The sequence below is a fragment of the Girardinichthys multiradiatus genome, chromosome 5 (genome assembly GCF_021462225.1).
Source record: "Girardinichthys multiradiatus isolate DD_20200921_A chromosome 5, DD_fGirMul_XY1, whole genome shotgun sequence".
In the NCBI taxonomy this organism is placed as follows: Eukaryota; Metazoa; Chordata; class Actinopteri; order Cyprinodontiformes; family Goodeidae; genus Girardinichthys; species Girardinichthys multiradiatus.
In genome coordinates, this window is record NC_061798.1 from 30464594 (window position 1) to 30577738 (window position 113145).

Sequence of the window (113145 nt, forward strand, 5' to 3'; positions counted from 1 at the left end):
GGCTAATAATTCTCCTGAATATATCGATAATCCATCGGTAATTCTTTTTCCTACTTTTATTTTAAATTCTGGTATTACAAATGCTACTCCTACTTTTTCATCTGTTTTTGATGCGTCTGTGTAAACCTGAACATATTGATAGTAATTGTTTATATATTCCTGTATTATACTTGAATCTAATCTACATTTTGGATCCTTTTTCTTTTCCATCAACGCCATATCCACCACTGCTTCTGGTAACAGCCACAGTGGTACCACTGGCAAAGGCAACATTGAACTTATTTCTTTTTCATATATTTGAAATTCTTCTGCTATGTTACTGATAATCCAACCAAAACTCTTAACTTGTTTTTTTTCTTTTTCCCAGCATGGTTTTAAAATATCACGTGTGGGATGATCCGGATTATTGCTTTGTAAGTTTATCCAGTAATTCAATGCTAACTGTTTCCTTCTTAAATCTAATGGCATCTCTCCCATCTCTACCTGAAGTGCTGCTATTGGACTGGTTCTGATTGCTCCTGTACAAATTCTTAAAGCTTGATGTTGTATATTGTCTAATTTTATAAGATGAGTGTTTGCTGCTGATCCATAAATTATACTTCCATAATCAATATTTGATCTAATTAACCCTGTATAAATTTTTTTAATGATGTTCAATCTGATCCCCAATCAATATCAGCCATACATCTCATAATATTTAATATTTTCTTTCTATATGTACTTTCCATATATTTTTTTCATCAAACCATATACCTAAAAGTTTTATATTTTTTACTTGTTCTAAAACTTGATTGTATAATTTTTGTTTTATATTTTCTCTTTTCCTTTTCTGTGTAAACACCATTACTTTAGTTTTTTCCACTGAGAACTTAAATCCCCATTGATTTGCCCATTGTTCTATTCTAATAATCTCATCCTGTATTTTCTTTTCAATAAGTTTGATATTACGACCCCTTTTCCATATAGCTCCATCATCTGCAAATAGTGAGCAACCGACTTCCTTACCAATATTTTTAAATACATCATTTATCATTATAGAAAACAATAACAGACTTATAATACTTCCTTGAGGAGTACCATTATCTATTATATATTTACCTGACAATTCTTGACCAATTCTTACTTGTATTGTTCTTTTTGATAAAAAATCTTTAATCCAGTTAAACATTTTTCCAGTAATACCCATTTTATTTTATTTAATTAATAATCCTTCAACCCACATCATGTCATAAGCTTTTTCTATGTCAAAAAATACAGCTACTACATTTTCTTTGTTTATTTGTGCTCTCCTTATTTCATATTCTAAACATAATGCAGAGTCATTTGTGCTTCTCCCTTTTCGAAACCCATTTTGATTTCTAGATATATATCCATTAATATTTAAATAATATGTTAATCTATTATTAATAATTTCTTTCCATTATTTTACAAATATTTGATGTTAATGCGATCGGTCTATAATTTTCTGGTTTTGTGTTATCTTTTCCTGGTTTAGCTATTGGAATAATTATTGCTTCCTTCCAGCTCTGTGGCAGCTCTCCCTCCTCCCAGACTTTATTGTATAATTCTAACATTTTTTCTTTTGCTTTGTCATTAAGATGTTCTATCATTGTATAGTAAATTTGATCTTTTCCAGGTGATGTATTTTTTGTTTTCCTGGTAACAAAGTTCAATTCTCCTTTTGTAAATGGTTCATTTATTAATTTATTCGTATCTACGTTATTTCGCATTAAATCTTTATATTTCATCTTTGTGATTTCCATACCTTTCTTTCCTTCTTCACTAATATTATTTGAACTATGAATTTTACTAAATGTTTTAGCTAATATTTCTGCTTTTTCTTTATCTTCCATTATAGTTGTATTATCTATTTTTAATATAGGATATCCATATTCTTTTCTAATACCCTTCATTCTTTTAATTGTTTTCCAAATTTGATAAATTTTTGTTTCTCTCCCTACAGTATTACAAATGGTTCTCCATCTGTCTAACATTTTCCCTTCTTCTGCTTTACCTCTTCCGCGTCCTCTCCCTCTACTTACTGGCGTCCATTCATCAAAGTCCATATTGTCCTCCTGTGTATCCATTCTGAACCATTCACATACCAGTTTATGCCTTTTACTGCCACTTCCAAAAGTAAATAATCTCTGACACTGTGGGGTTCTAATGGTGCGTTCACACCAAACGCAATTTCTGCGAATTTTTCGCCTCATTTGTGTGCTTTTGCCCGTTTGACATTCTGCTGAACGCCGCGTTGGCATTTGGCAACAAGCGGCAACGCTTCGCCGCGTCATCAAATAGGAGGAGCTTCCATCTGCTACTTGCTGGTTTCAACTGAACATGCTGGACATGGATTTCACGGATGTTTTACTTGTGGAGAGCCGACAAACGCCGCCGACATCAATGTCCCTGGGTTCACCAGATTCTTCAGGGACAGGAACAGTTCGGAGATTACCACCACCTGCTCCAGGAGCTGCGTCTGAATGACGGTCGATTTCAGCGGTACTTCCGTCTATCCAGGACCCAGTTCGAAGATCTGCTGCCCCGCATTGGGAGATGAATCGGCCTCCGGGACGCCGACTACCGGCGACCGCAGTGAAGCCAGCCCTAAGCCGGAGACTCAAGCTCCGTGGAGCCAGCGGCATCCAGCCCACGGCCGATCCGAGTCAGGCACCCAGATTTCGGCTAGCTGCTCTCTGTTGCTCCCTCTTCTGACGCGCAGTGGTTCACTAGGGACCGTCAATAAGTTTCCGAACCAAACAATCGTGGAAAATCTGAGTGCCTGAATCGGATCGACCGTGAGCTAGATGCCGCTAACTCCGCGGAGCTTGAACATTCAACTTCAAACTAACTTCACCGCGGTCTACTGGCGCTGTATCCCCACTGCTGAACGCCTGTCCATCTGTCTTTGGTGAGTAAATAAATCTCAGCTCAATAAAAAAAACAGCTGATTTTTAATGTCCACATCTCCTAAATATAAGAAATGTGTGCCTAAACATAACCAGGCCAGGTCCTTTCTGTACTTGTCTCGGTAAAAGTAATTAGTTGAGTCATACAACTCTGGCTTGCCGCACACCGCCACTATGATCTGGTCCTCCATCATTGACAACTGCTTCTTCTCCGCTTTGGTCCTTCACCCTACGTCACAGCCACATCCAGTCCCTGATTGGTTGACGCGACGCGAATTTAGGAAAAAGTTCAGATTTTTCAACTCGTCCATCACTCTCGCTCCACTCCCACTTTGCTTGCCGCGTCTTCGGCGCCGCGCCGCTCTGCTCCTGAACGCGCCTCTACATAGGGATAACATGTAAATTGGCCGCTCCTTTCGCGGAAATCGCGTTTGGTGTGAACGCACCTTAAGGAGTCCGGCGTTTTCAGACCGACTACAGCCTCTCTAGCAAAATCCTTCCCACCTCATTGGCTATTACGAGGGCTGCTCTAAATTCTGATTGGGAGGTCGTCTTACTTCTTCTTTTTACGTTTGTAGTCAAATAGCAAATCAGCTGTTTGGTGCATTAGAGCCTCCTGCTGGACATGAGTTGAAATTTGCGCTTACCAAAGTCTTTTTTACTTACAAATTTCTGACTATGCATATTCTAGTTTTATTGTTGTAAATGTATGCCTTTAATCATCTTGCAAATTTTGATTTCAACATCAGAGAATATAATATTTTTTATGTAAATATGTGAAAATAATTTAGAAATGTCTTCATTTTTGGTGGATATCGACTCCTCCATGGCCACATTATTTTTCTACAATGGCCACAATGGGCCTAATACTCCATTCTAGTTCCATTTTGTCGGTTCAACCTTACTTTGAGATTTTTCTCCTCTTTCCATACCATAAAGACATGCTGAACTGATTATCTAGACCAAGGATTCCCAAAGTGGGGGTCGGCACCACCCGGGGGGTTGCGAGACACCAAGTGGGGGGTTGCCATAAGATATGAGTTTAGCCTAAACCGGCTCAGTTATGGTTGAGGTGCAAACACACCCTCCATTTCTGCTACCCGTATGACCCCTTCTCTTTTCCAATGGTTATAATCAATCTGACAGAGAGAGGTACCCCCAATCCTTATGGTTTTTAGTATAACAATGGCCACCAGTGGACTCTACATGGACACACTTTATCAGTGTATTATTTTACTTAGTACCCCTACACATAGCCCATTCTAAAATGGCCAAACTCTAACACTCAGTAGTTTAATCTAACCTCCCCAACAACCCTTTACCATCCCAAACCCTTTGCGAAGTGCCTTGAGACGACACGTGTTGTGAATTGGTGCTATATAAATAAATTGAATTGAATTGAATTTTCAGAATCATCATGATGTGACCTCTGAGGTGTATGGAGGGAAAAAGGGGATAGAATTAAATAAATAAATATAACATGAAATAAATAAATATGAATGTCCTATGAAATAAATGAATGTGCAATGAAATAAAGAAATGTACCCTGAAATGTCCAATGGAATAATTCAACACTATACGATGAAATTCAATAATCAAATGTCATTTAAAAAAATAAAATTTATTAAAAAATACAAATAATTATTTCACTCTATATTTCATAGATTAGAAAGAATAGAGTGTAAAAATTATATGTATTGAATTGTATGTATGTATTGTATGTAAAAATTACATGAATTATTTGGGGGTCACCAGTCTCTGGCACTGTTATTTTGGGGGTTATTGGCTAAAAAGTTTGGGAACCACTGATCTAGACTGCTATGATCAAAATTTCATAAATTTTTAAAGTAACAGCTGAAATATCAATCTAAGACCATTAATAACTTATTGTTTTTTACTTACATACAAAATTTTTCTACATCCAAAGGCACCTCCAGAAGGTTTTTAAAGGGGTGGTTGGGTGAGGGTCAGTAATAATATCAGTCTGGCACACCAAAACACAAAGCCAAATCTGGGTTTCGCAAGCTTTATGATTCAAAATGGCATGAATAATTAAATACATTTTTTTTCTTATATTCATTTTAATAGTAATAAAAAATACTATTCATATAAGACTGTCTGTTTGTCAGGGAGGGAGGCAGGCGCGTAGTTAGACCTGGGCTTCTGGGGCAGAAGCCCCGGATGTTTTCTGAATATCCCCGGACTTCTTGATAGAAGAAATTTAGAAGTATTAAAAAGATGCAGCCACAAAATGGTATTGGACTTCACATTTTTATTTAAAAACAATCAGATTTTTTCAATTGTGTTCCATATAATCACCTCGCGCTCCACCTAACCTGACGATGAGTTAAAAGGAGAAAACGAAAAATAGCTATTTGCGCACTCGCAGCACCACGAATGCGCAACTATGCGCAACTACGCGCACAGGTAGAGACGGACTCTATTGTGGAGAAGCCCAGAACAGCAGTTTACTCCAGGTCGACCTGCCTCCTTCATTACCTGAAAAGTTACACTGAGCGCCTCGAACAGGGATAATTTTAGAGCAACCTCGGAGGCAACCAGAGAGGGAGGCTGGTGGGTGGGTGTGTTCAGGAACAGGTGGACGCCGAGCGGTATAACCCAGACGAAGATAGCGGTAAAACCTGAATGCTGACTCAGAATGGGCTAATTGTAAGTTACAGATAATCACTGATTCACCCAGCAAGACATGAGGTGGAGGTTCACTCTGAGCATCTTCAAGGTCATGATGAGGGACTTTCACCTGAGCTACAGGTAAAGTTAAATGATGTGGCTGTGATAGAAAACAGCAGCAATATTCTCTGTGAGCTTCTAGCTGGATTTGCATCATAATGTGAAAATATCTGATCCTTTACTTCAGTCAAAATAAAAGCATTTAATCCTAACGTAGCTGAACACATTAAAAGGTCCTTTAGATCAACACGTTGATCTCATTGCTGCAGCCAGTCTTATAGTCTAGTTCTACATGTAGACAGAAAAAAAGTGTTCCTCAGTAAACCAGGAAAATATCTCCTCCTGCCAGTAAGACGTAGTAGAAAGTACAAAAGTAAACCTCCCTCTTGTCTTTCATATATTCTGGGCTGATTCTAAACGTAAAGCTCTGGGTTTAAAGATGCAGAATAATTAAGAAATAAATCATAGCAACTAATCACAGGTGGACCATTGATTAGTTAACTATTTTATTTTTCTGAATAAAACATGAAATAATATATAAACTAAACTCATTAAACTCGGATACAATTTTACTGAAGGTGAGACATATATACCATATGTATACAGTTATTAATAACTGTAATATTAGTACTAATAACTGTAATATTAGTATTGATAAGGTCCAGGATGAGGCTCTATGCTATATTTTAAACACCACAACTTAACACCCATTCCTCTCAAAGTGTTTAATAGTAAGAACTGCACTAATGTCTCACATGATCAGTGCAGAACAAAAGACTGTGTTGAAAAATGTTTCATTTATTATTTTTGGCAGCCAAATTTTTTCAGAAGTGGAATGAAGGCCTGAAAAGATGACAATAAAAGAGAACAGGTTCATGAAAGAAGGAACAATTTTAATAAAGCTCTTGGCATAATTAAAATAAAGGTGTTTTAGGATTTTACCAATTGACTAAGATTGAGGAAAATCAACTTTATACCAGTTTCCTTTTTTGAAATATAAGAATAAAGACAATGGAGCCTCAGGAGTGGAACATTTTGATGAGAATGTAACATTTAAAAAAGGTAATTTATGTAGATGACAAAAGAAGCACATTTATCTGGCCCATAGTAAACATCTCTGAGTTTAAGAAAAACTTCTCACAGCAAAAATTCAGATTAAGTTATTTTCTAAATACCTCAAAATGTGTCATTATTTGCTTCAGCAAAATGGTTTTTCATCAGTCCTAAACTCTGTTTCTCCTTGTCCTTAATTCAGCTTCTAACATAAATAAAAAGTTAAATTATTGCAAACCTTTTTTGTTTGATTCACAATAATTTACATTCAGTCTAAAACCAGCCAAGACAGAGAACTGGTACAATATGTCCTGTCATTATTTTAATTTTAAATTACCTATAAATTGTCTTATTGAAATCTTAATATTTTGGATTTGGACTAAAGCCCCCGATGTTTTGAGACCCTAAAAACACCCCTGGAGGGAGGTTAGGAGGTTGACCATTAGCCCTTTCTATTCCTGCTTCATCCTTGCAAGGTTCAGGGGTTTGGTGTCTAATTCCAGCAGTTAATGGACCAGAGACAGGTTGTACCCTGAACAGGTCCCCAGTCCATCACAAACATGCACACAAAGTCGGGAGGGCAATGCTGGGAGTTGAAATTAACATAAAATGCTTTTTGGGCTGTTGGAAAATTTGATACTAGGACCTTCTTACTCCAACATATTTTTGAATATTCTTAAACAGTCTTCCTAGGTCTGTCATGTTCAAATACTCCTGCCAAATTCTGGCTCCACCACTGTTTATAACTGACTAATCCTCTTCCTTAATTAGTAGGATCTTTTCCAGTTGCTTTTTTCCTTCACTTCCACATTTGCAAAAACCCAAAAGAAAAAAACAAAAGTTATTCCTTTAGTATAGTCTGCAGAACACAGTGCAGTTGCAAATCCAATTCCATTTCATTACAACAATGTATTTTACAGCAGCTTTATGTGATATACCAACACCAAATTGTGCATAATTGTGAAGTCGAAGGAAAATATTAATTCTTGGCAATTTAATTCAGTGCCCCTGAGTCAATACAGTACAACCACCTTTACTGCTACTACAACACTTTGAGGTATGTCTCTACCAGTTTTGCACGTCGAGAGTGAGTTTCTAGCTCATACTTTGCAAAGTAGCTCAAACTCTATTAAATGGCAACATGTGTGAACAGCAATTCTCAATTAGATCCTGGTCTAGACTTCAGGCCTTTTGAGCCAATAAATATGCTTTGTCCTTCCACTGCAGCTCTGGCTTCAATGTTTAGCATTATTGTCCTCTTAGGTGAACCTCCATCCCAATATTAACTCTGTAATTGGTTTTCTTTCAAGCTTGCGCTGTTTCTCTTAATCCATCTTCCCATAACTTTGACCAGCGTCTCTGTCCTCGCAATCACCAAGTGTGCTCAGGGTGATCTACAGTGTTATGTTTTGGGCTTTGCTCTTTACATTTCTCAACTGACAGGTTAAACAGTGCTCTGATAAAAAAGAATTAAAGCTGACTTTATTGTTTTATAACCTGCTTCAAACAGTTTCACAACCCTCTCCCTGAGCTGCCTGCTGTGTTGTGCACCATATCTGACCGTTCAGTGTCCATTACGCCTCATCCCAGATTTAATCAATTTTTACCAACAGAGGGCAGCATTACATCTGGGTCTTTAGTGTATTTGTTAAAGTTAAAATTTCTGCTTAGCTCTTGAAATGTTCTTTTTACAGCTACCAGATACAGAGAGGATTTAAATCCATTACAAAACATCCTCTGTTCCTAACTCCAGCAAAGCTGCTGCATAAACTAATAAGCAGTGCTGACCTTTAGATTCCTAATGAATGAATTTATCTTAAAACTTTTTTTAAGATGCAGTGTAACACTGCATCTTAAGAAGTAGATGGTTGTGCTGGAAAAAAAGACCAAAGACTACAAAAAAAAAAAAAAAAAAAAGATTAACTGATGTCTCACAACATTTATTTATTTTGCCACAGCAAACAAAGTTCAGCAGTGTACAACAAAACAATTTGCCCTTTTAACAACAGCCAGCAGCGGTTCGTTTCCCACTGAGCTTTGGCTACAGCAACTGTTCATAAAAGGACAGATCTGCATCAAATCTCCATTCTGCTTCTGCTCTCTGGTCCCCAATTTCCAATTTGGTCAGTGCTTAAACTATATTCAATAGTCTAATAATGAAATGTATTTTTCAGTGTATGACAGAATAAAGACCAATAAACACAAGCAACAGACCGATTGTGTTTAAGCAGGGTATTATTTCTATAAAGTGCACATTTTGGGTCTATTTGTGTGCAAGTCTGTGATGACACAAACATTAAATAACCAATTTTTGAACCAAATTTGAGAAGGGTGCATGTTTGGTCTGTACTCTGGGCTTTCAGAAGAATAAGTCTATTTCTTTGCTTTGCCCTGAGCAGCCACAGCTTCCATCGCCTTCCTGACAGTCTCCTCATCTCCCAGGAACTGCATGGGTCCTAAGGGCTTCAGGTTCTTGTCCAGCTCGTACACAATGGGAATGCCCGTAGGAAGGTTCAGCTCCATGATGGCTTCTTCTGACATACCTGAGAAAACAGCAACAGACACACACATGATGTTATTTTATTTCAGGTTTTCTTCAAAGCCTTAATGAATGTATATATTAAATTTACAACCAACATAATTCACCCAAAATAAGTTAACCAAATTACTTAAAATACAATTAATTTGCTTGACAACTGTAACAAGGTAAATGTAACTATTAAAATGTTGGCTCCAGTGCTTTTGCAGCTCATTTGCAGAACCTAAACACCTTCATACAGCATCCAGTAGCCAGGTTTACTCACGATGGATTTTAGGCCAGCTCTTAAAATCCCACATTAAATCAATCAGGAGCTTGTGGATAACGTGGCAAACGCATCCCTTGATTTTAACTGCCTCACCATGCAAGAAGCCAGTTTCAGGGGCAGAAACTGGTTAACTGAAGCTAAAAATTATCCAAAGCAATACATTTTATAACATTTTACATGAAAGGCTGTGTCATTAATGACCCTGTATGGAGAATCTGGCTTAACTGAAACATTAATAAAAGCAGTGCATCTTCCTACATCATTTAAATGCCATTTACTTTTAATACATATTCAGAGTTTATTAAAAGATTACAAATGTTTTGGACAGTTAACTTTTTTACATCATTTATATGAGCCTACTAACAAAATGAATGGTCAGTTATCACTGCCATGTTATACACTCAATTTCAAGATGCCATTCATGGTATTCATTTTAACATTTTGATGTACTATAATTTAAGTCACTGTAATTATTAAAAGGATGTGGACTTTACCCCCATATTGTCCTCCCTGCACTGATTTTAATGATGTTTAAACAGTCATGCAGCTCCTCACCTAACAGAGCTGCCGCACAAGCACGTTCCATGAGAAGTTTGAGGTCAGAATGATTTTAAGTCCCTGTTAAAAACCCATCTTTTTAATTTGGCTTTTAATTCCAGGCTGTTTTTAATTATTAGTCCTATTTTTCTTACTCACTGTTTTTATTATATTTAACTGTTCTTCTCTTCTTGGTTATTTGGGGTATTGTGTCTTTTGGTCATTTTATGTATTTTTGGACCTGTACAGCACTTTGGTCACTTGGGTGTGTAAACCGCTCTATACATAATAGGTTGACTGATTGTAACTTTCCTATTATAAACTAAAGTGAGGAAGATTTTTTTGTTGTTTTAAGAACATTTTCAGTGCTTTAAACAGCTTGAAAGAGAAGTTGATTTTGACTATGAATAAATAGTTTTCTTTGAAAAAGTACAAGGTGAAATATTTTGTGTGCAAGTATAACTTTAAGGAGAAATCATTTTGTTTAGAATGATGCAACACAAGATTAGTGATGCCAAGTTGCCATAGATTAGTGGAAATTACTGATGCAAAAAAAGACGCAAATCAAATCATTAACAGGTTATGATCAGTCAAACCTAAAAACCTCTAAGATTTCACTGTCAAGGATCCTTGTTCTTATAAACAAGGAGTCTGATGCTAGCTGTTAACTGCAGGTAAGACACTGACTACTCCTAACTTCTTCAGGCAGAAGAATATCATGTCTAAATAAAGAACTAAAAAGTCTTAACATATCACAAAAGCACTACTCCTCTCCGAATGGTCAAAATGACAGCACGAGCGACACATCCTTTATGTGAGCCATGCTAAACATGGACAGGACAGGAAATATTCATTTTTGTTTGCTGATGCTGTTGAAGAAAAGCCATAAAAGGTAAGCTACATGATACTTATAACAAATATTTCTGACCATTACTTATTGATTTGAGAGGCTTTCAAATCATGTTTTCCATTCAAACTAATCTGTAAAACTTTCCTTTCTTTAACCTTAAGCTCAGTGCAAATCTTAGATCATTTTCATTCAGAAGAATTGCACAAAATTGCACCTTAATACAACATATTTAACTAAAAAGCAAAATTCAAATATCCCATAATCAGACCATTACAACATCTGGGTTGTATCTCTGTAATAATTTTTGTTCCCTCCTACCTTCAAGATGCTTGACGATGCCCCGCAGGCTGTTGCCATGAGCAGCAATCAGCACCCTCTTCCCTTCCTTGATCTGGGGAACAATTTCCTCATTCCAGAAAGGAAGCGCCCTGGCAATGGTGTCCTTGAGACTTTCACAGCTGGGAAGCTGATCCTCCGTCAGTTCAGCATAACGCCGGTCCTACCACACAAGGACAAAGTTACCTCTGTCAGCAGTGCTTCAGCCATGTTTGTTAAGCAGACCACACAGACGTATGCATTTGTAGGAGAAAAGGCTTCAGTTTGTCCCAGTTTTCCCTGAGCTGTTCACCTTGCTAATAGCCTGGTAGAAGTTGTGCCCCTCATCCATGGATGGGGGAGGAATATCAAAGGAACGTCTCCAGATCTTGACCTGAGCCTCCCCGTGTTTGGCAGCAGTTTCTGCCTTATTCAGCCCCGTCAGGCCACCGTAGTGGCGCTCATTGAGCCGCCAGGTCCGGTGGACGGGCAGCCACATCTGGTCGATGCTGTCCAGGACAAACCACAGGGTGCGGATGGCCCTCTTAAGGACAGAGGTGTAGCAGATATCAAATTCATAGCCAGCATCTGAGGTTAATCAGAGAGAAAATATAGGAGTTTGTGAGAATTTCTCAGTATAAGAAAATGTTCATCAATACGCAGTCCTGTTCAAAAATATTCATTCCCTCAAATGTTTTCTCATTTTGTCACATTCAATGTGTTTTATCAGGATTATGTGTGACAGACCAACACACAGCGGTGCATAATTGTAAGGCAGAAGGAAAATGATTAAAAAACTGGTAATAAAACTCCAGTGCAGTCAATTCCTGCAAAAGTCACCTTAATAGAAAATAGAGTATAACTGTGTGCAAAATAATGTCAGTATAACTGTGGCTGTCCTGTGAAGGTCTCAGATGCCTGATAGAGAATACACGTGGAAGAAAAATCTAATAAGAGGCTCCAAGAGAATTGAGACTAGGGCAGAGCCTAACCTTTGAGAGTACTGAAAGTACAGGAAATTTGGCTATTTGGATTAGAAATTGAGAATGCCAGTAAGACTTTGAAGGCAGACGGAAAATCACATCCGGCCTGAACCAAAACATTTATTGCTTGTCTAATTCAGGCGCCCCGAGATGGCCTTCACAGGCTTCTTATCAAAACATTTCTCCTGGATGTTCTGTAAACACGATGCTCTGCCCCAGCAACGGGGCGTTGCCATCTGTGAACTGAACTGTATGGCCGTTTGTTAAAACTTACATCTCTTTTGCAAGGACAATGGCTCCTTCGTCAGTGTTGACAGTCTAATTCTTTGCACACATGATCATACTTAAATATTGGCACCCTCACGAGTCCACTATGCCCCTGCAAAATCTTTGCTTATGTGTGTTGCTTTCCCATGCTCCATTTTTTTACCTAAATGTGGATTTCATTTCTTCTCATTTTCATAGATTTTTAAAAGTGAAAGGAAAATACTAGTTTTCTAAAAATTTTAACTAAAGCTGTTTTTACACCAGTGACTCAGCTTCCTTAGTCAGAACTCAGTGATTGCTTAAGTTAAATTTCAATGGATGCAAATGACTGTTGTTATTGGACTACAACTGCATTATACCAGCGAACCCAAGGATCATTCTCTCTTAGCACAAGATGCTTTCCCCTACATAGAGGACTTAATGATTATGATGATGATTAATGTTTTCTGTATCATTGTAATGTTGGCCAGAGATTTTTAGATTTCTCAGCAGGATTCATAGATTTTTTGATTTCTTAGGATTGTAGTATCATTTGATTTGTTTTTCTGTGTCTGTATCTGTGTTTATTTTCCTTTGTGATTGTATTGTAATTGTATGTACAGCGCTTTGAGTGTCTCGTTACTGAAAAGCGCTATATAAATAAACTTACCTTACCTTTAAGCATAACCCTAAACAAACAACTAATCTTTATAGTGAAATGGTTTACATCCAAGAATATTAATGCGAGAATGGCCCAGTCAAAGCCCAGATCTAAACCCAATTCAGAGCCTGTGGCAAGAAAATTGATATTTTAACATATTTAACTGAAAATGTCACTTCCTGGACGTGGGAAGCTGATAGAAGCATAAAAAATGTTAATACCATTTATTGTTCACCTTCTACTTCACATTTAAGCACTACTTCGTATTAAAAGGGTAAGGACCCTTATTTAAGGTACTAAATTGAAAATTAAAATGTGAAAGGAAAGATGAGTCTAAAGGGTAACATTTCTTACTTGAGCCAAAGATAATCTGCATGACATTCGTCACCTTACAAAAGCATAATGCATTTTCTTCTATAGGCCACATGGCACTACCTGACTATGAGCACTGGGTGATGACCTGCAGGGGAAGTTCAGGTCAAATTAAGAGGGGTGTACGCATGAACACGTGTTCACAATTCAGTATGACTCATAGGAAATTTCCACTTGTAAAATACTGAGACGTTATAGCTTAATAGTCTCCCCGGTTTTCTTTCTGGATGGGCGCCTTTGTAAAGTTCGCTCCTTCCTTTCTGCACACATTTAAATCTAAGTGAAATCGTGTAGAGAAATTAAACAATGCTGATTATTTTGGTTGGTGACTGGTTTGATTTATCAGACAAAAAACTAAGAGTTTGCAGCGCAATGTATAAACCTAATCCAAAAAGTCCTAGTTTTTAAAAGAAAAGGTTCAGAGACGTCAGGTAGTTTGATGGAGCAAATGAAGACATGTCCTATGCCGTCTGTAAGGACGACACAAATGACACTATATTTCCTCTGTGTCTGCAGCTGCTGAATTGTTTCATCGAGTCTTTCTCCTCATCCCCCAGAGTTACATAAGCACCATCTTTTCAAGGGCTTAACCCCGACAGAGAGAGTCCGATTAGAGCCGCTCACCGGGCCCGTCATACCCTACCTTTCAGGGCCTGTCCTCCCCTCTTTGCTTCCTTCTCCCCGGTCTCGCTCAGGTCGGCGTCGAACCAGCCGCAGAAGCGGTTCTCCTGGTTCCAGGCGCTCTCTCCGTGGCGGATCAGAACCAGCTTGTAGGCAGCCATCCTCACTCCAACGCCCTCTACGCTGTACTTCCGGTGACTTTGGTTGTTCCAAAAGAGCTGCAGCGACGCTGGCGGATTATTCTTGACTCCGCAGCAGCTCCTGAAGATAATCCAAAGAGAAGAGGTCGGAATTTTTCACAACCCGAAAAGAGAAGGAGCGTATTAGAGGACAGGGGTTTAAGGAGCTGCCTGAGTGACGAAAGGACTTCCCTTCCTCTCTTCCGGGTGGTTTCCACCAATCAGAAGGCGAGCTGAGTGAGGCGAAGGAGAATGGAGTCAGGAGGATGCGCTCTTCAGCACGTCCACAAACATCTTCAGTTTTCACCAAAAACATTAAAAGCTACTTGTTTTTTATGAATAGAAGTACTGCAGAGAACAGCGATAGGCAAAAAAGCCTTAAAATATATTTCATTAAGGTCACTAAAACTTTTAAAATAAACCTTTCATTTACAGTACACTTCTTCATGAGGAAAATAATCTCAGGTTAACAAATAAACAAATACTACAAACTAATTAAAAGTTAACTCTACTGTTTAAGTATAGGCTAACACAAAAAGTAAGTAAATGTGTGAATTTGGTTGATTTTTTTCCCATGTGGCTGCAATGCTTTATTTCTTCTTAATTGATGCCTTATTTGCCAGGAAGATGCATTTCTGGATTGAGCAGCAAATTTGACCTAGTAAAAAAAAAAAACCTGCAAATTTGTAAAAATTGCAAAACAGCTTTAGGTAGAGGAAATGTGAGGTGTAGGGTGACATCCTGCTGTAGCTGCGTACAGTTCTTCCATTGCTCTACCGATGCCCCATTTTCTTAAATGAGTAAATTGCTAAACTGCCCATATGTCTTTTTTCTTCAAATGTCAATCGCCCAGTATCATAAACAAGAGTCTATAGCAGAATTAACTTTCTGGCCCTGTAAGAGAGGATGTTACAGATAGCCAGAAAAGTAAGATGCCTCAGAAAATTGTTGCCTGTTCTTCTATAGTGACATCCTGACAGGTGTAAAATGACGGTAACATTAACTCACAACTAAGGACTAACTACATTTTGTTTTGTTGATTCAAAGAAATCTTTTGATACAATTGATCATAGGATACTGCTTCAGACACCACAATGGTATAACATTAGAGGAATGGCAATGGGCTGGCCCAAACGGTAATTGAAGAACAGGCAACAATTTGTGAAAAATAGGCCAACATTGTTAAAAATGTTTGGACATTACTTAAAGTCCCACAGGAGTTAGTGTATCTAAAAGGTATAGAAAGTGCTGAGGTTTAGTTTGCCTTTAGATGGATTACATATGCTGTAAAACAACTTACTGCAGCTTTTGAACACAATTACTCAAGAATTAACCTAAATGAAAAGTAGGTTTGAAAAAAAACAACTAATTATCTTAAGTAAAACTAAATATATGGGATTTTACTAATAATACAATTGACAGATATGACAGTATATCTGTTTCTTTATAGTAAATAAATAATATAAATAATATTTATAAATTCTTTATTATAAATAAATAAAATTTTTTACATAAACCATGGTGAAATAGAAACAGAAATCAAATTTCCTCAATTGTCAGTTGATGAAAAAATCTGCTGAGAGAGTGATTTAAGAAATATTCAGCTGAAATAATCAAGAAGCACATCAGTTTTGATTAAAGCTAGGCCCATTGTAATTTAGATATCATATCACCACAGAGTTGGTCCCTGATTTCCCTGTATTTATAGTAAGGTGTGGAGGTGTGGGGTAACAAGTTCAAAGGTTCACTGCAACCTAATGTAAACCACAGAAAAGAGTAAGAAGAATCATAAATCTGCTTATAGGGTTTAATCGCTAAATTAATCCATTTAAATGGCTTGCCAAAAAGAATTTAGAATCAAGAATATTTTCTTATTACATTGAATAAAAATAAAATAGTCGAATATGTGCTACATTAGTTTAAAAGATTTTTATATTTTCAATGTTTTCACTCAGTATACCATTATTTGTTTGTGAAATACTTTGTATAAACACATAGGGGGCAATATGGAAAAAATGATCTTTTTCATATTTGTTTAAAACAAGAGCATCAACTAAGCATCCGGGGATCGGGCCGCTGAGGTCTCCACCTTCGTCCACCACCCAATCCTCTTTGCACCGGTCCCTCACGGTTCCCTCTGCAGGTGGTGGGCCCACTGGGGGATGTCCCCGCGTCTCTTGTTCAGGATTGGCCCGGCCGGGTCCCGCGAGGAGCAACCCGGCCACCAGGCGCTCTCCGACGAGTCCCGACCCCAGGCCTGGCTCCAGGGTGGGACCCCGGCTCCGCCGTACCGGGCGACATCACGTGCCTCGATATTTTGTTCTTCATGAGGGGTTCTTGAACCATTCTTTGTCTGACCCATCACCTACCTGGTGGTGAGTTGGATCCGCTGGAGGAGGAGAAAGCCAGACAGACTTGGCAGGCCCAAGCGCATAGTGAGGGTCTGCTGGGAACGCCTGGCGGAGCCCTCGGCCAGGGATGTATTCAACTCCCACCTCCGGGAGAGCTTCGACCAGATCCCGGGGGATGTTGGAGACATAGAGTCAGAGTGGACCATGTTCTCCGCATCTATTGTCGATGCTGCTGCCCATAGCTGCGGCCGTAAGGTCTGCGGTGCCTGTCGTGGCGGCAATCCCAGAACCCGGTGGTGGACACCAGCAGTAAGGGATGCTGTTAAGCTGAAGAAGGAGTCCTATCGGCTGTGGTTGGCTTGTGGGACTCCTGAGGCGGCTGACGGGTACCGTGAGGCCAAGCGTGCTGCAGCCCGGGCTGTGGCAGAGGCAAAAACTCGGGCCTGGGAAGAGTTTGGTGAGGCCATGGAGAAGGACTACCGGTTGGCCTCGAAGCGATTCTGGCAAACCGTCCGGCGCCTCAGGAGGGGGAAGCAGTGCTTTGCCAACACTGTTTATAGTGGGGGCGGGAGACTGCTGACCTCGACTGAGGACATTATCGGGCGGTGGAAGGAGTACTTTGAGGATCTCCTCAATCCCGCCATCACGCATTCCGTGGGGGAAACAGAGGCTGGGGACTCGGGGTTGGACTCTTTCATCACCCAGGCTGAAGTCACCAAGGTGGTTAAAAAGCTCCGCGGTGGCAAGGCTTCGGGGGTGGATGAGATCCGCCCTGAGTACCTCAAGTCTCTGGATGTTGTAGGGCTGTCATGGTTGACACGCCTCTTCAACATTGCGTGGCGGTCGGGGACAGTGCCTCTGGACTGGCAGACTGGGGTGGTGGTCCCCCTTTATAAGAAGGGGGACCGGAGGGTGTGTTCCAACTACAGGGGGATCACACTCCTCAGCCTCCCTGGTAAGGCCTACGCCAGGGTATTGGAGAGGAGAGTCCGACCGATAGTCGAACCTTGGCTTCAGGAGGAGCAGTGTGGTTTTCGTCCCAGCCGTGGAACACTGGACCAGCTCTATACCCTCTACAGGGTGCTCGAGGGTTCATGGGAGTTTGCCCAACCGGTTCACATGTGTTTTGTGGACCTGGAGAAGGCATTTGACTGTGTCCCTCGTGATGCCCTGTGGGGGGTGCTCCAGGAGTATGGAATTGGGGGCCTTTTATTAGGGGCCATCCGGTCCCTGTACGAGCGGAGCAGGAGTTTGGTCCGCATTGCCGGCACTAAGTCGGACCTGTTCCCGGTGCATGTTGGACTCCGGCTGGGCTGCCCTTTGTCGCCGGTCCTGTTCATAACTTTTATGGACAGGATTTCTAGACGCAGCCAAGAGCCGGAGGGGGTCTGGTTTGGGGACCAGTGGATTTCGTCTCTTCTTTTTGCAGATGACGTGGTCCTGCTGGCCCCCTCTAGCCAAGACCTACAGCATGCGCTGTGGCGGTTCGCAGCCGAGTGTGAAGCGGCTGGGATGAGGATCAGCTCCTCCAAGTCCGAGGCCATGGTACTCGACCGGAAAAGGGTGGCTTGTCCTCTTCAGGTTGGAGGGGAGTTCCTGCCTCAAGTGGAGGAGTTTAAGTATCTCGGGGTCTTGTTCACGAGTGAGGGAAGAATGGAGCGGGAGATCGACAGATGGATCGGTGCGGCTGCCACAGTAATGGGGGCGCTGTGCTGGTCCATTGTAGTGAAGAGAGAGCTGAGCCGAAAAGCAAAACTCTCAATTTACTGGTTGGTCTACGTTCCTACCCTCACCTATGGCCATGAACTTTGGGTAATGACCGAAAGAACGAGATCACGGATACAAGCGGCTGAAATGAGCTTCCTCCGTAGGGTGGCCGGGCACTCCCTTAGAGATAGGGTGAGGAGCTCGGCCATCCGGGAGGGGCTCGGAGTAGAGCCGCTGCTCCTCCACATCGAGAGGAGCCAGTTGAGGTGGCTCGGGCATCTATACCGGATGCCTCCTGGACGCCTTCCTCGGGAGGTGTTCCAGGCACGTCCCACCGGGAGGAGGCCCAGGGGACGGCCCAGGATACGCTGGAGGGACTATGTCTCTCTGCTGGCCTGGGAACGCCTTGGGCTCCCCCTGGAGGAGCTGGAGGAGGTGTCTGGAGAGAGGGACGTCTGGGCGTCTCTGCTGAGTCTGCTGCCCCCGCGACCCGGTCCCGGATAAGCGGAAGACAACGAACAAACGAAGAACATCAACTGTTTTTAATCCCTTAAGATGACTGACAAACAAAAAAATCCTGAGTGACGTTTTTATTCATGAAAGGACAACTACCAAGGCATCGTGGCACTTACATCACTCCTATGAAACAAATAATCTAAATATGAAAATTAATTATATATAAATAAGTAATGTGCATAATAAAAACAATTATATTAGAGTTGGTTAAGAGGCTAAAAGTGTGATTAAAAAATCTAAATCTTCCGGAATCTCACAAAACGCCAAAAACTTCAGAACCTATTTTAATTACATAGAAAATGCTAATCAAAGGCCCTTTTGTAGAGTTAATTGATTGGATTAAATATTAACTACAGTCTCACATGTGTTTTCTGTGCAGGATGACGGTGTCCAATCAGCATTTACGATTATGTTACTGACAGAAGGATTTCAACGCTGATTGGTTGCAGATCAAAACACTCAACAGGTCCCGCCTTTTACCGGAAGCTGGCAGTCACCTGATTTTGTTAGCCAGCGTCAAAGCTAGGCTACAAAACAAGTGTTCTGTCGTTTGTTTCTTTCCTTTTCGTACTCCTTCTCCGTTTTGTCGTCTCCTAACAGGGGATAAAATAACTCCTCAGGTACCTCCAAACCATGGACGAGACGAGTCCACTTGTCTCGCCGCTCCGGGACTCTGGAGATTTCAACTATTGCACCACGGAGCCCAACAGCCCCCGAGGTGCCTTCGGGAGCACACCAGGCTCCGTGGTGCGCATCCCGGCCGGTAGTCCCGGACGGAGCCGGGAGAGACAGCCGCTCCTGGACCGGGACCGAGGAAACGCTTCACGGGAGCCGCACAGGAACGAATTCCCGGAAGATCCTGAGTTCAGAGAGATCATCCGCAAGGCCGAACGAGCCATAGAAGAAGAAATATACCCAGAGAGGATCTACCAGGGCTCGAGTGGAAGCTATTTTGTGAAAGATTCTCAGGGGGTAAGAAGAGCTGCTTCAAACTTGCATCTTTAGGTTACTAAAGGTTTGCAGAGCTGTCTCTTCACGGATCTGACAGAGTTAGCGTTTAGTCTCAGATTGGTGTAGTCCTGACATCATTTAGATGTGTGTTGGGAAATTGTTGTGGTCGATTGTTGATAAAGGCCTTCTCTAACAATCATGTGATGACTTGGCAGATAGACCACAACACATTTAAACCCTCAATCACAACTTCTTCCTCCCACTTCCCAGTTTATTCAACAATGGAAAGCTCCTAATGTTGTATAAAATAAAATATTCCAACTTGTAATGAAACATTAGGAGTAAAAATAAAATGTATGAAATTATTGAATTCCTCAAAAAAAAAAAAAAAAGTTTACACACGCAAAAAAATTCTGAGTTTTGTTGAGCTGATTCTTGTTAAATTGGGTTACACTTTACCATGGGAGCTAAATTCACTTTTCTTGGGCTTTGAATATACTCTTCAAAATAAGAGTATATTCTTATTCCAAAGACTAGATATGTAGTTTCCATATAACTGATGAAGCAACACCAATGATGAAAAATAGATTATGTTGGCCTTTTGGAACAGAGCTTTCAGAAAGCTTTCAAAACAAAAGCCTAGTTCCATTAAGCAAATTGTTGCAAAAGTAGTTTCCACAATATTAATGGTGCTAAAACAAAAATAAAATGTGATGATGTGGTCCTTTAAACATACAACTTACTCAAAATATGTTATAATGGCCTAAACCAGCAATGACAATGCATTATATTGCTGGGCGGTACGTACCAAGTGGCAGACACCATCAACATTTCTTTACTTCTTCTTGTTGTTGTTTTCTAGTTTTTGGGTAGTGGGTCTGCAGTCAGTATGACCTTGCAGGCAGGCAGATGCTGATCATTTCGAATTCATCTGCTGGAGAAAGTAGAATGTCAGTGCTTGTCTCATCCTGCTATCACATTGATAAAACACACTGAGATAATAGTTTATTTTAGTTATTCCTATGATGCCATAGACTTTGGTTTTCTTTTGTTTCCTCTCAGAAAATTAACTCTCTGAAATCCAGTTGAACCAAAAATGTGGAGCTCACATGCTTTCTCTGCCGCAGCAGGAGTTGTACAAATCGATCCACGGTGCCTCGGATAAAACCGTGTCGCCATGGAGAAATAAAGGAGCGTTCCACTCTGAATAATTACTTTAAACTTTCATAGTGTCCACTAGATTTAACGAAGAGCCTCGAGTGACTCACAGGCCTTATCGTCCTAAAACATGTCCAATGTTGTGTAACAGAGGGGGGAAGAAAAACAGAACGCAAATCTTTGTTTGAACATTTGAGTTTAGATTCTAAAAGTTTCAGTTTCAGTCTGTTTACCATAAAAAAGAACCAGGTCTTTCCTTTACCTCCCTTACTTCAACGTGAGGCAGTTTTAAACAGAAAAGGCTATTGTAGGTTAATCATGGGAGGTTTTCCCTCTACAACCACTTGCTTCCATTGACCCCCACCACTGCGGTTTCTTAAGTTAGTCACCACTTTGCTAAGTCATCATGTGCTCCCTCTCTCTGAGGATTTTTTTCTTGTAATTGGTGGGAGTGTGTGTGCGATAGGAGAGAAATGGGACATGTGATTTCTATATTGAACTGTGAAATCACACCACACTCCAAACTGTACTCTTGTCAAACTCCCTATCCTCTTTTGGATGTATGGGGGGTTTGCAGCCCATTTAGCACATGGAAGCTGTGTGCAGCTTTATTTTTAATTAAATGTCAATGGTTTAACGTAGCTTTTAGCTTTATTTAAAGTGTAACTGATACGTTGTTCACCTTAATACCTTTTAAACAGGCTTCTGTTTAGGGCTGTAACAATTAATCGATTATTGAAATTATCGCCAGCTAATTTAGTAATTGAATAATCTTTCACTGGAGTATGCAGACTCTAAAACATTGCATTTGCTGACAGAACAACTCTCTCAGAGCAGTTATTAAGCCAAAACTACAAAAAATATACATTTTGCATTGCAAGATGAAAAACCTTTGTCTGTAAATATGCTCTATCCAGAACTCCTCAAGTGGCAAAGCTTTAGCTTCACCTGGTGAAAATATAAGTATCCTTTTATTTTTTTTTCATTGCCTCTGTCTTTGCAGAAAATTATTGGAGTCTTCAAGCCCAAAAACGAAGAACCGTACGGCCAGCTGAATCCCAAGTGGACGAAGTGGCTCCAGAAACTGTGTTGTCCTTGCTGCTTCGGCCGCGACTGTTTGGTTCTGAACCAAGGCTACCTCTCAGAAGCCGGGGCCAGCCTGGTGGATCAGAAGCTGGAGCTCAATATAGTCCCCAGGACCAAGGTATAATCATTCACATGACGGCCTCCTTTTATTTTTCCAAAGGACTGATCCATGTCAACTTTTTTTTCACAGACATTTAATTTTGTGGTTTTTTTCTGTTGAAAAGGGCCTTTCTGAGATAAAGCAATGTAAATTACTAGAGCCACAAGTAACTTATTTTTATTCTTTAAAACATAAAACCACGGCTGCCCAAATCACGGCAGAATTAAATGTGCACCTCAACTCTCTTGTTTCCACCAGAACTGTCCGTCGGGAGCTTCACAGGGTCAATATACACGACCGGGGTGCTATAGCCAAACCTTTGGTCACTCATGCCAATGCCAAATGTCGGTTTCAATGGTGCAAGGAGTGCAAATCTTGGGCTGTGGACAATGTGAAACATGTATTGTTCTCTGATGAGTCCACCTTTACTGTTTTCCCCACATCCTGGAGAGTTACGGTGTGGAGAAGCCCCAAAGAAGCGTACCACCCAGACTGTTGCATGCCCAGAGTGAAGCATGGGGGTGGATCAGTGATGGTTTGGGCTGCCATATCATGGCATTCCCTTGGCCCAATACTTGTGCTAGATGGGCACGTCACTGCCAAGGACTACCGAACCATTCTTGAGGACCATGTGCATCCAATGGTTCAAACATTGTATCCTGAAGGCGGTGCCGTGTATCAGGATGACAATGCACCAATACACACAGCAAGACTGGTGAAAGATTGGTTTGATGAACATGAAAGTGAAGTTGAACATCTCCCATGGCCTGCACAGTCACCAGATCTAAATATTATTGAGCCACTTTGGGATGTTTTGGAGGAGCAAGTCAGGAAACGTTTTCCTCCACCAGTATCACGTAGTGACCTGGCCACTATCCTGCAAGAAGAATGGCTTAAAATCCCTCTGACCACTGTGCAGGACTTGTATATGTCATTCCCAAGACGAATTGATGCTGTATTGGCCGCAAAAGGAGGCCCTACACCATACTAATAAATTATTGTGGTCTAAAACCAGGTGTTTCAGTTTCATTGTCCAACCCCTGTAGATTGCACACACTTACTATGATTTCATATACTGTGCAACTCTACTAATAATTTGATCTCAATACAAATAAGGATTGGGAGAGAGTCCTTCCACAATCCATCAACGAGTTTCAATAAATATTTTAATGACCTGAGGCAAAGGAGAAAAATGCTTTCAATCTTTTTTATGACATTTTAAGCATTGTTTTTGTGTCCAATTGTCATATTATGCTGTAACAAAAATCATGAACGTGATCTTTCTTGCTTGTAACTCTGTAATTTCATTGATGAACTACACATAGCTCTATTAAGTTTTAATCTGCCTTTTACTAGAAAAAATTTGTTAAACGCTAAAAACCTAACATTTAAAGCCTTTAGAAGACTTACCAAGAGAAATCATAAAAGCATGAGACAGTTATTTTCGAGTTATAATTTTTGCATCATCATTGTCCTTTCAGGTGGTGTATTTGGCAAGTGAAACCTTCAACTATAGTGCCATAGACAGGGTCAAGTCTCGAGGGAAAAAGCTGGCTCTGGAGAAGGTGCCTAAAGTTGGTCAGCGCTTCCACAGAATTGGACTCCCACCTAAGGTAAATTTAACAGCTATTACAATACAGATCATTTTAACTTTAGCTGTTACGATTAGTTTTTAGCAAATAAAGTTTTCAACGTTTCAGAAGTCCTAAAAATAACAGCATGACTTTTTTTTTTTCAGATTAAATTGTAAAAGCAATTCAGTCTTTTGCCCCAATGTGAAGATTTTCTGTAAAAAGGATTTACTGTGGTATTCCTTTTTGATTAACTTAATTTCAGATGTAATTTTTGTAATCAATGCATCCCTCCATCTTCAAATTTTGAACTAGCAAACAAAAATCAAAAAATGAAAAAGTGACTAAATATACAAAACAGAAAATTGAACCATAGGACATGATTAGATTTTAATAATTAGTAAGTTATCAAATTGACAGTGCATCTGTATGGAATGCCAAAGTGTTCAAAATTAAATTAAACATTATGAAATAAGTATCTACATCAATAAATAATAGATAATGATTTAATGTCACAATGAAATTGTGAAATAATTGAATGCATATTAAATTCTCAGCTCAATATTATAATATATATTTCATTTAACATTAAAAATCTGCTTTATAATATAAAATAATTTTCATAGAAATGTTTACCTAATAATTGAAATTATTGTTGAGGCTATTTTTATGTAATTGCAGCAGGTTTTTTATTTCAAAATGTCATTTTTTAAAAGTCAGCTTTTTATTAATTGTTAATTTGGAACTACATCTGCCAATTTAAGTCCAGATTTTCATTGTAGAAATGTAGAGGGAGTCAATGAAAGACATTTAAACTGTTTTGTTTAAGATACTTAGTTAGTCATATTTTCTGATACAACCATTAGAATATCTGATCATCAGCAGCCTGCTTCAAGGTGTGTCATGTTGGTGGTGAATAGGTGAAATAGTTTATTGTGAGTTAGAGTAACGTCTGACAACAGTGTTAATGTAAAGTGAGTACAGTTATAGTATTGTGAGAATCTGCAGTGACATTTAGGCTGTTTCTTCATGTTTTACTCTAACTGTACTGTAATAAATGAATATATAATAACATGTACGTCTCGCTGATTTCCTCAGCTAATGTGATAGCCTGACTTTTTGCATTTCTGGATGCTGACCTATGCCTTTCTCTGTGTTTACCCTATTTAAGCAAACATGGGCTATTCATAGATTATAGCACATTGTTCTTTGAGGGCCAGTCGAGGTGTACAGAGGTAACAGCACCTTCTAGACTCACAATAGCTGTGTGGTGGTGGCACAGTTAGGTGCCTGCTTATAGGAATATGAAAACATGGGTCATTTCTTTGAGCCAGAGCTTTTATTTACTTATTTTAAATATGAAAAGAAAATGAAATGAAATTTAAATCTCTGGATTCTGATCAGAAACTGTAATTACCAAAATATGCTTGGACTATCTGACCATAATTAGAAAGGATGCCCAGCCCACAGCCGTTAAGACTTTTTTTTCGAATTTGCCGCAGGTTGGGTCCTTCCAGCTGTTTGTTGACGGATACAAGGATGCTGATTTCTGGCTGCGGAGGTTTGAAGCTGAGCCTTTGCCTGAAAACACAAACCGTCAGCTACAGCTGCAGTTTGAACGGCTCGTGGTCCTCGATTACATCATCAGGAACACGGGTACTTACACAACATAGATATTCAAGTTATTTATTGGAATGTAACTTTTTAGTATTTCAACCTTGTTGGTTGTTTTTAGACATCACTGCTTTTGCTCTTTTTAAAATCTAGATAGAGGAAATGACAACTGGCTGCTGAAATACGACTGTCCAATGGATTCTGGTGGTAATAGGGTGAGGAGACACACACACTTAACAGGATCAGTATTTCTATTTTGACATGATCTGTCAGTTAAAGTAACATAAAACGACCTTTGCACTTGGTTGGTGTCATCTGCTACATGAGCATTGAGTAATTCAAGAATAAATCCACTGTGTTAATCTAATGTTTTAAACTTTGAAGTAAGAAGGTCAAATTTCTCATCTTCAGTTGTTGCTGCTTCCAGTCTCCTTTAGGAGGTGCTGAATACACTAGTTAAAATAACTTTTTAAAAAGGTCTTTTTGATGAATAAGTGTGTACTTTTTCAATAAATAATTGCATAATCACATTGTAGGAGTCATTCAAGCAGGTACCTATGGTCCGGGAAGAATGATGTTGGTCTAAATGCACAAACTCGGCCAGAACTCACCCAGAACAGTTCTAGATGAATTGTAATTCCACTCATGTATCGAGACTTCTGAATAGGCTGTAAAGAGGAAAACATGCTTCGGAGCATTTATGTATTGATTTATATGTCAATGTTTTTTGGCAAATCTGTATATTCTTAACACAAGTATAACGTATGCAAAAGATCCAAATGTTAGCTTTGATTTGTGGAGTCTGCTGTTCAGATTCATTCAGACTGAATGACCACAGACACCTGCTTTAGGCCCACGTCCAAAGATTTACCAGCAAATCTTTTGCGATTAAAGATTTTGTTTAGTTCATGTATCTTAAAATTATCTTGTGAAGTAGCCTGTGGTCCTCACAGCTTATTAAGCTCTAAGTGTTGCTGGCTGCCCATACTCTAACCCATCTCCATGTTGACAAATGACTGAGAGGCCTAATTTTTACTCATTTGTCTTTTGTTTCCAGCTGTGACAGATCAACTTACATATTTTGTTCTGTATTGATGATAAATGTTTGCATTTTCCCCTTTAGGACACAGACTGGGTTGTAGTCAAGGAACCCATCATCAAGTTGGCAGCTATAGACAACGGCCTTGCCTTTCCACTCAAACACCCCGACTCCTGGAGAGCCTGTAAGAAACTCAGCCTGCATATCTTTAACCTGTAGACAGACTATGTATGTATTCTAAAAGGTCTTTTTTTTTTTTTTTTTTTCTGCTGAAATATGCATGTTGTTTTTGTGATGAAAGCAGGAGTTTCAGCATTAATAACTGCTTTTGCTTTATGGCATAATCAATATTGTTAAGAAACTGTTTCATTGTCGTATTTCCAGACCCGTTCTACTGGGCATGGCTGCCCCATGCAAAAGTTGCTTTCTCCCTGGAAATCAGAGAGTTGGTGCTACCCAAATTCTCAGATCCAAACTTCATCAAAGACCTTGAAGAGGACCTCTATGAACTATTTAAGGCAAGGAGAGGTTCAGCATTACCAGCTGGAAAATGAAATAGGAAACAGTTGTTGAAATACCAGATGACTAGTTTCCGTGAAGGTCGTAATATGCATATATTCCTTACTTTGTGTTACAGAAAGATCCGGGTTTCGACAGGGGACAGTTTCACAAGCAAATATCTGTTATGAGGGGGCAGGTGAGTTTGCTCCTATCTTTTCTATGATTGCTCTACAATCTAAAACTGAAGCCCTATGGAAAGGAAGTTTATCTACATTTATTAGGGAGTTTGACATTAAAGTATAAACTGAAGTAGATTTTTTTTTTTTTTTGCCATATTCCAATCTGTCTGTCTTCAGATATTAAACCTATGCCAAGCACTGAAGGACGGTAAATCCCCGCTCCAGTTGGTCCAGATGCCCCCAGTTATCGTGGAAACAGCTAGAGCCCCTCAGAGAGCAAATAGTGAATCCTACACACAGAGTTTCCAGAGCAGAAGGCCCTTCTTCACCTGGTGGTAGGACACAAGAAAAGCAGCAGCAGCAGGTTGCTGTGGTTGAGGAACATCTGTGCATGGATGGAGTTTTTGTTTTGGAAAAAAAATCCCACCACCTCTCCTCTCCATGTGGATCTTTTTTTTGCTGCAGATGGAAAGTTATTTAATGTAGACATGAGGCCAAAGGAAGATGGATTTCCGAGAATACCTTCCCAGTTTGCATCTGTGCCTTGTGTGAATGTGGTTGAAGAAGGTGCTGTGCAGTGACATTTCTCTGCAGTCATGGGTGCATGTTATGGTTGCTCACACACCCACTCTCACAGTTGTCTGAACCTTCTCGTGCATTTGTTTTCTATTTTGTACAAGAGGTGTTTTGCATTCCATGTTTTTGTTTTGCTGTTTTTCTCGCACCTCTCAAAACGTGCATATTTCCTGTCCCACGCTGGCCACAGCAGTGCCAATACATTGGTTTTTCATTTTCATCAAGTGTTTCAGAAGATTAACTCTCACAAATTTAGGAAGAAGACACTAAACTGGTTTGTATCTCTGAACATTGACCATGTGAACTGGTTTCACGATATGCATTGTTTCTTTGGTGATTAAAATCTAAAAGTCATCTGAGGTGACTTTGCAAAGCTGAGGTACATATGATTCAAGAGATTAAAGAAAATAGGAGCCCAGTGACTTGTTTGCCTAATTTGCCCTTTTCCTGCAAATTATTTAAATAATTAAAAAGGACAAAAGGTTCTGAATCTGCAGCTAAACGGCTGGGAGGCGGTTTCTACCAGCTCCTGTTTTTCTCAGCTGCAATGATTTCTCTTAAGTTTCTTGGTCTTGGGTGGACCCGAGTAAACAAGAGAAGGTAACATTCTGCTGAACTGACATGAAATGTATTGTGACAATGCACTGTATCATTTGTATGTAATATATGATAGATTCTAATTAAAACATATTCAGTTAATACTTATTTGTGTTCTTTTGCATTCTTTTTGTATAAATTGGTAATGGGAGGTACACTCCCTGTCTAAATATAATATCCTCAAGGACATTTTACACCAATCTTGGACATACATGTTTTTGTTAACATTAAAAAGTCATTTACAGACGTTTGAAGCGATTCTCTGTTTAAGCAAATATTGCACCTTTTAATATTTCACTTTCTTGACATCTTTAGTATAAATCCAGTTTAGTGGATCCCTGAAGCTCAACCTAGCAGCTAGTCTGAGAGGTGCCAGGGCCAATATGGACGTCTACAGCCTTAAAACAATCCAGTCTCAACAATAGTGATTTGTGTGATTTTGTTTTTTTGTGAACCTTTAAAAATCTAAATAATCAATCAATGCAAAAATGACAGCTTAAAAGTACTTTAAAAAGGAATAAATTGCTGCAGGTAAGTCATTAATTACTTGGAAGCCTTTAACAGAAACTCACTTCAAAAATCCTGAAGTATTCCTTTAATGCATGAAATTACTTGATTAAACTTGAAAACAGCCCCACCTTATGACTGATTATATGCTATTTGGTTTACTCACTCAATTCTGAACAGGTTTGCATCTGATCAAGCAGCTGTTTTTAATGAAATGCCAACAATACAATACACTACTAGAAAAAAACATGCCAGTTTAAAAGTCACCACACAACTATGGCAGTTTTCTGTTTGTCCAATAAATATTAGGATGACTTTCCTGCATAAACACTGCAAAATGTTCATTTTGTTTTGCATCAATAGATTTAACCGATGAAGGTTTGCTTTTTTAAGTGCAAGAACGCATTGTCCTAACCATGCTGCAAACCCTGACAGCGTGTGTAAGAACCTTATTCCTTGCTGTGTTGCTGTAAAGCTAATTGTTTGTGCATCCAGTAAAATATTGGAAGCTGCAGTAAATATTTTTCTTTTTGATGCTTTATTTTTCAAGTAACTGCTTTTCTCTTTAGCTAAATGTCTTTTTCTTGTGTGTGTTTTAATAATTACACATTCACAGACATGTCCACAAGATGCATGTCCAGCAAGATATTACATTTACCAGATAATAAAATTCAGAGCTACGTATTAATGCTGCGATTGTGTAAAAAAGGCAACATAGCAACCTAGACAATGTTTGCATTCACTCTATGGCTCTAAAAGAAGGGGAAATCTACTAATTCAACAACTCTCCTCTGTAAATTTTTTCCAAGGAGAGTTATATATATATTATTGTTTTTACTACATTTTATGATCCTAAAACAATCTGCTCATTTGCCAAAACTGAAGCTATTTTAATGATCAGAGGTGGAACATCTTAAATAAAAACATTTGTCATCTGTTCATGTAAAATCAGAAATTAATATTGATTGAAATTTTAACTATAAATTAAACCCACCCCAGTTAAAATGACCTCTACTTTTACATCTTTAGAAGCTCAAATGTTAAAAACCGTCACCATACACTGCATCCATCTTAAAGAAATTCCATGTACAGCCATACATTATGATGGATTACTATTCCACACAACCACCTCTATCAGACACATGTAGTTCAATAAGATGATGCATCTATTTACAGTTTTTAGCAGATATTCCAACACAGAAGAGGTATTCCCACAGTAATACATTAAGTGTTTTTCAAGGTAGAAATCCGCCCAAAACACATGAATGTCCAGACTCCTACAACTTAGAGCGATGGAAACGATGTAATTCGTATCCTTCAATGAACCAGTGATTTAATTTATAACTGTCCTTCTTTCTTCCACAAGTGGGCATTGTGTTCAGTGGAGGATGCGGTGAAGGTAGCGTTCAGAGTCTCTGGCACTCTCCATCCTAATGCCCAACCTCCATGATGATGGCTTGAAAGGATTTTGATTCCCTGTAGTGTCTTCCTCAGCTGCCAATTTAAATTTCTCCAGACTTTCTGTCTGATCATCCTCATCTTTTACAGAGTAGACGGCAAATGGCTCCTCAACCCTGAAGACAGAACGGTAACACGGAGTTTATTTGACCAGCATCACATCTCCAAACAACAATTATTCAAGAAAGAACAGTCATAAACATAAGATCATGAATGCAAAAGATAAAAGGCAATGCCCATTCAGGAAGTAATATTAAAATGGTACTTAGGGTATGAGGTACTCTATCAATATTCAAACAGAACTCCACGTAGCAGTAATTTGGAAAAAAATAATTCTGCTTGTGAATGCCACAAATGTTCAGATAAGGCCACACAGTTGCTATTCTGAACAAAATGTTGGTACCATTGTCAAATACCCCTAAAAGCCCTTATAGCTAGTCTTTATGAAATCTCCTGGTCTGCAGTGGTGTGAATGAATGTTCTTTTTGTTTTCTGAATCAAGGTTTTGACAACATTTGATTTTCTTGGAAAGTATAAGTATTTGCTTGAGTTGTACCGTGTAATGTCACCCATTCTTATAATAATCTGTGGTGCTTTTGTACTGCCCTGACCAGTCTAGCTTCATCCCAGTGAGGAATGTGAAACATGAAGACTGATGTGTGTTTGTGAAAAGGCTTGCAGGGAGAGCAGGACACAGTCTTGTGTGTCAGTATTGGTTTGTCAGGCCCTTGTCATCAAACATGCATATGAAGACACAAACTCAGAAGCCTATCAGACATTTTCACAAACCTGAGATACCCTGATGTTCTGAGCCACTTGTGATCACTGTGTCCGTCGACCCTTATTCCACTCTTATTCCTGGCTCGAACTCTCAGGCCCACCAATGCCTGAGCCAGGCCCACTTCAACTTCCCCCTGCTCTTCTTCATTCTGCTGTCCTTCCTCTGCTCCTTCCAGATTTGCATCCATGTCCTGCCACACCAGCTTTGCCCGGTGCTCCGCATTTCTGTCCCCGGCTGTTCTGAACAGCCTGTGGAGCTGATGAAGGTTCACCCCTGAGAAGATGTTGGAATACCCGGACTTCCTACTGCGTCGGCTGGAAGGTTTCCACTCCACAGGCAGGCTGTCCTCAGTGGCGCTGACTTCCAGGGCCTCTGCCATATTATTGGTTCAGAGAGCTTTTTTTTTTATCCTGCACAAGAACAGAGGAAAAAAAAAAACCTTGGAAAAATGGCTGAAAGGTGAAATAATTGAGAAATCTAGGAAAACAAACCTAACTGTTCAACCTAAAGAGAACAGACTTTTTCTGCTGCCTTTCTGCAAAGGCAGATGAAAGTCAATGTATTTATTATTCAGACAGTTGAGCTTAAAATTGTTAATACGTCTGGTGAATTTAAGTTGAAAGGAACATTTCTATCAGTGTCCTGACTTGAATCTAGTTGAGAACCTGTGAAAGCCAAAGGTTAGGGTGATGGCCAGGAGGTCTTCTGACCTCAAAGACATGGAGCTTATCCCCACAAATACCAGTGGAAACATGTAAAAAGGTGGTCAGCAATTATAGTAAGGGTTTGATTGCTGTAAAGCCAATATAGATTATGATTTATATTTTTGAGAAGGTTAAAAGTCATTTTCAATATACCATTTTAATACAGTGTAAATAGATACAGACAAATGACAAAAGTTTCACATGGTTTTATTGTCTTTTAAAAGATGCATGTCTCATGTATGATCAGAAACAAGCTTCTCGGTTGAATTAAAATAATTTTAAACCTAAATCTGCCAAGACTATGAATCATGTTTAGTGTAACTGTACATGTTGCATCTTAAGAAAAATGTCACATCTGAACAGCTAAATCCTTTCGCATTTGGCCTTAAAGGTGACAAGTCCACCAACAAATGAATCAGTCCATCTAATTTTGCAGCTCTGCAGCAATGCATTCAGTCCTGACAGGCATGCATTAAGTGGCCTGACGATTCTCGTTTGTTGAATAGAGTTGTGTCAATATTTTTTAATTCAAAACTATTTCCAAAATCTATACTTTAAAGAGCCAACCATGGATTTTTATAACTTTAAGCAATATTGCTATTCTCTGATAAAAATCTTGAATAAAAAAGTGTTTTATTGCTCAATTTTGCTCCAGGGGTTTCCTCGCTGCCTGTATATTTTACAGTCTTTCTTAATGAAGTAACCGAAACTTTCTCTTACTTATAATATATGACCAATTAAATGACAGCTAACAACAACTTTTTATATAAACTTAGAAATCAAGTTGCCTACTTTGAGAATTTCTTTTGAAAAACAGGTAGAATGTGGTCCAATTATGGTGCTTACCTTAGGCTCTGCAGACTGATAGAGACGTTCTGACTCTACACTCCAGGCAGACACAGACAACCTAATTACTGAACCAGCATTCTAGAGTGCAGCCTTCATCACCGCCTAATGCTGAGCTGACCCAGTTCTAACTGCAGCGTCAGGGGCAAATAGAGCCGCGGGGGAAGGAATAATCAAAGAGTAATCCAGTAATGACGTCAAACCCAAGGTGGTCACCTCAGAGTCAGACTGTAAACAAAGAGGTAGAAATAAATGTGACTAACAAGAAAAGAATGTGTAGAGATTTGAAGCCTCAGGTTGAGTCTGATAATGTAAAACAGTAAATCCCCAGAATAATATGGAAGAAGTAGGACTACAGAATGGTTCTCTTAGAATCTAAATGTTGAACTCACATACACAACCAATGTCCTACAACACCACTGTAAAGATGTGCTGTAATTCAGGAGAGTTTCTGAAGTTGGGAGGCCTCCTTGCCATCACCCTAATTTTTAGCTCCCTGCATCAGATTCAAGTCAGGACTCTGCCTGGGCCATGTACATTTTGAAGTTACTTCCAGTCAGAGGAAACACATTGGTTTCTTCTGGTTAAAGGATTGGTTTGAAACTAAATCCATGCGTGTAACTTTGGGCTTAATTTGACGCTGCGCTTTGTTTCTTTGTGTTGGTGTTTGCTGTGTTGCAAAATATATGCATGTGCAAGAAGTTTTTTCGCCTTTTGCTGGGCAATAAAAGGCTTTCCACTTCAAAATTTTTGATTCCTTCATGTTTTTCACATAAAACACCTCTCACAAAACAACCAGAAAAAGACAGGAAAAAGCATGATTTCTGAACTGCAATTAGATGAAGAGTTAAACTAGACTGCATACAGATTAAATTCTTACAAAGAATATTTATGGTAATCCTGAATTCATCTGTGAGTGGTTAATAGTTTTTTAAGTCTAACTTAATGCACTGTTTGTATGGTTTTGGGCAATCCTTTTTGTATGATTATATCTTGGGGAGGTGGCCATTTAAACAGTTCTTTCAATATTAGATCTTAAGGTATTTTTGTATTCCTACAATCATTTAAAAAAATCTAAAAGTCTAGTTCTTTAATTAGATATCCATATGTTAATTTATAGGACAATGTAATACTGTGTCTAAATCTTCAAAATACAGGGGTTGGACAATGAAACTGAAACACCTGTCATTTTATTGTGGGAGGTTTCATGGCTAAATTGGACCAGCCTGGTAGCCAGTCTTCATTGATTGCACATTGCACCAGTAAGAGCAGAGTGTGAAGGTTCAATTAGCAGGGTAAGAGCACAGTTTTGCTCAAAATATTGAAATGCACACAACATTATGGGTGACATACCAGAGTTCAAAAGAGGACAAATTGTTGGTGCACGTCTTGCTGGCGAATCTGTGACCAAGACAGCAAGTCTTTGTGATGTATCAAGAGCCACGGTATCCAGGGTAATGTCAGCATACCACCAAGAAGGACGAACCACATCCAACAGGATTAACTGTGGACGCAAGAGGAAGCTGTCTGAAAGGGATGTTCGGGTGCTAACCCGGATTGTATCCCAAAAACATAAAACCATGGCTGCCCAAATCACAGCAGAATTAAATGTGCACCTCAACTCTCCTGTTTCCACCAGAACTGTCCGTCAGGAGCTCCACAGGGTCAATATACACGGCCGGGCTGCTATAGCCAAACCTTTGGTCACTCATGCCAATGCCAAACGTCGGTTTCAATGGTGCAAGGAGCGCAAATCTTGGGCTGTGGACAATGTGAAACATGTATTGTTCTCTGATGAGTCCACCTTTACTGTTTTCCCCACATCCGGGAGAGTTACGGTGTGGAGAAGCCCCAAAGAAGCGTACCACCCAGACTGTTGCATGCCCAGAGTGAAGCATGGGGGTGGATCAGTGATGGTTTGGGCTGCCATATCATGGCATTCCCTTGTCCCAATACTTGTTCTAGATGGGCACGTCACTGCCAAGGACTACCGAACCATTCTTGAAGACCATGTGCATCCAATGGTTCAAACATTGTATCCTGAAGGCGGTGCCGTGTATCAGGATGACAATGCACCAATACACAGCACGACTGGTGAAAGATTGGTTTGATGAACATGAAAGTGAAGTTGAACATCTCCCATGGCCTGCACAGTCACCAGATCTAAATATTATTGAGCCACTTTGGGGTGTTTTGGAGGAGCGAGTCAGGAAACGTTTTCCTCCACCAGTATCACGTAGTGACCTGGCCACTATTCTGCAAGAAGAATGGCTTAAAATCCCTCTGACCACTGTGCAGGACTTGTATATATCATTCCCAAGACGAATTGACGCTGTATTGGCCGCAAAAGGAGGCCCTACACCATACTAATAAATTATTGTGGTCTAAAACCAGGTGTTTCAGTTTCATTGTCCAACCCCTGTATGTATATAGTTCAAATTGTCCATTGGCAAATCATCATAGAGGACTGGACCTAATTGTGGACGAGAAAGATCTTAAACGGGATTTCCAAGACTGAATTCAAATGCATTTTACTGACTCAGGGTGAATGCTTAGCAGGTCACATGCAGATTTTTTGTATTTTAAGTAAAGTGAGGTGTTGGTTACTAAGGAATGGATTCAATCTATCTTAGTTTGAGGTGTCTTAATAGGATTGGGTAGAGTAAACAAACAGGAAACGACTTTTGGGGTTTAGTAGTCCAAATTGTCTGGTGGCTCAATTAGAAAGGCTGGAAAACAAAGCGGATCTTCACCAAGAGAAAACAGGATCAACAAAAGACTGATCAAACTGAGAATTAAACACACAGGGGGAGAGAGACATCATACCACTGCAGCAGATATGACACCGGCTGGGGTTAAGGTCAGAAGAAAATAATAAACAGGTGTGCTGCAGGTCAAACTGGTTCCAAAGAAGCTGCAGTAACCAGTACTTCTTCTTCTGTGGAGTTTTATTTTTCATTTTTATTTCATTTATTCATTTATAAAGTGCTTTAAAACATCCAAACAAGGAGACCAAAGCGCATAACACACAAAATTATTCAGTTAAAAATAAATGTGGTAAGAAACATTAGAAGCCTTTCTGAACAAATGTGTATTCAATTTGCTTTTGAAAATGCTCGGTTCGGTGATGGCACGGAGTTCCAAAGGAAGCTGGTTCCAGAGCATGGGTGCCACCACCAAAAAGTCCCGGTCACCCCAGAGTTTAAGCTTAGTCCTCAGAACTTCCAATAAGACCTCAAGGACCTGCCACACACACAAACACTTAAGAGATTTAAAATGGAACAGTAAAAGTTTAGAATCAATTCTAAAACAAACAGGAAGCCAATGTAAAGATTAAAAAAACGGGTTAATGTGCGTTTGGAACTAATGAAAGTGTAAATGGCCTTTTCCAGGTAAGAATACTTTAAAAAAGCTTAACTTTGGACGAAAGGAGCAGCTGTAAAAAGCTTTTCCTAACTACAGAGTCACTTTAATTTTAAAATGTAAAATCCTTATCAAATATTACCTCCAAATTGTTCACAATGTTCTTTAGATTAAAAATCAAAGACCTGAGATTTGTAGCTGTGTTGCCCCCAAATAAAATACATTCAGGTTTTTGGTCATCTAAAAACATAAATCTCCTGCTCAACCACTGCTTCACATAATGCACATAATGCACATAATGCAATCCAGTAGAGGGTGGAAAGCATTACTGTAATCTGGCTTCAGAGACAAGTCGATCTGTAAATTACCTGCATAGCAGTGGAAAGATAACAAGTACTGGGTAATAATAGCTCCAAGTGGCAACGTAGAAGGAGAAACTAGGAGAGCCAAGAATGGAGCCTTGTGGGACCCCACATGAAAGAGGAGCACTAGAAGAGGTAAAATTGTTAATCATGACAAAAAAGGTTCTGTTTCAGATAAGTGTATCACCTCCGTCCTGTGCCACTGATACCGACATAGTGGCTGAGTTGGAACAAAAGAACAGAATGAGCCACTGTGTCAAAGCCTGCTGTGAGGTCCAATAAAACCAGAACCACAGGAGACTTTTGATCAACAGAAATATCTATATCATCATGAATGTTTGTTAACTAGTCTCTGTATTGTCCTGATCTGAAGCCAGACTGGAATTTTGCAAAGGTGCAATTGCTCTTTAAAGAAGTTTGAAGTTGAATAAAAACCATTTTATCTAAAACCTTGGAAAGAAAAGGTATATTGGTCTAAAATTTCATGAAACCAAGGGATCAAGTTGAGGTTTTTTAAGAAGAGGCCTAACAACAGCATGTTTAAAACCAGTTGGTACAGTTCCTGAGCTAAGATAACAGTCAATAAAAGTCAGGAAAACAGCAATAAAAACTTCTTTCATCTATTTAGATGGATGACATTCAAGAAGTCTGTTTGTAGATCTCATCTGTTGCACAATCTTATTTAAAAAAGGAAATGACACTGTTCAAAAACAGCTGAAACAGCAGAAGCAACATGGAGATCTACAGTAGTAGACAAGCCCGGGGACCTTCTTTACAGCAGAACAGGGCTTGATGCATTAATAACAGAGTTTATGGCAGTTGGCATACAATTTGTTGCATTACCACATTACTATTAAATATATAAGTCATCTAATAAGACCAGTATTCTTCAAATACCTGCAGTAACCACGAGGTAACATTACGACTGACCTTATTTGATGCACCTAAACCCTTTCCATCAGTGTTTGCATAACCTATGAAAAGCAACCTATCAGGTTTTCAGTGTGGCTTTAGAAAAGCTTTAATGTTCTAAAAATCTTTAAATGGCTTAATAGTATCGAATTTTCCTGGTGACGCCTGAAGGCAACGTCAATTAACCAGCTGGTGTGGGAGTGCTATATAAGTGTATCTGGCTCCTCTTCACAACACCTCCAACATTTAATTTTTTGGAACTGTTTGGTATCTTGGGTTTCTGTGAAAGCTGAACGTGAGTGGATTTTTTTGTTGGACTGCTCAAGGCTCCACAGTCTCAACTTTCCAGAATGTTTGTTCAGCAAAGAGCAACTTACATCCACGATGAACAAAGATAAAATAGGAGTTGTGGTAAGTTCAAAGCACCAGGCTGGATTCTCTTTGACAGGTTTTGTTAGAAAGTTCAACTTTAACTTCTGGTGTGTCATATTTATATTTTTTTCTCTAAAGGAATCTGTGTTTGTCCTGAATGTTATGTTTGCTGCCATCCTCGGGCCTTCCGGTTGGATTCTTTCAAATTTGGACCATTACAAAGGCCGAAAGTGATGGACTCCTTTAAGAATGGTAGTCGCTATACTTGCTGAATGTGACATTTGAACATTTTTGGATACCGTAACAAACTCCCAACATGTGATGTGCGTTTTTTGAATTTTATCAATCAGCTGTTGCAGTTCAACGTGATTACCACTAGGTGTCGCAATAGGCGGGTCATCCATAACATTTCTCTATCTGCTTTGTGCAACACACTAATACCGCTGCCAGCAAAACCGTTCAGAGCTTCATACTTCAAATTTGGACCTGGAAACTTGCTGAATACGTTTTTTTTTTTTTTAGAAAACTCTTGCATTACAATGTGATTTAACTGTTGCAATGCCACACGCGCACCACTAGTCGTCTACTTAAGCGGAAGTGACGTATTTTAGTTTACAAACCAGCAGCTGTCCATCCAGGTCAGTCAAGGAAAAATATTCCATAGGATAAAGGTGTGGTGGGAAATTGAACGCACCATGAAGCGGCAGCCGTTTGGGGGAGCGTTTGCGCCTTCACTGTGCGGATCCGAGGCTGTGCGGTCTCTCCAAGAGGAGCTTGTTGCTGCCATACAAGGAGCTTTGGAAGTGGCCATGGAGCTCGCAGTCCAAGAGGTGAGAGCGCTCGTCGGTCAGGCGACAAGCGACATGTATGAAGAGCTGCGGAGGGAGAACGAGTCCCTGAGAGAGAAGCTGCAGCGAGCAGAGCGGATGCTGGACTGTGTTCACATGAAGGATAATGTCAGTGGCGCAAGGCAAAGGGACGAGGCGCTCCACCCTACCTCCTGCGGCCAATGGCACACAATGGCTTCATTCGCTAGGACGGAGATCGGAAATGAGGCTGCAGGTCATGGCTGTCTTGGTCCGGATCTTCGAGGTGTGAGCAGACATGAGGAACTGCGATCAGATCGTGATATGACGCAGAGTGACTCCGAGGCAGAAAATAAAGATGAGGGTAGGTAACATGTCTGAGCTTGCAACATGTCCTTTACTGACTGGCTACAGCTGAGGTCATACATTAAAGTTAAAAACAAGTCACATTGCTTCTGTTTTTGATCTATGACTATAGTTCTTAAATGGTTTTAGTGCAGTTTGTAGTGTTGAGCGGTTATGGGCTTCCTTTCATTAGAGGTCAGGGTAGGAGCCGAACTTGATACAATGCAGTCAGACAAGCATTGTCCTGTTTTCTGCCAAATCCAGATTCACCCATTCGATTGCCAGACAAGGCAGCATAATTGATCACTCCAAGAGAACATGTCTGCACTGTTCTAGAATAAAACAGCGACGTGCTTTACATCACTGCAACCGATTCTTTGCATTGCACTTGTTTAAGGGCTTTGAATGCAGGACACTGGGTTTCATGAAGCGCTACACATTGTTATTGAGCTGAACTGAAGACCACATGAAGTTTGAAGGTCTGCTGGAGGAAAGCTGACAACCTATGTGCCTCTATACACCGACCCCAATAGGATTTTAGCTGAGCTACTACTTCAGGTCTGAGCTACTGCACAAGTGGCATCCCATCACAGTACCACACTGGTACCAGTTCTTTCACAAATGTTGACTTTAGACCCAACTATAATTTAACACAAACTGAAGTGCATGGTTGGACAGTCTTCAGGATTGCTTATTTTTTGCAGGTATCAAAACCAAAACTTGTAAATTAACTAATATCTTTGTGTGCTTTTCTTTAGCATTAAATCAAATGTCATTAGTCAGTTTAATGGGATTAAGACAATCAGCTTCTCATTGAATTCCTTGTTAAAAAAAACATAGATCTCAGTATTTGTTGTCTAGTAAGGGGATTGTTCAAATCCAACATTTTCCTTTTCAACAAAGAAATTGGAGATTTTAATGTCTTTGTTTTATTGTAAATACAAATGCTAAATGAAAACACTTCTATTCAGCAGTTTTGTCTTTTTTTTTATTTTTTATTTTATTCACAGCTGTCACTGAGATTATGTCTCAGTGTATTGCATTGAAAACAGAAGGCATGATCTCACCATGTCAAAACCAACAAGCTCCTGAGTCGGCGAAACCTATCAGTACTGTCAAGATCAAACAAGAAGAATTGGATGAGGAAAATAGAGGAGCCCCTTGCAGTTTGGACTTTATTAAAAAGGAAAATTTAAGCCTGGAGGGCATCAAGTGGTCACCAGAGATGACGGATATTCAGAGCCAAGACCCAAAGGATCATGTTCTCGGGGAAAAGGTGGATCAAGGTAAGAAGCAAACTAGTGTTAAATAAGTGTGCAGAAGCATTTTCATGTAAGGCTTTAAATGTTTGGGCCAGGGGTCAACTACCTCTACTATTGAAAGACCAGTTTTCCCCTCTGTCCAGCCAAATAACTTTTGTTTATTTAGCTGTACAGAGGGATTAGGATTGGATGTACAAAAAATGAAAAATTCAGTTTACACACAAGCCTCTGCCTGAGTTAGTCTGTTAAAATAAAATAAATTGATTCATTCTCAGTGTGAAATTTATAATTTACAGCTTCAGACGATTTCCAGGATCTCATTAATATCATTTGAAAACAGATTTTTTAAATTTATTTAACTGGGGTCATCTTTATTAAAATTAGTTTGATTTGAAAAATTTTAATGTTGCATTGAAGCAAAAACACAAGCAATCTCTAATGGAGGAAATAAGCAGATTATAGACCTGAAACTTTCCCCATGTGTTTTTATGGTTTTGTCTAATGTTTTTTTTTCTCAACAGCTCCTCCTCCAGCCATGAGTTCCAGCCTCCCACCACCCTCAGATCCTGAGTCAATCTCCTCAGAGTTTCCAAACAGTTTCCATCTGGCACAACAAGCTTCTGTATCACAAGCTCCTCCACAGGTCCATGGATCCCACGTCGAGACAGCCCGCAGCGTCTCCATCCCCACGTGCAAGTTCTGCGGTCAGACCTTCCCCGTGCCCAGCTTGTTGCGGCGACACTACGGTCAGGGCCGCCAGAGGCTCCTGCAGTGCTGTCAGCCACCCATAGCGGGAGGTGCAAGGACCAGGCGACAGCTTTACCCCCCAGGCTGCAGCCCCTTCCGCTGCACCGTTTGCAGCCGTGAGTTCAACCGCTTGGAGAACCTGAAGACCCACCTGCGCATCCACACTGGAGAGAGGCCATACACCTGCTCTGTGTGCCTCAAGTGTTTCCGCCACTCAGGGGCGCTGACCCGACATTTCCGGATCCACACTGGGGAGAAGCCGTACGTGTGCGGGCAGTGTGGGAAGTCCTTCAGGCACTGTGGTGGACTCAAATTCCACCAGCGCTCTCACAACAAGCACCTAGAGTAGATTTAAAGACTGACTTCTTTTAATACATTCAAATATAAACATCATCTAAAGTAGATTAAAAAGATCAGTTTGTCAGGGTTGTATAGGCTGTCATCACTTGCTTGGAGATATACAGTACATGTCTGAGACCTGTGTAAAAAGTACTGGCAATCTTTCCAAGAATCAGCATACAGATACATGTCAATAAAATGGAATATGATTGTAAAGCTGATTTATTTCAGTGATTTTATTTCAAAAAGTGAAACTCTTGTAGATCAGTGGTCTCTAAATGTTTTGCCATGAGGTTCAAAATAAAGTTGAAAACCGTTGCTTTTTTTTCAAGAATAAAAACAGAAATATAAATTCTTGTGACACAGCTTTCTGTATTTAGTCAGGTTTAATCATTGGTGGCTGGATATGTTTGTGGATCTATTTTCTGCTAAATTAAAATGAAAGCAGAAACTTGGTTGATAAGGGTAAATTAAATTTTTGCTTCAACTCCCTATGCTTGCAGGCTCCACCTTTTAAAAATTGTTCTGAGGGGCACAGATGACCACCGGCCATACTTTAGGAACCCCTGTTTTAATATTACATGCAGAGTGATACATTTCAGAGCTCCCTGAGAAAAACTGATAACTGACGTGGAGAAAAAGTGCCCAACAGTTGCAGCTCCTATGCTTGATACGTCGGAGTATGGTGGCTCTTGAAGCTCTGACTTTTGCTACAGTCCACATTTTGGGAATCTACACTAAGCTCTCGAATGGGCTTTGTTTCACACTGCTTTATTAGTTACTGCTTGTGCACCTTTTACTAGCATGCTTTTTTTTTCCTTCTACTCAACTTTCTTCTAAAATTGCTTGAATGCACACTCTGTGAAAAGGCAGTTTCTTTAGCGATGAGATTGTGTGGCTTTGCCTCCGTGTGGAGGGTATCAGTGACTGTCTGCTGGGCAGCTGTCAAGTCAGCAGTCTTACCCGTGATTGATTTTGGCCATAGGTTACCAATAGCATAACATTTCTTTATAAGCAAAAGAAAACTCGGACAAACTGAATTAGGGGTTTTAAGCTGTACATCCAAATCTGTTTGTAATGAATCAACACAATATACAAATTTCATTTTTGAAATAAAATACTAAAATTAAGTTTTCAATGGTATTTTAATTTACTGAAATGCAACTGAGGTGGCTGATGTATGGAGTGCCGAATGTAAAAATTCAGTAAAAAAAATATCATGGTCACATTTCTGTTATTTAGTGCACTTTCTTCAAATTTAGTGAATTTTTCTCACATTTATTGGGAAATGCTAAATGTAAACCTTAAATCAATATCTAGAAATATATCTTAAATCTAAATCTTAAATCTAAACCTATATATTATATCTTAAATTTAAATCTAAATCTTAATATATATCATATCTTAAATCTAAATATATATCTTAAATCTAAATCATGAATCTAAATCTCGGACTTAAATCTTCAGAAGATATGCTAATTAACCACGCCCCTTCAAAGTCTCAACTCGTGGCCACACCCCCAGTGCATGGGGCCGTATTTCGGAGAAGAACAGAGGTCAAAAAATTTATTTTTAATTTTATTTATGAGTCAAAAAAAATGCAGCTTCATTTTGAAAATGAAAAAGTATTTATTAATACATTTTAATTTGAATATTGGGACACATTTTCTTCCATAGATATCTCCTGAATGACTCCTCACTTATGTACAGAAGTTAGATGGAAAAAAACTGTTGTACTTACAGAAACTGCTGAGGGTGGTGCATGCGGGAGTGTAGCCCGCACACCTGCCACAGCCCGCTCGATCTGTTCGGCTTGCAGCAAGACCGCCATGTTGGCTTTTGACCTCTCTGTTCTTCTCCCAATCATGGCCCTATGTGCTGGGGGTGTAGCCACGAGTTGAGACGTTGAAGGGGCGTGGTTAATTAGCATATCTTCTGAAGATTTAAGTCCGAGATTTAGATTTATGATTTAGATTTAAGATACAAGATATATATTTAGATTTAACGTTTAGATTTAAGATATATATTTAGATTTAGACATAAGATTTAGATTTAAGATATAAGATATATATTTAGATGTAAGGTTTAGATATAAGATTTAGATTTAAGATATATTTCTAGATATTGATTTAAGATTTATATTTCACTAAATGTGAAGAAAGTGCACTAAATAACAGAAATGTCACAATGAATTTTTTTTGCTGAATTTCTACATTCGGCACCCCATACCGATGCTTTATGGCTAATGCCATATTTTTTTAGGGAAACATCCTTTAAAATATTTCATTCAGAAATTACAAACAATTTCTAACTTATCTAGATTAAAAGGGAAATTACAAACTTTAAGATGATGTATGTTGTTGGCTCTCCTTGGGGAAAAGCAACCCAGTGTAAAATTTACAAACATCGTGTAAATACTCATCTACGTTTTAATGAAGAACACAGATCGGGGGCTTATTTAAGTTACCAGTAGAGGGCGACAAAGATCACATCACCGTGTCAACTCTTGACTAAAAATAACTGGTCAATGAAAATGCTTTGGAATAGTGCAGGGTGATCATTATGAGTAAAAACTGTAAGATAAAATGGATGTTTAACACTAAAATATAAATACTTTCAAGAGATTCAGCTTGGTTAAGCACAGAAAATACTGTCAGTGAATAATTTGGCGTTTAACTTTATCTGTCTATACCAAGTATGATTATGATTTGTTTTTTTGTTTTTTTTAGAAATATGCAAGCAATATAACATGTTATATCATCCAGTGCTCTTGTAAAATGGGACCTGTATTATATGAGCTACAACATTTAATTTCCCTTTGGGATTAATAAAGTATTTTTGAACTGAATTGAATTGACAATGCTCCAACCGACCCAGCCAATCATGGACAATCAGAAACTTCATGTCTGTTGGTGTAACTGCTCTATAAGATGTGTTTGCTATGAAGATAAGAACATGGTGTTGGGTTGTGTAGGTTTTGTTTTAAATGGCCATGACTCTTTAAAGTTAGAACAACATGTTTGATGATCAGGAACCTGAGAAAAACAAAGTGCATCAAAGTCTTTGGACTTAAGTAGTTAAATTGTCTTTAGTGGCTTTTTATGGGTTCTAATCTATTTCAATTAAATCCTATAAGATTTGAGTTAGTAATTTAATCACTGTCAGTTTTCCTTTTCTCTCTCTTTCCCTCTTTGTTAATTTGAATGTATTTTTTCTTGTGTAAACATTGTGTTCCAATGAACTCCAGAGAAAAGGCAGCTATAAGAACAACTGACTCAGAAATGACTTCCCATCTTTGCTAACATTTAACTGATAAGAGCCGGAAATTGGGAAACTTCCTTTTTCATCAACTGTATAAACTTCCTTGATTTCTTAATTTTGCAAAAGAAAAAGCAGCATGCAGCACTTCAGATGGTGGTGGTAGAATCATGCGGAAGGCTTGTTTAATTACTGGTGCATTGCACAAAGTGGGTGAAATAATATCTACAGCTAAGCCTCCTGACACATTTGGATTTAAGGGTAATCGTTACATTTGACCAGTGATATTAAACAATGTTAAAATGTTGGAGTGGCCCAGTCAGGGTCCCAACTTGATTCTGAAATAGTCTTTAGAGTGAGCCAAAGATATGATCTATCTATCTATCTATCTATCTATCTATCTATCTATCTATCTATCTATCTATCTATCTATCTATCTATCTATCTATCTATCTATCTATCTATCTATCTATCTATCTATCTATCTATCTATCTATCTATCTATCTATCTATCTATCTATCTATCTATCTATCTATCTATCTATCTATCTATCTATCTATCTATCTATCTATTCTTATTGTTGGAATCGATCAGTCTGCTCTATTATCGACTGTTCTGGACTGATCAGGCCGTTTTCCGCTGTCAGCTATTCGTCCTGGATTAGAAGGGGAAGCGAACGTTCTCTGAACAGCAGCAAGCTAGCTAGGAAAGCTGTTTCCATGAACAAAACAGAACTGTCTTTTTTCTTTTTTTTTTTTATCGTGTTTCACCTCCGTGGCAGTTTTAAGAAGCCAGACTGTTTGGACGGACTGTCTGCAGTCATGTTACCAGAACTGGTCGAGTTTGGAGGCTCTTCCTCCCTCCGGTTTCATGTTGTCGGTGGGTCTCGTTAGTTTCGCCTGAGCTCCTCTCTCAGCTCCTCTGCTGCAGCTGCGTTGGACTGTCTCTGCTGTCAGTAAGTTATGTTTTCTGCCTCCTGTTTTTAGCTGAAATAATAACCAGTACATTCATGGTAATATGTCTTGTTCAGTGCTCTCTATTCAGAGTTCCCTTTCCTGTCTGGCTACATCTCTCTCGGGCCACAGCAGCTATTAGCACCAATTATTTGAGCTGCCTGTTCATTCTAGTGATTGTCTCTCTGTTGGAAGTATTCACGTCTTAAAACAAGACAGCTGCGCAAGCAGGTCTTTTAAAGGCTACATCAGTTATAACATGGAGGAAACCCTTTCCATTGAATGTCACGTTCACTGTCTTTAAAAATAATACCCGCTTGACCTCTTTCACCTTTGTTACGTTGCTTCAATTTGCATTATTGGGACTTTGTGTGATCGATCAGAACCAAGCAGTATATAATTGTGAATTTGTGTAACTTTAAAAATAAAAAAAATGTGTGGCCTGCTTTTTTTAATTCAGCCCCTTTTGAGTCCATTCTTTGCAGAACCATCTTCTGCTGCAATAACAGGGGCAGGTTGTATGGAGATATTTATTTATTTACCAGATTTACATCTACTGACGTCTTTTTTTTTTTTTGGCTCATTCTTTGCAAACTAGCTCAAATTCAAGTCTTGCCAGAGATTCTCAGTTGGATTTAGGTCCGAACTTTGACTGGGCGATTCTAAGACATGCATATGGTTTGATCCTAGTCGTTCCCCTCTGGCTCTATGTCTAAGGTCGTTGTACCGCTCATGACCAGCCTCTACCTCAGTCTTAAGTCTACTGTGGCCTCTAACAGGTTTTCTTCCAGGATCAACCTGTATTTAGCAAAAGCTATCGACCTATAACCTTTGACCGGCTTCCTTGTCTTTGCAGAAGAAAGCATTCCATCAGCATGATACTGGTGCCACCATGGTTCTCAGTGGGGATGGTGTGTACAGTGTCAGTTTTCCACCACAGCACACAGCGTTTTATTAAAAAGTTTCATTTTTATGGACTTTTACTGTGTTTTATACCTACAACTGATTTTGATCTTGGTGACCAACATACTAGACATCAGGTAGAGTTTTTAGGACACGCTGATGATGCAAAAAATGGTAAAAAAAAAACGAGAGTAAATCTTTACTGTTGCGATATTCTACAATAATATTGCTATTTTTTTACGTTTCATTAACATTCTGGAACCTCCTGTCAGCTCTGAATGTTTGCAGTTCCTTCTGCTGTTGAAATGTTAAAGCTTTTATTGCATAACCACAATGTCACGTTCTTGTGCATTTCTGCTTTTCACGTTCATATCTTTAAGGTTTTTTATACCATGATGCACTACATAGATTTTACACACATGGTTTTGGGACAAGATGGGTTCAACCTGACTCATTTGTGATATTGAACCGTGGAAATGCGTTACTCTCATTATAAAGAAACTCCTCCAGGAAGCAACGTTTTATGAGGGGATAATTCAGGTTTCCTGTTTCATTAATTGCATCCTGCCTGCTTGTCTTTTTTTTTCTACCCACTGCCTAGAGATGTCGCTGCACAGCACTGCAGAGGCCTCCCAGGGTTTGGGGGAACGGGGGGAGCTTGTGCACTCGTTATCTAAAGAGACCTCAGGGTCTCCGGATACCTCTGAGTTAGGGAGTCCTCGCTGTGCACCAAACTTTGACCTCCTGAACATGGTGGTGTCCTTCAAGAGAATGGCTCTGTTTTTGGAACCGGTTGTAGATGCACTGGAGCTCTTTCGCTATCTGCTTGGGTATGTTTGGGTGCTTGTAGAAGAAAAGCCATATTTTTCCTAAAAATGTCAATTATATTTATTATTTTTTTTCTCTCTTTACTCAGATGGAAGATGCCAGTGTGCTCTCTTCTTGTGTTTGTATTCCTTAATGTCTTCTTTTGCACAGTTACTGAAGGTATGTTGAGGGGTTTAGGCATCAATATTTAACAAGTTCTGTTGTTGTGCATTTTAATAATTAATACAACAGTTGTTCTTGTTCTTCTCTGGTATCAGTGGGCTGGTTCACAGTGAGTGTAGTGGCAGTTTCAGCGCCTGCTGCCCTGGGTTACCTGCAGGACAGGTGCATGAGCAGAGCATCAGAGGCTGAGCTCCAGAAGAGGCGCCATCACGCTGTGCATCGTAGAGACCTGCAGACAGTGAATCTCACCAAACAGGAGGCCATGCTGGAAATCAAAGACCTGTAAGTTACAAACTGCTGGGTTGCAGCCAGTGATTGAGTAACCTTCAGCTCATAAACACTCCTTGTATTTGGGGATGATCAAAGAGAGCCTGTTTGCCTGTCTTCTGTAACAAACTTAAGTGTTGTCTCTGCCATATTTTATTATGACTCCTTAGAGACCAGAAAGTCTACCTGTTGACTTGTAGTCAACATATCCTTTGTTTTCTTTGGCTAAACAACCAAACAAACAGAAGAATTAGACCAAATCTAGTTTTTGGTCAGATCTGAAGCTCGGGATCTCCCAATCAAGATGTTTTTTTTTTTTGGCCCTCATAACGATCCAAGTCATTTAAGATGATTCATTTCCCTAAGCTGAGTCACAGTCCATAACAACAGTAAAGTTGATCAAATCAATGCCGCGTTGATGTTCAAAAACCAAAATAAAAGACCAGATTTCATCAGTATCACATGACCTTCAATAGTATTGTGATTTTGTCTCTGTGAAGACCCTCACCAGTGATGTTCAGGATTCTGCAATCTCTAATTTCCATTTTTCTTAATAGCAACAGATATTTTGTCCCAATCGGAATTTTTGCCTTAAAGCCCTTTTATGCCGCTCCAAGAGGGGTTAAACAGAGTTAGGAAAACTACTATAATGTTCTGACAAAGGATCACCTGAAATACTCCTTACTTTATCATTTGTCTCTGGAGATGTTTCTTATTCAACATACAACTACAGTCTGAACTCATTACTTGCTCCTGCTCATGGAGGTTTCTTGTAGACCAGTTTGCTAAGTTGCTAAGCTAACACTGACTTATTTCCCCTGTTTTGATGCAACTCATTGATAATTCAATTTGTAGTACATTTCTGTGCAGTTCCTGTTAATCATCTGGGCCCGTATTCACAAAGAATCTTAACACTAAAAGTAACTCCTAGTGACGTCATTCTAAGAAAAACATTTCTCAAATTTTAAGATTTTCTTTGAATTTTCCCTCGGTAAGATAAATTATTGACGAAGCTCCTTAGTCCTTAAGAGAGCTCCTAACGTGAGAAAATGTTTAGAGTAGTGAGGAGGACTTTTAGTGAGCCTAAGAGTGTCTGAAACAGAGAACATGGCAGAAAGACCGAGAGAAAGGAGAGATATTCTCCGAACAATGAACAATAGCAAATTAATAAGACTACCGGCTCGATCATGCAGGGATCCACCCCCTAAACAGTCGAGTAAATGAGCACATAAACTTCTATAACAATCTTTAAAATTGAGATAAGATAAACTTTATCATCTCTCCAGGGGGAAATTAAATAGTTTCAACTGCATGAAAGGGTAAAGGTGAAAGTCTTGTAAGAAAGGATAAATAAATGGAATAAATAATAAATAACCATGAATAAAAAGTGGAACAACATAGTATAGAAGAATTTTAATATTATTTACAGACTGTAAAATGCTTTCAAAAATAAACATTTTGATAAAAATGGAAAAAGTCAAAAATATAGATATAATTATATATAAATACACTCTCTAGACATATGGTACAATAATCTAAGCACTCCATACATAAAAGGAAGATGTAAATGAGGTGAATAAGTATTTGCTGTATTGTTCATGATGATGTCAGTAACCTAAGCCTAAATGGTCATCAACAACGCTCCCTGTCTGTGGAGAAGTTCTCTGGTATGCTGCTATCTCCTCTCTAGCTACTGATTGCAGCAGCCTGGTGCTGAAAGCAGAGGGAACGACGCATATAATTTTAATTTTACACACCACATTAGTTCTGCCAGAATGTCTTGAAAGAAGTCCATTCGAGGTATTATTATGGGTTTTAGCCAACTAAATGTAAATCTTGTTATAACTGTTTTGTAATTGCATCTTAGGCTTCATTTTGTATATTTTGTGTATTTTCTTTTCTTACCAGGCTGAAGCACCTGGATGAAATGTTGTCCTCTGCTTGCCAGTCAGCGGAAGCTATTTATAAGGTCTTATACTGGGATGATCATGCCACATCATCAAGGTCTTTGTACGCACTCACACACACTCACAGATACATGTACACTGCATGTAGATAAGTCGTTTGCCTTCAAAGGTCCGACCCTTGGAACTGTCAATATTGAAGTAGTAAATGTAATACAGCTGTTGCAGTATGTTGCTATCCATACACCTACTTGTGCAATTTTTGCAGATTCCGTAAACTCCAGCTAGTTAATATTTTAGTTGGTTAAGCATTTATTTCAAACATGCGAAGAACAAAAATAAACAAAATAATCCCTACAGTGCTGTTGTTGTTTACATATAAGGAGTGGGAAGAAGTACAAACTTATTTAATCTCACCCCTTCTCTAAAACATACTAATAATAAGGTGTTCTGTTTCCTTGTTCTAAACTATACAATAATAAATTCAATAAGACTGAAAAAATATTTAGTTTACTCAGTTATTCTATATCAATTATATAACAACAATTACAAAATAAAGTTTCAATTGAAGCATGCATTTCTACTATTATATAAATCTACACCTTTTTAAACATTACACAAATCTATGTACAAAGTATACACAATAATATATATCTAGTTATATATTTACACATAAATACATATATAATAAAGAGTAACACCATATAACATATTATAATAATAGTTATGAATTCATATATAAATTCTCACATAAATATTTATCTGTAATTAGCAAAAATAATCAGATACATTCTTCACCCCTTTATCTTTTTAAAATTGTCTTTTGAAATCTCTTTTTGAATCGTTTCATGTTTGGACAGTCCTTGTCTGTTCCATAGGTTTACTCCACCAATGGAAATCCAAAAATCTTTACAAGATGAATGAACATTTCTTGATGTGACATTCCTTGAAATGAAATAATAACCACCCTCTCTTTCAGCTGATAGTTTTTAATAGTACCAGTTAACAATTTGTTTGTTGCTTTAAATAGTATTACTGCTGTTTGTACCTCCACAAAATATGTAGATTTGACCAGTTTTGACTGCAGATAAATGGGAGCTGGTCTCGTCTCTATAGCCAGTCCCATCAATAATCCTTACTGCTTTCTTCTGCAGAATTAATTATGGTTGCACTACGCTTAATTATAATTATTGCCCCAAACCACTGCACAGTTATTTAAATATAGAAGAACGGTTGAACAATATATGATGTGAAATATTTATTTTTAATCCAGAACCTGTTTTGCTTTATTTAGTAATGCAAGCCCTCCTGACACATTGACTTCTACACATCTAATGTGAGATCTCCAGCATTTAGTTATTATTACTCCTCATACTCGTACTCATCGTCTTCCGCATTATCGGGGACCGGGTCGCGGGGCAGTAGACTGTATCCTAAGTACCCAAAGTTCATGGCCATAGGTGAGGGTAGGAACGTAGACCGACCGGTAAATCGAGAGCTTCGGTTTTCGGCTCAGCTCTCTCTTCACCACAATGGACCGGCACAGCGGCCCCATCACTGCGGCAGCCGCTCAAATCCGTCTGTCGATCTCCCGCTCCATTCTTCCCTCACTCGTGAACAAGATCCCGAGATACTTAAACTCCTCCACTTGAGGCAGGAACTCCCCTCCAACCTGAAGAGGACAAGCCACCCTTTTCCGGTCGAAAACCATGGCCTTGGACTTGGAGGAGCTGCTCCTCATCCCAGCCGCTTCACACTTGGCTGCGAACCGCCCCAGTGCTTGCTGTAGGTCTTGTCTAGAGGGGGCCAGCAGGACCATGTCATCTGCAAAAAGAAGAGACGAAATCCTCTGGTTCCCAAACCAGATCCCCTCCGGCCCATGCCTGCGCCTAGAAATCCTGTCCATGAAAGTTATGAAAAGGATTGGTGACAAAGGGCAGCCCTGCCAGAGTCCAACATGCACCGGGAACAGGTCCGACTTAGTGCCGGCAATGCGAACCAAACTCCTGCTCCGCTTGTACAGAGACCTTACCAGGGAGCCTGAGGAGTGTGATCCCCCTGTAGTTGGAACACACCCTCCAGTCACCCTTCTTATGAAGGGGGACCACCACCCCAGTCTGCCAGTCCAGAGGCACTGTCCCGGGCCGCCAAGCAATTTTGAAGAGGCGTGTCAACCATGACAGCCCCACCACATCCAGAGAGTTGAGGTAGTCAGGGCGGATCTCATCCACCCCCGAAGCCTTGCCACCGCGGAGCTTTTTAACCACCTCGGTGACTTCAGCCTGGGTGATGAAAGAGTCCAACCCCGAGTCCCCAGCCTCTGTTTCCACCACGGAATGCGTGATGGCAGGTTTGAGGAGATCCGCGAAGTACTCCTTCCACCGCCCCATAATATCCCCAGTCGAGGTCAGCAGCTCCCCACCCCCACTGTAAACAGTGTTGGCGAAGCACTGCTTCCCCCTCCTGAGGTGCCGGACGGTTTGCCAGATACGCTTTGAGGCCAACCGGTAGTCCTTCTCCATGGCTTCACTGAACTCCTCCCAGGCCCGAGTTTTTGCCTCTTCCACCGCTTTGGCCGCGGCACGCTTGGCCTCACGGTACCCGTCAGCCGCCTCAGGAGTCCCACAAGCCAACCACAGCCGATAGGACTCCTTCTTCAGCTTGACAGCGTCCCTTACTTCCGGTGTCAACCACCGGGTTCAGGGATTGCTGCCGAGACAGGCAACGCAGACCTTACGGCTGCAGCTACGGGCGGCAGCATTGTCATTAGATGCGGAGAACGTGGTCCACTTGGACTCTATGTCTCCAACATCCCCGGAATCTGGTCAAAGCTCTCCCAGAGGTGAATACATCCCTGGCCAATGGCTCCGCCAGATGTTCCCAGCAGCCCCTCACTAGTGGGCCTGCCAAGTCTGTCCGGCTTTCTCCTCATCAGTGGACAGCTCTGCCTCTCTCTTCACAGAGTGTCCAAAACATGCGGCCGAAGGTCTGATGATACAACAACAAAGTCGATCATTGACCTCCTGCCTAGGGTGTCCTGGTGCCAAGTGCACTGATGGACACCCTTATGTTTGAACATGGTGTTCATTATGGACAATCCGTGACTAGCACAGAAGTCCAATAACAAAACACCACTCGGATTCAGATTGGGGAGGCCATTCCACCCGATCACGCCTCTCCAGGTGTTACTGTCGTTTCCCACGTGGGCGTTGGAGTCCCCCAGCAGAATAATGGAGTCCCCGGGAGGGGCACTATCCAGCACCCCCGACAGGGACACGAAGAAGGCTGGGTACTCCGCACAACCACTCTGCCCGAAATGACAGTCAAAGACCTGTCCCCAACCCGAAGGCGCAGGGATGCGACCCTCTCATCCACTGGGGTAAACCCCAACACCCCGCCGCTTCTCCCCGTGTGCCACTCCAGAGTAGAAGAGAGTTCAGCCCCTCTTGAGGAGATGAGTTCCAGAGCCCACGCTGTGCATGGAGGTGAGCCCGACTATTCCCAGTCGATATCTCTCGACCTCCCGCACAAGCTCAGGCTCCTTGCCCCCCAGCGAGGTGACATTCCACGTCCCTAGAGCCAGCCTAAGCATCCGGGGATTGGGCCGCCGAGGTCTCCACCTTCGTCCGCCACCCAATCCTCTTTGCACCGGTCCCTCGCGGTTCCCCCTGCAGGTGGTGGGCCCACTGGGGAATGGCTTCACGTCTCTCGTTTGGGCTTGGCCCGGCCGGGTCCTGCGAGGAGCAGCCCAGCCACCAGGCGCTCTCCGACGAGTCCCGACCCCAGGCCTGGCTCCAGGCTGGGACCCCGGCTCCGCCGTACCGGGCGACGTCACGTGCCTCAATTTACTAGTCATCATGAGGGGTTCTTGAACTGCTCTTTGTCTGACCCGTCACCTAGAGCCTGTTTGCCCTGGGAAACCCTACCAGGGGCATTTAAGCCACAGACAACATAGCCTCTAGGATCATTCGAGCACTCAAACCACTCAAACCCCTCCACCAGGTGGCTGTTCAAGGAGGGGCAATTATTGCTCCCAGAAGACAAATTTAGATCACCATTTTAATTTAAAACCATCTGAATGAACTTGTAGTTGTGGTTTAGTTCTACCCAAAACAATGAACGTTTTGCTCAAATTGAATGAAAATGTATTTCTATTACACCAGTTTTAAATTTTTTTAGCTTCGTATTAATCCTGTGTACTAGTAATGCGAGTAAAATTGTTCTGTAAAAAATGTTTGTGTCATTAGGAAATAACACACACTTGAATGTTTCTGAGACTTTACACAAATCGTTAATGGACAAAATAAACTACAAAGGACACAATACTGACCCCTGGGGGACGCCACCAGAAATATCCAAACATAACGAACAGTTATCATCCATCTTAACCATCTGCTTTCTGTCAGAAAGGCAACTTGTGTTGATTTATGGTGTCAATTGCTTCCTTCAGGTCTAGAAATATTTCAACTTTGTCCTGCTTTTGGTCAATTGAGTCTGTTGATGGGTTAATTCTTAACCCATTCTGATTTTCTGTGATTAATTTGTGTTTGTCAATGAATTTATCCAGGAAGCTATTAAAGAGGTTTTCAAGAATTTTGAAGAACTAAGGTAGTAATGAGACAGGTCTATAGTTTGTAAAGAGGTGTTTGCTCCCTGTTTTATACAGAGGTACAATGTGGTTTTCACAACCACACTTATAATATCTGTAATAAATTCACAATGAGTTTTTGTATTTATACCTTTTTATAGCTTGGTGTAAAAGGCCTGAAAATTGTGTATGAACCCAAAACTGTGGTCTGATTCTCATATTGTTTACATCTGCCTTCCAGGTTTTATGGTGCAGTGCTGGTAGTGGTGTGTCTGCTGTATGTTGCTCCTTTGGGCTGGGTGCTTGCCGGGCTTAACAGCGTTGTCTTTCTGTGGAACAGAGACTTCTGCAGAGGTTGGCTCATTCAGACAAGTTTTAACAATGTCACTTGGATGGTTTGGAGTTTTCATATGCTGTATTGATTTTTTTTTTGTTCAGTTTTGTTGGACCTCAGGAATATTCTTCATCTGGGTCAGACACAGACCTCAGTGGGGGTGAGTGAGGAGCAGGACCAGGGCAACACAGCGGACCAGACCCCCACACCGACCAGCCTGGAGGTGAGATTACAGAACATGGTTTTTATTTTATTTTTTTAAAAGGATTATGATAAATTTAGATGTTGTGATTTACATTAAAACCCTCCGAAACTGTAAGCTACTTATTCTGCTTATCCCGTGTACTCAACGTAGTATAAATCCATACATGGACATAGATAGCACCATGTTGTCTATGTAGATTTTTTTGTCTCCTATTAACGGGCAGGGAATGGAACGGAAAGGGCCTCAGATTAGTCTAGGAACAATAAGCCAACAGGCAACACAAAGCTTCAATGTTGACATTAATTTGTGTGGCCAGTTCTGGATGATTTCTTCATAATTGCAGTTTAATGTCTGCTGTCCAGGGAGCTGATTCTGGGGGGAACAGGTTTTCAGAAGGCGTCTGTGTACCACTGTTCATGTATGAATCTGTGTGTTTGACAACAGGACCTCTCACCTGGCAGCATAGAGGAAGCTGAGGAGGCTGAGCCAGATGATGAATTCAAGGATGCAATCGAGGTAAATGCAAACATAACGCGATATTTTAAGATCCCGTTTCCCCTCCTGCTGAGTCTGTAATCCCCCAGTCTGTCATGACCAGTACGTGGTACCCTCCATTATGAAACCATCCGCGGACATTGTGGAGTTCATAGTATGCCCGACTATGTTCTGCCCTTTAGGGTAAGCCAATGTCCAATTTTCTAATACTGTTAAGCCTTCCTAAAATCAGACCATATACCTAGACAGGGTTGACATGTCGTATTATTATTGCACATTATTTAGGACATTTCATGGCTTTCTAGTATATTTTTAACCTTACGTTTTGATCTTACTTTACTGAAACTGCATGATGTAGCAAAGTGTTGTAAGCAATACATATGGACTCGAGCAAAAAGTTCATAGAATTAAAAAACATATGGTCACTATTTTGTCTTCATCTTGTCTGATGTGGATATGCAGCAGGCTGCAAGCTTTTAGCTGCAGGTCCGCTTCAAACGTAACACTGAGCGACTTGGTGTCAACAAATTCTTTATGGTTGACGATGTTGATGATGTCTACTAGTCGATGCAGCCCTACTCTATATACATGTGTAACCTTATCTGCTTATGCCCCACCTAACATGTGCAGCAGTTTTTACTGCTGCTATTCTTGGGTACTTCAGTGCATTTTGATATCATAGTACTGGCTAACCCTAGTCCATTGATTTATGTACATGTATGAGCAAAGGCATCGCATTTCATGCTTGGACTGGGCCTGAATAACCTTGTTGTCTTTACAGCCTCATGAGACAATCAACTCCTGGATCAGATGTTAAAAATTAGAAACGTTTAGTGGCAGATAGTGGTTTTTGGCTTACTTTGAGATTTGATCACTGGTCAAATCAGCTCAGATTGGAGCTGATCGAAGGAACATTGGTTAGATATCGATCACTGGCCTGATTGACTGGTTCATCAGTAATAGATTGCGATCTACATGGCTCAGGATGGGCTGTGTTGAATATTTAGGATGATGTAAACTGTTCTGTGAAAGCAAATGAAATAAGCCTCGTTTTTATTTTAGAAATTCAGGAGCATTTTCTTCCTTTTCTGACACACATTTTGAAAATGGCTGGAATTTACCAATCACTGCTTTGGAAATTAAATCCTGATGACACCTCCTGTTTTTCCCTCTTGCCATCCCTCTTAACTCAGGAAAATTCAGTTGCTCTGCAGGTGAGTTTTTCCCACTCCACACACTAACTTCACGTGTTGTCACCTTGTGTAGTTGTTGGTTCTGCTTTTAAAGCATGGTTGTGAGTGTTATCTCAGGTGTCCCACATGTATAAAGTAGCTCTCATGTGTCGTTCTGTTTCCTAACAAGGAAACCCCTTTGCTCTTGTTGGTAAGTGAAATCCATCAATTCATGAAGCACATTAGTGGAATCAGCTTTTCTCCTCCATTCATTTTATTAAAATGTCCTCATTAAGGATTTCCAGTGTTGGTGTGCTTTTATAACTAACAGCATGTCATAAAATATTTTGGTCAGATGCCTGTTTCTTCCACATATCACATATTTATGCATAATAATACATTTAGGGATGCACAGATATTAAAAGCGGTGCCGATATCAATGTTTGATACTAGTATTGCTAGTATTCACTGATATTATACATATTAGATACATATTTCTCCCTTTCAACACTGTGAAAAAAATACCACTCTGCTGACATTTCTTCTCTGCTTCAGTTAAACACCCCGCTGCTTGCGTTGCATCACCATCACGGTCACATGACCAAACAAATACCACATGGCCAGTCTGATGGCTGATGTTAGTTGTATTGAAAATGGCATCACTAACCTGATCAATCAATGTTTTAGGTAGAAATAATGTTCCCCAATGAGAACTAAGTTACTAGTAGGTGTAGTAGAGTAAAAGCCAAAGGATCCAACAGTCATGTGTGCTGCTGATTCTGTCTATGTGAATTATTATTGAAAGGAGGCGTGTTCAAAACAAAACAAATAAATATCATCATTGAGCTTTTTTGTCCTGTGTCAAAAAGTAGATTGTCATTTAAGGATGAAGGCAACAAATGTCTCCTTTCTAACATTGTACAGAAGAACAGTAAACTTTAATGAAAAAGTTGATTGGAGAGAAGAAGAAAATTATGCTTTAAAATTATGAACATGAGTACACAGAAAACTACCCTATGAATGGTTAAAGAATAGCCAAAACAGCAACGACTCGGCCAGTGATCTGCTCCATGGTGGTCAATGAAGGTCTACCTGTGAGTACTGTGAAGCCAAGCTATTGGTAAGAAGCTCCTTCAAAGTCCTAATGTTGAAGGAAAAGGACATGTGATCAAGAGATTGCAGTTAGCTAAAGACCCCTTTACTCTTCTACAAAGAAACAATTTGTGAACTGATGAAAGCAAGATTGTTGTTTATGGAGTGACCAGCCCAGTTCCTGGACCTTAGTGCAGTATAAAAGTTGTGGCCTGACGTCAAACACATTGTTTCTGAGGCAAAACTAAGAAATGCAGAAAAGTTGTAGGATTTAGTTCAGTTGTCCTGGGCTGGCAATGCTGTTCACAGGTGGCAGAGGCTCGGTGACATCTTGCAGCGCAGCTTCGAAGCAGTTCTTAGAAAATTGGAATTTAATTTATTAATAATTAATTATTAGTTCAGGGATTCACTGGAAGGCTAAACCTTTTAGTATTTTTCAGTTTGTATAGTGAATATTAGAATAGAGAAAATGCAGACTGCAATTATTTGGACAGTCTGATATTCATGTTTTCTCACTTCCTGTAGAGGGAAGTCTGATGATGTTTTCATGTTTTGACTTGAAATAGAATGTGCAGTGTTCCCAATGCATTTGTGTGTGTGGGAATAAAAGCTATCTTAAGGAAATTTTTAAACACACTACTATTATTCTGTAACACAGCTGGATAATAAAAGTACTTTAGTAATTGAAAAAGGCAATACTTTTGTCCTTTTTGACAACAGGTTTTTTTTGTCATTAAACAACAAATAACAGTTTTAGTTTTTAAGGACAAAATAAATCCATCTCCTTGTTCACTGTTTAACTGTCTTCCATCTCCTGGCCTCTCATGAATGTTTAGATGTGTACATAGGGCCTGATCTTCAAAAGGTTTGTGTGTACAAAACCACACGCACACTTGTTCGCGTCTGGAACAGCGGGCACACACTTTTTAGCGTGTTTGCCTTCATGAATATGCAAAACATGTGATAATGACCCACACGCACAAATTTATAGGAGGGGATATGCAAATATAATCCCTTACCACCCACAATGCGATTTATTAACCAGAAACCGGATTGCAGGTGTTGTTTTTGGGTCTAGATTTAGCATGTGTGAAATGCAGGTACTAACTAGGATGCAAAAATGTCTGCTGTCACAGTGGCGAGAAGGAGGCATAGATAGAATGATAGATGAAAGGGAGAGAGAATCTTCTGTACATGTGCCATCAGATTTGGGTTGTCAAAAATAAAAATAATAAAAATAGATGAGAATAGACGATTTAATGTAGGATTATCTAAGGTCTGATTTTTAGCCAGTCACAAACAGAAGCAATGACATATCTCCTATGATAAATCTTGCAACACTTTTTTTCTGGTGTCTGGATCATTCCAGCACACCATTGCTGTCAGTGAGATCATCTGCTGCTGAAGCACAAACCTGATCATGGTGAAGTGCACACATAACTGATCATCCACCAGAGAAGCGTGCACAGCCTTTTAACTGTAATTGTACATCATGCAAAGGACTCATTGTGCTATGATGCTGATAGTATAATTAATAGGAAAGAAATAGTCAGATACAGTAAAAATTATTTCATGTCACCAACTAACAATTTATACAATCAAACATGTTATATATCGTTAAAATATTGATGAAAATGAATTCGGTACAATCATTGGAAAATAGTTAATTTTTATGTACATAAATATTCGATTCAAATTTTTTGCAGGACAGTTACGTGATGGTATGTTTTAAAATGAGCAAAGCTATAACATACAGATAGCCAACAGTTAGAACAAACTATTTTTATGTTGCTAAAATTCAGGCTTGAATATTGGGACTGTTTATGATAAACACTTCGAACACTCTTAAAAACTAAAAGAATACGGTGAGTCTCTGAAAATAATTAAAAGATCAAGGTGTGCAAACCTCTAATAAATTAATTGGCAGACATGTTTGTCATTTATAATGTTAATATTAATTGGCCAATTTGTAATCTGTAACCATAGTGAGTTACGTCGAGCAACACAGTTAACAAGCTGTGCGTGCTCCGAAAGGAACAGAAAGACAAAATCAGCTCCTGGATCATTTGTAATGATGCAGCGCAGCAACCCCTGCAGGCTTCAATCGCCACAGCTTTTGTTCGCTTTTCCTCTTGTTCCACTGGGGGCAGTAGCAGCCAGCCTGTAACACATGCAATTTCCTCATTTAAATAGGGCAGTCTGCACCTCTTTTGCACCTGTTATCCATTGCATGCGCAATGTTTGAAGATCGCGTGAAACACACCCACTTATTGCACATGCAATTGTTTTTTTTTTTTGGTACAAGTAATTTGGCACTTCTTATGTGGAATCTTTGAAGATCAGGCCCATAATGTTTTATAAGCCTGACAAGTGAACCCCGGAGGTGACATGTACAGTTAAATAGATGTAACAAAAAGCTTAGCAAAATACATTGCAATAGTCTTACAATGATATCATTACAAAATATTGATTCTTTTGGTGGCCTTGTGCTCATTATATTCCCTATGCATGTATTGAATGCACTTGCACTGTAAATGCATGCATTCTCAGCTTTAATTAGTGCACTAGTGGTTTTGCTACTTGTGCTGAAGCTGCTCAGTTTTTGAAACACAAAATTGGTGATTGTGTTTTGGATAAAATTCATCTAGAAGGTGTTCACACTACTTTTGTATTTGAAAAACTCCAAAGACCGTCTCAGATTTTATAAAATTATAATAATTTCTCTGGTCTGTTTTATTTTTTTTTCCATCTTCCTCAGGAGGATGACGACGGGCCTCTTGGAGCTCCTGAGTATGACACTGTGTCTGAGAATGGCTTCTTGAGTCGAAATGAACCGATACGCAGCAAGGTCTCCAAACTGACGGAGAGACTGCGGAAACGCTATCCTGCCACCAGCACAGGTCAGTCTGTTCTGACGCCTCTTCTGGTTTTTGTTTTGCTCTCCTTTAGACCTCGTTGATGGGGAAGAAAAGTCTGATGGTAGTTATTAAATCCTTCTCCATTTTATCTCTCTGTCTTTCATCTCCAAAGGCAACTGTTCCAGCTGCAGTGCCGTCTTCTCAGTACTGAAGAAGAGGGTGAGACTTAAACCTTTTGTGAATGTTGAACGTTTCACATCATTATCAGTTTTAGTTTGATCATTTTATTGACACTGGGTTTGAAGTGGCATGTCTTTATGTTGCAGAGAAACTGCAGTAACTGTGGCAACAGCTTCTGCTCCCGGTGCTGTTCCTTCAAGGTGCTGAGATCCTGCATGGGGGCAACAGGTGAGAATGGAAATGAATAAAAGATAAAATCATGCTAGCAATAATAATGATTGATTTTAAGAAGTAAAAATTTTTGTTTTTAGAAGTTACAGAAATTTTATTTTAGGCAGGGGTCTCCAACGCCTGTCCTCGATAGCTGCTGTCCTTCAATGTTAGATGCATCCGTGTTTCACAACACTTGGATCAAATCAATTAACCTCCTCACCATGTCAATAAGTTCTGCAGAGGTTTGGTAGTTAGTCTTTCTTCTGATTAGGGTTGGAACAGGAATGCTTTTAAAACTTGCAGGACTGTAGCTCTCGAGGTCCAGAGTCAGAGACCCCTGCATGAGAGTAGATTCTTGTTAACGTTTATTTTTCCTCCCGTGTCTCATATTCTGCTTCATGTCTCCTTCTCAGCTCCAGAGGCACAGAGAGAGACCGTGTTTGTGTGTGCTGCCTGTAATGCCTCCCTCCTCAAGTTACAATGAGACTGTGTACTGATTTTGTCTCCAGAGTCCTTCACTTAAACCCAAACCTACATGCCTCGGTTCCGTGGTAAAGGCTCATACACGTGCAGATATCTCCCATGTGGAAATCCAGGACCGTCTTGGCTATACCAGCTGCATCCCTCTGTAAACCTCATATGTAGCTTGTGGGATTGCTACTGTAGTGTGTTTGGACGTTTCCTGCTAAAATCTGTCCGTGATGCACAGGACCCCATGATCAGATCATTATGGCTTCACATCCAGAGGACCTACATTTATTCCCCTCTCTAAGCTAAGAGAAGCTAAGAAATGCTGCACATTTAAGGCCAAGACTGAACAGAATGGATGCCCGGGATTTAGTTTTTACCTGCTTTACATTACCTGTCTTGTGGGGCAGATAAGTCTTACTGAGAGGGATCCTCTGTAGGAAAAAAGCGATGGTGCTCTGTAAACTTGAGATGCTTTAGGATCAATTTCAAAAGTGGACAGAACTGGAGTCGATGTGTTCAAATGAGCAACGTAATAGTTTGAAGTTTTGTGATTAGCTCTGGCCAGCTAATATGAAGATTGCACAGTCTTGCTCTTTTAATATACAGTATCTTGATTTTTTGTTAATCTGAGCTCCCTGAGATAATTTTGTCATAAACAATTTGACACAATGCCCAGTTGTGTTTCAGAATTAGTCCTGCTGCTGGAGTACTGCCTGTGACCTGAGGTTTGCTTTATGTCCAGCTGTCTCGGCACCATCTGAAGGAGCTCAAAGATCACAGTTAGAAGAAGAACACGTTGAATCAGCATAATTTCAAGTAAAAAAGCACAACCTTCAGCAGAACAGAGACTTTTTCAAAATGCTATAATTATCTACTTGCCTCCTTCTGGTTTTCATGTTTTCCTGTGTGGATAAATGCGCTTATCGACATGCCGTGGCAGCCTAGAAATCTCCACACTTCTGAAGCTTCTCCTGAAACTGGTTGGATGTTAAACCTAACTGGATGAAAGTCCCAGAATCTGCTGAGAAGACACCTGAAACGTTCACCACAGCCTCACTCTCTTGCAAGCAGGACTTGACTAGAAGAACTGATTTTGAGGTGTTGAAAACTCGTGTCGCGGTAAAGTGTCGATTTTTTTTTTAATCAGACACAGATGATTGTAACGGTTCGCTTTGCTTTTATGGTAATCATATATCAACTGTTACTGTAATATGTTCTATTTGTTCTATATCTAATATATTTAATTTAAAACTCCAGAAAGTGCAGATTTTTATTCAAACAAGTGGGTATTTGTGTGTTTTTTAGATATTTGTAGTCATATTTTAAAGGTTCATTTATGATTTTATTGTAATAAATTGTGAAATAAGTTATCTAAGTTGATCAGAGAAGGTAAAGGTATTTTGCTTTATTAAAACCATATTAACATTTAAAAACGGTTGTAACCACAACTTAATACTGGATGTAGAAATTCTTATAACATTCCTGACAGTTTTTAGCACCAGAATTAAATTTTATTTACAATTTTGTTATCCAGAGTTTTTTTTTTTTTCTTAAAAGCAGCATAGATGTACGATCAGTTTCTTTTTTAATGCTAGATGGCCTAATTATGGCTGCATGCATTGTTTTTACATAACTGCATTTTAGATGCTTTACATAGATGAGTTTTACATAGTTTGGGTTCAATCTTTGAAGGTAATTTGTCTCTTAACAGAGATTTAATACCAGCAGTGGTATAAATGTGTATGGTTAATTAAATAATCTTGCTTTTATAAACTCTTCTGTTATGTATTAAAATAGGTTCCATGTCTTTAGCTGTTGATATAGCTAAAATAGTTTCATACAGTATTTGTCTATTATATGAAGGTTCAGTTCCTGTTCTGAAGGGATGGAGATGGACAGACAGGCGGGTCTTCTGTAGTAATTAATGCACCGCTCCGGCCTGTTGCGGTGAAGATGGGACCGAGCCAAAAAGGGAAGCTCTCACATTCTTTCCATCCGTCAACGTTTCGACCTTCACCTGTGGTCCTGAGGACATTTAAACTCAGTCTATTCATCAGTGGATCAAAGATGAAAGCCACAGCCCAATAGAACAACCGAAAACAGAAGTAAAGATGTCAATAAAAGGACTCAGCAGTGAGTAGCCCCACTGTACTCGTTGTGTTTTTAATCTACTTTAGACATTTCTGATGCGAGTACTTCCTGTAGGCCGTTAGAATGTTGTTTGATGAAGGGAAGATGGCTTCACAAAGGGCATCAAATACAGGTCCTTCTCAAAATATTAGCATATTGTGATAAAGTTAATTATTTTCCATAATGTCCTGATGAAAATTTAACATTCATATATTTTAGATTCATTGCACACTAACTGAAATATTTCAGGTCTTTTATTGTCTTAATACGGATGATTTTGGCATACAGCTCATGAAAACCCAAAATTCCTATCTCACAAAATTAGCATATCATTAAAAGGGTCTCTAAACGAGCTATGAACCTAATCATCTGAATCAACGAGTTAACTCTAAACACCTGCAAAAGATTCCTGAGGCCTTTAAAACTCCCAGCCTGGTTCATCACTCAAAACCCCAATCATGGGTAAGACTGCTGACCTGACTGCTGTCCAGAAGGCCACTATTGACACCCTCAAGCAAGAGGGTAAGACACAGAAATAAATTTCTGAACGAATAGGCTGTTCCCAGAGTGCTGTATCAAGGCACCTCAGTGGGAAGTCTGTGGGAAGGAAAAAGTTTGGCAGAAAACGCTGCACAACGAGAAGAGGTGACCAGACCCTGAGGAAGATTGTGGAGAAGGGCCGATTCCAGACCTTGGGGGACCTGGGGTGCCGTGTCAGCTGCTGGTGTTGGTCCACTGTGTTTTATCAAGGGCAGGGTCAATGCAGCTAGCTATCAGGAGATTTTGGAGCACTTCATGCTTCCATCTGCTGAAAAGCTTTATGGAGATGAAGATTTCATTTTTCAGCACGACCTGGCACCTGCTCACAGTGCCAAAACCACTGGTAAATGGTTTACTGACCGTGGTATCACTGTGCTCAATTGGCCTGCCAACTCTCCTGACCTGAAACCCATAGAGAATCTGTGGGATATTGTGAAGAGAACGTTGAGAGACTCAAGACCCAACACTCTGGATGAGCTAAAGGCCGCTATCGAAGCATCCTGGGCCTCCATAAGACCTCAGCAGTGCCACAGGCTGATTGCCTCCATGCCACGCCGCATTGAAGCAGTCATTTCTGCAAAAGGATTCCCGACCAAGTATTGAGTGCATAACTGTACATGATTATTTGAAGGTTGACGTTTTTTGTATTAAAAACACTTCTTTTATTGGTCGGATGAAATATGCTAATTTTGTGAGATAGGAATTTTGGGTTTTCATGAGCTGTATGCCAAAATCATCTGTATTAAGACAATAACAGACCTGAAATATTTCAGTTAGTGTGCAATGAATCTAAAATATATGAATGTTAAATTTTCATCATGACATTATGGAAAATAATGAACTTTATCACAATATGCTAATATTTTGAGAAGGACCTGTAGTCTGAAGCTGATGTCCGTTTTTGTATTTCAGGTCTACCCCCTTAAAGTTTTAGGTCTATGGCCCTCAGGATCTTTTTATAACCCTAAAATAACTGTTACTGTGTCCAAACTTGGTGGCAGCGAAGCATTGAGCGAGGCCTTGCCTGTGCAGTTTTTGAATGACTCGGCTACTCCGTGTTTTGTCTTTTCAAGTTCTACTTAAAGCTCGGTTATTATCTGTTCTTCTGTTTTTCCCTCAGTCAAAATATGGCATTTTCTGAGTTTCATGACATGAACAGATATGCTAAAGCAAACCACCCCGAATAAAAAAAAAATGTTTTAAAGAATTACAAGTCCTTAGACAAACTGACTGTATACCAAGGAGACTTCTGGCTCTACGTGACTTGCAAGATAAGATAATTCTGACTGAGTTGCATGGATGGATTGAGGAGAGTGTGGGCCAAGTCTTCTCACTATCCTTGGTCAAAAGTGTCTCAATTTAAGAAATTAAGGAATTACTACATAATTATTTTTGATGTGAAAGTTAAAATAATACCTTAATTGCCCAAATAGATTTCCACTTGCATTGAAAGTCTCAGACCAGTCACCCTCATTAAAGCAGTGTTAGTCCTGTCTACTCACTTTAAAGGGAAAGGCTGACAGATAAAATAATTTCTTGATGTGGTGCAGAGTGGGACCAGGAAGTTATTAAAACATGAAACAATGAAGATGTTTCTTAATTCTATTATAATTTAAATTTCAATCAATAATTTTACACATTTAAAAAATAATTGTTGCATGTATTTTGAATTTAATTACAAATTCAGTTTTTCATTTTTCAATTATTCATCTTTCAATCTGATTTTATTTAGTGAACTGTGGCTCCTATGCAGTCTTGAAGGTCACTGAATTTTTCAGACTTTTTTCTTATCTTTAACTTTGTAAAGTGCAGAAATAAAAAAAATTCCTAATAAGCGAAAGGGTTTTACATTGATATATACTTAAAGGACTATACTTTATTTGCTACATCTGTATTTTGGGTATTTTACCAATACACATAAAAAAATAAAGTAGCTATCAGTCGTTTCGAGGCTGACAGACAGGATGACCGAACTCCTCCCAGGCCTGAGTTTTGCCTCTGCCACCACCCGGGCCTGGGGTGGGCTTGGCCTTATGGTACCCATCAGCCGCCTCAGGAGTCCGACAAGCCAGCCAGGCTCGATAGGACTCCTTCAGCGGATGGCACCCCGTCTGTGTCCAACACCAGGTTTGGGAATTACCGCTGCAACAGACACCACAGACCTTACGGCCAGAGCTACAGGTAACCGCATCGACAATAGGGGTAAAGAACATTGTCCACTCGGACTCTGTCTCCAGCCTCCCACTGGAATTTGCGAAAAGCTCTCCTGGAGGTGGGAGTTGAATACATCCCTGACTAAGTGCTCCACCAGACATTCACAGCAGACCCTCAATACATGATTGGGCCTACCGTGTCTGTCCAGCTTCATCCTCTGCCTCGGATCCAACTCACGACCAGGTGGTGATCGGTAGACAGCTCAGCCCACTTTCTTTACTGGAGTGTCCAAGACATGTTGCCCATGGTCAGAAGACACAACTAGAAAGTCGATCATTGACCTTCGGCCTAGGGTGTGCTGGTACCAAGTGCATTGATGAACACCCTTATGCCTGAACATGATGTTTGTTATAGACAATCCATGACTGGCACAGAAGTTCAACAATAAAACACCAATCAGGTTCTGATGGGGAGGCCATTCCTCCCAATAACACACCTCCAGGTGTTACTTTTGTTTCCCATATGGGTGCTGAAGTCCCCCAGCAGAAGCATAAATTGCATGCACGTGTATAACGCTTTTTAAGTCCCCAAAGATTCCAAAACGCTTAAGACTACAATCAGTCATTCATACACACATTCACACACTGACAGTGGTAAGCTAGCATTGTAGCCACAGCTGCCCTGGGGCAGACTGACGGAAGTGAGGCGGCCATATGATCGGTGCCACCAGGCCCTCTGACCACCATCAGCAGGCAAGGGGGGTGAAGTGTCTTGCCCAAGTACACAACAACTAAGACGGACAGAGCGTTCGAACCGGAAACCCACCGGTTACAGTATGAATTCCTACCACCTGAGCCACAGTTGCCCCAGGTGACTGTGGCTCAGGTGACGGCCTGACCCCAAAAGGGGTCGGGTACTCTGTGTCACTGCTTGGTCGTAGGCTGAAACAATTGTCAGAGACCTCTCCCTGACCCAAAGGCACAGGGATTCGACCCTCTTATTGACTGGGGCACACCCCAACACTAGACGACTGAGCAGAGGGGCGACAAGCAAACCCACCCAAGCTTGCTGCCTCTCCCCATGGGCCACTTCAGAGTAGAAGAGAGTCCAACCTCTCTCACGGAGCTGGGTCCCAGAGCCTACACTATGCGTGGAGGTGAGATTGACTATTTCTACCCATTATCTCTCAACCTCCCCCACAAGCTGAGGCTTCTTCCCCCCCAGTGAGATGACATTCCACGTCTCTAAAGCCAGTTTGAGCATCTAGGGATTCAAGGTATCCGCCTTGAACCGCCACCCGATCCTCTTTGCACCTCTGTGATCCCCATGGTTTACCCTACAGGTGGTGGGCCCACTGGGTGATGGCCTTGCATCTCTTGTTCGGCCTTGGCCCGGCCGGATCCTGCATGGAGTAACCGGACCACCAGGCGCTCGCCAACAAGCCCTGATACCAGGCCATACTCCAGGGTGGGACCCCAGCTCTCACTCACCGGGCATCATCTAGTGCTTCATTTTTGTTATTGTCAAATTTTAAATATGAGTAGAAAATCTAATTTAAATATATACACTTCTGTTTTTATCCACAAACAAGAAAAATGGCTGATATTAAAATTTATTTTGTTTTTTTAGAACAAGTAACCATTTGTTTTGTTTTCATTTGCTGGTTTTTGGTGAGAACGTCCAATTACCTGTCATGGGCAGCCTCTGCTGTTTTTAATTTTAGGCTCTAGTAGACTTTATTTTTTAAATTATATTTTGACAGCAATGAGACAGGAAATGGTGTGGAAAGAGCGGGGTAAGGGAATGCAGAAAGCCAGGATTCAATCCCGTGACAGTTGAGGACGTTGTTATGCGCTTAACCCCTGCGCCATTTGGCGCCGCACACCTGACCTCTGCATGTGTGACACTCATCACTATAAACACAGGTTTTCTGTTAGGGGTTTTTAGACAGTCTTCAAATGTCTGGAAAAGTATGGATTTTGATATTAATATTACCAGGACTGGAAAAGAATGGAAAACTAATTACAGACTTTATTTCCATCCCATTAAATATCAAAAAATTCTAAAATGAATTGGTCCAAAGTGATTCCAATTTGAACGTTTACTTCCACCATGGACATGGTTACAGTTATTTTAGGTATTTCTTTATTTACCACATCAAGATTTATGTTTGACATGTTAGGCATAAATACACTGCTCAAAAAAATAAAGGGAACACTTAAACAACACAATATAACTCCAAGTAAATCAAACTTCTGTGAAATCAAACTGTCCAATTAATCCTAACCATTGAACAGTGCAGTCAGGGTTAGTTATTTATTCAAATTGGATAAAAAGTTTTTCTGTCTAAGGAAACCCAGCAGATTGCATCCAGTCAGTGACTTGCAGCATTCCCTCCTCCCAGATGAGCATGTAGAGACAGTGGACAGTCACTGGCGTTGACTTTGCAGCAATCCCTCATACTGAGCGTGCATGTAGCGACAGTGGAGAGGAAAAACTCCCTTTTAACAGGAAGAAACCTCCAGCAGAACCAGGCTCAGTGTGAGCGGCCATCTGCCACGACCGACTGGGGGTTTGAGAGAACAGAGCAGAGACACAAAGAGAACAAAGAAACACTGATCCAGGAGTCCTTTCTATGGGAAGGAAAAGTAAATGTTAATGGATATACAGGTCCTTCTCAAAATATTAGCATATTGTGATAAAGTTCATTATTTTCCATAATGTCATGATGAAAATTTAACATTCATATATTTTAGATTCATTGCACACTAACTGAAATATTTCAGGTCTTTTATTGTCTTAATACGGATGATTTTGTCATACAGCTTATGAAAACCCAAAATTCCCATCTCACAAAATTAGCATATCATTAAAAGGGTCTCTAAACGAGCTATGAACCTAATCATCTGAATCAACGAGTTAACTCTAAACACCTGCAAAAGATTCCTGAGGCCTTTAAAACTTCCAGCCTGGTTCATCACTCAAAACCCCAATCATGGGTAAGACTGCCGACCTGACTGCTGTCCAGAAGGCCACTATTGACACCCTCAAGCAAGAGGGTAAGACACAGAAAGAAATTTCTGAACGAATAGGCTGTTCCCAGAGTGCTGTATCAAGGCACCTCAGTGGGAAGTCTGTGGGAAGGAAAAAGTGTGGCAGAAAACACTGCACAACGAGAAGAGGTGACCGGACCCTGAGGAAGATTGTGGAGAAGGGCCGATTCCAGACCTTGGGGGACCTGCGGAAGCAGTGGACTGAGTCTGGAGTAGAAACATCCAGAGCCACCGTGCACAGGCATGTGCAGGAAATGGGCTACAGGTACCGCATTCCCCAGGTCAAGCCACTTTTGAACCAGAAACAGCGGCAGAAGCGCCTGACCTGGGCAACAGAGAAGCAGCACTGGACTGTTGCTCAGTGGTTCAAAGTACTTTTTTCGGATGAAAGCAAATTCTGCATGTCATTCGGAAATCAAGGTGCCAGAGTCTGGAGGAAGACTGGGGAGAAGGAAATGCCAAATGCCAGAAGTCCAGTGTCAAGTGCCCACAGTCAGTGATGGTCTGGGGTGCCGTGTCAGCTGCTGGTGTTGGTCCACTGTGTTTTATCAAGGGCAGGGTCAATGCAGCTAGCTATCAGGAGATTGTGGAGCACTTCATGCTTCCATCTGCTGAAAAGCTTTATGGAGATGAAGATTTCATTTTTCAGCATGACCTGGCACCTGCTCACAGTGCCAAAACCACTGGTAAATGGTTTACTGACCATGGTATCACTGTGCTCAATTGGCCTGCCAACTCTCCTGACCTGTACCCCATAGAGAATCTGTGGGATATTGTGAAGAGAACGTTGAGAGACTCAAGACCCAACACACTGGATGAGCTAAAGGCCGCTATCGAAGCATCCTGGGCCTCCATAAGACCTCAGCAGTGCCACAGGCTGATTGCCTCCATGCCACACCGCATTGAAGCAGTCATTTCTGCCAAAGGATTCCCGACCAAGTATTGAGTGCATAACTGTACATGATTATTTGAAGGTTGACGTTTTTTGTATTAAAAACACTTTTCTTTTATTGGTCGGATGAAATATGCTAATTTTGTGAGATAGGAATTTTGGGTTTTCATGAGCTGTATGCCACAATCATCCGTATTAAGACAATAAAAGACCTGAAATATTTCAGTTAGTGTGCAATGAATCTAAAATATATGAATGTTAAATTTTCATCATGACATTATGGAAAATAATGAACTTTATCACAATATGCTAATATTTTGAGAAGGACCTGTAGCTCCTTTAGTTGTTTCACCTAGAAAGAATGAACAGATAAACTCTGAGCCAGTTTTCAATGTTAGAGTCTGAAAGAGAGCACATATAATTAGTTACAGTAGAAGCTCAGTCAATCACCATGTCTAGGAGAGAGAAAGGATTAAACACTGAAAGACAGGGCTATGTGGATCATCAGTAGAGGGTGAGCATTAAGTTGTTGCCAGCAGAAGCTCGGACGATGCCCCTCTCCAGAAAGGTGTCACAGGTAGACACAGTCAGGCCAGGTGTAGCTTCTAGGATGAGAAAAGAGAGAACAAAGTTAAAAGCTGAAATAACAGCAAATAATGCAAAATTGGAGAGTAGTGTGAGAATGTAGCGAAGAGGGTGAAAGTGGTCATTATGTCCTCCAGCAGCCTAAGCCTATAGCAGCCTAACTACACAGATAGTTTCAGTTCAGATTATTTAGTTAAACGGCACTTATTTACAACAATGTCGTCTCAAGGAATCCCACAAAGGGTCCCACTGATGGTCATTGTTTCGGAAAAGAGAAGGGGTCATACAGGTAGCAGAAATGGAGGGTGTGTTTTCACCTCAACCATAACTGAGCCGGTTTAGGCTGAACCTGACTCCCCCTTACTCCAACCAACAGGGAGGGAGGAAGGCTCCCTCCCTGATAAACTAAGCCACTCTAACTATAAGCTTTATCAAAAAGGAATGTTTTAAGCCTAACCTTAAAAGTAGACAGGGTGTCTGCCTCACGGACTAAAGCTGGGAGCTGGTTCCACAGGAGAGGAGCCTGATAACTAAAGGATCTGCCTCCCATTCTACTTCTAGAGACTCTAGGAACCACCAGTAAACCTGCAGTCTGAGAACGAAGTGCTCTGTTTGGAACGTATGGAACAATCAGATCTCTGATGTATGATGGAGCTAGATCATTAAGGGCTTTATTTGTGAGGAGGAGAATTTTAAATTCTATTCTGGATTTAACAGGGAGCCAATGAAGGGAAGCTAAAATAGGAGAAATATGATCTCTCTTTTTAATTTTCATCAGAACTCTTGCTGCAGCAAAGACGACAACTTGTCTTGTCTGAATTTAGAAGCAAAAAATGTAAAGTCGTCCAAGTGTTTATATCTTCAAGACATGTAGTCTATCTAACTGGTTGGGTTCATCAGGATTTATGGATAAGTAAAGCTGAGTATCATCAGCGTAACAGTGAAAATTTATCCTATGCTGCCTGATAATTTGACCTATTGGAAGCATCTATATAGTAAAGAGAATTGGCCCAAGTACTGAACCCTGTGGTACTCCACAATTAACCCTGGAGTTTAAAGATGATTTATCATTTACATGAACAAACTGGAATCTGTCAGACAGATAAGATTTAAACCAGCTTAGTGCTGTTCCCCTGATCCCTACAGCATATTCCAGCCTTTTTAAGAGAATATTATGATTGACTGTATCAAATGCAGCACTGAGATCTAACAGAAGCAGAAAAGACACAAGTCCATTATCTGAGGCCATAAGAATATCATTAGTGACTTTCAGCAGAGCTGTTTCAGTGCTATAATGAGCTCTGAAGCCTGACTGAAACTCTTCAAACAGGTCATTGCTGTATAAATGCTCACACATTTGATTAGCAACAATTTTCTCAAGAATTTTAGATAAGAATGGAAGATTGGATATAGGTCTGTAATTTTTCAAGTCATCTTGATCAACCAAAGGTTTCTTAAGTAAAGGTTTACTAATAGCTACCTTAAAAGCTTGTGGTACATATCCATTTACTAAAGATAGATTAATCATATCTAAAATGGGGCTGGTAATCAGAGGGAACACTTCCTTAAATCATTTGGTTGGGATTGGGTCTAACATACAAGTTGAAGGTTTAGATGAAGCTAATATTTCTGATAACTCAGGAAGCTCCACAGAATCAAAACAGTCCAAACACAGATCAGGTTCTACAGTTACTTCCAATGTTGTCTCACTTGCTGAGGATGAAGTAATCATCTTCGGGAGTATGTCAAAGATTTTCTTTTTAATAGAATCAATTTTATTTAGGAAAAATCCCATAAAGTCATGACTGCTAAGAGCTAAGGGAATGGATGGCTCAACAGAGCTATGATTCTGTGTAAGTTTATGGAGGTAGCTCATGGATTCCTACTTAATCTGGAAAAATAGCCTACTGTTGTATAAAAAGACACTTTGCCAAGCCAGAACAGCCTATTTCTCATCATTAATAGAAGAGAACAAGAATAATCCTAGGTCTCTCTTTAGTACAATTGCAATGTTAAAATCCCCCTCTATAATAACTTTATCTGTATTTAACACTAAATCAGATAAAAGGTCTGAAAACTGATCTAAAAATTGAGAGTAAGGACCTGGTGGACGGTACAAAACAACAAACAGAAGAGGTTTTAGTGCTTTGCAATTTGGATGAGGAAAACTAAGGATTAAATATTCAAAAGAGTTGTAGCTATTGATTGGTCTGGGACTAATCAATAAATCGGACTGAAAGATGGTTGCTACTCCTCCTCCTCGCCCAGTATTTTGAGGAATGTGAAAATTTAAATAATTAGTAGGAGTTGACACATTTATAGTAACATAATCCTCTTGCTGCAGCCAGGTTTCTGTTAGGCAAAATAAATCAATCTGATTGTCACAAATCAGGTCACTAACTAGCAAAGTCTTTGGAGAGACACCCCAGACCACTTCTCGGTACCTTTGCTTTCTGGCTGATGTTTTGATCACTTTTGAATGTTGGTGGTGCTTTCACACTCGTGGTAGCATGAGACGGACTCTACAACCCACACAAGTGGCTCAGGTAGTGCAGCTCATCCAGGATGGCACATCAATGCGAGCTGTGGCAAGAATGTTTGCTGTGTCTGTCAGCATAGTGTCCAGAGCCTGGAGGCGCTACCAGGAGACAGGCCAGTACATCAGGAGACGTGGAGGAGGCCGTAGGAGGGCAACAACCCAGCAGTAGGACTGCTACCTCCGCCTTTGTGCAAGGAGGAACTGGAGGAGCACAGCCAGAGCCCTGCAAAATGACCTCCAGCAGGCCACAAATGTGCATGTGTCTGCACAAACGGTTAGAAACCGACTCCATGAGGATGGTATGAGGGCCTGACGTCCACAAATGGGGGTTGTGCTCAAAGCCCAACACCATGCAGGATGCTTGGCATTTGCCAGAGAACACCAGGACTGGCAAATTCACTACTGGCGCCCTGTGCTCTTCACAGATGAAAGCAGGTTTACACTGAGCACATGTGACAGATGTGACAGAGTCTGGAGACACCGTGGAGAGCGATCTGCTGCCTGCAACATCCTTCTGCATGACCGGTTTGGCAGTGGGTCAGTAATGGTGTGGGGTGGCATTTCTTTGGAGGACCACACGGCCCTCCATGTGCTCGCCAGAAGTAGCCTGACTGCCATTAGGTACCGAGATGAGATCCTCAGACCCCTTGTGAGACCATATTCTGGCGCGGTTGGCCCTGGGTTCCTCCTAATGCAGGACAATGCTAGACCTCATGTGGCTGGAGTGTGTCAGCAGTTCCTGCAAGATGAAGTCATTGAAGCTATGGACTGGCCCGCCCGTTCCCCAGACCTGAATCTGATTTAGCACATCTGGAACATCATGTCTCGCTCCATCCACCAACGTCACGTTGCACCACAGACTGTCCAGGAGTTGGCGGATGCTTTAGTCCAGGTCTGGGAGGAGATCCCTCAGGAGACCATCTACCGTCTCATCAGGAGCATGTCCAGGTGTTGTAGGGAGGTCATACAGGCACGTTACTGAGCCTCATTTTGACTTGTTTTAAGGACAATACATCAAAGTTGGATCAGCCTGTAGTGTGTTTTTCCACTTTAGGTTTGTGTGTGACTCCAAATCCAGGCCTCCATTGGTTAATAAATTTGATTTCCATTGATGATTTTTGTGTGATTTTGTTGTCAGCACATTCAACTTTGTACAGAACAAAGTATTCAATGAGAATATTTCATTAATTCAGATCTAGGATGTGTTATTTGAGTGTTCCCTTCAGCAGTGTATATTGGAAACCGTAGGTGTTCCTGTTGATGCCACCAATAAAGACAACTATGGGATTTTAATACCAGAAACTCATAAGCAAAACAGCAAATAAGTGTTAATTGGTTGTTACTTTTACATATTTGCGTATTTACAGTCTTTGATTTTAATACGGATACTTACAATACCTTGGTTGAAATACTGAAAAATATTATTTTTCAACCTATTCTTTAAATGCATTAAACCTTAGCACTCCCACCATTTTCTGTCTATATCATCAACAGACACCATGTAGTAATTTGCTGCACATTTTTTGAATGAAATAAAAATGTTTAGATATGAGAATGTTTAGAAAAATAAATGGCTATAGTCTTGGAATCCCTTCATTTTCTGTTGGGTGCCTAATTCCCAACACCTTATCAAGGAACTTTCTTCAGAATTTGAATTGGGTTCGGCCAGGAAGATCCAAATCAGTGCATCCCAAGAATTTTTTCTATATAGCTATAAATGTAAAACAGAAAAACCTGGAAATTTTGAAATGAAAAATGAACAGAAACCCCGTACAGAGCTCTTCTACTACCAACCACACCCTTTTCAAATGTTTCAAACCGGACCCCGCCCCATTAGTTATAGCCACGCCCACCGTACAAGCCCCGCCCTCTGATCCTCCTTGTCCCACTAAAGAGACTTCAGCACATGAAGGGATTCTTCCCCACGTCCACGGATGGCAACATGGCGACAGAGGTAAGACGAACCATACTGTGTTTTTCTCCCCGCTCAGGAACGAGAATATGTTTTATCACTTATCGATAAATTGAAAAATAAAAGCAAATCAAATCCTCTCCTGATGCAATTAATACGGACAGTGAGGGCATCGGGTCTGCACACGGCTGATTTCACTGCACCTCCCTTCATTCTGGACTGGATCGTGTCCCACATTATCCTACACAGTGCAACGGAATTTGCGTTTTTATTCCTCTCTCCAGCAGAAAGATAGTAACTGTATAGATGGTGAGGACCATAGCTTCGGCTGCGTGACGTGGGTCCGTAAATTCATGAGAAACAGCGGATTACGGTGTGAGGCCGGCCGTCCACCCCCTCAAAGTTAAGCTGTTTTGGTGAAAGCAAATCTGTTTTGCTCTGTTCCCTTTTAATCCGTTGACAGGCCACTGTTTGACTGCTCTGAAACACGCAGGGCAGCCTTCAGCACCACGGACAGAAGCCACGCCGCTCAGACTCTCATCAGAAGCTGCCTCTCTTTATTAGGCCGTTTGTAATGCCTTGCTGGCCTTTTTTTTTTGGCCAGTCTGCCACATCTTGATTCGATCTGTTGTAAGTGAAATGTTGTACTTCATCCCAGCCCAGAGAGAAAGATGGGAAATAACCCAACCGTGGGTGTGTGGATAAGATAGTATGTCCAGTGCTGGGCTCTCCTCCAACAGCCAGCCAGGCAGAAATGATTGCAGTCACTGAGCCACAGATTGATCGATCACATCCTGTCTGTTCTTACCCGATCATCCAACACCTTCAACATCAGCCTCTGTTTGTACACACAGGAGTGAACAGAAACCTGATATGCTGCACAGGGGGACAGATCTCTCTGAGGACGCATTAAAACACATTGCTTTAACCCTTACTGTTTTATGTTCTATCCAACTCAGTTCCATAACCTACAGGAGCTGAGGCACAGTGCATCTCTTGCCAACAAGGTGTTCATCCAGAGGGACTACAGTGAAGGGACCACATGCAGGTTTCAGACGAAGTTCCCCTCTGAGCTGGAGAGCAGGGTAAGGAGAGGACTTTGTGCATAATGTTTTTATTTTATAAGGATCCATGTACATGTGCAGATACAACTGTGGGACATCCTGGTAAAAATGTGTTAAAAGCCTTGAAATCAATTCATGTTTTGTCGCAGTGGCCTAATCTCTTACTGACAAATGTTGAGAAACATCCGACCTTTAATTTGGGTAGATTTATTGAGAGAAAAAATATGTTAAGAAATACTGAAATTGTTTTTTTAACTAAATCACCCATGGCACAAATGTTGGTACCCCTCCTGTCAATAGGACCACACCGAGTCTTATAATATTTGACTCATAATATTATTAAATAATATTTAATAAGTTGGGTGCATTTAGAGGCCCCCATACATTCGCAGTAGATCTTTCTATATATCTCAACCTACAGGTTTACTATAATATTTAGGTCTGAGTTGTGAGATAGCCATAGGAGAAAGCGGATTTTGTGTCTGGTGAATCATTTCCTTATAAATTTGCTCAAATATAATGTCAGATTATTTCAGCCTATGATTATTTGACCACTTGGGGGCTCACAGAAAGTAATAACATTTCATTCTCAGCTGGTCTGTTTGTTCTTAAATATGAAATAAATAAAAAGCAATTGATCCTTCACTGACTGAATAAATGTGCTTAAATAAAGGCTTTATTTTTCTTAAAACGGACTTTATGTTACTGCAATAAATTCAGAAGTTATTTTAAGGCTTTATGCGCACGCTTTCTAAGGGTGCCTACAAGTTTTCCTGCATCTGTAGCTATAAGCTGCAGGAACATTTCTGTATTTTTACAGTTCTTTCTATTATGTTTTAATGGTCTTGAAGAAGCATTGGTCAAGGGTCATTAGGTCATAATTGATCAGGGGTCATAATGTTGTGAATTTGCTCTTAAAATTATTCAACCCCCATTTCAAATTAGGGTTATTGGCAAATTAAAAATTGTTCAAGTGTTTGCAATACCCAAATTACACAAGAAGAGATCCAAATTCCACTCTGAATCTTGTTTTCAATGAATACAGAATGCTTAAAATTATTCAACCCCCTAACCAGAATTCATCATAGGAGGACACATCAGCAAATCAGGTGTGACATCATGCACAGGTGATGCAAGCAGCCAAAGGCTTCATTAGTTGTATGAGGTGTGCTTGAGTAAAAATATGTAAAGCTCCCAGACTGTTGATGGTAGCATTTTATTCCCTATGAGGAATATTTCTTTTCTTATACGATAATTTGATTTGACAAAACCTGTAATTGCCCAAAGTCTCACTTCAAGGGCTGCTTTAGAGATGCACAACATTAAGAGAAAATGCAGTATTGTTTAATACCGTGGTGTGGATATAACCTTTAATGCACTGATACCAGATTGTCATAACGCTGCTGAAGCATCTCTGTTTCTTTTATAACTAAATCAAGAATGAACATCTTGGACAGTGAGAGCCCGTATGATTCGACCCAAATATTATTACCATGCAGAACCTGATTGCATGGCACTTTGCATTACAGTAGCTTGTTGTCCATTGCGGTCCAAGTCGTTCTTTGCAGTGTTGAAATCTCACACATGATGATAAATTTCTGATCTATTGTGGCGCCTAAGGCTAGATTTTATGAAAGTTGAAAAGGGAGTAAATAGGATGTCATTTAAAATCCTAGTTTTATATCAGTTGAAAGGTTTATAAAATGATAAATTAGTATCATAGATTAGATTTTCAATGATGTAATCGTATGTGGTTAATACTAAGCTTTTAACTTAGAAAAAACGTACATTTAAACAGATTTGTTATTCTACAAATAAATGAGTCAATGATATTTTCACCTTTGGTATACTAAAGTAGTTTTGACGATGACAAGGACTGAAACCTTCAGTGGTGCCATGCTTACGCCTAAACAATCTTAATCTCAAGCTATTTATCTTTTGTACCTTTTTGGTCCTTCTCTGTTGCAGTTTTGATGTGGAGCCCCGCTGTATTTGTAGTTTTAATTCACAGTAGGTTAAATAAAAAGTATTTAAAATGATAAAATAAGCGTTTGAGGGGAAATAATGTCTGAATTTGTAACATTTATCTACAGATTATAGTGATTTTCTTGAAAAACTAGACACAGATTTGTGCAGTAATGTAATTTTAAACTTTTGTTAATCTTAAAAGCTTTTGAGACTATATACAGAGTAAACCAACTCGCATATATTCTGATGCTTCTTGTCTTGCTTTAAATGCTTGCGGGTCATAATGTGTCTGCAGATTGAGCGGACTCTGTTTGAGGACACTGTGAAGACACTGAACAACTTTTATGCAGAGGCAGAAAAGATTGGAGGCCAGTCTTACCTGGAGGGCTGCCTGGCATGCGTCACGGCTTATCTCATCTTCCTCTGCATGGAGACTCGCTACGAGAAGGTCAGACTGCCATCTTAGTTTATTGTGTTTCAAAGGTTCCGATTAATCTGACATGAACTCCAACAGTTTCTTATCTTTTCTTGTCCAATCTGTGTATCAGGTGTTAAAGAAGATAGGAAAATACATTCAAGAGCAGAATGAGAAGATCTATGCTCCCAGAGGTCTGCTCATCACGGATCCCATTGAAAGGGGAATGCGTGTTGTATCCTTGCTTGTTTATTCATTAATTTCCTTTATATAGACAAGTTTGTCTAATTGAGAGCATTCATCTCTGTTCTATTGGAGACCAGGCCAAAAATAGCAGCAACACTGCTCAAGACCCCGTCCCCGGTAGTAAATTAGTAAAAACATGCTCTAAGCACTTGCACACAGTTTGCCAATCCCCTGCAGTTCTCCGCAGGGCTTTAAATTCTTTCAGGGACACGTTTATCAGATGAAGTTCAGATGAAAGACTATTCCAGGCAACAGGGCTTGATAACCAAAAGCGTTCTTTCTCGGTTCAGATCTTACTCTTGTAGCCACCATTTTCCGAATGTCCACTGAAAAAAGTTTGTGATTTTCTTGTTTACATACCAGATACCAGAAAAGATATTAATAATAATATTTTTTTTTCCAGAATTTGTTTGCTTGATAATCCCTCGTAGTGACTGAGGAAATGAGCATGTAAAGATTTCCTCTTTACATTAGTATAGAGTGGACATTGATGAGTAACAAAACCAGTTAGCAATAAATCTCAGTACTGCTTATCCTTATTCCCAGTAACAAGCAGAAAGGTTGATTCTACCTCCTATCTATTAAGTCATTTATTTATAGAAGAAATAATGTGGCAATAACCGAACCTTGTGAAACTCCAATATGGACTTGAAATAAGTCTGAGCTAGAACCATCTATATCAATGACCTGGGTTTTACCTGTCAAAAACTGTTCAATTGCTTGTTTACACAAATAATGATTGGTAGACGTTCAACTGGAATCCAGTGAGCAGCAGAATGAAAGGCTTTGAATAAATCTTAATGCATAAAAAGACATCAATGCTTATCAACAAAAGATCTTGTTGAGTTATTGATGACCTTCATAGCACCACTGGATTGGTGCTAAATTGGGATCAAAATTCACAAAAAAACTTTAGATTTAAAGTTATAACAAATTTTCGGTCCCTAACTGCATTCTCCAGATTGAGGTATCCATCTATGAAGACCGTGGTTCCAGTGGCTCCAGTTCTGGCAGCAGTTCCGTGTCCGGTAGCACCGCTCGATGACTGGGCGCGGAGCCTGTCCTGCAGGAAAACTTAGGACAATAATAACACTCGTGTTCCAACAGCCGTTGCATCCCACACATTTACATTCACACCAAGCACTCACCAGCCTCCACAAAAATGTTTGTGTCCATGACCTGTCATCATAAACCTGTTCCACAGTAGACAAAATGCACACTTTAGCAGTTTGTCTCAAAGATATGTACATGTAACGATGCATTTCAGACATGACTCTTAATTTAACACAGAAAGAAATCAAGGTGAAGGAATGGTCCCAAAAAGGTACAGAGTTGAACACCAACAGGGTACCAGCATTGTGACTACAAGGTTTTTAAAAATTATTTCTACCTTCTTCTCCTCTCTACCTTTATGTTCTGCTACAAAATATAGACAGCTGAAATAGAACCACAAAGTTCCACCTAAATGCAATTTAGAATTAGCAGTAAACATATTCTTGTTTTGACTGCGGCAGAAGTCAGTATGCTCTAAAAGTAACTAGCACCTCTCAGAGCAAAACTCAGCTAATGTTTAATGTTCTCTTTCTATCAGGAGTTAACCATTGGGTAATTAATAAATGATCACTGTTTGTTCTTTTTCCACCAAAGATTCTCCAGGGCTAGTTTGGAGCCAGTTCCTGCTTTGCACCGAATCTTTCCACGTAATGGACCAAACCTGATAGTGTTATCTCAACACTTAGTCTGCTTGATCAGACCAAATAACTGCATTCATCAGGGGCAAATCCATGAACATACTTTCAAAGGCAATATAAGGTTTTTAAATATGAAAGAACGTGAGCTCAGTGTCTGTTTTACTGACATTCTTGCAACAAACGCCTCTGGGTGGACTGCAGAAAGCTGTGTTCACAATTACAGTTTTTAGTTGTTTTCATCTGTAGAAATTGTCAAGTGAAGTTTATAAATCATGCTGAACATTTATAAAAGGTAAGGAATGCTGGTTAGTATTGTCCACCAACAACGACACCTGCTTAAAAGATTGTTTATAAAGCAGACTGGTAATAGGCCCACCAAAGCATGACTTTTCTTTAACGACAGGATAATTTATCTAAAATGTGTACAGTAGCTTTCAATGAAATTGTACCAAGCTGGTTTGTTGGCTAAGGAAAATCAATCTTGTTCGCAACTGCTTTTTAAAGAACAAGTTAAGAACCAGTTCTGATGCAAAGACCAGTTCTGGTCTAGCAGTGGAACCAACATAGAGAAACGGCCCTGTTGGTTTTCAGAGAGGATAATGTATCTTTGAAAGTTAGATCAAATTTGACCACAATTGCTCAATGGGACCATTCTTTTACCTTTCTGTTTCTTCAAAAACTATCGTTTAGGATATAGAAATGAGACCTGTTCCCTATATCTCCAGCCAGAACTTCTCCATCGGACGGCATCGTTTCTTTCCTTTCTGCCATTTTGAAGGGAAAAAACAAAAAGAAAGAAGTGCAGAGCCAAGTAAAACCATAAGCTTCACCAAACCTTATACTTCAACTAACATCGAGTAGCTGCACAACCAAGTCCAGATCCCTCACCAATTAGGAGGCTTTACTGAACTCATTCAAATCAACTCTGAACGTTAGGAAGAGTTTTTTTTTTAACGTTGTGTTTTCTGTTGTTTAAACTGACTGCAGAGACAGTTTTATTCAGTGACGCCACGCTGAAGTTCACTTGCCAAACGATCAGTTAGCCAGCGTTGAGCATTTCTTCCTCTATTACCTCTTATGTTTTTTCACACTGCCTGGAAGCAGATGAATGTCAACTTATTCAAGTATATAATGTAGCAGATCTTCTGTATTTCTCTCTCTTAAACCTGCATTTTCTTTGCAGGGCATGGAGACACATGCAAAAATATGAGAATTAACCTCTTCTGTTTTAGTGAGAGAGGCGGCTTTTCCTAAATTTAGATTATGCAAGGACTCACTGTGAGTTAGGTCCGGATGTAAGGAAAGAAAGGATGGGTCAAAATGTCTTCCCAAATTTTACTTTGTCATTTTAGAACTACACCCACCCTTTCTTGATTCATGGACAAACTTCCAAAGAACAGTAACTGCCAAAAAAAAAAAACAGCTCATAAATGTGAATGTCACTTTTATTTTGATATTTTGTGAAAGTATAAGTTTTCATATTGCTTGTTTGATACATGTGGCATAAGGTCAAACCAAATGGATGTCAAATAAACTGTTTCATCACAATGTTTGTTTATAACTCTATGTAATTCTTCTATATTTTATAATGTGTTTTATTTATTGGATCAAAAGGATAAGGCTGAGAAGCCAACACAGCATCCAAGCAACACCTTGAAAAACCTTAGAATGAAGGTCTTCTAGTGTTATTATATAATATTATCACAACTAAAGTATTAGTTTTGCTGGGCTTTTATTCGAATAGTAATGGTTTTGCTCCTCTGTCAGCTTTGAAACTTAAATATATTTTCCAGTGCTACCTATTTTTTTTATCAATAAATATTCACTGGCTGTAAAGACAGAGGTGAGTCATTAAGTTCGAATTTCCACTCCAAGATTTTACAAACTGCTAAGTTTATAAAAGGCGCACAGAACAAAAACTCTTAATTCTGCTTTGAGTTTGGGTCGATGACATCACAAGAGGCACAAGATTTGACGTGATCTGCTGGCTTTGGTAAACATCATGAGTATGAGGGACGTTTGACAGATTTCTGCAAAGACTCAACAGCATTTAAGAGAGGTTCAACCTTACAGTGCCTTGCAAAAGTATTCGGCCCCCTTGAACTTTTCAACCTTTTGCCACATTTCAGGCTTCAAACATAAAGATATAAAATTCAAATTTTTTGTGAAGCATCAACAACAAATGGGACACAATCGTGAAGTGGAATGAAATTTATTGGATGTGTCAAACTTTTTTAACAAATAAAAAACTGAAAAATGGGGCATGCAATACTATTGGGCCCCTTTACTTTCAGCGCAGCAAACTCACTCCAGAAGTTCAGTGAGGATCTCTGAATGATCCAATGTTTTCCCAAATGACTGATGATGATAAATAGAATCCACCTGTGTGTAATCAAGTCTCCGTATAAATGCACCTGCTCTGTGATAGTCTCAGGGTTCTGTTCAAAGCGCAGAGAGCTTCATGAAGACCAAGGAACACACCAGGCAGGTCCGAGATACTGTTGTGGAGAAGTTTAAAGCTGGATTTGGATACAAAAAGATTTCCCAAGTTTAAACATCCCAGGGAGCACTGTGTAAGCAATCATATTGAAATGGAAGGAGTATCAGACCACTGCAAATCTACCAAGACTCGGCCATCCCTCTAAACTTTCATCTCGAACAAGGAGAAGACTGATCAGAGATGCAGCCAAGAGGCCCATGATCACTCTGGATGAACTGCAGAGATCTACAGCTGAGGTGGGAGAGTCTGTCCATAGGACAACAATCAGTCGTACACTGCACAAATCTGGCCTTTATGGAAGAGTGGCAAGAAGAAAGCCATTTCTCAAAGATATCCATAAAAAGTCTCATTTAAAGTTTGCCACAAGCCACCTGAGAGACACACCAAACATGTGGAAGAAGCTGCTCTGGTCAGATGAAACCAAAATTGAACTGTTTGGCCACAATGCAAAATGATATGTTTGGCGTAAAAGTAACACAGCTCCTCACCCTGAACACACCATCCCCACTGTCAAACATGGTGGTGGGAGCATCGTGGTTTGGGCCTGCTTTTCGTCAGCAGGGACAGAGAAGATGGTCAAAATTGATGGGAAGATGGATGGGGCCAAATACAGGACCATTCTGGAAGAAAACCTGTTGGAGTCTGCAAGAGACCTGAGACTGGGACTGAGATTTATCTTCCAACAAGACAATGATCTAAAACATAAAGCCAAATCTACAAAGGAATGGTTCACAAATAGACGTATCCAGGTGTTGGAATGGCCTAGTCAAAGTCCAGACCTGAATCCAATTGAGAATCTGTGGAAAGAGCTGAAGACTGCTGTTCACGAACGCTCTCCATCCAACCTCACTGAGCTTGAGCTGTTTTGCAATGAAGAATGAGCAAGAATTTCAGTCTCTCGATGTGCAAAACTGATAGAGACAAACCCCAAGACTTGCAGCTGTAATTGCAGCAAAGGGTGGCACTACAAAGTATTAATGCAAGGGGGCTGAATAATATTGCACGCCCCACTTTTCAGTTTTTTATTTGTTAATAAATAAAAAACTGAAAATTTCATTGCACTTCACGATTGTGTCCCACTTGCTGATTCTTCACAAAAAATTCGAATTTTATATCTTTATGTTTGAAGCTTGAAATGCGGCAAGAGGTTGAAAAGTTCAAGGGGGCCGAATACTTTCGCAAGGCACAGTACGTGTTTTAGCCAGAGGGTCACTCTGATGACCCACAAGCCATGGCAGATAACACCATATATACACTGAAATTATTTAATGTAGTTGTTTTTATTGTACGTTTACCTTCTTAAAAAGAAATTGACATTCATTATTTAATTAAATGAAAAAGCAGTCTGATTTAAAAAATATCAAACATGTAAATAATAGATTCAAAGCATAAAAAGGTCTTAAACCTTTGCCTTATTGAAAGAAAAGCCTGCAATCCCCTCCAAATTCTTGTCCTATTTCTTGGTCTAAAAAGTTTCAGTCTTCTCACACTTTATTCAAAAATGATTGCTGTATTTATTAAGTTTAATAATGAGTGCACCCAAGTCTGCTTTTAAGAAAAAGTCACTGGATGTTTAGATACTCTTTTTCACTATGAAATTAAAATGAAAGCAAAAGTGCTGTCAGTAAAAGTTGAATACTTTGAGATGTAGCTAACATCTTACATGCTAAGAAAAATGTAATTTCTCATTACAAACTTTGCCCTAAAAAAATACAATAATGTTGTGTCCATCTGCACCAACCGCCAGTGTTGCAAGGCAAAATAGTTAAATTTGTATATTCTTTGATAGACTGCTATCAGAGGCCCCAGAAAGTAATTCCAATGGCCCCGGGGCGCAGTTTGGACACCCCTGCCTCACATGGTTATATTATTTGCCAGTACTGGAGCAATGCATGCGCTCTGAAGTCAGATGTTGCTTGCCCTCTCAACCTCTCTGTGCCTGACTGCTAGAATTGGCTTCATTTCACTGGTGTTGACTGCAGTGATGAAAGTGGTTTCGGTTATAGTACACTGACAAGTACATGCATGGTGAGGCTAACTTGTGAAACTGGGCTCTTCCTAGGGATTATTGCTGCTGGAAATAACAGGTGATGCTCCAGGTTGGATCCGTAGGAAACACCACTGAAACCTGAAATTGATCTTAATGTTACATTTTTGCAGCCAGGTGGGATACTAATAAATCAGAATCAGAATCAGCTTTATTGCCAAGTTCGTACATACCACAAACAAGGAATTTGACTCCAGTACACTTTGCTCTCTGGGTTTCTATTTTTTTTTGGCTTTGAAGGATGTCCAAATGAACATATTGAAAATAACACTGATCAGTTGCCTCATATTTAATGTGATGTCAACAGAGGATTTTGCAGGTTTAGGCAGGCTAGATTTGATCTGGATTAATTATGATTTTTCAACTTTATACTATATAGAAGTTGAGTTTGGATGATTTTACTGAAAATTCTGGTAAAAAGCAGCAACATCACATGTGAATCTGAGGAAAGCTAACATGTTTCCTGTGGTTGCCAGATTTACGCATGACCCATAATGTGACGAAGATTAAACCTCAAACAATGATATTATTTGTTATCCCTCAAGTTTTTACATTAATATTCAGTCCTATAGATGGTGGGACTGCTTTAAAAGTGAAAGAAAGCCTGTCAAGATGCTACAGTAACAGAAAGGTAAGCAATACCAAACATATTTAATCAAGGGAATCTGGTGGATCTAAGAGGACATGCATGCATGAAATAAATGAAACATCGTTCAGTTTTAAATGTAGCAAAACAATTTAACTAATTAAAAAGAAAAACAAATTCACTAATGGTGTGCATTTTTGCACAACATTTAACAAAATGATTCTAGGAAAAGTCTATTCATGATTTGCATATTTGCATTTTCCAGTACATTTATTAAAAAATCTATTGATGTTTGCAATAAAATAAATTAAACAATTATAAGAAAAAAATCAGCTCAATGATGTTCATATTTGAACTCATTTAATTAAACCAATTAAATAAAAAAACACCATTTTATGGTTTGCATTGCAGTCATATTGTTTATATATTTTCTAAATAGGGTCAGTTTGGGAGACTTCTCACTTCTCTGCTTTATTATAACATCATGGCACGATAACCTTTATATTAAACATCAAAACAAGCTAAATCAGGTCATCAATCAGACCAGTAAGGTTACTGGCTGAAAACAGATACAACTATAGCAACAAAGTGATTAATCCATGTATAAGAATCCTCTTCACTCATTGTTTCAGTTGTTGCCATCTGGCAGAAGACTAACAACTACTGTTACAAACCTACTTTAAAGTCATAAAATCCGTGTTGTATTTTTATAAGTTTCCAATCCAAAGTAGATTTGAGCACAACAATATGGCCTCTGTTGTCACTGAAGCACGTTCTAGTACACCTAGCAGTGTTTTCATTTATTAGCCCTGTGTTCATCAGTATGTGCAAAAACAGCTTCATTTTCCTAATTAACCTTACTTACAGTCCCATTTTAAGAGCTATAAGAAATGTATGACCCATTATTTATAAAAAAAAAAAAGACAACATTTACTGTCATCTGATAAATAAAATAATACAGAAAAAAGAGAGAAATCAATACTGATATATATTCTGTGAATTTAAACTTTCTGGTATTATGCAGGCAAAAAACACTTTTATAAATAAATGGCTTAGTGAGAAACTCAGAGAACTGAAACAACTAAAGCATTATTTGTAATGAGTTGTTTGTTACAGTAAGCCTTTAAATTGCTGATGGGCATCTTTAAACGTCGATTTACCTTCATCGCATGCTTTGCTACATTAAATTTGTGGCAAACGGTTGATGCAAAGATCATTGTGTTCGCACTTACAGGTACATTGCAAAAAATTTGAATATTGCATAAATGTGCAATATTTTCTGCCAGTCATATCAGAAAGTGAAACTCATATTTATATAGAATTATTACACATACAGTGATATATTCCAAACCTTTGTTTCTTGTAATTATGATGATTATGGCTTAAAGGTAAAGAAAACTCAAAATGTTGTGTCTCAGAAAATTAGAATACTGTGAAAAGGTTTATTATTGGACACTCTTGGTGTCACACCCTAATCAGCTAATTAACTCAACACACCAGCAAAGGTTTTCTGAGCCTTTAAAGTTTAAACCGTCTCTCACTCTGGGTCATAGGCTACACAATCATGTGAAGAGTGCTGACTTGACAGATGTCCAGAAGACAGTCATGGACACCCTTCAGAAGGAGGGAAAGCCACAAAAGGCCATTGCTTAAGAAGTTGGTTGTTCAGAGAGTTCTGCATCCAAGCGTATTAACAGAAAATTGAGTGGAAGGAAGAAGTGTGGTAGGAAAAGGTGCATCAACAACAGGGAGAACCGCAGCCTTGAGAGGTCTGTCAAGCAAAATACATTCAAGAATTTGGGGGGGCTTCCCAAGGAGTGGACTGAGGCTGGAGTCGGTGCATCAAGAGCCACCACACACAGACGAATACTAGACATGGGCTACAAATGTCACATTCCTCATGTTGAGCCACCAAACCAGAGACGATGTTTGAGGCGTCTTACCTGGGCTAATAAGAAAAGGAACTGAACTGTTGCTCAATGGTCCAAAGTCCTATTTTCAGATGAAGGTAAATCTGCATTTCCTTTGGAAATCAAGGTCTCAGAGTCTGGGGGAAAGGTGGTGAGGCACAGAATCCATGTTGCTTGAAGTCCAGTGTAAAGTTTCCACAGTCAGTGATGAATTGGAGTGACATGAGTCACTAGGAGTGGACTGAGGCTGGAGTCGGTGCATCAAATGTCGCATTCCTCGTGTCAAGCCACTCCAGAACTAAACACAACATCAGGACCGTCTTACCTGGGCTGAGAAGAAAAGGAACCGGATTGTTGCTTAATGGTCCAAAGCCCTGTTTTCAGATGAAAGTAAATCTGCATTTATTTGGAAATCAATGTCCCAGAGACTGAAGGAAGAGGGGAGAGGCACAGACTCCATGTTGCTTGAAGTCCAGTGTGAAGCTTCCACAGTCAGTGATGGTTTGGAGTGACATGTCATCTACTGGTGTTGGTCCACTGTGTTTTCTGAAGTCCACAGTCAATGCAACCATCTACCAGGTAATTCTAGAGCACGTCATGCTTCTCTCTGCTGACAAGCTGTGTGGAGATGCTGATTTTATTTTCCAGCAGAACTTGACCCCTGTCCACACTGCCAAAGGTACCAAAAGCTGCTTCATTGACCATGGTGTTCCTGTTCTTGATTGGCCAGAAAACTACCCTGACCTAAACCCCATAGAGAATCTTTGGGCTGTTAGGAGGAAGATGAGAGACACCAGACCCAACAAGGCAGATGACCTGAAGGCAGCTATCAAAGCAACCTGGACTTCCATAAGACCTACGCAGTGCCACAGGCTGATCGCCTCTATACCACGACGCATTGATGCAGTAATTCATGCAAGAGGAGGCACAACCAGGCATTGAGTGCATAGAAATTGGCATACTTTTTAGAAGCCTGACATTTGTGCTTAAAACATCCTTTTTTGATTGGTCTAATGTGATATTCTAATTTTCTAGGTCACAGAATTTTGGGTTTTCTGTACCTGTAAGCCAATTACAAGGAATAAAAGCTTCAAGTATTTTATTCTATGTAGAATGAATCTCTACAAAATAACCATTTCACTTTCGGAAATGATTGGCAAGAAATATTTCACTTCTATGGACATTCAAATTGTTTGGGATGTACCTGTATGTTTGCCTGACTCGTTACACACCACCACACCTTAAGAAAACTGATCCCAGTTTTTGCATGCAACCAGCTCAGCCAAAACAAAAAAGTAACAACCAGGCAGTAGGATATCAAAGACTGAGTCTCTCAGTCCTTTCAGATGTTCTCTGGTCCAGGCGCGTGGAGCTTGATGAAAACTGTGTTGTTAGTTCTCTGCAGATAACTCTCACCTCAGATTTGCCAGTGCAAACAGCATCATGACACACAAGAGTGAGAATGTGTCCCAACAGGATGCGTCAAACAAGGGCACTGAAGAACGGAGACCATAGTGAAATGGTGCTAAAGCTGAAAGGATGGAGAGAGACAGCAGAGGACAACAGCAAAAACAATGAGAGACACACTGACATCAGATTAAAGTGTTATCCACAGGTCATCAACGTGGAATGGAGACAAAGGAAGGCCTAAAAGGTGAACACGGGAATAAAGGAACTCGATTTTCTCAACAAAACATTCACATTTTTACTGGCCTTGTTTTCTTTCCTCTTGGAGCCAACACTGCCAGTCCTAACAGGGTGAATGTTCAAGCTCTTCTTTACTGCTATCAATGTATACTGAATGCCTTACAAAAGGTGTTGTAGTTTTACATTTTGCCAAGTTACAACTTGCCTCAACATATTTTACAGGGATTTTATGTGAGCAACCAATACCGACATCACAATAAAAATCAGTGAAGTGTGGGGTGCATATGTATTTAGCTCCCTTTACTCAACCCTGCACAAATTCACTGCAACCAATTTCTTTAAGAAGTCACTGAATTAGCATAGAGTCCAAAAGGGTTTAATTTAATGTCATCTCCAGCTGTTCTGTGAAGGCCTCAAAGATTTTTTAGAGAACACTGGTGAACAAACATTATCATAAAGAGCAAGAAAAAGTACTCAATTCAGACCGTTGATAAAGCTGTGGAGAAGTTTAAAGCAAGGTTAAGTTGTACAACAATATACCAAGTTTGAATGTTGATCAATCCATCCCTCCATCACCTAAAGGCAGAAAGAGTTGGACTGAAGAGCAAACTAACCAAGACCTGGCTCAGCTAAACTGACAGGCTGTTCAAGGAGATCATTTATCAGGGAGGCAACCACAAAGCCCACAGCCATTTTAGAGGCCCTCCAGAGATCTAGAGCTCAGGTGGGACAGGACAGTTCTTCTGATCAAATGAGAGTAGGTCCACGTGTAAAATGCAAAATGAAACGTAATTGCACATCATGCTCAATACAACATCTCTGCAGTGAAACTTGGTCTTGGCAGCATTATGCTGGGAGGACGCTTTTCTTCATCAGAAGCTATCAAGAGTTGATAGAAAGATGGATTAAGCCAATTACAGGCCAATCCAGGATGAAAACTGGTTAGAGGCTGCAAGAAAATTTAGATTGAGGCAGAAGTTCATCTTCCAGCAGAACAACAACCCATAGCATAAAGCCAGAGCTGCAACAGAATGCTTTAGATCATGGCATATTTATGTTTTAGTCAAAGTCTAGAGGCAAATCCAGATGGAAAACTGTGGCGAGACCTAAACTTTAACGTTCCCAAATCCTCTCCATCCAATCTCACTGAGCTTGAGAGATTGTAAAAATGAATAGGTTAAATTCTCTAGAGATGTAAAAAACTGGTAAAGAAATAAAGAAGACAGAAGACCTGTAGCTTTATATGCAGCTAAAGGCGGTTCTGCAAAACATTGACTCAGGGGTCTCCATCCAAAAGCCCTGCTGCACTTTCCAGATTTTTGTTTGTTTAACATTTTGAAAAAAGACATCCCTTTTATTGCTCTTAACCATTACGAGCTACCATATGTTGATCTATAACATAAAATCCCAATAAAAAGCTTTGTGGTTGTAACAGGACAAAGTAGGAAAGTTTAAGGAGTGTAAATACTCTTTCAAGGATTTGTAAGAGAAGAAACAACTGTTCCTTAAGCAAAAGAGACTGACACAGTATATTCATGAAATGATAAACTGACCCCAAAATAGTGAAATAGCAGAGCACTTTATTAAACAAGATTTGTAAAGCAGTAAAAATAAAACGTTAGTGAAAAATAAGGAATTTAAAACAATAAAACTACTCAAAGTAAACCTTTTTAAAAAGCATTCAAAGTCATATTCTCTGTAGCACAACACATCAGCCCTTTAAAGAATTTTTTCCATGTGATTTTCCTCAAATACCTGCTGAAACAAAAAAAATATAATGTAAAAGAAAATAAAACAAACTAAGATCAGATCTGAAAAACGTTTACCGTTTATTTGGCCTACCTGCACAGCGGCCGTTCATGACAGTAAAGCCTTTCCCACACTGAAAAAAAAAGAAACTCTTCAATATATAGGCTTTAAAAGATGGACATTGTCTTATGAATTAGGTCAAATTAAAAACACAAAGTAGTAAAGGCTGTGATGTGTTGGGTAAATGTTTTAATTCAACAGTCATGCTGTGAATCCGTGTTGTGTACCTGCGTGTCATTGGGAAGCATGGACATTTCTCCGTTTTTCGGGTAGGCTACTTCCACCAAAGACTTAATTTCTCCAGACTTGAGAGCTCGAGTCATTGTGGTGCCGTCCGGCCAGGAGACCTCCAGAACTTTCACCGTGTCTGTTCCTGGAAGTTACAGGTTTAAAAAAAAAAACATTGAGTGTAGAAAAAATACATTTAGGTTTTTTATTGTTTTTAATTTAAAAATACGTTTTTCTGCTTCCTGCTGAGTCCTCAAAATCTGAAGAGAACATTTGTTGCATGCCAGAGTTTTCACATCACACTGAGGCTCATTGTTTCATTACTTTAGGTCATGATGCTTTATTGAGAGATCAGTTCTTTTATTTATTTAATGTTAAACACCCTTCCCTTTCTTTATGTAGTCAAACAATGAATTGGGCTAAATTATAGATGAGAGGTGAATCAAATCAGTGTTTGCAGCCCATGTATTTATGTTTGCATTTAATTTTATCACATTGTTCACAGTGTATTCAAATACGTATGATGTTGGCCACAAGTAATAACATCCAATGTACAGGTTCATCTCATGAAGAAGAATGTTATTAATTTGTGTATTTATTTCAGTATTTAAATGAAAAAATAAAACTCAATATTTAGACCCGTTACACAGAGTGATACGTATATTTCATATGCTCCTTTCTGTTAATTGTGATGAATAAGGCTTACAGCTAGTGAGAATTTCAATTATATACAACCGACAAAAATATTGAACTTTTCCACAATATTCAATTTTTTTTAGATATACCTGTAGAACATATACATACTTTTCAGAAGGTCCACATTTATGCATTAAATAGCCTTTTTTACTGATCTTATGTAATATTCTAGTTTTCTGAAAAACTGAAGTTTTGGTTTTCATTAGCTGTAAGCAACACTCATCCAAACAAACAGAAATAAATATTTGAAACATAATTATCTGTGTGTAATGAACCTAAATAATATATGAGCCTTACTTTTTTAATTCAATGACTGAAATAAACACGTTGCTGATATTCTAATTTATTAAAGATCCACCTATACTAATAAAAATGGCATGCATACTTCGATACTGCATTTGGTTAACAGGAATTGTGGTAAAATTGAGTATCTGAGATTTGCTCAACCAACATCTTTGCTGACATGTCATCGTACCTAATCCAAAGTGGGCGACAGGCTCCATCTCACACAGGTACCCAGAGCCTCCATCGATGATGCGTGTGAGAGCTCCACTCTGAGCGGTGAAGGCCGTTACTTTGGCACCGCGAGCAAACGCCCCAAACTGGGTACGAGGAACGACTCGCAGCCAATTGTTGGATGAACCCTGACAACAAGGATGATGATGATGATTAGCTTGACAGTAATTGGGTTCAAGTCAAAATGAACAACCATGCACAGATACAAACCTGTGTGACCTTAAAGACTGAGATTGGCTGCTGGTCGCTCTCCCCGTGAGCCAGCAGAAGATCCAGCTGTCCATCCCCATCGAGGTCTGTCACAGTTCCACCTGTCCAAAACAAACAGACTCCTTTTTGCTGGCTTGACCTACTGTTACATGTAGCTGTAGTTTTATCTAATGGTTGCACCTGTACAGAAAAACAGGAAGTCAGGGTGACATCATACTGAAATTAGAGACGGCTGACCTGTTCCTCGCCCCTGTGGCTCTGCAGCATCTCCTACGTTAAGCTCCTCGATCAAAGGGTCTGCATTAGCTCTTCTCGACACCCTGCAGACAATCACCATCTGCTTAAAATGTCCAATTTAAAAATAAATCCTACGTCTATCTGTGAATGACCTACAGTATGTCTATGATTAGGAATTGAATCTCTGTAAATTTTGAAATGTAACCTGAACAATCTGTTTGGTGCGATTCCTCTGTAGGCAATATTGTTAAAGAACACCTCCAGCTCCTTGTCATTATCAAAGTCTGCAGCGATGACGGTGCGGATAGGAGATGGTGAAGCAAACTCTCCACTGGCAATATCCTACACTCAAACAATATATATATAAAGTCTTTAAAACCTCTACTTAAGCCAAGATTTTGATGATTTTTCCAAAATCTTGTCCCTTTTTTTCCTTACACGGAATTTGGAGTCGCTGGTCTGGATGTAGAGTCGGTGTGGCCCATTCCAGTTGCCGTAGACAATGTCTGTCTTTCCGTCCCCATTGAAGTCAGCCAGTGCTACTCCCCTGCCATGCTGGAACCGGTCCTCCACACCTTTATTCAAGGAAATAATAAAAACATTGAAATAAAAAATTCAATAAATGAGCTGTGCTTCATTATTGAGCTTATTTGATTTTTGCAATTATGTAATAAAAAATACTGATTTATGTACAATAAATGATAAAATATAATTAATAATAATATTGTATAAGCTGTATTTTTAATGACATTGGTCTCTGCAGGCATCCACACAGCAGTGTCTGTAAACATGTGATGAACACGTCCCACAGCTTTAAAGTCACGGAGCTGCTCCCACTGCTTCACCTTTTGTTTGCAGAATCCCTGACACCATCAGCAAATGCAAGGCACTCTTCTTGACATTTGTTTTGGCAATAGCAGCTTGAAATTTTTCACTTCAAGCTGCACACAGTCTAATATCAAATAATTTATCAAAGCCAAAATGTCACATTCTGGAGATACGTCCACCACCGATGCGGACAAAAGCCTAAAAAATGTATTGCTGGTGAACCCCAGACGCCGCTCTTTGCTGGAGTTTCTACTGGAGAGGTTGAGAGATTCTTTTTGACCTCAGATACCATCTGGCATAACAGCCTTGTTGTCACAAACGCATATGATTTAAACTTTTTAATATTGCCAGGGATTGCCAATTGTATTCAGAGACACTCTGATCATCAAAAATATTTGTCTTTGCCGTTTACTGATTACAGTCATCATTGCTGCTGGATTTTATTACATTTAGTCTTTTATCCATTATTCCCAGTCCGAAATAAATAAACTAATAAATTCTAGAAAGTAAATGTAGCAATAGGATTTTGTATACTTGAGTTCAAAATGTGTACTGTATACATGTATGCTTGACTGCTTTAATCGTACTCGTCGTCTTCCTCTTTATCCGGGACCAGGTTGCGGGGGCAGCAGACTCAGCAGAGACACCCAGACGTCCCTCTCCCCAGACACCTCCTCCAGCTCCTCCGGGGGGAGCTCAAGGCGTTCCCAGGCCAGCCAAGAGACATAGTCCCTCCAGCGTGTCCTGGGCTGTCCCCTGGGCCTCCCGGTGGGACATGCATGGAACACCTCCTAAGGAAGGCATCCAGGAGGCATCCAGTGTAGATGCCAGGGCCACCTCAACTGGCTCCTCTCAATGTGGAGGAGCAGCGGCTCTACTCCGAGCTCCCTCCTCACCCTATATCTCTAAGGGAGTGCCCAGCCACCCTAAGAAGGAAGCTCATTTCAGCCGCTTGTATCCGGGATCTCGTTCTTTCGGTCATGACCCAAAGTTCATGGCCATAGGTGAGGGTAGGAACGTAGACTGACCAGTAAATAGAGGGCTCAGCTCTCTCTTCACCACAACGGACCGGCACAGCGCCCCCATTACTGCGGCAGCCACACCAATCCGTCTGTCGATCTCCTGCTCCATTCTTCCCTCACTCGTGAACAAGACCTCGAGATACTTGAACTCCTCCACTTGAGTCAGGAACTTCCCTCCAACCTGAAGAGGACAAGCCACCCTTTTCCGGTCGAGAACCATGGCCTCGGACTTGGAGGAGCTGATCTTCATCCCAGGCGCTCCACACTCGGCTGTGAACCGCCCCAGTGCATACTGTAGGTCTTGGCTAGAGGGGGCCAGCAGGACCACGTCATCTGCAAAAAGAAGAGACGAAATCCACTGGTCCCCAAACCAGACCCCCTCCGGCCCTTGGCCCTAGAAATTCTGTCCATAAAAGTTGTGAACAGGACCAGTGACAAAAGGCAGCCCTGCTGGAGTCCAACATGCACCGGGAACAGGTCCGACTTTGTGCCGGCAATGTGGACCAAACTCCTGCTCCGCTCGTACAAGGACCGGATGGCCCCTAATAAAGGGCCCCCAATTCCATACTCCTGGAGCACCCCCCACAGGGCACCACGAGGGACACAGTCAAATGCTTTCTCCAGGTCCACAAAACACATGTGGAGTGGTTGGGCAAACTCCCATGAACCCTCGAGCACCCTGTAGAGGATGTAGAGCTGGTCTAGTGTTCCACGGCCGGGCTGAAAACCACACTGCTCCTCCTGAAGCCGAGGTTCGACTATCGGCCGGACTCTCCTCTCCAATACCCTGGCGTAGGCCTTACCAGGGAGGCTGAGGAATGTGATCCCCCTGTAGTTGGAACACACCCTCCGGTCACCCCTCTTGTGAAGGGGGACCACCACCCCAGTCTGCCAGGCCAGAGGCACTGTCCCCGACTGCCACATAATGTTGAAGAGGCGTGTCAACCATCACAGCCCCACAACATCCAGAGACTTGAGGCAGGATTGAGGAGATCCTCGAAGTACTCCTTCCACTGCCCGATAATGTCCCCAGTCGAGGTCAGCACCCTCCCACCCCCACTATAAACAGCGAAGCACTGCTTCCCCCTCCTGAGCCGCCGGACGGTTTGCCAGAATTGCTTGGAGGCCAACTGGTAGTCCTTCTCCATGGCCTCACCGAACTCCTCCGAGGCCCGCGTTTATGCCTCTGCCACAGGCCGGGCCACGGCACGCTTGGCCTCAGGGTACCTGTCAGCCGCCTTAGGAGTCCCACAAGCCAACCACAGCTGATAGAACTCCTTCTTCAGCTTGACAGCGTCCCTTACTGCTGGTGTCCACCACCGGGTTCGGGGATTGCAGCTGCGACAGGCACCGCAGACCTTACGGCTGCAGCTACGGGCAGCAGCATCGACAATAGATGCAGAGAACATGGTCCACTCGGACTCTATGTCTCCAACATCCACCGGAATCTGGTCAAAGCTCTCTCGGAGGTTGGAGTTGAATACATCCCTGGCCAAGGGCTCCGCCACACGTTCCCAGCAGACCCTCATTATGCGCTTGGGCCTGCCAAGTCTGTCCGGCTTTCTCCTCTTCCAGCGGATCCAACTCACCACCAGGTGGTGATCAGTGGACAGCTCAGCTCCTCTCTTCACCCAAGTGTCCAAAACATGCGGCCTAAGATCTGATGATACAACAACAAAGTCGATCATCGATCTCCTGCCTAGGGTGTCCTGGTGCCTAGTGCACTGATGGACACCCTTATGTTTGAACATGGTGTTCATTATGGACAATCCGTGACTAGCACAGAAGTCCAATAACGAAACACCATTTGGATTCAGATCGAGGAGGCCATTCCTCCCGATCACGCCTCTCCAGGTGTCACTGTCATTCCCCACGTGGGCGTTGAAGTCCCCCAGCAATTGACTTCTTTTATTTGAGTGTAAATATTTGTGGCAGCTGTATTTTTATTTTAAATTATTATTTCTTAGCACTGGAATTCTTTGATTTATGACTGGATTTTTCCATATTTTTCCATGTGATATCATGCTATTGCAATAAATAATAAAAGGTTATTTACAAATGTAAATAAAGTTAATCAGTAGTGCCGATATTTGTGCGGGACACGGTGATATACATTTAACCCGATATTTAACCAGACAAGAAAGTACTCCTGCACCAGTGCGCCTGAATTTTTTGTCCTTTCTCAGCTCTGTGCTCTTAACTCCCAGTTGCTGGTGGCTGAAAGCCGATCATACAGAGCCTGGATCTGCTGGAGGTTTCTACATGTTAAAAAGAAGCTGTCCCTCTCTACTGTGGCCACATGCTTGCTCAGGAGGAGAGATTGTTGTAAACTCTTGGTTGTACTGTATTATATTTACACTCAAGCTGTACAGGATCTGAATGTAACTATATGGATAGTTTGTATTGCTATGACAACAATAAACTGCATATGTACTAACCTGTTTGTAAAGTGGCTTGAGATGACATCTGTGGTAATTTGGTGTTTTATAAGTAAAATAAATTGAACTGAGTTATATTATTGGTCTTTAGTTAAACAGAGGAAAAGGATAAAGTGTGAAACCAAAAGCTTTAAAGCTTAATATGTATTAAATATTATTTACACCCTTCAGATTAAATTTTCTTCTCTATCAGTTGTTTTCTTACCTGCCTGCTGGGCCATGTCCACAAACGTCCCATCTCCATTGTTCTTGAACAGGAAGTTGGCACCGTTCTCATTGTCGCAGAACACGTCCGACCTCATCTGGTTCAGGATTGGTCCAACAACCACACCGCGACCACCTAAAGAGCAAGCAGACCATGAAGGTTTCTGCTCTGGTCATAATAGCCTTAAAAAGTGGGATGCTTCAGCTCTGCAGCTTCCTCTCTGACCTGTGAGCTTGTTGACCCCGGCTGTAGCAGCAACGTCAGCGATGGCAATGACTCCTCTGGACACATCACTAGCGGTCTCATCCATTTCTAAGAGTGTGTGTGGACCAACGCTGCCTTGAGCATAGTTCGCCACGTAGATGGAGTACCGGCCTGTTCCCTGGAAAACACCACACAAGTTCGAGTAAAATATTCTTAGAAAACAACAGGCCAAAACTGCAGAGAAACCCTGAGCAAATACCTTTCTGTCGACACATGCAACTGAACGTCCAGCCATTTGATTGGCAACACCACGGCCGATATTGAGTTCGTCGCTGAGCAGATCTTCATAGCGGCCGTTGCGAAACTTGAAGAGCTTGTCTGAATATGTTGCCCGTCCTGCATAAACACAGTCATTCAGATACGCTTGATATATTTGCAGCTAATTTGGATTGTTAAATCTTGTGGTTTTAGGAAAGTCATATTTACCAGAGTAGGCATTGTTTGTATTGAGGAAATAGATCTCTTCAAGTCCGTCTCCATCCACATCACATGCAGTAACACCGATAGCATTTCCTGCTCTGTCCCTCAGTGCATAGTATGGGGAGTTTCTGTCATCAATGGCAATGTTTACCAGCTTACTTAGGGTGCGGTCGTACTTCAGCACCAGATTCGGACCGTTGTACCTGGGGGAGAACAGATCAGGTGTTTGTTTAACTCACACAAGACATCCTCCCATCCCATATATTTACAAATATTACCACTCACCCTGCAACCACCACTTCTAGGTCACTGCCACCGTCCACGTTTGTGACAGCCATGCCGTAGTTGAGCTGTGTGGGATTGTTCACACTGTCAGGTGGCAGCACAGTCTGTGTTACAACCTGGAGCATGGGGGCCGAGTTCTGACCATCAGACCGATGCCACAGTGTAATCAGGAGGAGCAGCAATCCTGAACCCAACATGACTAAAACCTTGTGAAAAGAAGGAACAAGTCTAGTTAATGAAGCTCAGCTTAAAATGAGGAATTTTATTGGTTTATTGTTGGAATAAATTAAAACAAAGAAAGTGATAGTGCCTTGTAAAAATATTCATAACCCTTGACGTTTTGCACATTTTGTCACATTACAACTACACACATCTATGTATTTTATGGGTTTCATGTGATACATCAAAGCAAAAATAAAATTATGAAGAAGAAGGAAAAGCAGTAAAGAAATAAATAAGTAAATAAAATGTTTTGCACTTAAATCTAAAAGGAAGTGGTGCATTTCTATTTGGTCCCTTTCACTCCGATGCCCCTCTTTAAAATGCAGTGGAGCCACTTAACTTCAGAAGTCAATAAAATAGCGTAGAGTATAGGGATACTTATACAAGTCACTTTATTCTCTTCTCTTCTCTTCTGTTTTTTTTTTTTTATTTATAAAAACCTTTCTTAAACATTTAACATGCTTCTAGAAACAAAAAACAATGGTGATAATGATTAGTTACAAATACTATTTTCTGCATTTCTGCTCATTTCTAAGACAACAGAAATTATAAATTGTATACTAAATTTATATTTCCTTAACATAAATTTCACCAATAGAGCACAGTCGCTAACAAACACTGCATAATACTCTCTTACCGTGTCAGTGAATAGAGATACACAGATGTTCACAGCGCACGGCTTTATAAAACGAGCTTAGCGATGTAGGACCTTACACAACTCCTACATTTAGCATTTATGAAACATCTTGTATAATGTTCGGGAAATCTAACCAATCACAGAGCACGCTTCTGAACACTAAGGATTTTGTCCAATTGGTGTCCCGTATTTTGTGGGCGCTTCGCTGAGACCTTGGGTACGCTCCCTGACGGTCTGCCGGCGATGGTTATAGTCAATCACGAAGCGGAATGGAAGGATTGTGCAAATGAGCTCGTCGGTCACTATATCAGGCGTACCTGTTCAATTGTTTGTTAACACAAACGGCATATTCTCCAAAGTCTTGGCACAGCTCAATGCATTTAGGCATCTACACGTGACAAAGACACAAATGAGCTTCAGAATGAGGAAGAAAAGGTATTGAAGTGACTTTGAATGTGGCATGACTGTTGGTGCCAGATATACTGGTAGGAGTATTTCAGAAACTGTAGATCTACTTGGTTTTTTAGACACAACCATTTTTCAGGCAGTTCTGTGGAAAAAATGTCTTGTAGATTTCAGAGATCAGGTGAGATCAAGTCTCTTGGAGATTATACAATACAAGGCATCAGTAGCTCAAATAACCACTCCTTACAAACAAGGTTTGCAGAATAGCAACCCTAAATGCACAACACATCAAACAGAAGATCAAACCAAGTAGCGTTCCTGTCTGAAAAGAACGGGAAACTGAGGCTACAATTCAAAAGGGCTCTCTAAACCTGGACCACAGATTGGAAAAATGTTGTATCTGATGTGTCAGAATATGATGTAAACAACATAAAAGCATAGATCCATCCTGCCTGTAACAATCGTTTAGGGTTGTGATGATGTATTTTCTTGGCCTAGTTTGGGCCCTTTAGTATCAATTGGGCAAAATTGAAACGCCTCAGCCTTTGCTGACCATGCCCATTCCCTTATGACCACAGTGTACCCTTCCTTTGATGGCGTCCTGTTGGATAATGCTCCATGTCACAAAGCCCAAATCGTGCCAAATGGTCTTTTGAACATGGCAATGAATTCATTGTACTGCAGTGAACTCAGTTAAGTCTTCAAGGAGAAAGGTTCTGGCTCTTTTCTGCAAAAAATGCCTTAAATTCACCCCTGAGAGATTTCTGTTTAAAGACACAAGGGAGAGTTTATTGAAGCAACTTGATTGAACATCTTCATGCACAGCACTACCTGTCAACGTTTATCTGATGTATTAAGTCATTTACCTCAGACAATGTAAATAAGCATGAAACATAAATGACCACGGATTAAGTCCTTGCTAAAATCAAGCTTGTACTTGATCATATTCTGCAGATTCACCTCATTATCATTCAAAACTATTTTGCATCCTGGCACGGCAACAAAATATCATTATTTTACTTACATGAGCAATGTGCCTGGAAAAAAAAACATACCAGTGCATTAAGGGGTATATCTGACCTACATCAGCTGATGCGGAACCACGCCAACCTGGCGCACTGTTTCCTCGCCGGTTAAAAAATGGTGCGACCCCAATTCCGTTGCTTGAGCTATAATTTATATTAAAATAAATACATTGATTCATCTTAACTACAAAGACATAGGCCTATTAAGGCAGCCCATGTTTATTTAATATTCTAACTCGATGTGTATAAAAGCTGCTTCCCTTTGTTAAGGCTTGTTTAGGTGCAGGACAGGGACACAGAGAACTATATTTCCCAAGATGCTTTGCTATGCTTTCGTAATAGAACGCGACAAAATCTGTTTCCTAAACAAACCAAACACGGGTAAGCTTAAAGCGCAAATTCATCTCAAGTTTGACTATTTTGAAGGAAAAATATATACTTTGAGTATTTTTTTGATAATGTTTTAGCTGTGCTATTCATAGATAATATTTAACTTCTCAGCGAAGGGAGAGGTTTACTTAGCGAAACTAGCTAAATGTTTCGAGTAAGGTGTCCGAAGATGTCTTAGACGGAATTACATTTTAATGATACACGTCTAAACACTAATAACTATTTTAAGATTAAAATAAAATCAAAATACCTTTACACTTAATTAGTTGCTGTAAAAGTGAAACTCTCCGCTTCCTGCTGTATCCAGATGTTTTAATTTAAACATGGAGAAGGAACAGCCAAAAGAAGAGCCAAAGGAAGACTGCGCTCCCACCCAGCCGACATCTACAGCTCCCTGTCATTCAAAGAGGCCCAGCCAGGCTCTGTACGCCCCTAAACCGCGACGCCAGGCCACTAAAGACAAAGTTCAGACTCAGGGAGAAGATAATCCAAAACCCAAACCCCGATACACAGACAAGGCACGAAAGAACGCCAAAAACAGGAAGGACAAGGCTAACACCACAGCACCTGTTGGAGAGGGAGACGCTCAGAGCAGTGATGTGAAGGAGGAGAGGCTACAGGAGGCAGAGGCGGTGGTTAATGGGCAAGAAGAGGCTGAAGCTTCCTCACAGCTGGATGAATCTCCTCAGGATGAAAAAGCAGAGGAGGAAGAGGAGAGCTGGGAAACGTTGTTCAATGATGATGGGGACTGTTTAGATCCACATCTGCTGGAAGAGGTGAGAGCTTTTTGGGTTTTAGCATCTCTGAATTTCAATCAGCATTCATGTTCTCCAACATATTGTTGTATTGTTGTACTTTTACTATGCACAGTATCAGCTGTTAAGCATGGTGGTGGGAGTATCATGCTTAGGATCTTTTTAGCTACCGAAGGTACTTCTGCATTCCACAATGATGGTGAATTAATGAAGGGCTGTCTCTAAATTCTTCAACTACACCTCCAACCAACAGCTACATTGTTAAACACATTGGCGCGATTAGGCTTTCCAGCAGGATAATGGTCCCAAACATTTAAAATTAGAATGAATAAATCTGGCTCAGGTTAAGCTACTGGAATGGACCATTATGGACTCTAGTTGAAAGGCAGGTCCAGGCTAGGAAAACAATCAGTTTGAATGACCTCTACCATTTCTAATTATAAGAGTGGTCAAACATCCAGCCTCTGCAACTTAGTGATGCACATTTAACCAAATATTTTTTTAGGCGTATGTATACATTTGATCCTGCATGCAAACGTTTTACCTTCTTTGGATTAAACCATATCCACATTAAATTAAAACATTTGCACTCATTTGATGTTTTTGAAGTTTCCTGAAGTTAAAGTTACACAATTATTCCACAATGAAAAATTAACCATTGAAATAAATCATCAAAAGTCTCAAATTGGTTAGACATTCATGCCGATGATGACCATAAATGAACTTTTCCTCAGAGCTGTGCATGTTCAGCCGAACTTCAGCGTAAACACACCATGGGAGCAAAATACAACCGTCTCCTTTCAGTCACATCTTCCTCTGTCTCTCACTGCTCCAGCTGGCTGTGAGGGAGGGCAGAAAGAAGAAGTCGCTACAGGAACCTAGATTTGACTACTACAACATGGAGATGGACGACGAAGAAGACATCGACCTCACAGAGGACGAACTTTCTCATATTGTGGAAATCTACGACTTCCCCACAGAGTTTAAGACGGAAGACCTTCTCAAGTTATTTCAGTGCTACCAGTATGCATGCATCAATCTGATTCCTCAACTTTTTTTGGGAAAATTAGTTTTTACTTTGATAAGTATTCTTTGTTTAAATCAGAGTAGTGATTCTGTAGTCCTGAGTTTTTCCAAAATTAAAGACAGTTAAGCATTAGTTGCCTTCTTTCTTGTTCATGCTTTACATTCCTGAATCTGCATCTAGTCTATTTTCAATAAGGCCCCATGACATAAATGTATGGGTTTTATTGAATGTTTCTTTACTTTGTTTATTTATTTAAACTTTAGAAAGTTTGGAGTAATTTTTTGCTGTGCAGGTGTTTTTTGCTGTGCACTGCTTTGCAAAATAAGAAGCAAGTTTATGGCCTAGCCGATCAAATGACACCACATTTTTGACTTATTATTGTTACATTATAGGTTGGCAACAACTTAATCATAAAGTGTTGATGCATTCTTTAAGTATGAAGCATGCCCAACACACCTGACCTGATCTAGTTTGACCTAAAACGCCTCCATATGTTCAATTTTAAAATGGAGAGTTTAAATCACTAGGGTGAGAGCCCTTTTTGATTGACAGTTGTTAGGTTTTATGAAACGATCTGTACTGGGTTCATGTGACTGCTGGCTGTGTTTTCAGACAGAGAGGATTTGACATCAAATGGATTGACGACACACATGTCCTGGGTCTGTTCTCCAGCCCCATAGCAGGTCAGTGAAGCTTTGCCTCACTTTAAGCACAATTACTGGAACGATGCTGATCATTTTCTCCCTAACACATTTTGTACTTCTCCAGTTTGTGCCATTTCATACCCAACATTTAGGTTAATCTGCTACTGAATGTTATGTACCAATCAAGTATCAATTCATACCCTCCTTGGAGATGTGTCATACCTGCTTTAACTGCCAGTGATTTAAAGTAATCTTTTATTATCTGCTTATAGTCTACTGTAAGGAAACCTGTTAATATGGGGTCCAAGCTTAGATTTTAGAGCAGGGGTCTGAAATAGTTTGTTTATGGAAGCAAAGACAGGGAAGTTGGGGGGAAACGTTCATGGATGTGTATGAAACATGGTGCATTAACACAGAGCCTTACACAATACATCAGTAAGTGTATCAAAATATATATTGTAATATAATTGGAGACCATTTCCTTTTCCCCTGTGCTTTAAGCCGACTTTGTTTTTGTTTCACAAATTTGAGTCCGAGTTGTTCTGTTTTGAAATTTGCTTTTTTTGTTTGTTTTCACTTTTCAGCCCGAGAAGCTCTAAGAACCAAAAACCCACTAATGAAGTTGAGACCACTTTCCAAATCCTCCAACGCCACAAAGGCTAAAGCCCGCAGCTGCTCAGGTACGAATGCACATATCTGTTTTTTTACTGTACATTACTGTTTCTGTAGTGTTTTGACACCAGGGGTTGGGCTAGATGGTTAAAAACAGAACAATTAGGGCAAGAAACAAACTTTAACCAGTTGATGTAATTTTGTACAATTGACATTTATCAAATACGTTATTGTACTTAACACTTGAAGTACGTCCAGTCTCAGACTGTTTTGCCTAATTAAAAAAATATATATATTTAGCACAAGCACTGAGGTAAGATGCACTCGTGCCTTATAAACGTTCTACCCAACAGTATTTGATACCAATTACCATTGAACACTGAAAAAGTGATAATGTTTTTAATAGATTCATCTTTGAGAAGATATTGTTAGTTAATTCAACTAGGAAAAAAAAAACAAAGGAAAAAATAAAATGCTTGCATTTTCTTGTGTGCAGTTTAGTTTTATCAGGGATGCCGGTTGAATAATTCAGGATCATTTGACCCTGGAATGTGCAACAACAGGTTTGGTTATTTAATTTTAGCCAAACAACTTTTGTTCGGTCCTGTGAATACCAGCCCAAAGGGGCGTGGTATTTCAGAACAATAGATGAAAGAGGTGATTTGAGCTGTGGCGTTCTGGAACAGCAAGCCCTGCCCACAAATAAAGAATAAACATAAACAGCGACTTTACAAAATAGAGCAATTTACTAACAAAAATAATCCATCTCCATTCTAAATACTAGGCTTGCAGGTCTTTGAATGAAAGCATAAGGAAAACTAATAAACTACAAAAAAAACAGGACACAAGTATAAAACGCTAATCAATAGAAATGATGCAATGATATAACAGTTCAGTGTGGATATTTATGTTTAAGAACGAAGTTTTATTTTGAGGAATTTGGAGTGAGGCCAAATTTATTTTAAAACTGCTTAAGAACAACAATCTGTTTGCGTTACAACCAGTTCACAGTGCAAACCAGAAGGGTAAATACAATATTTTTTCAATAACACAATAGTATTATTTGCCGAATTAGAAATCAATAACCTTTTGGACGATTAATTGTTGTTAACTAGCCACCACTGTGGATGATTTGTGAACGGAGTGAGGAGCTACTGACGTGGCGGCGAGGAACGTTTTTAGCCTCTCACAAGATGGCGAACGAACAGATGAGAGGAGGTCACACCCGGGTTAACGGTTTAGCTGCACAAAGGACAAATATCAGTCTTTATTCAACAGCCTTTCTAAGTCCCACAGATACTTTTAAATGGACGAGCTGTGCTGCAAACACAGCTGATCTGTTGGTGGTTCCTGCAAAGCCGAGCAATTGGCTTTTAGCATGTTTTTAAAGAGATATTTGGATATTTTAGCAGCTTATGTAGAGGAGATGGAAGGAAAATCCAAACAGTACCTCTTACATGGACCGTTCTGATGAACAGGAGGACAGGAGGTCCGAAGGGGGAGATGTAGAAGCTGTGGTACCTGTGAATAAAGGAGGCTGCTCTCGGTCTAGCTGCTGGGGCAGGTTTCTGCTTCTCTGTACGCTTCAGGCAAGCAGAGCTGTGTTTTTTTTATGCCATGTTCTTCAAGCAGTGGGAAAAATCGCTTTGATTTGATACACCGTCTCTTCCTTGGGAATCTCTGACTCAGATTCTTTTCCTGCAGAAGCCCAGAATGAAAGGTTGAGGCGACTAGCCTTATTTTGGCCGTTTTTAGATCTATGGTTACACAGATATCAGATCGCACTCAACTTTGGATCCAGTAGCCCTTTACTCGACCCGCGAGATCAGAACAGTCAGATGTCAGGTCTTCGCTATGCAACCGGTTGATGGTTGCAGGTGAAGAGGGCGAACAGAGCTGCGACCAAGAGATTTGTACTATAGTGTCATGGAGATCCCAGCTGTGATTCCTCCTTCTTGGGGCTGTCCTGAAAGTAGGTTAATGCTTTTCATCGTGAGATTCAGAGTTTTACCAGTCTCCTTGTTTTTGTGCTTCAGATGTTGTTCTCCATCCATGGCTGGGCCAAACAAATCCAAAACCGATTTTTATTACAGAAATACAGAAATATCTTTAACTATCTTTACCTTAGGTACCATAGTACCTAAAACATTTTAACTCGTGTTCTTATCATTCTCAGACTACCTCCTGCCTGCTAAAGAGCGACCCCAGACAAGTGCTGCGCTGGCTCGGAAGCTTGTGATCGGAGCGCTCGGTATGAAAAGCAACTTAACGAAGGAGCAGAGAGAGGCAGAGAGGAAGAAACTCCAGCAGGCAAAAGGTACATTTACTCAGACACATTAAGTTTATCTTTCTGTTGGTATGTTGAGGTTGCAGTGAATAATTTATTTTTCGGTATCCTAAAAATACCTCTCAAAGTACCCGTCTCTTTGGCTGAAATAAGAATTTAATGAAATACGGAGCAACCCCTTACCTGACAGTATATGTGCATGCACTGCAGGGTTTCTATCACAAGAGGGAGCTGTTTGTACATCTTTACAGAACCGAATGGAAAGATGCAAACTGATGCCAAGAGACGTCCATCAGTTGCTGTGCACATCACTGCAGCTCTATAATCAGCACAGCAGCCATTTTCCTTCATGGAGGGAACATAAGTATATAGGCACGGAAAACCACAACTGCAGGCCAACGAACAGTGAGTCCAGGAAGCAGAGGTCCGGACTGCAGCAAACTAAAAACAGCTTCTTTGTTCTCAGCATAGGCACACCACCATGGTGTTTATTTAAGATCTGTAAATGCACAGTAAATGTGAGTACAGAACAGCGTCATGTATTAAACGGTATGTTCTGGGAAGTGATGCCACATATAAATAAAAATGGCTAACAGCTGGCCTTTCAATCTGCCACCTCTCCTCACATCCCTACTTGTGGTGAAGACTGATATATATTTAGATCAATGAATCACCTTCAGGGAGTTTTTTTTTTCTAGTGATGCTTCCACGTCTTCATGTGTGTAACATGTCTGCACGTGATTTACCTTTCAGAACAAAAGCATCTGGCAGCCAAACAAAGAGAAGATGCTTGGGAGGGGAAGTGAAAATGGACACGTCTTTTTTTTTTCTTTTTGAAAACTACTTGAAATTCAACTTCAGCTCTTTTTTGTTTTTCCAGTCATGATCTGGGCAAAAACCAGGACTCATTCATGTGTATTAAAGCTCTGATGATTTTCCAGCTGTTATGGTAAAATTATTTTCTGTTCTGATCCAAAGCTTTTATGTGACTCTATATATGTTTTAAAAGAGATAAACTGTTTGTATGATGAAGACATTGTTGAATTTGATGCCAGCTAAAGTCGATCATTCTAATTATTACTGTTCCCAGTTATAGCTAACATTTTTACCCTCACACCAGTGTCAGACCAGCCACTGCCAAACTCAAGCGTTAATTTTAAAACTATGAGTTAAAACGTAATGTATCGTGTATATTTTTGTTGTTTTGCTGTTCAGGTCTTGTAAAGAAGCTGTCCTATTTGTTAAAGCCAGCTTACTGTTTTAATTCATTTATGGTTTTATCCCAGATATTAAACTTGTTCAAAGTCTGTGTAGATAGTTGATGTGTGAAGACCAGTAAGGGGAAATAAGAGGCTTAACAATCTCTCTTGTTTGTAAGCTTGAATACATTTTTTCATGTTTATTTCTGAAACAAATGTGTTTTAGTTGTATGAGTTGATGCATCAACGAGTGAAAATAAAGCACAAACCCAGATCAGAGTTGTGATTGTTTTTTTCTTTACTGGCTGAGAATTTATTTGATGCAAAAAAAAAAGTGAAAAGCAAGAAGGAAAGGATACGTGCTGTTTAACAATTTTTCACGAAGAAAAATTTGACAAGTATGGTGTGTAAAGGTTTAGGTCTCTTGCTTTAGGGTTATGTCTCTGCCAGCTTTGCACACCTAGAGGCTGAAGGTTTTGGTCATTATTTTCCAACAGGTTATCTTCCAGTATCGCTTTGTGTTTATCTCCATCGACCTTCCCATCAGCTCTGATTAGCCTCCTGCCTCTGCAGAACAAAAGCATAGCATCACATGTCCTCCAGAGTTACCAAGGACCTCGTGGCTGCTTCTCCAATTAATGCTTTACTTTCCTTACCTGTTGGTTTGATGTGGATCCTGTTTACTAATTAGGTGACTTCTAAAGGCAGTTGGTTGCACTGGCTGCTATTCATGGGTATGAAAGTAAAGAAGGCTAAATATAAATGCACCTATCTTGTTTCTGATTTTTATTTGTATTTTTTTTACCTTCAGATATAAAATTATGAACAATTACTACTTTTGTAGGTCTGTCATATAACATCCCACCAAAACACATTGTCACATTTCAACCACAACTCCAGAGTGTTAAAAAGTTCAATGGGCTGTGAAAACATTTGCAAGAGACTAGATATCTTACTCATTTTTTCCTGGAAAGTTTTGGACTAGAGATGTTTTTCTAGAGTCAAACGTATCTAACATGATAGTCTCAGATTCAGCCCTCTAATTCGGGCTTAGCTTTCTTAAGAGAGCTTCCTCTGGTGTACACACACACACACACATCTCATGAACAGGAGTGTGTTCTGGCAGCTGGAGACAGACGCCTCCGCTGCGACTTCACCCAGCTGACCACAGACCATGTGGCAATGTAGCTCACACGCTTCCTCTGCCAGAAATCACGCCATGTTTGACTAACCGACGTGCATTTAGAGCCTCCAATTAATCATTTCGTCTCAGGGTACCTTATATCAAAACTAATGTTAATTTGAGTCTATTTTTCTGCAGACCTCGAGTGGCTATTCAGCAAAGTGATCCGACAGATTGCCCAAAAAATTTGAAAAATGATGTTGCCTTCATTCAGTTATTTATCAGAACATTGACATGAATCTCCCCCTGCAGAGCATCTTATCTGGTCAGCGCAAAGCTGGTTTGAGAAAGTTATTTTGGTAACATTGTGAGAGCTAAATTAAATGCAGCTACAGGTCCTTCTCAAAATATTAGCATATAGTGATAAAGTTCATTATTTTCCGTAATGTCATGATGAAAATTTAACATTCATATATTTTAGATTCATTGCACACTAACTGAAATATTTCAGGTCTTTTATTGTCTTAATACGGATGATTGTGGCATACAGCTCATGAAAACCCAAAATTCCTATCTCACAAAATTAGCATATTTCATCCGACCAATAAAAGAAAAGTGTTTTTAATACAAAAAACATCAACCTTCAAATAATCATGTACAGTTATGCACTCAATACTTGGTCGGGAATCCTTTTGCAGAAATGACTGCTTCAATGCGGCGTGGCATAGAGGCAATCAGCCTGTGGCACTGCTGAGGTCTTATGAAGGCCCAGGATGCTTCGATAGCGGCCTTTAGCTCATCCAGAGTGTTGGGTCTTGAGTCTCTCAACGTTCTCTTCACAATATCCCACAGATTCTCTATGGGGTTCAGGTCAGGAGAGTTGGCAGGCCAATTGAGCACAGTGATACCATGGTCAGTAAACCATTTACCAGTGGTTTTGGCACTGTGAGCAGGTGCCAGGTCGTGCTGAAAAATGAAATCTTCATCTCCATAAAGCTTTTCAGCAGATGGAAGCATGAAGTGCTCCAAAATCTCCTCATAGCTAGCTGCATTGACCCTGCCCTTGATAAAACACAGTGGACCAACACCAGCAGCTGACACGGTACCCCAGACCATCACTGACTGTGGGTACTTGACACTGGACTTCTGGCATTTTGGCATTTCCTTCTCCCCAGTCTTCCTCCAGACTCTGGCACCTTGATTTCCGAATGACATGCAGAATTTGCTTTCATCCGAAAAAAGTACTTTGGACCACTGAGCAACAGTCCAGTGCTGCTTCTCTGTAGCCCAGGTCAGGCGCTTCTGCCGCTGTTTCTGGTTTAAAAGTGGCTTGACCTGGTGAATGCGGCACCTGTAGCCCATTTCCTGCACACGCCTGTGCACGGTGGCTCTGGATGTTTCTACTCCAGACTCAGTCCACTGCTTCCGCAGGTCCCCCAAGGTCTGGAATCGGCCCTTCTCCACAATCTTCCTCAGGGTCCGGTCACCTCTTCTCGTTGTGCAGCGTTTTCTGCCACACTTTTTCCTTCCCACAGACTTCCCACTGAGGTGCCTTGATACAGCACTCTGGGAACAGCCTATTCGTTCAGAAATTTCTTTCTGTGTCTTACCCTCTTGCTTGAGGGTGTCAATAGTGGCCTTCTGGACAGCAGTCAGGTCGGCAGTCTTACCCATGATTGGGGTTTTGAGTGATGAACCAGGCTGGGAGTTTTAAAGGCCTCAGGAATCTTTTGCAGGTGTTTAGAGTTAACTCGTTGATTTAGATGATTAGGTTCATAGTTCGTTTAGAGACCCTTTTAATGATATGCTAATTTTGTGAGATAGGAATTTTGGGTTTTCATGAGCTGTATGCCAAAATCATCCGTATTAAGACAATGAAAGACCTGAAATATTTCAGTTAGTGTGCAATGAATCTAAAATATATGAATGTTAAATTTTCATCATGACATTATGGAAAATAATGAACTTTATCACAATATGCTAATATTTTGAGAAGGACCTGTACTTCTGAGGAGGCATCATTATATATTTCCTGAAAAACATAGTTCTAAATTAACTCCAAGAGAAGATTTTGTATTAGAGAATCATCCAAGTCAGGATTTTAAATTTAAAAGTTGTTCAACATAGGTAACATTTCATAATTGTTTCTTATCTTTATACACTACCTGTCAAAGGTTTTAGGGGTAATTAAGGTATAAGCATTGCTTGACTTTCTCTCTAAGGCCTGCAGAAGCAAACTGTGTTCCAGAGAATTCCCCAGTAGAGACGCTGTCTCTACAAAGCCGAGTGGAGCAGTTTCCCAGTCTGAAAGGAGGACAACAAGAGCCGCATCACCGTGGTAACGTGCAGCTTGGTCGGCCCGACACCGAGCCGCCCCCCCCCCAACAGCTTCGGAGGTTAGCTGAAGCTAACCTTCGTTCAAAGTGGATGTTTCGTCAAACTTCGTCGTCGCCTGGACAACTCCTCAGCATGGTTCATACGAGGTTAGGGTTTGGGCAGAGTAATAGAAAAAGATTTATGATCTGAACGTTTTTCATTTTATGAAGTTTGGTTTTGTTTGTGTGAAACTCAGCTATCTTAGTGCTAGCAGGCTAAATGCAGCACACATGCTCAGGTTGTGTTCTGTGTTTGTGTGTTTTTAAAGTTAAGGCAAACTTTATTTAAAGGGTGATTTTAAATACCAACGATTGATCATAACACGCCGTCCGCATTTACGCATTTTAACCCTTTTATTAACGGTATTTTAAAGGTATGTGTTTGATTCTGGTGCCAATAAGCTATAAGCTTCTTTTGTTAGCTTTAACTGCTAACAAGCTGAAACACACTGATCACACTTGAATTCTTATCAAAATCTGTTGATCATCTATTTTTCTTGCATTTTACAATTATGCATTTTGTTGCATAATTGCTTTGTTCTGTTGCTAAAAATGCTTCTAAAACATAGTGATGTTTGTAGTTGTATGATGAAATGTAAGAAGTTCAGGGGGTATAAATCCTTTTGGTAGGATCTGATGCAACTGATCATACGGTGATAGACCGAGCCTTTCTTGGTCTTGGTACATGCGGCGACATACCTTTTATAACATGTCTCATGCCTCCAGAGTGAATTTGCTCAATTTCTTTACAAATGTTCAGTCGACCTCCCTGTTTGTTGTCCCTGTGGCTTAGCGACATACAGAAAGCATGTAGCCACTTGTTTTGTTGCTAACCATCATCGTGTGAGATCCAAGCCCTGCCCACAATGTCATGTTTTTTATTGCGGCCTCACGAGGAGGTGATGTACCACAGAGCGGTGTGCTGGGAGACTCACACACAATCATTAGATTAACAACACAAACACAAACCACTACTGAGCAAGTGGTGGGAACCAGTGCAGGCTCTGCTCTCTGCATAGAAATGTGTTTCATGAAGCAAATGAAATGAGGCAGGGTCTAAATTAAGAAGTAATCTCATGTGCCAGCACAGTAAATGACCCCTATGAGGGTAATGTTGTGTATCCTAGCAGCAAACACCAGAAGATCTACCTTACGTCATCTGGCCTGCTTTGCTTTTTAAAATTTTAAACTTTACATCAATAGACATATTTTTAGCAATGTGGCGAGATAGTTATGTTATTTACTTCATAAACATAAGTGCACAAAAAAAATCATAATTTTATTAAATCTGGCAAAGAAGTAGAGCATTATATCTACAGTTGTGTTACAAAAATTAGGACAATCTACGACAGGCTGTGTTTTTTCAACATATGTGGATATATGGATATTTATTAGAAATTCAACACCACTCAGATATTAAAGTAATATAAATAAACACTAAAACCTCAAAAATAGCCATTTAAAACGTTTCCATAAAATTACATACAAATATTTAATCTCTGGTGAGAAAATCAATTAGGAAATCCTCACAATGATTTCTGCTTAAAATTGCAAAAATAATTACAGCCATCTCACAACAGGTGCACACTATGAAAACATCATTACTTAGCAGTTTTTAAGGACATTTTGCCTTTTTAAACTGTGAACATTTAGTTTGGTGTTGCTCCTGAATGTTGAAGTGAGAGTTAGCATTATGGTAAGATCCAAAGAGCTCTCTGAGACTTTCAGAAAAAGGATTGTAGAAAACTTATGAATCTGGGAAGGAGTTTAAAGAGGTCTCAGAAAAATTTGAAATCAGCTATTACACTTAATGAAAAATAATCTACAAGTGGAGGACAACAACTGCCAACATTCCCATGTTTGACCTTGCAGGTTCACTGAAAGCAGACTGAAAGATGCTAAAAGAAGTTTCCATAAATCCAAAAATGTCATCAGCAGATCTAAAGTGGGCTCTTGCTATTGTTGATATTAATGTTTATGCTGTAGAGCTGGAAAGAGACCGCACACTTAACTTTCACGGGAGGTGTGCAAGGATGCGGAGAAACCTCAGAGGATGCAGACAAAGATCCGGACGAAATGCTCTCTGGACAGATGAGTTTACAGCTGGATTATTTTGACACCAGGACCAAGGACCGACATGTTTGACATAAAACAAATGCAGCATTGCAGGAAAAGAACCTCATACCAACTGTAGCGTTAAAAAGGTCCACAAAAACTGACCGTCAACATAATTGTGAAGATTTATTTGTGCATGCAAAGATGTGAAATACCTTCATGTTACTTTAAATTGAACCAATAATTGAGATTGTCCAAAATTACTATAAATAACTATAAAGTTGTTCTGAAAATGTCAAATATCTTTAAATAATACAGTTTCTTTGTCTGCTAAGGTTAAATCTCTCTGTAGAACATAACCTTGTCCTCTCTTTGCTGAGAACTTCTCAGTGCCAGTCTCAGACCTTCAATTAGGAATAAACCAGATTAAAATAAGACTTCAACTGTGTGTGATTTCATCTCGGTATAAATATGGTTGTTCTCTTGGCCTCAGA

The 113145-nt window shown here is 40.2% G+C and overlaps 8 protein-coding genes across 11 annotated transcripts; 5 read left to right on the forward strand and 3 right to left on the reverse strand.

The window, feature by feature from the left end:
* Nucleotides 1-8577: 8577 nt before the first annotated feature.
* pgam1b (phosphoglycerate mutase 1b) lies at nucleotides 8578-14429 on the reverse strand. Its single transcript, XM_047365963.1, has 4 exons — nucleotides 14068-14429; nucleotides 11476-11750; nucleotides 11166-11346; nucleotides 8578-9196 (listed from the first exon to the last, which is right to left on the reverse strand). The coding sequence occupies exons 1-4, from the start codon at nucleotides 14204-14206 to the stop codon at nucleotides 9027-9029; spliced, it is 765 nt and encodes a 254-aa protein (XP_047221919.1). The 5' UTR covers nucleotides 14207-14429; the 3' UTR covers nucleotides 8578-9026.
* Nucleotides 14430-18881: 4452 nt separating this feature from the next.
* On the forward strand, nucleotides 18882-28278 carry pi4k2a (phosphatidylinositol 4-kinase type 2 alpha). Its single transcript, XM_047365962.1, has 9 exons — nucleotides 18882-19770; nucleotides 21911-22111; nucleotides 23575-23706; nucleotides 25167-25320; nucleotides 25432-25493; nucleotides 26402-26501; nucleotides 26702-26835; nucleotides 26955-27014; nucleotides 27175-28278. The coding sequence occupies exons 1-9, from the start codon at nucleotides 19432-19434 to the stop codon at nucleotides 27334-27336; spliced, it is 1344 nt and encodes a 447-aa protein (XP_047221918.1). The 5' UTR covers nucleotides 18882-19431; the 3' UTR covers nucleotides 27337-28278.
* A 472-nt stretch (nucleotides 28279-28750) lies between these two features.
* On the reverse strand, nucleotides 28751-33190 carry avpi1 (arginine vasopressin induced 1). The gene is made up of 4 exons (XM_047366234.1): nucleotides 32859-33190; nucleotides 32467-32694; nucleotides 30925-31326; nucleotides 28751-30251 (listed from the first exon to the last, which is right to left on the reverse strand). Exons 3-4 carry the CDS (start codon nucleotides 31293-31295, stop codon nucleotides 30056-30058), a joined length of 567 nt encoding a protein of 188 aa, XP_047222190.1. The 5' UTR covers nucleotides 31296-31326; nucleotides 32467-32694; nucleotides 32859-33190; the 3' UTR covers nucleotides 28751-30055.
* Nucleotides 33191-37713: 4523 nt separating this feature from the next.
* si:ch211-284e13.5 (uncharacterized protein LOC793850 homolog) lies at nucleotides 37714-41326 on the forward strand. Its single transcript, XM_047364241.1, has 3 exons — nucleotides 37714-38645; nucleotides 39637-39912; nucleotides 40410-41326. Exons 1-3 carry the CDS (start codon nucleotides 38171-38173, stop codon nucleotides 40982-40984), a joined length of 1326 nt encoding a protein of 441 aa, XP_047220197.1. The 5' UTR covers nucleotides 37714-38170; the 3' UTR covers nucleotides 40985-41326.
* A 3565-nt stretch (nucleotides 41327-44891) lies between these two features.
* zfyve27 (zinc finger, FYVE domain containing 27) lies at nucleotides 44892-62379 on the forward strand. Of its 3 annotated transcripts, XM_047366422.1 has the most exons (14): nucleotides 44892-45188; nucleotides 46691-46919; nucleotides 47006-47076; nucleotides 47175-47361; nucleotides 49255-49350; nucleotides 54080-54192; nucleotides 54277-54395; nucleotides 54822-54893; nucleotides 56066-56086; nucleotides 56235-56255; nucleotides 59895-60036; nucleotides 60167-60213; nucleotides 60321-60402; nucleotides 60801-62379. In XM_047366422.1, the coding sequence occupies exons 2-14, from the start codon at nucleotides 46693-46695 to the stop codon at nucleotides 60869-60871; spliced, it is 1269 nt and encodes a 422-aa protein (XP_047222378.1). In that variant the 5' UTR covers nucleotides 44892-45188; nucleotides 46691-46692; the 3' UTR covers nucleotides 60872-62379. The 3 variants fall into 3 exon arrangements, with proteins under 3 accessions (XP_047222378.1, XP_047222379.1, XP_047222380.1); XM_047366423.1 differs by lacking the exon at nucleotides 56235-56255; XM_047366424.1 differs by lacking the exons at nucleotides 56066-56086; nucleotides 56235-56255.
* A 12242-nt stretch (nucleotides 62380-74621) lies between these two features.
* Nucleotides 74622-81595, forward strand: golga7ba (golgin A7 family, member Ba). Its single transcript, XM_047365643.1, has 5 exons — nucleotides 74622-74705; nucleotides 75623-75748; nucleotides 77991-78143; nucleotides 78244-78345; nucleotides 79318-81595. Exons 1-5 carry the CDS (start codon nucleotides 74658-74660, stop codon nucleotides 79399-79401), a joined length of 513 nt encoding a protein of 170 aa, XP_047221599.1. The 5' UTR covers nucleotides 74622-74657; the 3' UTR covers nucleotides 79402-81595.
* Nucleotides 81596-90297: 8702 nt separating this feature from the next.
* crtac1a (cartilage acidic protein 1a) lies at nucleotides 90298-100237 on the reverse strand. 2 transcript variants are annotated; one of them, XM_047365641.1, is made up of 14 exons: nucleotides 100184-100237; nucleotides 97896-98101; nucleotides 97617-97813; nucleotides 97390-97526; nucleotides 97152-97308; nucleotides 96927-97061; nucleotides 92872-93008; nucleotides 92639-92775; nucleotides 92434-92516; nucleotides 92197-92297; nucleotides 91946-92114; nucleotides 90774-90919; nucleotides 90580-90619; nucleotides 90298-90492 (listed from the first exon to the last, which is right to left on the reverse strand). In XM_047365641.1, exons 1-14 carry the CDS (start codon nucleotides 100220-100222, stop codon nucleotides 90485-90487), a joined length of 1692 nt encoding a protein of 563 aa, XP_047221597.1. In that variant the 5' UTR covers nucleotides 100223-100237; the 3' UTR covers nucleotides 90298-90484. The 2 variants fall into 2 exon arrangements, with proteins under 2 accessions (XP_047221597.1, XP_047221596.1); XM_047365640.1 differs by having other exon boundaries at nucleotides 90298-90495.
* A 189-nt stretch (nucleotides 100238-100426) lies between these two features.
* r3hcc1l (R3H domain and coiled-coil containing 1-like) lies at nucleotides 100427-107377 on the forward strand. The gene is made up of 7 exons (XM_047365642.1): nucleotides 100427-100565; nucleotides 100882-101350; nucleotides 102165-102352; nucleotides 102969-103039; nucleotides 103585-103680; nucleotides 105789-105929; nucleotides 106653-107377. Exons 2-7 carry the CDS (start codon nucleotides 100898-100900, stop codon nucleotides 106703-106705), a joined length of 1002 nt encoding a protein of 333 aa, XP_047221598.1. The 5' UTR covers nucleotides 100427-100565; nucleotides 100882-100897; the 3' UTR covers nucleotides 106706-107377.
* The last annotated feature ends 5768 nt before the right edge of the window (nucleotides 107378-113145 follow it).

What these genes read in the sequence shown, in the direction of transcription:
- avpi1 (XM_047366234.1), bottom strand. Translation starts at nt 31,295, where the DNA reads ATGGCAGAGGCCCTGGAAGTCAGCGCCACTGAGGACAGCCTGCCTGTG. An exon ending in AGAACATCAGGGTATCTCAG is followed by an intron (nt 30,252 to 30,924) that starts GTTTGTGAAAAT and finishes TTCTGTCTTCAG; the next exon opens with GGTTGAGGAGCCATTTGCCG.
- si:ch211-284e13.5 (XM_047364241.1), top strand. Translation starts at nt 38,171, where the DNA reads ATGAAGCGGCAGCCGTTTGGGGGAGCGTTTGCGCCTTCACTGTGCGGA. An exon ending in GGCAGAAAATAAAGATGAGG is followed by an intron (nt 38,646 to 39,636) that starts GTAGGTAACATG and finishes TTTTATTCACAG; the next exon opens with CTGTCACTGAGATTATGTCT. An exon ending in CGGGGAAAAGGTGGATCAAG is followed by an intron (nt 39,913 to 40,409) that starts GTAAGAAGCAAA and finishes TTTTCTCAACAG; the next exon opens with CTCCTCCTCCAGCCATGAGT.
- pi4k2a (XM_047365962.1), top strand. Translation starts at nt 19,432, where the DNA reads ATGGACGAGACGAGTCCACTTGTCTCGCCGCTCCGGGACTCTGGAGAT. An exon ending in GAATTGGACTCCCACCTAAG is followed by an intron (nt 23,707 to 25,166) that starts GTAAATTTAACA and finishes AATTTGCCGCAG; the next exon opens with GTTGGGTCCTTCCAGCTGTT. An exon ending in TGGATTCTGGTGGTAATAGG is followed by an intron (nt 25,494 to 26,401) that starts GTGAGGAGACAC and finishes TTTCCCCTTTAG; the next exon opens with GACACAGACTGGGTTGTAGT.
- crtac1a (XM_047365640.1), bottom strand. Translation starts at nt 100,222, where the DNA reads ATGCACTGGTATGTTTTTTTTTCCAGGCACATTGCTCAT. An exon ending in TACAAACAATGCCTACTCTG is followed by an intron (nt 97,527 to 97,616) that starts GTAAATATGACT and finishes GTGTTTATGCAG; the next exon opens with GACGGGCAACATATTCAGAC. An exon ending in CAGTCTTTAAGGTCACACAG is followed by an intron (nt 92,115 to 92,196) that starts GTTTGTATCTGT and finishes CCTTGTTGTCAG; the next exon opens with GGTTCATCCAACAATTGGCT.
- zfyve27 (XM_047366422.1), top strand. Translation starts at nt 46,693, where the DNA reads ATGTCGCTGCACAGCACTGCAGAGGCCTCCCAGGGTTTGGGGGAACGG. An exon ending in GAACAGAGACTTCTGCAGAG is followed by an intron (nt 54,193 to 54,276) that starts GTTGGCTCATTC and finishes TTTTTTGTTCAG; the next exon opens with TTTTGTTGGACCTCAGGAAT. An exon ending in CCACACCGACCAGCCTGGAG is followed by an intron (nt 54,396 to 54,821) that starts GTGAGATTACAG and finishes GTTTGACAACAG; the next exon opens with GACCTCTCACCTGGCAGCAT.
- golga7ba (XM_047365643.1), top strand. Translation starts at nt 74,658, where the DNA reads ATGAAGGGATTCTTCCCCACGTCCACGGATGGCAACATGGCGACAGAG. An exon ending in ATGGCAACATGGCGACAGAG is followed by an intron (nt 74,706 to 75,622) that starts GTAAGACGAACC and finishes TATCCAACTCAG; the next exon opens with TTCCATAACCTACAGGAGCT. An exon ending in CCTCTGAGCTGGAGAGCAGG is followed by an intron (nt 75,749 to 77,990) that starts GTAAGGAGAGGA and finishes ATGTGTCTGCAG; the next exon opens with ATTGAGCGGACTCTGTTTGA.
- pgam1b (XM_047365963.1), bottom strand. Translation starts at nt 14,206, where the DNA reads ATGGCTGCCTACAAGCTGGTTCTGATCCGCCACGGAGAGAGCGCCTGG. An exon ending in GGGAGGACAGGCCCTGAAAG is followed by an intron (nt 11,751 to 14,067) that starts GTAGGGTATGAC and finishes GATTAACCTCAG; the next exon opens with ATGCTGGCTATGAATTTGAT. An exon ending in CATCGTCAAGCATCTTGAAG is followed by an intron (nt 9,197 to 11,165) that starts GTAGGAGGGAAC and finishes CTGTTTTCTCAG; the next exon opens with GTATGTCAGAAGAAGCCATC.
- r3hcc1l (XM_047365642.1), top strand. Translation starts at nt 100,898, where the DNA reads ATGGAGAAGGAACAGCCAAAAGAAGAGCCAAAGGAAGACTGCGCTCCC. An exon ending in GTTCTCCAGCCCCATAGCAG is followed by an intron (nt 103,040 to 103,584) that starts GTCAGTGAAGCT and finishes TTCACTTTTCAG; the next exon opens with CCCGAGAAGCTCTAAGAACC. An exon ending in GAAACTCCAGCAGGCAAAAG is followed by an intron (nt 105,930 to 106,652) that starts GTACATTTACTC and finishes TTTACCTTTCAG; the next exon opens with AACAAAAGCATCTGGCAGCC.